The 143148-nt window shown below is 48.5% G+C and overlaps 2 protein-coding genes and 1 long non-coding RNA gene across 3 annotated transcripts; 2 read left to right on the top strand and 1 right to left on the bottom strand.

Moving 5' to 3' along the window:
- The first annotated feature begins 5974 nt into the window (after positions 1–5974).
- Positions 5975–21282, top strand: RAD51AP2 (RAD51 associated protein 2). Its single transcript, XM_074190338.1, has 3 exons — positions 5975–8273; positions 15862–15945; positions 21041–21282. The coding sequence occupies exons 1-3, from the start codon at positions 5975–5977 to the stop codon at positions 21157–21159; spliced, it is 2502 nt and encodes an 833-aa protein (XP_074046439.1). The 3' UTR covers positions 21160–21282.
- Positions 21283–67766: 46484 nt separating this feature from the next.
- VSNL1 (visinin like 1) lies at positions 67767–134952 on the top strand. The gene is made up of 4 exons (XM_074221677.1): positions 67767–67874; positions 104227–104393; positions 131971–132186; positions 133902–134952. Exons 2-4 carry the CDS (start codon positions 104232–104234, stop codon positions 134097–134099), a joined length of 576 nt encoding a protein of 191 aa, XP_074077778.1. The 5' UTR covers positions 67767–67874; positions 104227–104231; the 3' UTR covers positions 134100–134952.
- On the bottom strand, positions 117518–120813 carry LOC141493659 (uncharacterized). Its single transcript, XR_012470273.1, has 3 exons — positions 119303–120813; positions 118831–118915; positions 117518–118075 (listed from the first exon to the last, which is right to left on the bottom strand). It is a non-coding gene; the product is annotated as an uncharacterized LOC141493659 (long non-coding RNA).
- Positions 134953–143148: the final 8196 nt, after the last annotated feature.

Below are 143148 nucleotides of genomic sequence, written 5' to 3'. Positions count from 1 at the left end.
AGTGACTATGGGCATGCAACTGGGAAGTGGAAGGGTCAGAATTTGAACCAAATTTTCTTTCTCTTTTTTGTCTTTCCTTTTACTATTTTTAAAATCTTACTTAATTTTTTCCTAATTACATGCAAAAAAGAATTCCATCATTCTTCTTTTTCAAATTTTGAGCTCCAATTTTCTTCCTCCCTTTCCAGCTTCCCTCATTGAGTAGACAAGAAATTTATCATAGGTTATACATGTGTAATCATGCAAAACATATCTCCATGGAAGTCATCCTGTCAAAGAAAGCACAGACCAAAAAAAAATCCCCCCAAAATAAAGCAAATATGGAAAAAAGTATTTTTGGTCTTGGCAAGTAAGGAACAAGCTGGAACAACACCTTTTTTCATAAGTCAAACAGAATTGTCTTGGATCATTGTATTGCTGAGAATGGCTAAGTCATTTATAGGAGATTATTGTACAATATTGCTATAATGTGTACAATGTTTTCCTATGAACCAGATTTTCTAAGGAGAAAGACAGCACTCCTTCCACAACCCTAAGTTGTGAGGGAGAACTAGCTTGTCATCTTTCCTCAGGGTAGAAGATTGAAGGGTAGGAGAAAGTGAAGAGAGCACTACTACATTTGATTAAGAAATGCAGATTTGCAACTCTAATGTAAGCCTTGTCCACACTAGCAATCCAAAAATGAGCCTGGAAGGTTAAATTACAAAACTGAAGTTGAGATTAAGTATCTCTTTTCTTTTAAAACAATTTTTCTTAATGAACAACAATCGATTTTCTTTCTCTCCCCAACCATGCTATCAGGAAAAAACAAATAACCTGAGTAGCAAATATGCTTAGACAAAGAAAATAAATTTTTGCATTGGTCACGTTGAAATATATATATATATGTCTCAGTTCACCCCCTCTATCCACTGCCTCTCGATCAGGAGATAGGTAACATGTTTCATCAAAGATCCTCTGAAATCATAGTCAATTATGAATTTCTTAGGGTTCTCAAGTCTGTCGAATATATTTGATATTATAGCATAAAATTTTTTTCTCCTGATTCTGCTCACTTCACTTTGAATCAGTTCATGCAAATCTTCCCAGGCTTCTCTAAAATTGTCCCTTTCATCACTTATTATAGCACCATAGTATTCTATTATATCAATATACTGTAACTTTTTCTTTGCTTTAAAAAAAATTGTTTTAATTGGCAAGATTTGCCATCTAACTCTCCTCCATCTGCCACTTGAGAACAAAAGAAAAACAAAAGTCATTACAAATCTATATAGTCAGACAAAACAAATTTCCACATTGGCTGTGTCCCTATACATATATATTATATATATATAATATATATATATATATATATATATATGTACACATCCGTCTATCTATGTATGTACTTTATTTTGCATTCCAAGTCCAACTCTTTATCAGGAGGTGGATGGCAAGTTTCACCATCAATTTTCTGGAATCCTGGCTGATGTTTACATGGATAAGTATTCAGTACAAGGCAACTAGATAACTCGGAGGGTAAGAGTTCAGACCCTGAAGTCTGCATTCAAATGCAACCTCTGACAGTTACTAGTGGTTTGACTTTGGACAAGTCTCTTACCCCTGATTGATTGCCCCACATCTAGGGCCATCTCCATTCATCCTGATTCATATCTAGTCACCAGACCCAGATGACTCTGGAGAAGAAAGTAAGGCTGGTGACATGGTCTTCTTCAAGAACAGTGGACAAATATCATTCATCACAATATTATACCATCACATTTATGTACCTTAGTTTATCTAGCTCATCCATTCTCCAGTTCCTGCATACCCTCAGATTCCCGATCTTTACTACTCCCCAAAGTTTATTTTGCTTGCACTTAATGCCTTCTGTAATCCAGGCTCCTTTTAATCACCCCCTCCTTCCCCTCTTTCCCCACTTGTTCCTCTCCCCATTCTCTGTTGAGTGAAACATATTCTGTATCTAACTCTTTGTATGTGTGTTCTCCCTTCTTTTGATCAGTTCAGCTAAGAATGAGGTTAAAATGCCAGCAGCTTCCCTTATCCCCTTCTCGTTTGGATTTTCTCCTTATTCACCCTGATCATGTTAGACAGTTTTCTACTAGCCTTCCTTTCTTTTTCAGCCTCCCCTGATCGCCCCTGCTCACTCCCATTCCTTTTCTCCTCTCTTTTCCTTTTTTTAAAAGCTCCCCAAGACATAACAATGAAGGACTTGCTGCAGTAGACTCCCCCCATGACCCTGATGACGGCAGCATTCATCTCACCATGTAGTTCAAGCTTATTTAACTTTTTATGCTTCTCTTTACTCCTCGAGTTTCTCAACTTCAAAGTTTCTCGGAAGCTCTAGTCTTTTTAACAGGAATGCTTGGAAGTCCTTTATTTCATTAAACTTTAACATTTATAATCATTATCCTAATCCTCGTATTCCAAGCTCTCTGCTCCTTTACAGTGAGGGCAGATAAACTGTATACGATCCTTACTGTATCTCCTTAGTATTTGGCATTTTTTTCTTTCATCTGGCTAAGTATTTGAAGGGAGACCCTGTTCTGCTGCTGGGGTCTAAGTCAGCTTCTACTGGCTTCTGAACTTTTTGCTTTTCCAATCATAGCCCAGGCCTCTCTACCCTGAAATGCCAGGAATGCCAGGAATGCCTCCCCCAAGGGCAAATTCCCTTCTCACTCCATCTTGTATCTATGACCAGGACCTGGGTGGTGGGTAACAAGGCTGCCAATGTGCACCTGTTTGATCAGAATGCTGCAGTATGTGTCTGCTGGTACCTCATCTCAGGACGGGACCTCCTTTTGCTCTGCTTTACAGACTCTCTGGGGGTACTGGAGTGCTCTTGGCATGACCTTGGCCAGAAAGACTGTCTTGGCTTTTAATCTGAGTTGGACTAGACAAATGACTCGGTGGGACTTTTCTGGGTTTTCCATCAGGATTCAGTTTGCTACATTTCCTGGATCTTCTTGGAGGAGTTGTAGGGGATAGTTCACTGAAATGTGTCTTGCCCCTCTGCCATCTTGGTTCCATGCCCATCTATCATCATTCATTCAGCCATACCCCTCAGTTTCCACCATGAAGAAAGTTGTTGGAAACCCACACAGACATACACACACACACACACACACACACACACATATATACACCCTTGCTTTGAAGTCTTATTCTTTGAAATACTTGAGGAATTTGGGCAGAGTTTTCTTCCTACTCTGTTCCTCTTTGTCAATAGATTCTTCCAGTTACTGTTTCTAAAGTGAGTTGGGGATTAGGCTCCATGGATTAAGAGTGACCCCTTCCTGGGCCCTGGATGGAGCGAGTTAGCTCATGAATTTTGGGAAGACACGTGTTATAAATGGCTCATAAATATAGGCCAGAGTGATTACAATGGTTTTTATTACTATATCTTCACAAAAGGACCACCTCTGTCAAGGGGAGAGGGACCTTGAGCCACAAGGAAGCTGGGACTTCCATGCAGTTTGAAAGGCTTGTTCCTCCCGCGTTGTGCCCATCATTGGTGGGGTCACAATCTAACTGCTACCATCCCCTCCATATGCTTTTCCGGCCCTGCTCATTAGACTAATGAGCAAGAACAGACCTCCTTGAGCAGGTGCAGAGGACAGCAGCACAGACCCGCAAAGTCATTTCTGTGATCGCTTTGCTTTTGTGAACTCTCCCCTTCTGGTCAGCAGGTTGGCACCTCTCAGGTCTCCATGAAGACTGGACCTCCTGGCTTTGGCAGGTGCCCCCCTCACGGGTGTCCCGGAGGCTCTGGCCAGCCCCTCTGCCCCGGGGAAAGCCAGGCTTGGTTCCTTCCTGCACTCGGATGCACAGAGTCACCAACGGCCAGGGCCGGACCAGAGTGGCCGGGCAGAGCCCCAGCGGATGCTGAAGCCCTACTTGTACCAGCTCTTGTGGCCTTGGGCGCCCTCCTCTCCGGGGCTCACCCTCCTCACGGGTAGGAGGAGGGAGGCGAGCCTGATGCCCTCCGGGCCTTCAGCCCCACATCTGGGGCCGGTGCCTCAGGACGCCGGCTGACCTGGGCTCCCCGGCCCTTGCTGGGAGGAAAGGGGTGCAGTGACTGACTCAAAGCAACTCGGGAGCTCGGGGTCCGGAGGGGGCAGGGGTCCGGAGGGGGCAGTGGTCCGGAGGGGCAGCGGTCCGGAGGGGGCAGGGGTCCCGAGGGGGCAGGGGTCCGGAGGGGGCAGGGGTCCCGAGGGGGCAGGGGTCCGGAGGGGGCAGGGGTCCCGAGGGGGCAGCGGTCCGGAGGGGCAGCGGTCCCGAGGGGCAGGGGTCCGGAGGGGGCAGGGGTCCCGAGGGGGAAGGGGTCCGGAGGGGGCAGGGGTCCCGAGGGGGCAGGGGTCCCGAGGGGCAGCGGTCCGGAGGGGCAGCGGTCCCGAGGGGCAGCGGTCCGGAGGGGGCAGGGGTCCCGAGGGGGCAGGGGTCCGGAGGGGGCAGGGGTCCGGAGGGGCAGCGGTCCGGAGGGGGCAGGGGTCCCGAGGGTCAGGGGTCCGGAGGGGGCAGGGGTCCCGAGGGGGCAGCATCCGGAGGGGGCAGGGTTCCGGAGGGGGCAGGGGTCCAGAGGGGCAGCGGTCCCGAGAGGGCAGGGTCCGGAGGGGCAGGGGTCCCGAGGGGCAGGGGTCCGGAGGGGCAGGGGTCCCGAGGGGCAGCGGTCCCGAGGGGCAGCGGTCCGGAGGGGCAGGGGTCCGGAGGGGGCAGTGGTCCGGAGGGGCAGCGGTCCGGAGGGGGCAGGGGTCCGGAGGGGGCAGGGGTCCGGAGGGGACAGTGGTCCCGAGGGGCAGGGGTCCCGAGGGGGCAGCGGTCCCGAGGGGGCAGGGGTCCGGAGGGGGCCGCGGTCCCGAGGGGGCAGGGGTCCGGAGGGGGCCGCGGTCCCGAGGGGCAGGGGTCCCGAGGGGCAGCGGTCCGGAGGGGCAGCCGTCCGGAGGGGACAGTGGTCCCGAGGGGCAGCGGGCAGGGGTCCCGAGGGGGCAGGAGTCCGGAGGGGGCAGGGGTCCCGAGGGGGCAGGAGTCCGGAGGGGGCAGGGGTCCCAGGGGTCCCGAGGGGGCAGCATCCGGAGGGGGCAGGGGTCCGGAGGGGCAGGGGTCCCGAGGGGCAGCGGTCCCGAGGGGTCCCGAGGGGGCAGCGGTCCCGAGGGGGCAGCGGTCCGGAGGGGGCAGGGGTCCCGAGGGGCAGCGGTCCCGAGGGGCAGCGGTCCGGAGGGGGCAGGGGTCCCGAGGGGCAGGGGTCCGGAGGGGGCAGGGGTGCGGAGGGGGCAGTGGTCCAGAGGGGCAGCGGTCCGGAGGGGGCAGGGGTCCCGAGGGGGCAGGAGTCCGGAGGGGGCAGGGGTCCCGAGGGGGCAGCATCCGGAGGGGGCAGGGGTCCGGAGGGGCAGGGGTCCGGAGGGGCAGGGGTCCCGAGGGGCAGCGGTCCCGAGGGGGCAGCGGTCCCGAGGGGGCAGCGGTCCGGAGGGGGCAGGGGTCCCGAGGGGCAGCGGTCCCGAGGGGGCAGGGGTCCCGAGGGGCAGCGGTCCCGAGGGGCAGCTGGCTCCCGGCTGGGCGCGGCCGGCCCGGGCCCCCCCACAGCCGCGTGCCTCGGTTTCCCCCCGTGAGGATGTTGGGGGGCCAGGCGGGGTCCGGACTCCAGAGCCTCCCGCAGCAGCTGTGGTTGCCGCCGCCCCTCCCCCGCCCGAGGGGTGAGGTGTGAAGAGGGGGCGGGGCGGCTGGGGCCGAGGGGGCGGGGCCGAGTCGCGTCCTGCTTCCTGGTTGGAGGGGCCGCGTGGGGGCTCGGGGGGAGTGGGCGGGGCCGAGACCATGCGCCGGCCCGGGCCCCAGGCCCCAGCGCACTGCGCAGGCGCGGAGGCGAGGGGGCGGGGCCGAGGCGGCCAGGCACGCGCCTGCGCTCTCCCCGCCTCCCGTTCCCGCCCTCCTGCGAGCCTCGCGCCTGGCGCCCAGGAGCACGTGACGGCCGCTGCAGGGCATGGAGGGCGCGGCCGGGGGCCCCTCCGGGCCGCCGCGGGCCAAGCGCCCCCGGCTCGGGGGGGACACCCCCTGCGGGCCCGGGGCCGGGGCTCCTGAGCGGGGGCCCAAGCGTCGGCGCCCCCGCCGCCGGGCCCCGCCGCCCGTGCTCGGCCCCCCGCTGTCCGGGCTGCCGGCCCCGAGGCAGGTGTCGGGGTGCGGGGCGGGGCGGGGCGCCCGGGGCCCCGCCCCCAAGGCGCCCCGCGGGGCTCCGGCCGGGGGCCCCGAGGCCTTGCCGGGGCCGCGCCCCCCGGGCCGCCGCGTCGGAGCGGCCGGCGCCCTGCACCCGGGGCCTTCGGGGCGGCGCCTCCCCCGGGGCCCGCAGCCGGGCGTCTGCGCCCCGGCCCTGGCCGGGGAGGGGGCGAGGCCGGCGGGGCCCCGCGCGCCCCCGGGGCTCCGGGGAGCCGGGCGGGCCTTGGCACTGCCCCCGGCCCGGCCCGGGCAGCGCGCTCTGGGGGCAGCCCCGGCCTGGGCGCGCGGCGCCGGCCCCCGCCTCCCCCCCGGCCCGGCGGCGCGGGGAGGGGCAGCACCGGGCCCCGGGCACCTTGCCTTTTTCTGCTATGCGGGTGAAACCCCACCGTGGGACTTGGGAAACCCAAGAGTGGCCGGCTCCGAGTTTCGGAAGGACGGGCGTGGACGCCTGGCCGTGGTCCCCACGGAAGCAGGCCGGGACGCGGCCCGGGAAAGGAACTTTCTGCTCCTAACAGTGCAAGCTTCCAGTTCTGATGAACGCCGCGAAGTCCAGGCCTGCGGGCGTTACAAAGGAAGTCTCTATGTGTCTGCAGTCCCAGGCGCTTGTCACCTCATCACCGCCCAGGACAGACCGGCGGCCTTCAAAGAATACCACAGTTCCTCCCGTGACATCCCTAAAGACACACTTTTTTGTGTTTTTGATGGATATGCAAAAGTTCTTCTCCTGAGTAATTTCGGTGATGTGGGCAGAATCTCTTTATTCGAAAGAGATTGCAAAAGTGATGGAAAAACCATCAGGTATGTTCCTCAGCTTACACAAGGTCACCAAAACAATACAACGGAACATCTCCACCGAACAAATACTGATTCACAAGACACATTACTTGAAAAGAAACAAAGGTTTCATAGCAGGAGCTTTGATTCCAAATTGAATTGTTTCTTGGATATGGAGCAGCAGGTGAAATTGGGAAACCACGATGCTATTGACATTCGGTCAAATACCATTAATAAAACTCAGCAAGAATGTGTTGGGAATTTCCTAAGCGGAGGGGAAGAAAAAATCCAAGACTTGATTTGGAATGAGGAAAAATGTCCAATAGAAAATTTAACTGGAATACATAGTTATCAAAGTTCTAATGAGAGACAGACAGAGAAAGAAATGGAATGTAGCCCCATGACCACAAATACCATGGTTTGCATTTTAACATCAACCCTATTAATGAAAGGGAAACCAAATTTTAAAAATGCTAGCGAGATCAATCAAATCCATGGTAATCAAAACGGCACGACTGATAGAAATGAGCACCAGCCTTTTTTTCAAGAAAATGCTTTAGCAAATTCAAAACTTTTTCATTCAAACAATGAATCCACAGAATTTGTTAACCAAAAATTTAAAACTGATTTGGCCACAAGAGATATTGAGTGTTCTCCAGATTTATCAACCGAGTGTTTATTGACAGAAACTAAGAAAACAAGTGATTTTGAAATGAAGGATAAATTTGATATTGTGCTAAAAGAACTTTGCATGTTTCACGAAATTGAGAAGGAAGAAGACACTCTAGCAAATTCAAGACTTTTTCATTCAAAGAATGAATTCACAGAACTTGACCATAATTTAAAAACTGATTTGTCTGCAAGAAATAAGTATTCTCCAGACATAACAGCTGAGTGTTTATCAACAGAAACTAAGACAGTGAGTGATTTTGAAATGAAAAGTGAATTTGATATTGTCCTGAGAGAACTTTGCCTGTTTCATGAAATTGGTAAAGAAGAAGAAATGTCATACATTGGGGAAACAAGAAATAATAAAGAGAAAAGTGACTTTGGCAAAGATAATTCTGTGAAGGAGCTACACCAGAAGATAAAAGAAGACTTGACAGTTGACTCGGAAAAAATAAGTGCACCTTCCTTACCCTGTGACATAATCACACGTGTGACTATACCAAAGAGAGACCAGAGTTCATTTAAGTGGAAAAAAATACATACAGACCAAGAAAAGGAAGTACCTCGTGGATATTGTTCTTCAACCTCATTCGATGATGAATTACTCCATTCACCTTCTGGAAAAGGTAAGAAAATAGACCAGTTTAATTTTTCTTTTTCATGGTTGGTGTTGTTCAGTTATTTCAGTTTTGCCTATCTCTTTGTGACCCCAATTTGGGATTTTCTTGGATAAGATACTAGAATGATTGGTCATTTCCTTCTCCAGCTGATTTTACAGATGAGGACACTGAGCCAAACAGGGTTTATTGACTTAGCCAGGGTCACAAAGTTGGTAAGTGTCTGAGGCCGGATTTGAACTCAGGAAGATGAATCCTCCTGCCCCTAGGCCTGACACTTTATTCCTTTGTAAGCTAGATGTATAAACATCGAAAGAATGAATGAATATACATCTAGAGTATAAGAGGACTATGGTGGAAAATTCATACAAAATCCTGAGGCTTGAAAGACATTAGAGGGGGTGGCTAGGTGGCGTAGTGGATAAAGCACCGGCCTTGGAGTCAGGAGTACCTGGGTTCAAATCCACCCTCAGACACTTAATAATTACCTAGCTGTGTGGCCTTGGGCAAACCACTTAACCCCATCTGCCTTGCAAAAACCTAAAAAAAAAAAAAAATTGAAATGATGTTGATAATAGCTTGTTGCTAAACATGAGACCACTAAATGTTACAATGGAAAAAGGACTTGGCCTGTGGTCAGAAGATCCAGGTTCAAATTCAGCCTCAATTATTTACTGGCATTCTGACCTGGGCAGATCACTTAACTCTGATTTGCTTCAGTTCTTCAGTGGTAAAGTGAGCACACACTGGACAACAAAAGTGCAAATCATTCTAGTATCTTTGCCAAGAAAACTCCATGGAAAAGTCCATGAAAGCATGAAGGGTTGGACATGACTGTGCCTGACACAGTGTTAATATCTAAATATTTCTCATTAGATTCTCACAACCATACTGGGAAGTAGGTACCATTCTTATCCCCATTTTATAATTGAGGCAGACAGAGGTGGTTGACTTGCCCAGAGTCGCACAACCAGTAGGTGTCTGGAACTAGAATTCAGGTCTTTCTGACTTGCACGTTGTGTTCCTAATGTCACCAGTGATCTCAAAACCATCCAGTCTGCTATGATTTCACAGGTGAAGAGTCAGGTCTAAATGAGAGGAACGGACTTATTCCAGGTCACACTAATATGAGGCACTAAAGGCTATAGGCCCTCCTCCCCCATATACTTGTCTTCTGCTTCTTGTCCCATACTCTGCCAATAAGGAAAAAACTCTAGAGGTTTAGAGGGAGGATTGGAAGAGACTTAGCATGCAGGTCATCCAGTCCCACCTACTCATTGTACAGATAAGATAACTGAGACCTGCACCAGAAAAATGTCTTACCCATTAGATCTGTTCCAGAGTAGAATGGGCTGCTTAGAGGTGAGGGGTGCCGAGTTTTAACACCCCCTTGACACAGAGGTCATGAGATCAGTTTCTTTGGTTTATGGGTTAGATTAGAGACTCTAGAAGTTCTTTCTAACTCTCAATTCTAAAATTACTCAAAACTCACATAGAATTAGAATAATGATTATAATGATGGTAGTGTTAGCATTTATATCAAGCCTTCAGGTCTACAAAATGCTTTCTGTGTATTTTCTCTTTTGATCCTCCCAACAGCTCTGTGATGTGACTTTTGGTCTCAGCCTATGCTGAAAGAGTAAGTGATTTGCCAGGCAAATGTCAGAAATGGTCCTGACTCAGAGGTTGACCCTTATCTCGAACTCTTATTTTCCTGTGCCAGGTTGCCACTTATGTGATATACAGGCCCTCTGAATCCCATAACCATTTACAGTAACATTGCCATTAGGCAATCATAGGAACTTTTTTCCAGAATATTCTTCCTTATCATCCTTCCCTTTAGACTTCCTGTTCTCCTTCAATGTTCAACTCCTGACTCGTTGTCATCTTTATGGTTAACAGTCTCTACTTCTAGAATGATCCTGTTTGCATTTATAACTGCATTCATTCCCTTTCCTCACTCTACAGGATTGGATAGAGATTATTTTCCTTCCTTCCTTTCTTAAAATGTCTCCTTTACCTACATTTCTACATATATTCCTCTCTCCTCCTGTTGCTTGGGAACCATTTTTCACAAAGAAAAAATGAGAAGTAGGAGTCAAGTCTGCCAATGCCTTAGTCTATTCTGATAGTATTTGTAATCTCTATACCTGTAATGTTCCCCTTAGCAAAGAAGGAGGAGATCCATTATCTCTTCTCTTCTCTAAGGCTTCCTCATTAGAATCACACAATTTACATACACTACAATTTGGAGGAGATTGTTTCTGTTGAATTTATGATCATGTAGATTTTTTTCTGATTCTACTGCTTCACCTTATATCTGTTCATATTCCTTTCTTTACTTTTTTGCATCTTAAAATATCTTTCATTTCGTATCATGCAATATTATTCCATTACATCCTTGTGCTGCATTTCATTTAGTTATTTGATGGCCATTGACTTTGTCCCCAAGTCTTTGCGACTATGAAAAGTACTGACATAAAATATCTTGGTATATGTGAATTCCTTCTTTCTGTCTCTTAACTCCCAGGGACAAATGGCAAGGATTGTTTATCATCTTGTCTTTGCAGCACCAGATCTTGCATAATGCCTTACTTGTAAGTGCCTAATAAAAGTTTATTAAATTGCATTGAATTTTGACAGTCCATATGTGATATTTTTTTAATCAGTCATTAGACTCAGAGTCATCCTTGATTACTTCAACTTAATTACTTCAACACTGGCATTTACCCACTTGACATTTATTGTCAATTCTTCTTTTTTACCAGAACTTATTCAGCTTTTCTGGGTCATGGACCATTTTGGTAGTCAGGCTGGTGAAGCCTATAGACCCTTTTGCAGAATCATGTTTTTAATCACACAAAGTAAGATACATATGATTATAGAGCAATTGAATTGTTTTTGAAATATAATTATCTACTACTTACCTATATATCTATCTACCTACCTGTCTTTCTGTCTGCCCACCCACCTACCATCCATCCATCTTTCCATCATCCATCCATCCATCCATCCATCATCTGTCTATCTATCCATCTATCTATCTTCCTACTTATCAGGTGTGTAGAGCTCAGATTAAGAAATTACCTGCTATACATCTCTCAGATTTATTCCCTTCTCACTCTTTCCTCTCCTCCAATTCTCATTTAATTACCCAGACTATTATAACAGTCAACTTCAGTGTCTGGTCTTCTTCAAAAATCATCTTTTTTGTAATGTGTCCATCACAATGATTCCAGACGTGGGTGTCTCTAGAAGGGCCTGTGATGGGCATTAGCATTGTTCCACACTTCAGAGAAACCAGGGTTACCCTCTTAGAAACATTTATGATAACAGATGAAGCTTTATAAAGTCCCTGATGTAGGGATCGTTCATTGATCCTATCAATATGGATCAGTAGTTGCTCTGTACTTTATAATCTTAGAGAACCTCTTAGGGAGGCAGGGCATTGAGAAAGGTGAAGAACCTGTCCAGGGCTCCACAACTAGAACGTGGGGAGGAGGACAGATTTAAAGTAAGTCTCCCTGAGACTGGCTCTCTGGCCACTTGTTTTTTCCTACCCTCTTTTCCATAATTCTTCTGAACATCATCAGTGTCATAACCCTAAACATTTATTTGGTGCTTTAAAGTTTGCAGAGCATTTTGTGTACATTATCTCATTAAGGAACTTCTCCTTGCTACCTTTTCTGGTTTTTCCTCCCACTGCTTCCTCACATTAATCATATTTCAGCCTCACTGGACTTTGTGCTGTTCTCTGATCAGGGATTAACTGGTAGGAAATGTCTGCTGAACCTGAATAAACAGCATTATTCCAGACCTCTCTGGGATGGGTCTCCCTGTGGTTGCATTCCAGAGCAGCATCCCTGCCTAAGAATACCATACCAAATGGGATGGTAAGAAACACACCCTTCACTTGTTGTTTTACTAGCTTCTGCAAGAGGGTGAGGGCACAGTGATGTCCACAGCAAGGAGGAGACTTGTGGACCCCTGGCCCCTTCAGTGAGGGAACCTGCACACACTGAGTCCCACGTGGCTCTCTCTCCTACTGCATAGACTAGACTTTGTTGTACCTACACATTGCATGTAGATTTTATCAATTTTAGCTGGAGTAGCCTGAACTGGTCCTGCTTAAATGTGATGGCAGATAGCAGCCTCATAGAAGAGAGATTGTTCTCCTGGCTCCTTTGGTTTGTTGGTCCCAGATGTTCCATCCCTGTAGGGAGCTTAACTCCTTCCCTGCTAGCCCACACCATGAGAACTGCCTTGCATCCTTCCCATGTCCTTACCTAAGATGAGGGAGGGATGTAAAACTGAGGGTACCGTGCACAGGTCTCTTGTACTCTCTGGGTCTCCTTCTCTCTCTCTAAAATGAGTATTTTGACCAAATGATTCTAGACCAAACCCCATAATCCTAAAATAAATGGAATTAAATTCAACAAAAAAATTATTAAAGCTTAACTCTGCACACTGTGCTTTGTTAGCTATTGCAACCAATCTAGTCATGGGCAGCTTAATCAATGAATTGTCCAATTCTCCAAATGGTTATAATTATTAACATATTTCAATGTTCTGATAAAATTGCAAGTGTTATTGTTCATATAGCCAACATTTATTAATATACCTACTCTATCACAGGCATTGTGCTAAGTGCTTGGGATACATAGAAAAAGCAGAACAGTCCCTACCCTCGAGGAGCTTATGTTCCATTTGGGGAAAACAACATATATCAGATAAACAAATATAAAAATAAATGCCAATTAAATTTTGTGGAGAGGGAGCTCAAGACAGGCCCTGTGTAGGAGGTGGCCCTTGAGGAAAGCTAAGGATTCCGGCAGTGGAGGGAAGTGGGAAGCAAAGGGATGGAGGGGAGTGATGGAATCTTGGATGTGATGGACAACACAAAGCTCAGTTGACTGCAATGCAGAATATGAGCAGAGCAATGTGCTGTATAGTCTGCTGTAATCAGTGTGAAGGACTTTAAATGACAAACAGGAGTTTGTATTTGAACCTGGAGGCAAGAGGAAGCCACAGGAACTTCCTCACCTCAAGCTGGGGTGTAAGACTGGGGTTTTAGGAAAATCACTTTGGCAGTTGTGTGAAAGTAGAGGTGTAAAGAGAAGTAGAGAAGGCAATTAGGATGTGATAGCAGGAGCCCAAGCAAAAGGTAATAGGTGTCTGTGGTGGTTCTAGTTCAGAGAAGGGAAGAGATGTGAGATATGAAATGAGAACTAGCAAGACTTAGGAGTTGGTTGGATATAATAGGTGAAGGAGATGATGGAATCTAAATGATTCTGAGTTGTGAGCCTGTGTGCATTGGACAGGGGTTGACAGCAATGGTGAAGTTAGGGAGATGGAAGGATTATAGGGAAGATTAATGAAGTCTCTTTTAGACTAAAGAAGTTTGAAATGCCTGTGTGATATTGAGTTGGAAATATTCATTAAGTGGTGATGTATATTCCAATGTGAAAGGAAATGAAAAAAATGTGCAAAATCTGTAATAAAATAGAAAAATAACTTGAGAACAGTTAAAATATCAGCTAGGCGCATCTCCTTTCCTCTCCCTGTCATGATCAAAGATATTACTTTTGTACAAAGATCTTCACAGTAAAAAAAAAAAAGCCAACATCTCACAAATTTAGGCCTGTAACTTTTCTCAAATGTCTTCAGTAATCCCATTGATTCCCTGAGATGTCCTCTAAATTCTTTTCCTAATCCAAATATTTGGGTTAATATTTTCACTTAGCAATTTTGACATTTTTCACTTTTTTTAAGATCCTATTAATTAGCATTTATATTGCTTTAAAGTTTGCAAAATGCTCTACAAATACCAATTCATTTCATCCTCACAGCAACCCTATGAGATAGATGCAGATGAGGAAACTGAGGCAGACCCAGGTTAAATGATTTGTCTAGGGTCATTCATCTTTATTAAGTGTCTGAAACTAGATCTGAACTTGTCTTCTTGACTTCAAGACTATGCTACCTCTCTGCCTCATTGATTCTTCTATCTCTTTTGCTTTCAATTTTGTGTATAAATATTTTAAAAATTGATTTTAGGTCTAGTAAAGTTCTCTAAAATCTCATCTCCATTGTCTCAGTGGTACCTTCAAAACCCATGTACCTATCCATTGAATGATGGTCTTCTTATGATATTGTATGATCTTCATTTGATACCCATGTTTCCTTTTGGTTGAAGACTATAACCTTCCCGAGGGCAGGGACAAAACTGTTTTTCATCTCTGAAGTTCTAGGGCTTGGCACATTAATAAATTCCCCCTAGCTTTAATATTCCTTCTGTTAAGGGCTTGCCATTTGAAATTAGTTTTTAAATATCCATATTCCAAAATTATCATTTTGAAAATGTTAAACTATTTTTGCTCTGATTAGTTTGATGTGTACCTGCATAGAGAATATCTATAATAAATTGAAATATTATTGAGATGAACAGCTAACTATGAGGGGAAAAAGTTTCCTATTTCTAATAAATGGAAGCTCTTTTGAAACCATGAAAGGCTCCCAATTTTCTAATATTAATTTTCTTATTCAGACCTTGGCATGGTTCTAGGCTCATATCAAGTTTGTATTGAGTGTTGACTATCTGATTGATGAAAAGAGGCAGAAACTGGAGACGTTAGCACATTGGGGTTCTCACAGAAACCCAAGGAGCCTTTCTTGAACACCTACTGTGTCCAGGCCCTGTGCTGGGAGCTGGGGATGGTGATGACTTCTCTGGTAATTGAATTACTCATGAGAAATGGATTTCTCCTTCATTTTTCACTTACAGAAATTTTCCAGGAAGCCTATTACAGGGGTAAAACAGACCTTTCTTAGCATGTGGGAGTAGGAATGGTCACAGTTGAACTGAGCAGGCAGTGTACAGATGTCCCTAGCTCCTGCAGAGGGATAGGGCAGGCATATTTCTCTGGGGGATGCCCTCTTATGACTTTTTGTAATTGCATCATCACTGTTCTTAGCCTCTTTAGGCCTTTTTCTTGTTAAATAAAATGAACTTCAAACAAATACAGTCTCTTTTGAAAGACCAGGAATTCTTCTAGGTTATTAAATGTATTAGTAGATATTTGGTATCTCTAATTACATATTTTGCATTAAAGGCATGAACAAAGTTTATGTAAAAGGGAGATGCTATGAGAAAATACATTCACTTTTGGCTTTGAAAAAAAATGACCTAAACTATATTTTCCATGATTACCTTTGTATTAGTAGAAAGCAAAAATCACTAGATCCTAAAATTAGTTTTAAAAAATGACAAGCTGGGGTGGCTAGGTGGTGCAGTGGATAGAGCATCAGCCCTGGAGTCAGGAGGACCTGAGTTCAAATCCAGCCTCAGACAATTAATAATTGCCTAGCTGTGTGACCTTGGGCAAGTCACTTAACCCAACTGCCTTGCCAAAAAAAACAAAAAAAAATATGACAAGCTAACTGATTTCTAAAGCAACTTGGGGACACACTTGCCTTGACTTGTATATACCAAGAGCCAAATCATGGAAGATTTTTTTTATAAACTCACTGGCCCCTATTATCATTCAAGCATATATTAAAATAAACACTTGACTATATTTTTTGTCTTTATTTGCAGATTTTGAAAAAGCTCTGTCTCAGAATCCTGCTTTATTCTCTGATGCACTTATGGAAGGAAGAATTCCCAGTTTATTGAAAGCAGGTAAGATGACCTCATTTTCCAGGACACTTTTATTATGGTTATTGAAATATTTTATTTTTTAAACAAAATATGGATTTTTGCTTAAAATTATAAAAAAGGAACATGAAGTTCCAGCACATTTGATAACTTTTATAAGTTCCTTAACTGGAATTCATATGTGTTTAAAATGATCAAAAACTTGAAATGACATTTAGAATCTCATTTGAAAAATACACTGGAGATGTTATTCTCAGTGCAAAAGTATATTCCAATATTGAGGCTGATTTATTTCTCCAATTCTCTGGTAGAATAGCTCTTACATGGAAGAACATTTCTAATGTGCACATAAATAACTCTCCACAAAAGGTTGGGCCCAGGAAATTATTTTAAAATTGGAAGTTTAAAATGGAATTTTTTTGGATTGAATTTTCAGTGGAATGATTCATTCCAATCCCAATTAGGTATATTACCAAAGAACTTTGTAAACTGAATTTCTGATTGTTATTCATGTAGTAATTTCATTTTATATAATTCAGGTTTACATTTGAACTTAGTATTACTCCAGTCATCGATTTTGCTGTTTATTGACTATGTGACCTTGAGCAAGTCACCCACACTTGCTATAGGATGGAGTTATACCCTTGTAATTCATGATCCTCTCATAATATGATTTATTACCATAGCAGTTGATCCTTTTTTATTTACAATACACAAAGGAGGAAATATTACTCAAAATGAAACTCCCTTAAGGAAAACAAGAAGTTAAGTCAATATTAGTAGCACCTCTAATATTGTTCAGCTCTGTCGGACTCAGGCAAAATTGTAGAGTTGTCCTTGTCCTTGCTGTACCTCCCTAACACCTGTCCCTAGCACCCTGCTGGGTCCCCTTGCCCAACTCCTCATGGGGACCCAGGCAGTTGAACATTTGTCTGTCTTAAATCTCCTTAACTAGGACCACAAAGTCATCTTCCAAACCAATAGATCCTAAGAATTGAAGGCTAGAGGACACTTCCATACCTCTCCCTCCCCTTGTATAACTCAGGAACTTTCTACAGATGATGTTCCTTCTTTTGTGATTTAATTCTAACAAGGAGCATTTCATGTCAATTTAGAGGGGAGATGTGGCTCATGGGAGACTGGTAGGAAAGAATTTGAGGACAGCTGAGACCTTTCCAGGTCTGCAGTGAGTCATTCATTGGACTTTGAATTTGCCCAGTTCCACAAGCCTGGCCATCTTCTCAGTCCCATCCAGTTGTATTTGCTCTTGTCCATTATCTACAGCCTTGACTTTTTATCTAGTCATGTGTTTGTGCCATCCAATAACTGCCCACATACTGGGTCAGTTTATTACCCTCTTTAAGAAATCATACTTTATATAGTATGTTTTAACCTATGTTTTATTGTGAGTTCAAAGGGAGACTTTTACCTTGCAGTTCATCTCTGCTTCTTCCCTCTTCTCTCTCAGGTGCCTTCTTCACACCTGTCTCATGTGAAGATGTGAGTTTACTCTTGACTAAGACCAATTCCTTTGCCTGCATGAGAGATTCTATTCCATTCTGACTCCCTCAATAGAATGTCATCCCCACTCTGTCACCCAAAAGTCCTTCCTTCCTGCATTCAAAAGGGTCCGTGTCTCCCTAAAAAAAACCCTCACTTGAATCTTCCATCCTTGCTGTCATCTTATAACACTTCTGCTCTTTGGGGCTAAACTTGAAAAGCCTGTCTACAATTGATGTCTGTTTCTTTCCTCTCATACTCCTTTGGCTTTCTGCCTCATCACTCCCCTAAAATTGCTCTCTCCAAAAGTATTGGTAAAATTTTAGCTGATAAATCCAATGGCCTTTTCTCAATTTTTATTCTCTTTGATATCTCTACCACTTTGGGCTCTCTCCTCTTTGATTCTCTCACTTCTCTAGGTTTTTTGGGACTCAATCTTCTGGTTCTCCTCCAACCTCTCTGGCTGCTCCTTCTCTTTCTCCCTTGCTGGATCCTCATCCAGGTCATATCCTCTTCAAGACTCTGTCCTAGCCCCTCTTTCCTCCCTCTATGCTATTTTACCTGGTGATCTTCTCATTTCCCAAGGATTGAATTACCATTTCTATGCTGACAATTCACAAATTAACCTATTCTACCCCAACCATTCCAACCTCATATCTCTTAAACTGTTCAGCTAGCTTGTTACTTTTTTATTAATTTGGGGAGCTAGTGATTTTTCTTAACTACTCCAATAATGCAAACATAATCATGGAAAATATTTCTATCATTATTTTTTTCAAGGCCAAAACTATATTTTCCCATACTAGCTCCCTTTTTGCACAAATCTTGACTATGTCATTGATGCAAAATATATAATTAGAGATGCAAAATACCTTCCAGCCAGATTAATGACCTAGAAAATTCCTGATCCCTCAAAAGACACTGTGTTTGCTCAGAGTTCATTTTATTCAACAACAAAAAGATCTAAAGAGATTCAGAACAGCAGTGATGCAATTAGAAAAAGTCGTAAGGGTCCATCAACCAGTGAAATATGCCTCCCCTCTGCAGGAGCTGTGTACATCTGTACATCATCTGTTAAGTTTATGCTAAGAAAGACCTGTTTAACCTGAAGGAAGAAAGTATCCTCTATAATAGGTTTCCTGGAAAATTTTTGCAAATGAAAAATGAAGGAGAAAACCCCACTTAGCATCTGTAATTAAACTGACAGAGGAAGTTTGGTATGTCCAAAACAGAACTCATGAGCTTTCTGTCTTTAGCCTCCCCACCTCCTACCTCCTCCTAGTCCTCCAGGCTCACAATTTATGCCTCACTATCTCTTAACCCCTCATATCCAGGCTGTTACCAAGACCTGTGAATTTTGCCCCCTTCTTTCTTCTGCCACTGCCCTCACCCTGGTGCAGACCCTTAGTGCCTCAGGCCTGGGCTATTGTAGTAGCTGTTGCTTCCAGACTCTTCCCATTTCAGTCCATCTTCCATTTAGTCTAAAGCCTAAAACACAGGTCTGACCATGTCACCCCCACTCAAAAAGTTCCAGTGACTCCCTAGTACCTCCAGGATCAAATACCAAGTGTGGTTTGACATTCAAAGGCCTTTCAAGGCCTGGCACCTCTTTCATTTTCCAGTCTTCTCCCTCTACAACACAAATTCTAACATCCAGTGACATTGGCTTGCTGGATTCTCTACAAAGAAGACATTCCATCTCTTGGCTGTGGACATTTTCTCTGTCTCCCATGTCTGGAATGGTCTCCCTCATCTCCAATTACTGACTTCCCTATCTTTAAGTCCCAAATAACATTTCCTGTTTTATAGGAAGCCATTTCCAATTCATCTTATTATAGTACCTTTCCTCTGTAAATGCACACACATACACACATACACATACATATACCCCTACAGAGATCTTGGAGCCCCAGATCACTGACTCTCTTTGATTGGCCAACACTGGATCTCAGCCTAAGTCCACTTGACCATTGTTTGGACTCTGGTTCAGCATGAATTCAAACTGCAATTGTTTCTACTTTGGCCAGAAATGCTGAGGGTCTTCCCCTCCCAGATTATACATGCATACCATTAGATAAATAGCGGGAGAGAGAGAGAGAGAGAGAGAGAGAGAGAGAGAGAGATGATTTGTTGAGGTAGGGAAAGACTGTTTCTTTTCTTTTCCATCCTACTTAATCAAGGAGATATTCGGATGGTCTTAACCTCTCCCCAAAAAACAATTTTTTTCTCTTCTTTTTTGGAAGTGGTTATTCTTGGCCTTTTTGCCACATCTCTCTCTTACCGGACCTTAATGACCGTATGGGCACTGCCTCAGTTAAATTGTGACCAGGAAAGACCTAACTTTAAAAAGTCAAGGTCTCCCAGGATATTCAGGACTATCTCCAGTCATCCTGATTCATATTTGTCCACTGGATCTAGATGGCTCAGAAGGAAAAAAAGTAAGACTGGGGACTTAGCACAGCCACCCCCCCCCACCAGGGTCTTCTTCAAGAATGAAGAACAAACAGCAACAAATAGCATTTATCCAGTCTATGTATGTGTATGTGTGTGTTCTGAATGTGTGCATTGTGTTTATGTATTTATGTATATGTTTCTATGGATGCTTTGCCTTTGTCTCCCTCGTTAGGTCTTTGAGGTCAGGCACTGTCCTTTGCCTCCTTTGGTTTCCCTAGCACTTTGCCAAGGCCTGGCATATAGTCGGAACTTCTTAAATATTAGTGTACTGATTGATCTGTGTCTCCCTTTTGACCTTCTCTACACTTTCTTAATGGAATGTTTACAACTTAGAAGAGCCACCCAAATATAACCTGAGTAGGACAGAGTAGAGGGGAATCATTCAAACCGACAAATATTTATTAAACACCTGAATTATATGGAGCAGTATGCTACAGCCTGGGGATGCCAAGACAAAATGAAATGGTCCCTCATAGTACAACATGGGTGAAGTTAACAGAAGAGTAAAGATGTGACACCTTGAGGATAAAGGAGGGAACTCCAAACTTCTCAGACTTCCCACTATCAGCACCCTTAGTATTTGCCTTTCTTTGTATTCTTCATGCTTGTCACCCCGTCTGATGCAAAGTGAGCCCTTAACAAGTCCCTGTTGCTTCTTTGTGTCTTATCCTATATTAGACTTTCAGTTTTGGTAGGGAAGGGAACCAGGTCCTACCTAGATGTTGTCTCCCCAGTCATCTAGGACAATGCCCTGATGGTAATTGCTTCATATATTCAAATGAATTAGTGTTTAAATATGTTCCAGCAGAAATAGGTTAGGTGTTCACTCAAAGTTTTCCATATGATTCCTTCATTCTGCTCTGGAGGATAGGTGAATGTAGTCATCTGTTTAAACATTTTATGAACATCTGGGTCTCCCATCAAACTCTTTTGTCTTTGTTGGAATAAATCTAGTGTATGGTGAAATAGTAACTCTAGTGAGAAGAATGCCTCTGAGATACCAGAAAAGAAATTAATTTGGACTGCGGTCATCTATGGTGTCTACAAGGAGCATACGTCAAAAATTACTAATTCAAATAGTAAAAAGTACCTTTCTTTAATATAGAATCTCGTGATAGTTTCAATAATTAATTTCTTCTTTGGCTTTTTTCTCATATAATTTTAGGTAACTGTTTGTCCCATGGAATTGTAAGAGTCTATCCTCTCAAGACATGCTGTGGTCCAATCAGGATTGGATTGTCAAGAAAGGCAAAGCCCAAACAGCTTCATCCCTACCTGAAATGAGTGTGTCTCAAGATCAGAAAAAACATCACAGTGCTGTACCACAGAAGGATTAGAAATGTTTAAAATATTTATTCCATTTTTATATGTAACATAATTTTTAGTTTTAGAGGTTTTGCTATATATTTCAAGTTGTAAAGTATTTTATTAAGATTAATCTTATCTCTAGATTTCAAATTTTATAGTTCTACTTGGACTTTTTTTTAATAAGAATAGAACCATTAAATATTTTTCTTACTGCTACTGAAAATGTTTGCTTAGCATTTTTTCCTTCATGATCATCCACTTGACTATAGATAAGTAATTTAAAAACATTATTGGAATAAGGCCCTTGTTGCTCCTCAAATTCTAAAGAAGAACAATAACCCTTTATAGCCTTCTCATGGCATTATTACATTCTAGTTTGTATCCATTTGATGTCCATGCTCTCCTCTACTAGACTGTAAGCTTTATGAGGATGGCAGTTATTCTCCTTTGAATCTACCATGCCTCCTAGAGAGGGAACTAGGTGACACAATGGGTAGAGTGATGGATCTGGAATCAGGAAGACTTAGGTTCAAATAGGAGGTTAAACATCTGTGAGTTAGAAGAGACCAAAGTCTCTGAATCCCCATTGTGAGTAACTCAAAAGGGGAATGCAGAGATACTGCAGGGGTGCAAGTCCTCTGAGGTGCATTGCCCACATTCAAGGATGACTTGCAAGCTCAAAGTGAAGTGAAGAAATTATGTGATTGGGAAAAATCATGTGACACCAGGATCACACAGACAGCAAACTCAGGAAAGCCCCAAACCCAGCTGTTCCATTGGCAGCCAAACTATGTTCAAAGGAGAGGAGCAAAAGCATGCTCTACAAAGAGGATTCAGAGGAAGGTAAAGATGAGAAATTCCCAGGATGAGCAGGAAACTGGCTTGCAATCTGCATCCCTGGAAGGAGTGTCCCCTTGAGTGAGACTATAAATCTTTTGTTTCCACAAGGTAAAGCACAAGATACAATTGAGGCCAAAGTCATGAACCTGTTCACAGAGGATTGTGGATTTTGATCCGGCTATTAGTTCAGGTGGAGTAACGGAAACCCTCAGAAGTTAAGTGACTTACTTAAGGTCACACTTACAATCAATGGTACTTACAAGAAAATAGCATCTGCTCTCTGTCCTCCAGTTGGACAGACCTTAACTGTAATTTTAACTATCTCTACTCATTCTGTGCATACTTGACATTGGTTGCAGAGAGGTACATTCTAACTCCCCTGCCTGAGAAAGTCCCTAAAAGCCTACATTCTTCCCCAAGATTCCTTCATAATAGCTGAGATGGTCCCTTCATATTGGGCAGGAAATGGTGACCAAGGGCTGTGAATAGCAAGGGTAAATGAAATGAGATGGAGGGAGTGTCAGAGACAGGAGTCATTGATTTGAGGCCCAGGAATAGGTGAGTTATTTATGGAGCAGATGGGGCTCCTCAGTCCCTCAGTAAGGAAGAGTCTGTCTCCCTCTTGGGCTCTAAACACATTTATAAGTTAAGGGAATAAAAAGGGGGTTCATCAGGGTCCCACAGGCATGCAGAAAAGCACTCTGATTACCTTAGGGGATGTTTAAGAAAGAGACACAGAGAGAGAGAGACAGACAGACAGACAGAGAGACAGAGACAGACAGAGAGAGAGAGAGAGACAGAGAGACAGAGAGACAGAGAGACAGAGAGACAGAGAGACAGAGACAGAGACAGAGACAGAGAGACAGAGAGAGAAACAGAGAGAGAACAGACTGTACTGAATACAGAAAAAGGGAGGAGGGGCTGGAGCCAGTGGTGAAACAGCCACAGCTGCCATTTACATATGACATTTCTTAAAGGCCCCAGGTTTAGGCTGAGGAGACATCCCAGAGCTAAGTATAGTCTCCCTGAAGGCTCTGAGCTGTTACTAATTGGGTAATAAGTCAGTCATCAGCAGAGGGGGAATAAGGACTCAAGCCTCTTGATGTCCATTTTGGGGAAAATAGGTTGGAAAGATTTCTCTATGTCATCTAAGACATACTGTATTCAGAGATCATCATCAGCCAATACATACTTAAGAATTTGATGGCAATTCCAAGCATTTCGCCTGGAACCCACATGGCAAACACCTGAAGATGGGGGGATGGGTGGACACAGAGAGGCTGAGCCCTACCCGTGGACAGCAAAATCAATGAACCCATTGAAGACTGGGTTTGTACTGGACTTGGAATTGCATCAGCAGAGGAAATCCTCACAAAGAAATTCAGTCTGCCTAAGCATATCTGCCCTTGGAGCAAATAATTAATAATAATAATAATAAAACAGTGAACATTTATATAGAGCTTACTGTGTGAGAGGCTACGTGATTTACAATTATTATCTCAATTTTTCCTCACAAAAACCCATGGAGATAATTGCTATTGTTATCCCCATTTTAGAGATGAGGAAACTGAGGCAAACAACAGTGAAATAACTTACTCAGGGTCACCTAGAAAGTAATCATCTGAAGCCAGATATGAACTTAGGTCTTCCTGACTCCAGACTTGGCCTTCTATCCCCTGCAGCACCACCTAGTTGACTATGGGGTTGGCCCAGGGTCACACAGCTGGGAGGTTTTGTAGCCAGAACTTGAAGCCAGATGTTCTTAGCCCCTAAGACATCTGGCTGTTCGATGACTCTACTGAGTTGCCTTTCTTTGGAGAATATCTTCTACTAAGACTAGAAAACATAGAGAGAGCACTGGATCTTCTCAGCAAGAAGATGAGAGTTCAAATCCTAACAAAGTAGCTGTTTGACTTCTATCTCCATCAGTTTCCTCATCTGCAAAATGAACTAATAAGAACACCTATCTTATAGATTTATTGGAAGAATGAAATTAATATATATATATAATTTACTTTGTAAACAAAGTTCTGAGTAAATATTAGCTATTTTAGATTTATATTATTAATCATAATCTTCAAATCTCTTTTACCTCCTACCTTAACTATCATCTGATTTATTATTCACTTCCTATGGACCCTGTCCTTTGATAGGCACCTGGGTCAATTCACTTAGTCTTCATGAGCCTCTATGATCTCACCTGTCACCTCTCTCCCAGTTTAGATAGATAGATAGATAGATAGGTAGATAGATAGATAGATAGATGATAGATTATATCTATCTATATATCAATGATCCTACTATTTTAATACAAGCATAAGACACCTGGTTACAGAAGGTGACACCTGGTTACAGGTGAAAACATTCTCCTTTCTTACTTTTATTGACTTCCAGTTTCCTTTTCTTCCCCTTCTTGCTCCTGGAGCTGCCCTTTGGGGTCAAATTGAATGACTCTGGTAGAGAAATCCTTCAGCTACCTGAAGATATCTCTCCTGACCCCCTCGCATCTTCTCCAAGTCAAACATACCCATTTCTTTCAATGGAACCTCAGATGATGGACTCCAGGCCCTTTCCCATCCTTATTGTCCTGCTCTAGACACTCTTCACCTCATCAATGTCCTTCGCCTAGGACATCCAGAAGTGAATAGAGAGCTCCAAAAGGAGTTTGATGAAGGCAAGCACAAGGGGAATTTTACCTCCCTCCAGCAGGAGGCTCTTCATTTGGCCCAAAATTAGTTTTTTGACTAATACTCATTGAACTGACAGTCCACCAAAACCCTCAGCTTTTTTTCAGAACAACAGCTGTTTCATGGTGTGTCTTCTATCTTCTTATGATGCTGATTTTTTTTGGACCTGCACATTAGATCTTTATCCCGAGTGAATTTCATCTTATTCCATTCCCTCCAATGTTCTAATCTCTCCAGATCTTGTTGGACCCCAACTCTATCATCCCCTGTCTTAGCTCTCCCTGACAGCTCTGCATTTTCTCATATTCTGATGTGAATACCAGCTATCTCTTTATCCAGGGCATTCCTAAAATTATTAAACACCACGGACCTAACACAGATCTCTGAGATGCTTTCTAGGAGACCTCCAGCCATGTTGACATCGAACTATGAACAACTCCTCCGAGTCTGGGCACCCACCCAATTCTGAATTCATCTAATTGTATTAGTGGTTACTCTTCATACCTCATCTTCTCCATGAGATCAAGATACTTTATCCAAAGACTTATTTAAATCTAGATAACCTTTGGCCTCAGGATTTTCATCATCTTGTCAAAAAGGATGCCACTTTGTTATGACCTACTCTTGGTGAAGTTAAGCTGGGTCTTGATGGCATTGCTGCCCTTTCTAGAGGTTCCATTTAATGAGCCTCTCTAAAAGTTTTCCAGGAGCAAAGTCCAGCTTCTGGTCTATAGTTTGCAGTCTCTATTCTCTTCTCTTTTTGTGAAAATCAGAAAATGCTCTTCTCCAATCTGTGGCACCTTTCTCTTTTCCATTATCACTGAAAACTAATGCTCTAGTCACCTCATCCAAGGTGTGTCCAAGGATGTGGCTCCTCCGAGTCCTCTTGGGCTAACCTCAACAAATTTCTCCAAGGGCTCTCTTAATATTTCCTTACTTTCTTGGCTGTCAATTCCCTGTTAGTCATTTTTGTTCTGTACTTTACAGTGAAAAAAAATGATTCTCCTTGGCAAAAAAACCATAAAACAAACTCAGAATTGAGTGGCTCTGCCTTCTCTCCCTTGTCATTTATCATGGTCTAGTCCATTTCAAAGAATAAACAATGCTGTAAGTGTCCTAGGCTTCCCTCACTTTGGCATTCCTGATGCTACTTAGCAGGATCACCTTACCCTATTATATTCATCCTATTATCTGACTTGGCTTTCATCTTCTGAATATTTCTTTTCAAAATCAAAGTTGGTTGATGGGTTGCCTCTGTGCTCACATCTGTCTCTTCTGACAAATGTCATTTTTTTTCTCTTCATTGAAATCATTTTCCTTCAGGATTTCAAAGTCTTATTCCTGAGCACTGCTGGGATAATTTCTCCTCTAGCACATTAGTCTAAGGAATTCTTCTGGCTCTGAAATTTTCTTTCTCAAAGTCTAGAGTGAAGGTCAGATTGTGCCAGGGTTTGTTTCCTTCCCTATCATAAATTCATGGGAGAAGTGACCCCTTTCCCCCAGGGAACCCAGAAACCAATCACCAGAGACCCACTCTGTTAGAGACGCTCAACTGAATTCAGAAAAGAACTCTCCCTTGTTTATCTCTCCACTTTGGGAAGTATCAAATGATTACCACAGCAAGTCAAGAAGTTTTTAACTGCTCTACTTTTGGGAGGGAGGAAGAGGACAGAGAGAAGGAGAAGAGAGAAAGTAGGGGGGAAGAGACAAATAGACATACAGAGAGAAAGACAGAGAGAGATACCTAGATAATTGATGTCCCCAGCACCACCATATTGTGCCTCAGAGCCAGCTTGTTTCCCAGGCTCCTTTTCTATTTCTTCTTCCTGTCTAGATGGCTGAAGCCTACTCAATCAATCAAAAACCATTTATAAGACTCTTACTATGTCCCAGATACTGTGCTAACCCCTAAGGATATAAAGAAAGGCAAAAACATGATCCCTGCCCCAGAAGTTAGAGGGGGAGATATCATGTGCATGACTAGATGCTTACAAGTATAAGGCTTCCTCTGCAAAGGGATGAGTGGACCAGACCTCCACAGACATCTTGCTCATCTGAATCTCCATGCAAGGAAATATTGCATGGTTTGGGAATGGTAACAAGATTTTAAAAGAACCCTTGAAAAGAGAAGACAAATACTTAGAATGGGTGAGCAGAATCCCTATCATGTCTGGTGGCAGCAGCTTTGAAGTGGATGGAACAGCTAAATGCATGCTGTTTTAGGGTTTTAGGGGGGTTTTTTTGGCAAGGCAATGAGGTGAAGTGGTTGCCCAAGACCACAGAACTAGACATTATTAAGTGTCTGAGGCCGGATTTGAACTCAGGTCCTCCTGACTCCAGGGTCGGTGCTCTATCCACTGCCCCACCTAGCTGCCCTGCATGCTGTTTTGTGACATCAATTTCCCCTCCTCAGATTAAGAAAGAGGAAAAGGCCAAATGAGCAAGCAGGGAAGTCTAAGATTGCTATCATGGGACTGCCTGGTGGGTCATTGCACAACTCCAGATACAAAGAGGGGTGTTGCCAATCTGAGAGTGTTGACTCATCCTGCTAATAGCAATCTTTGGCTTCATCTTCTCTCTTTTACTTCTCTGGATTGTTGACCCAACCACGTGCTTCCTTGTCTGCTCTGAAAGTGCCCTCTTCTCAGCCTATTATTAGTGAGTCTGGCTCTGAATGGGAGGCTTGTAATCATAAGCTGGTCTTTATTTCCTAATGATGCTCCCAAGGGTATATTTCATACAAGCCCGGCCCTTTCATTTCCTTCTGCCCCAGCAGAGGAAGAGGCTGACTGTGTTTTCCTTCATCACTCAAGTCTGGCTCACTAAGAGCAGTTGGGTCTCGGGGCCAAACGTGGACAACTTGCGTTGCTCCAAGTACATCTGGAAGAGAGAAGGAGGCTTTACCAGCTACGGATAGAACCAGAAAAGAGTTTTTGTGGAAAACAGTATTTGAGCTGAGAGATGAAGGAAGCCAGAGACTGAGAGGAAAGAGGTCATTCCAGGGATGGGGGCCAAGCTGCTCAGAGACACGGCAATGGGAAGCAGAGTATCATGTGTGAGGACTGAGGGGTGTCAAGAAGAATAAACTGGTATCATCCTGGAAAGGAAGGAAAGATTGGGTTGGATCCAACACATTAGAGAAGCACCTGGAAAAGCAAATGCCAAGGGCTAGTGTTCAGTGCTAGGCAGAGGAACTGGAGACACTCAGATTATGAAAGCATTTTAGACTCAGATCAACGGAGTTGGCCTCTAAAACTGATAGCGTGGCTTGAGGATTTAGCAGGATCCAGGAATGTGAGCGGCTTTATCATTTGGATGTGGGCATCATGTGAGTTCTTTTTACTATTTACTATCCATCCCCACTTCCTATTGCCGTGTCTCTGAGCAGCTTGGCCCCCATCCCTGGAATGACCTCTTTCCTCTCAGTCTCTGGCTTCCTTCATCTCTCAGCTCAAATACTGTTTTCCACAAAAACTCTTTTCTGGTTCTATCCGTAGCTGGTAAAGCCTCCTTCTGTCTTCCAGATGTACTTGGAGCAACGCAAGCTGTCCACGTTTGGCCCCGAGACCCAGCTGCTCTTAGTGAGCCAGACTTGAGTGATAGAGAAAAACACAAAGTCAGCCTCTTCCTCTGCCGGGGCAGAAGGAAATAGTAATAGTAACAGTAACATACTATTTACTATTATTACCATGAATTCAGTTTGTTTGGGTTTTTTTTCAGCATAGAATCTTATTAAAGAAATAGGCTTCTGTGACATGAAGGGATTTCTGGGTATTAATTGATTCCATCTTATATTTTTCTTTGAATAAGGATTCCTTTTCAAGCTAGCTATTCTTCAAATTCATTTACCCTCTACTCTTGAATCCCTATTTACCCCACTTACCCACATTCTTCTTCTCCTTAAAAGTATTCCCATATATAATGACCCCCTTTCAGGAGTAGATGCATAAGAGGGGAAACTGAGACTAGAAGAGCAGAGGTCTTTGGGTCCATCCCTAGAATCAGTACTTCCTCTGATCGTGACATGATTTTGTAAAACAATTTCCCTAACTTTCCTATAGATCATTCATCTAACTTTTGCATTTGTAGTCTATCAGCTACTTTATTGGCATTTATTAAGTTATAAGTTAAACACAGTGAACTTTAGTAGTTCTCCTGAATGTAATGTTCTACATGTCCTCTGCCGCCATCATCATCCTTAGGTAAGCATTAGCCTTACAAAATAAATGCACCTTGGGTCTGAATTTGGAAAGATAGAAGAGTTTAATTTTTTTTATTTCTCTCACTTAGGGACACCAATGTAAAGAGAACTTTTTTCTGGGAATCACAACTACATTTCTGTTCATTTCTTTTCTAATCTGTTCATTCACAACTATTTATGATGTATCTGGTATATTTATGGCACCCAGAACCGTACACTAGCTTATCTCTAAGTAATGTAAGACCCGTGTGATGTGGCTAGGCATGGATCCTCACAGTCTCTTGCATGCAATATTTCTACCCACTGTCTCTCTGGAGTGACTTGTTCACCCACTAAAATCCCCAAGGCAAGAAAATGAGGCCAGAAAAAATAACAAGGCACCCCAAAGGAAGATGGGAAGGTGCAAATCCCCCCTCCTGCCCAGACCACCAGGACCTCTTCCAGCTCATCCTTCATGATCAGAATGGGAGGGAAGAAATCATTGTGAAGAATTCCTAACCACCTTGATCACCAACTGCCACCCACAAACAGATGAGCAAAGGGGACCTAGAGTGAAAGCATCCTCCAGAACACCAGTTCTGCTTTAGTCACCCATTTGCAGCCATTATCCATTCATTCATATTGATAGATCTGAGTTTCCATAGAGACCACCACCAGCTGTCTAAAACCCAAAGTCCCTCAGGGTTGCAGAGGTAACTGTTGTGTAACAGGAAATTATACTCCCCCCACCAATCTGTTATTCCTGAACCCACACTGGTCTTTTTCCCATTTATCAATCACACTGATGCCACCATTAACTTTTTAAACAGAAGACATTTTACTAATGATAGACAAAAAGCACCCCTAGTCACCAGAACATTGCAGTTATTTCATAACAAATACTGATATAGGGCTTTAAGATTTGCAGAGCATCCTTCAGATGCTATTTCATTTGATTTTCATAACTCCCCTGGATGCTGAGGGCCAAAGTCAAACCGATGGCCACCTTTGGAGGTTTCTTTCAGGAATAAACATAATATCACCATTCATGCCTATGTCTGGGTCATACTCTTCCACACCTATACATACACACACATATGTATTCCATGCATATAATATCTGTAGGAGAAGTGAGCACATGCTTATAGAAACACATGAGAGAGACAATGAGTGAGAACAACTCCTGTGTTCAGGTCTAGACTAAACCTTAATGATCCCTTCCCTGTCAGACACGTGAAGTTACTCCTCTACCAACTGCAGCCTCATTCCCCCGTGTCACTGTCCAGGCAGATCCTTCCTCCTGCTCTTGCACTGATAGAACAGTAACTAGCTCTTCTAATTCAGTCATCCTTAAGACATTCTTTTCCACTGGGGGGGGGGATAAGGAATTCTCTTGAAATGGGAAGCTGAAAAGCTCTTTGGATCGATTTTCTGAGCAATGAAAACAGACTCAGTCAGCTCCTTGGTCATCATCTACGCTGTCTGAGAAGCTTTTTTTTTAGTTTTTGTAAGACCATGGAGTTAAGTGACTTGCCCAAGGCCACACAGTTAGGGAATTATTAAGTGTCTGAGGTCGAATTTGAACTCAAGTGCTCCTGACTCCAGGGCTGGTGCTCTATCCACTGTGCCACCTACCCGCCCCTGAGAAGCTTTTGCTAATAGCAGTCATTGTAAAAATCCTCAGACTGGCTTACCCCAGACAATACAAAGAGTCAATTCTTTATTCAACAGCATGTTGGTGTTACACAATCAGCTTCTAAAATGAATGCAGTGAGCAGTAGAGGCATCTGAGTAATCTTGAGACATTCTGTCCATCTCAAATTACAGGTGATGCTAAAGGACAATAAATCAGAATTGAGTCAACTCGCCATGAACTTTACTCCAGTCAGCCCACCTGTGGACAATTGGTTGTAGTTTTTCTGTCCTTTCATGCTAGGGTCTTGTCATACAATTCTATTTGCATTCCTCACTATTCTACTGCTCCTAGTAATGCATAAATTAGAATTTCCTTGAAGAGGAGAGGGCAGTTATTGGGGTGGAGGAGGACAATAAGCCAGAGCAGTGGGGACCTCCCACTCTGGACCTGGATCACTCAGAGCATGAAGGAGCCTCTGACCCAAAGGTGACTCTAGCTTTGGCCTTATTTTGTAGAGATATGGGACTTTTTCACATGGACAACAGTGAAACGTGAAGTGTTTTTCAGTGAAAGAATGACAAAAATGAAACCATTTTGAGGGACTGGACTAATGAATTGAGGCTTAGAGAGTTGGAGCTAGGGAAATGAATTGAGGCTTTTGAAGCTATGAGTAGGAGATGTATTCTTTTTTTAATTTTTGCAGTGGGGTTAAGTGACTTGCCCAAGGTCATCCAGCTGGGTAATTATTGAGTGTCTGAAAGCAGATTTGACCTCAGGTCCTCCTATCTCCAGGGCAGGTTTGCCTGGTTTCCCCAAAGTTCATTTTCACAGGAGATGTATTCTTCCAAGAAACAATAGAAGGAAAGAATTACAAAAGATAAGATAGATAACCTGATTAAATGAAATTGAAAAGCTCTATGCAAACAAGATGAGGGCACCCCACTTTGGTCCCTGCGATAGATGGTTCCACCATCCAGAGGCTTATCTACTTCTGTCAAACTTGGCCCTCTGGAAATCCATCTCTTCCTTCACTTTGGAGGAAGGGGCGGATGGGAGAGCCTGAGAGAGGATTCAAGCTGCTCTTGGCTTCTCTGATTTCCACAGAAATCTCACAGTTGATAAAGGTTTGACTCATAAGGTCAAACAAAACTGACCCCAGAGTCCCTGGCCTGGGAACACTAGGATGAGAGTTGGGAGGTGGAGGAGTATTCCACAAATTCATCAGAAGTATAGGTTGGATTATTCTATTACACTTCAGGAGGGGTGCAGAGAGATGGCTCTGTGTTATACTCAGCTTGAACAATTCCCTTAGAGAAGGCTGCATCAGCCAACTAACCTAAGGTGCCAGGTCACCCTGACAGAATTTCACCAGTGCTCTTTGCCCTGGCCTTCTCAGAACCTCTCCTAGATGGTTCTTCTCTTCAAGGGGCACAGCCTTAGCATGGACTCCAATTCATCCTGGGTGGAGACGGCTTGAAACAGCTCACATAGAGAATAGACAGTGACCTCCCCCTCTTGCTAAGCAGGAGAAGCACATCTGGGGACTACAGGGGAGCAGATAAGCAGGTTCGGTTGTGAAGAAAGGAGAAAATCCCTGCTTAGAAGAGGACATTTTGGACCAGGGCTTCTCCCTACCTATTTTTTTTAGGTTTTTTTTTGCAAGGCAAATGGGGTTAAGTGGCTTGCCCAAGGCCACACAGCTAGGTAATTATTAAGTGTCTGAGGGTGGATTTGAACCCAGGTACTCCTGACTCCAAGGCCAGTGCTTTATCCACTATGCCACCTAGCCGCCCCCTCCCTACCTATTAAGATTCACTTCAGCCTACTCCGAGAAGCCAAACTGAGACTTTGGTGACTGCTGAGGGCCAAAGTCAAACCGATGGCCACCTTTGGATAACTTCTGCTCATGGGAGCTGCTGAACACCTGCTGAACAAACCATATGGGTCAGGCCTAGCTCACCTTCAAGCTCCATTTTCTCAGTGTGGTGCTCCGAGGTAGAATATATGCTGGTGAATCTAGGCAGGAAGGTGCCACCCAAGAGCCATCTTTTGATGAATATGACATAAAATCTCCATTTCTCTTGTGGGAGGCCACAGTAATGGAGGGGAAATGACTACACAGGAAGCCTGGGCCTGGATCTGTGTACTACAGCAGGTGCAAATTTATTCCAACTTTCAGGAAAAAAAAATGTGGAGCAGTAGTTAAGGGGGTGGGGGTGAAGGAGGGAGGAGAGAGAGAGAAAGAGAGAGATTGAGAGAGAGAGAGAGAGAGAGAGAGAGAGAGAGAGAGAGAGAGAGAGAGGCAACTAGTGGTACAGTGGATAGAGCACCTGAGCCAGGAAGATTCATCTCACTGAGTTTAAATCTGGCCTCAGATACTTTCTAGCTATGCGACCTTGGGCAAGTCACTTGTTTACCTGTTCATCTCAGTTTCTACATTTGTAAAACAAACCACAGAAGTAAGTGGCAAACCATTCAAATAATTCTACCAAGAAAACTCCAAATGGGGTCATGAAGAGTTGGGCTTCTCTGAAAATGACTGGACAACAAAAATATGTGTTTATGTAGACACAAATGTGTAGATATATATAATCTTATATGTATACATAATTTATATGTCTATATTATATAATTTTACCTCCCATCCCATTAGAATGTGTTTTAGGACAAGGACCATTTCCCCCTCTTTTCCCTCTCAGCACTTAACCTCATCCACAGCTGGCCTTTTCAAATGTTTATTGATTCAATCTCTCTCCTAGAGTCTAGCTACTGCACCACATTGTCGGCACTCATTATCCCATTGGCCTTTGAAAAGAAAGCTAAAAACTGCAGCTATCAATTTTATTTTTTTTTTTTTGCTAAATACTTGTTTTTTTAGAATATAGGGAAAAACCCAAGAAATTCCAGGATTTCTTCTCCCATTTGTCTCTTTCTGTTTCCACTAGAGTACCTGTACTACAAGATGGGCAGAACCTTCCTTTCCCACTGGCCCTGCTATCAGCTGATGTGTATGTGTGTTCACAGGGCAGGGGGAGTAGCCTCCTGATCCTCAGCAAAGAGGAGATGAAGCTGCCTTCCTTATCTCTTTCAGCCAGAGCCATTGGCTCAGTTTCAAGAAAGAAAAAAGGAAAGCAATTTTAGTCCTCTGAGCCTTAAGACCCTGACCAGAAGTTCAATCTAACTGGTGGCCTAAAACAGAGAGGTTCCTGTCTAGAGGTGCCCAATCTGGACAACTTGGCTTGGCTCTCAGAATTTTGATGGGCTCATTATTTGGCCGTGTATTAATTCACTGGAAACATAAAGAGATTATGGGTGCTGGCTCATCTGAGCTGCCAGCCTCTTCCTCCAATCCCTCCCAGAGACCCCTCACATTTCCATTTAGGTGGGGCTGACTCAAAAGCTTATAAGGTACGCTACTGAGGAGTCTGTGAAAGAGGTCATTTGAGGTTGGGCACCCCTCTTTTCACTGGAATTCATATAGGCACCCAGGTACTAACTTACCTCCCCAGTCCTCAAATAACCAAGCAGCTTTGAACTGATGCTGAACAGAATGCAAGCTCCATGGGTGGCTCCACTCTTGGTTCTGTATACTGCGTACCTAGCCCAGCACCTCTGATAGAACAAGAGTTTAACAATTGCTTATTGGCTGATCTAGCCTTGTTAGATATCATATCCAAAAGCATTTACCCTGTGTCAGACACTATATGAAGTACTGGGAATAGAAGAAAAGTCAAGAAATTCTGCCCCTGTTGGGGGCAGGATATAGATATCCCCATTTTATAGGGGAGAAATCTAACACTTGAAGAGATTGTTTGCCCAGGCATGGGTGTCAAGATCTGAACCCAGGTCTTCCTGATTCCAAACCCAGCACTCTACCTCCTCTGCCTTGCTTTCTTTCTCTAAGATAAAGGGCTGGGACCTTTCCTGATCTCCAGGGTCTACTCACTTTGGATCTCTGCTCACTTGGATTTCCTTTCCCTTTCTTCATGTCCATCGTCCCTCATCTTCAGCTTCTGTCAAAGCTAAGCTCCTCCCCAGTCCCCACTTCAGCTTAACACTTCATCCATGACATATTCTTCTCTGCCAAGCCTGGAGGCTTCCTATTTCTTTCATTTCTGGATCCCCTATGAGATATAGCACAGTGTTGGGCACACTATAAGCAAGTCAAAACCTTTATGTGGCGACGAGTCAAACGGGTGGGGACTCGATGGGTGCCATGGGGCAGCTGAGATGGTGAAGGGGCCATATTAGCACAAACCAGAGCATGCCTTTCTTTCCCTAACCACAGAAGGGGGTCCACTTATGAATTCATAGATCAGTTAAGCCGTGACCTATAGAACTCTTCTTCTACTACACAATTCTCTATTCAAGCCGCCAGTCAGTGGTTCCATCTGTCTCTTTCTTAGGCACCTGCTTGATTCAGGTCCCTCTCTGTTCTTCTCCATCTCCTAGAAACAAATTCTTCCTAAAGACCATCTCACTCCCCTATTCAATAAACTTCAGTGGCTCCCTAGTGCCTTTAGGATGCAATTTCAATTCCTGTTTAACTTCAATACCTAATCTCTTTCTGCCTTTCCAGACTTCTTACCCTGACAAACTCCAGTGACCCTGGCCTCTTTGCTGCTCCTCAGACAAAACTCATGCCCCCCCCCAAGGGTTTGCACTGGCTATCCCATCCCCCTAGTGCTCTGTGCCCCCTCATCAATACCTCCTGCTTCCCCAATTGTCTTTAAGGGACAGTCTTACCTCCTGCAGGAAATATTCTCCAGTCCTCCTTAATGTTGGTACCTTCCCTCTGAGACAAATTCCAATTTATCGAGCTTAAATCTGGTAGGTACATAATTATTAGACCAGTTTCCCCATTAGGATGTGGACTCATAGACTTTTTTTTGGTTTTTTGCCCTTCCTAGCACCCCCAGCATTTAGATCAGAATCTGATATGAAGTAGACCTCGAGAAATGGCAGTTGACTGACTGAGCTTTGTCCCTTTGTAAATGAGTCAAGAGTTGACATGTTCACATGGCCACCTCCCCAGCCCCATCCACACCATCTGGGTTTACCCAATACAACAGAATTTGTGAGGAGAGGCCCTAGACCCTGGAGAGCTTCTCCTGGAGAAGGAAGGCCTTAGGCTGAACTTTGAAAGAAAATAGAAATTCTAAGAGACTGAGATGAGGGGGGAATTATTTCTATCCATGGGGAACAGCCTGTCCAAAGGTACATGGCTAGAAGAGGGAGTGTTGTGTATCAGGAATAATGAAAAGGCCACAGAGCGTGTGAAGGGAAATAATGGATGAGTCAGGAAAGAGAGCTTATGGCCAAGCCATAAAGGGCTGTAAATGCCAAACAGAAGTTTCTATTGGATTCCAGAGGCAGCTGAGTCCCTGGAGCTGATTTAGTAAGGAAATGATCTTCCCTTAAGGAAAATCACTAGAATAGAGGATGGATTGGAGAAGGGAGATGAGTCAGGGAAACCAGTAAGGAGGCTTGTATAGGAGGTAATAAGTGCCTAAGGTGGGGTAATGATTATGTGAGTAGAGAGAAAGAGGTGGACATGAGTGCCCCTGGATGGAGAGAGAATCAATCAGATTTAGAAATTGATTGGGGAGAAGGGGGAAGGATGGAGAAGAGTCATCACTGACAAGAGCGGGTGAGCTGGGGATACTAAAAGGATGGTACTGCCATCAACAGAAATGAGGAAGGTTGGAAGATGGAGGGGCGTTGGTGGAAAAAAGAATGAAAGACATTACCTCACTTCCCCCTGAATGAACTGTTCACGCAGCTCCAAGAACAGCAGAATGGGAGAGCAGAAAAGGTCCTATTGGTCATATAGTCTGAGTCAAACATGAAAGAAATCCTCTTTGCTCCAGAATGAATGAAAGGAGAAGTAGACTGTTTGTGAAGACCTCCCAAGAGAAGGGGAAGGCCCAAGTTCTGGGGTGATCCTCTTTGGATAGTTCTGTCCTCTCTAGGAAGGCCCTTTAGGGCTTGAACCCAGTTCAAGTCTTCTATTCTATCCTCTCCTCTTCTTCCTGTAGCCCTGTTTCCTCCAAGAAGGCCTTGGGAATGAAAAGAAGAGAAAGCTTAGGGGGAACCCTCCAGCTTTCCCACCAAGATGAAATGTTCTGCAGTCCCTTGCTATGGCCAATACCAATATTAATGGGTTTTTAGCAAAAGCTCCACAAATCTCTCACTTCTCTAGCAAAGGCTTATCTAAGGAACCTGCTTTATCTCAAGTTCCAGAAGAGTCTTGTGAGAATGCAAGGTTATCTGGCAGGGGCTTATCTGAAAGCTCATCCAGGGTTATGGGGAAAGGTTTTCTAGTCCTGTCCCTTGGGCATAGATACGTGGATTAATTCATTTTAGCCTCTGAAATTTTGAAATATCCACTGGAGGGGTGAATGAGAGGGTGGCATGGTCCATATTGGAGGAAGCAGAACTGAGGGAGGGGATGAACCCTGCCTAATTGGGGACATGAATAAACTGGCAATAGAGGTCAGGCTGGAGCTTCTAGGCTTGTGTTAGGGGAGGATGGTGGAGAATTAAAAGACAAAAAGGCCCCAACCAGCAGCCTGAAGGCTGCTCTGGTTTCCCTACTTTGCCAATGTGCTGAGCCGAGCCTCCTGCTCCTGTGATCTTGCTAGAAATCCTATGTAACTCTTGCTCATTCTCTTCTTGGTCCCAATTTTTCTACCTTGATCTTACCTCTTCCCCAGCTACATATACCTGATCTTGGCTTCCTTTTCCCTTGGTTCTGGAGAGTCAGTCAAAGGGGAGGTATTCCCATCCTGACATTAGATCAAAGATCCTCAGAGTGTTCTGAGGGTGAATGTCCACTCTGTTCCCATTTCTTTAGTGTTTTGAAATATGATCTCATTATGGTCCCCACAATGCTCTGGGAGGAAGGTGTTGCTATTGTCCAATTTTCATAAATGGCTTTGCGGTTGTTTGTCCTTCACTCTTAAAGGGGACCATGACATCAGGGAGGTGATGCCATGACAAGCACATGAATCAAAGAGTCGTCCAAAGTTACAAGCCTCACTTTCTTCTCTGAAACTATCTGGGCCTAGTGGCCAGATATGGAATGTGAAGAATAGAGAGAGTCTTAGATGCAGAGGGAGACCTTGATCTTTTTCATCTGAGGTCTGTAACAGGTCTAGCTTTAGTGAGGTGATGCCTATCAGTAATCTAGGCTAGGTAAGAATGATTCTTTTACTAGTTCAAAAAATGATCAGTTTGGAAGAGGAAGACCTGGAGGTTTCTGGTCCAAGCAGAAACTACTACTACTACTAATTACATTCACTCTGAATCAGTCAGGAGCCAAGCAATAATTAAATGGGCCTTGACCTGGGACCTATTGTTGTCCAATCAATGAGAGTCAGATTGATTTGGATTTAAGGTATGATCCTAAAGAAAGTAATCTATCCTGTAAACCTCAAGATATCTCACCAGGTTCATCAAGCAAAATGTACATTCCCTTGAACAGACCCTATGTGGACAGAAAGAAGGGAAAGGAAAGAAGAAAGAAGGGGAAGGAAAGAAGGAAGGAAGGAAGGAAGGAAGGAAGGAAGGAAGGAAGGAAGGAAGGAAGGAAGGAAGGAAGGAAGGAAGGAAGGGAGGGAGGGAGGGAGGGAGGGAGGGAGGGAGGGAAGGAGGAAGGAAGGAAGGAAGGAAGGAAGGAAGGAAGGATGGAAGGAAGGAAGGAAGGAAGGAAGGAAGGAAGGAAGGAAGGAAGGAAGGGAGGAAGGAAAGAAGGGAGGAAAAGTAATAGGGGAAACTGACTTGTAGAAATGAAGTGACTTGCCAGAATCACACAACTAGAAATTCCTGAAGCAGAACTCAAACTCCAATGTCTCTGAGTCCTGTCCAACACTCTGCCTTGCTTCCTATATTCTCTCCTTATCTCTACCCTTAGACATCCTCCAGACTCCTTTAAAAGCTTTAAAATACAGTTTAGGTGCTTGTTCCTCCATAACATCTTCCTTCATCTCCTCTCCCTAGGTGATAATGTTTTCCCTCCTCCTTGAGACTACTTTTGTTTATATTAGGTGTGTTTTGCATTTACTTGTCTGTATACTTGGGACATGGAAAGGACTAAATGAATGCTGTTTGAATGCATGTTGAGCTCCCTAATGATATCACGTAGTGCCATGACCTTTTCCCAAACAGTTCATCATCAGGTAGGTGCAGTAGGGTGGTCAGACTTGACATATAGCTCTTCATTGATTGATCCAAAGTTTGAATATCTCAGGATTTTTCATATTTCATGACCCCCAGACATGTAACATCTTGGAAGATTATTAGAATTCAGAAAATGAGTATTTTGATTCCCAAAGAAGCCTGAGATTCTTAAAAGTAAGTTCCCAATATAATCTAATCTGTCCTCCTCCTCCTCAACAGTATGTTCGACTCACCATCTATCATCAGTGTATTAGAACCAAAGTTCAGGGTCACAAGACCATGAGGTCTTGAGCTGGGAATGACTCTGGATCCTGTCCATCCTCCTCCATGATATCCCCCTAGATACTCCAATCATTAATTCTTCCTCTCTTCTCAAGATTTCTTAGAGCTTTGTCTAATCTGTCCTTAACTACAAAATCTGTTACTCTCTCCCATGTAGTAAAATATTTATCTATCTGTGTCCACATTGCATCCTTCAGATAATCATAAAATCTAAGCCTGGGAAGAGGTAAATTTGTTTTGTTGGTATCTTGGTCTCCCTACTGCCCACCATGGCACCATGTAAACAAATGCTTAATAAACATTTCTCAGATTGCAATCTACCAAGGATGAACTGAAACCAAGGGAGGTCCAGTGATTTGACCAAGATCACAGAGATAGTAAATAACAGAACCAGGATATAAAACCAGGTTGAAGTCCTCCAATGCCCCTGTTACCTACCTTGAAGCAGGAATGGCCTCTATCAAAGCCTGGGGAATATTTCACGGGAACCTTACTTGCTCTTCATTACAGAACAAGCCTGTCTTCTCTGGTGTGAACCCAAGTCTTGCTACCTGAAAGACCAACTCTTTCTCCATTCTTCTCTGCTGCCTCTCTAGGGTCTTTTCCCCACCAAAATGTTTCTAATACTAAATGACATTGATCACATCCCTATAATTTCTCTTTTTCAGGAAAAATGATCAATCAAGAAACATTTATTATGCCCAGAGCACTCTGACAACATTGGTTCTTTAAACAGAATTTGAATGGCAGGATCAATTGTGGTCCCACTTTTGGCTCTCATTTATCCAATGTCCTCCCTGCAATGTGGTGTTCAGAATACGCAAAGATGTATGTGACAAGGGTAGAGCAACAATACCATTTTAATCATTTTAATAATAATGTAAATATTAATAATATGCATTTAATAATCCTATCAGAGTAAAACAAATAGCATATCTCATAATTCCCTAAACACAGCTTAATTACATTTTTTTCAAACTTACTCTAACTCAAATAGTCTATGAATTTTAGGGAGTTATACTTGAATTGTAATCTAATCTAAAGCAGTTCAAAAGACAGATTTGGCCTGAGACATGTTGCTAGCTCACTCAAGAATTAAAATGTCCTGGAGGCTATGGGCTAGACTCCGAAAAGGGCTGTTAATACTTCACTGAAAAGAAGAGGCCATTTAGCAAGTAAAATTCAACAGAGAAGAAGCATGGGACAGCACAACTTGTTTTTGTTTCTTCTTTGTTCTTAAAGAAGACTAAGACATCAGGAGGTGATGCCATGACAAGCATAAGTTCCCAGCCTCATTTTCTCCTCCAGTGTCATCTGGATACAGTGGCCAGATAGGAATCAGGACGACTGGAGATGGCCCTGGTTGTGAGGCAGTCAGGGTTAAGGGACTTGCCCAGGTTCACACAGCCAGTAAGAGTCAAGTACTGAAGCAAGATTTGAATTCAGTTCCTCCAGATTCCACAGCTCCTTTAGCAACTGCTTAGAGGATCAACAAATGTCAATAGCAGCTCATCAAGAAATAGCATAGGGTGGTGCAGCTGAACAGTTGATGGTATCAGGACCTCTGTGAGCAAGCAGCCAGGGCTAGCTTTGGGCCCAGAGAGAGGAGTCTCAGCCCACACACACACCTAGCAGCATTCTTGGTCTGAGTTTCTTCTATTCCCTAGGTGAGTCTTTCCAAAAGGCATTGATTTTCCCAATCAGATTTCTTCTCCTAGCAGTGGTATTGGAGTCTGGGAGAGACATTCTCTATAATCTATGTGTGTTGTTAAATGTGTATGTTGTTTATGAAAATGGACTTTATTTAGTTCTTTTACTATTCTATTTAGTTGAACATTTTGAATTAAAGTGTCCTCTACTGATAACATACAGCTATGAAGAGGCTGATCCACTTAACACTTAATTGGCTCCTGTTTTCTATGGAGAATGGTTTGTGATTAAAATATAGTAATGACAGGTTCCTGGCCAAGGATGAAACACGCCCATTAAGGGATGGTAAAAAAATGTATTGGGATGGAAATTTGCATATCAAATCCCAATGACTTTAAACTGAAAAGGAAGGAGAGAGGGAAATTAGCAATACATACCTGCCAGATAAGAAGTCACAATGCAGTTAGAATCAATATAGAAACACTTCTATATTCATAGTACACAGAATCTAAGAAAGGACCTAGCAATAGAATTCATAGCTTTTGTTGCCTAAGAAACACACAGTGTAAACTACAAGCAAAATAAAGTCAAAATTCTGCTTTTCAGGTCTTAGAATTGAGATTAGCTAGATGGTCCTTTGTTGGGGATGCTGGAGAGGACACCATGTTCAGACTGAATTAGACTCAATGAATCTTGAGATGTCTTCTAATGCTAATACTTGGAAATTCTCTCATTCTATCAGATCCTCCAAAATTGAAGAGATTTTCTGTGCAGACCTGTCAATAAACTGTGAGTCAGGACTAAAGATCAGCCTCAGAGAAGCTCATCAATAGTTTGATTCCAGGGCCATCAATTTTGTAGCCATAGCCATCTACCCAGGTAAAGAATTGAAGCTGAAAATAAGAATAAAATTCGATTTCAAATCACCACTCATATTTTAGGTTCTGATTATTTGCCAGTCATTGTGCTAAGTGCTAAGGATACAGAGGAAAGGTGTGTGTGTGTGTGTGTGTGTGTGTGTAAAGGGGTCTTTATCTTTATTATGTGTGTATAGCAGCTTTATTATGTGGATACTAAATTTACTGACAGAGGCAGGAAAAAGAGCCATTTGTATGAGAAACCCAGAAAAACAGCTTAAGGAGAAATACAGCTATTTCTGAGTGTTTGACAGAAAAACATTTCCTCCAATAAAAGTGCTTGAGGAGAGAGAAAAATGAGTGAGGACCCACAAACATTTAATTTATATATGGCAGTTTTTAGAACTTTGAAAATTTCATCTGAAAAACTCTGTATCAAAGAATGATGGCACAATATTATAATGACTATCTGTAAAAACCTATCTTACAAAAAATGTGAATTTAGGTTCCTCAGTCTATGATAAAGGTGGGTCACTACATACAAGGAAGCTCTATTTTGAGATATGGAAAGGCAAGAATTAGAAGATAAATACTGGTGTGGGAAGGTGGATAAAGAAGATAGAAAATGAAGGAACTGAAAAGTACAACTGAGAGTTTCTGAGAGAGAATAATAACGGCAACTGATGTGGAGGGTTGATCTGATTGGAGGATATTTTGGATGCTGAGAGCTGACTGGAAAAGGCAAACACCTTTATTATTTGAAGAGTTGACTGGGAAAAGATTACCTCAAACTTTATTATCATCTACAGTTTGAAAAAAGAAAGCTCCAAAGAGACCAAGAAAGCTACATTGCCCTTTATAGCAATCCATGACTCAAGAAGAGGAAAACCCTCAAAGCCCATGGAGATGACCTGAATAACTCTGCAGATCCTAGGCTTAAGGGGACTGTTTTTCATTGAAAGAATGTCACATTACCTCAACACTCAGTCAAGAAAGCAGGCAAAAGAAGCTCTGCAAATCCTAGGCTTAAGGTTTATGCTGCTAAAAATAATGTAACACTATTTAAACAACTTGAGAGTAGCAGTTGCTTTTTCCAGCAAGAGGAGGGAGAGGTCCAGGAAAAAAAATGGTACAAGGACAAAAATACCTGCATTCAATAGTTGTTATCCCAAGCACATGAGTTTTCCTACACCTGTGTCTCACTGCCAGTTTCTGTGAGAGGATGCCCCTCTTCTCCAATGGATGCTGTGTACATTGGTAGGAGAGCACAACATATATTTATAGGCTATTATGTTATGATAATTATCACTTTGTCTTAGTAAATATTTCATGTTTAAGAGTTGTTTTGTTTAAGTGAGAAGCTTTACTGGAGAGACTCAGGAGTTTCCATTGTCATAAATGTATAGATTTTGATCCCCATCGTCATTACCCCTAAGACCTTGAGTTATAGACGTGTTCCTGCAAAACCATGCCAAAGTAAACTCAAGTTGGGTGTGAGCCAGAATGGGAAGAGAGTTGGGGGGAAGGGATCAGTTCCATGCCTGCCTGTACGACTTCTGAACATATATGTATGTGCATATCATTTTTATCAGTTTATGTCATTAGTTTATCTGTTATTATTATAATTGGTTTATTATTGTTACTATTAGCTTATTAGTTGGTATTAGTTATTAGTTTCTTGTTGTTCAGTTATGTCTACTTCTTTATGACCCCATTGGGGGTTTTCTTGGCAAAGATACTGGAATGGTTCACCATTTCCTTTTCCATTTCATTTTATAGATGAGAAAACTGACTCAAACAGGATTAAATAACCTGCAGAGGGTTATTTAACCCAGTTCTGAAGTATCTGAGACTAGAAAGATGAGTCTTCCATACTCCAGACCCAACACTCCATCCACTATACCAACTAGCTATTCAATATTCTTATATAACATCTAATCGATGGCCAACACACTTGGGTTCTCCATAGAACCAGACACAACTACCACCAATGTGCATGCCTTCATCCTCTCTTGCTATAAAACCCAATATAGGTCTCTGTGTTTGTTTTATTCATTCAGAAATCCCTGGATTTATTCACATTGAAATATAGTGATAAGTCTAGCCTGGAAAATCCTTAAAACAAAATGGGGTTCCTCTCAGCTGAAGCACTAAAACTATCAATAATCTAATGTTAAATTAACTAAAGTATACATTCTCTCCAACGGGATTGATTTTAAATAAACTTTAAAAAAATAGATTCACAAATTTAATTCATTTTTTCACTTAGAAGAAACTGGATTCACATCATCTCGGAGACAAGTTAGCACTATTTCGAAATTTACAGTCCAAAATAAAGATTTAGGGTTCCAAAATAAATGAATGGAATTTACTTTCTCAAATTCCAAAACCTTTTCTTGCCTTCTAGATGCATAAGCATTAGAGATGACCTTGGGCCATCTGCTTTTGTACCTAGGTAGGGAAATTTTTAAAACTGTTGCAGAAAGTTATCTATTTGTTGAGAAGATTCAGTCATGTCTAATTCTTCATGACCCCATTTGGGGTTTTCTTGGCAAAGGTATCAGAATGATTTGCCATTTTCTTCTCCAACCCAGTTTACAGATGAGGAAACTGAGGCAAGCAGGGTCAAGTGACATGCCCAGAGTCATATAGCTAATAGTGTCTGAGACCATATTTGAACTAAGGAAGATGATTCATCCAGATTTCAGACCTAGTTGCCATGAGACTTCCTCTTTGAACATTCAATGTCTACTTGTCGTCTATTTGTAATGCCTCATGTCACCTCGTCATAGAAACAAGTCATAGCTTCTCTTGGGAATCATTCCAGTGACTCAGTACTAGGAAATTCTGTCCATCAGAGAACCATAAATCCTTTAAGCTACAATGAACCAACTCCCTGGCCATTAGTGAACTCTCTTCTACCATCCTGCCAACAAGTCACCCTTACTGCACTTCAGGATTATAAACCATATTATAGACCGAGCAAGGCACAGGATTGGGAGTGGAGGATCTAGCTTCTCCAGAGACCCTCACCACTGCTCTAGTCTCCACTTGCCCCTGACTTTCTGTTCCTGAAGCATATGCCTAAAAAAATCAACATTTGAGGGAGAAAAGCCTTTGCAAGTACAGCTGCCAAGAACTAGAATGAACAACTATAACTCTTCCTGAAGGTGAAATGAAAGAATTCTGTCTTTAACATTTAGTGCCAGTGAGAAATAGAACAAATCATCTGACTCAGTTTCTTTGGCTGCACATGAAGGGGTTAGAAGTCAGTTAATAAACATTTAATAACTGTCTACCCTGTACTAAAAGCTGAAGATACAAATACAGAAGGGGGGGGGGGGGGAGAGAGAGAGACAGACAGACAGACAGACAGACAGACAAACAGACAGTCCCTGCCCTCTACATGTATGGAATCTAATAAAAAATGACAACACACAAAAGAAGACTGCAGGGAGAGGGGGAGGGAAAGGGAAGGTAACCCAGTTCAAACCAGATTGTTGTTCTTTATCATTTATGTCTGACTCTTTGTGACCCCTTTGGGGGCTTTCTTGCCAAAGATACTGAAATTGTTTGCCATTTCCTTCTCCAATTCATCTGACAATTGAGGAAACTGAAGTAGAGAGGATTAAGTGACTTGCCCAGGGTCACACAGCTAATAAGTATCTGAATCCAGATTTGAACTCAAATCCTCTTAACTTCAGGTCTGGCAGTATATTCACTGTCCACCTACCTGCCCAAAAGCTGGGGGAGTTAAATGAGTGCAGCCAAGTTGGAAACAATAAGCTAGAGGGCATGGAAAAGTGGGTGGAACTCTCCCCATTGCCCTCCAGTCAGAGGAGTCCTAGGGGCAGCAAGAGACTGATTATGTGATCTTTCAAGTTAATAAGGTCCCTGGAGAAATGAGGTAGAAGAATGAGATGACCAACCACACAGCACTCTTCCAGCTCTACAGTCAATATAGTCCTTGTATCTTCTTTATCCTATGATCCTGCTTGTCTTGCATTGCCAGTTATTCTGATTCCTTTCTGGACACTGGACTCAGATGGCTGTTAGAGGAGAAAGTGAGGCTGGTAGCTTAGCCCAGGCCCCCTCACTCAAGTCTAATTCATGTTCCTGTCATGGCATCAGCTCCCTGATGTCATGGTCTTCTTTGAAAATGAAGGACAAACATCATCATCATCATCATCATAGCCTATGATCCTAGGCAAGATAATAAACATTTATTAATCATCTATGGGATTTTATCAATTATATCTCTGCCAGGTATTGCTTTAAGTGTTATGGTTGTGAAAAAAAGTCAAAAATAAATAAATGGAAAAAAGCACCTACTCTCCAAGAGCTCATTGTCAGATAACAAGACACCAACAATTCTATGCCCCAAAAATACGCATGGTGGTTAAACTGGAGATGACCTTCAAAGGTTTTCCACATGATCAAGAAGACTGAGGCTTGAGAGAGCCAGGGAAGCCTGGAGACAGAAATGAGAAAGGAGAGATATTCTTGCCTGGGAAACAATCATTGAAAATGACCAGTCAGGAGAAGGGCACATTCCAAGAGATCCTGGAGGTCAGTGGCATGGCTGCAGAGAATATGGAAGGAAGGATGATGTAAAGACACTGGACAGTAGGAGACCAGACCATGAAAGCCAAACAGAGCATGTTATATAGTTGATCACGGAGGAGTCACTGGCATTTATTAAGTAGAAGGGATAAAATGGTTAGGCTTGTGTTGTAAGATTGAGAATGAACTGGAATGGGGAGAGGCTACTACAGTCTCTTGCAACTGTCCATATGTGAGATGATGAGACTTGGAAAGGGCAAAGTTAAAAAATACTATGACACTAGAATCTAAAGTCCTTGGCAAGCAGATTAACATGGGGTGGGATGAGACATGAAGAACACCATAAAGGACACCTAGGAAGGGGATAGCCTAATTGGATGTTAGAAAGAGGAGCAGGTTTGTGGAGAAAGAGAATGTTCTGTTTTAGAACTTTAGAGTTTAAGATGTGGACAAGATGGTAAACTCAAAAGGCTCAATGAGCAAATCAGGAGGGAGGTTTGGGTCAGTTAAATAGATCCAAAATTCTTTGGCCTAAAGATGATCATTGAATCTCTTGGAGCTGATGGGATCCCTAAGTAAAGTAAGCTAGAGAGAGAAAAGAAGAGGATTTCCATCAACGCTGGGGGATTGAGAAGTTAGGATTGTTTTCATCTCCTTTTCAAAAAGCAGCAGCAATTTAGCCAAAGGCAAATCTAACTTCTCCATGCTGGTTCTCGCTAATTTAGGCATCTTTTATCTTCTAGTCCTACCTTACTGGTGTATCCAAGATTCAGAAAACTTCTGAGCTAGGTCATCTGGCAAACCCCAAACTAAAGAAGATACTCCTTGACCCCCATCCCTAACAAGTGGGCTTCATTCAACCTCTACCTAAAGGTCTCCAGGGAGTAGGAACCCACCTCCTCCTGCAAGGGCCCCTTCCTTTATAGGACAGTTCTGAGGCTGAGCTCCTTTTCCTGAAATCAGTCTGAAATCTATCTTTATAACTTCTCTCCTTAACCCAGAGATGCTGTGTCCCCAACACACACACACACACACACACACACACACACACACACACACACACACACACACAAACACACACTTCTCTTCCCTGGATCAAACACATCGGTTCCTCCACCTCAAGGCCATCACTGTCTTGGTTTTCCTCCTCTGCTCCAACTTATCAACAACCTACTTAAACTAGAGGACAACAGCTAAACACAAGACTCCAGGTGAAAAGTGGTGGACCAGGGTGGAGGACAGAAATGCATTTTGGATATTCTATAGTTGTTTTAAACATCATTTCTCTTTTTAAATTCTTCCTGATAGGTTTGATTGGTGCTATGCAGAAATTCTGATTATTTGTATGAATTTAGTTTGTATCCAATAACCCCTTTGCTGCATTTTTCCTTTTATTTAATTGTTCTCATTTGATTAGTTGTTTTTAATGTGTAAAAATTGGTCTCCTGCTGTATTGGGGTCCAGTGCCAAGCTGAGGAAATCTATTTCCTCATTGCCATGCTGCTTGATATAAACTTGGAAACCCAAAGCCTTGTTTCTTCAGTCATTTTCATCTTTCACCCACCACACAAGCACATGATGACGTTTTCTTGGCCAGGACCCCTCATGAGGACCATCTCTCAGAGCATGACAGATTTGCAATCTGCGTCAGTTGGGGGAGGATCAATGAAGTCACAGATCTTTTGAAGTAGTGAGCCACAAATCCTATTTTCAAGATTCCTGTCTCAAAAATACTGAGTCATTTCCATAGCCTAAAATCCAATTACATTGCCAGGTATGACTTCTGAAGTGAAGCTATTAAAAGAAGGCACATTCCACAGTGCAGTTTGATTCAGATGGAAGCATCAAATTGATAAGCTCATTCTTTTAGTTTATTAACTCATGTCACAGTCACAGAAACTCTTCCCCAAAATCAATGATTCATGGAATTCAGTTAAACAAAATTAAAGAGTCATTTATAAAACCCTACTATGTCCTAGGGTCTATGCTAGATGAATCGGCAACCAAATCCTGGTGATGGGGATGATGGTGTTGTCCTTCATTCTTGAAGAAGATCATGACATCAGGGAGGTGATGCCATGACAAGCACCTGAATTGGATTGGAGTGAGGAGGTGCTATGCTAAGTTATCAGTCTCCCTTTCTCCTCCAGAGCCATCTGGGTCCAGTAGCCAAATATGGATCAGAACAACTGGAGATGGCCCTGAATGAGAGGCAATTAGGGTGAAGAGACTTGCCCAAGGTCACACTGCTAGTAAGTGTCTGAGTCTGGATTCAAACTGTCATCCTCTTGCCTCCAAGGCCAGGGCTCTATCCATTGCACCACTTAGCTGCCCAATTGGCAACTCAAGTGGCAACCATGATAAGTCTGATTAGATTGCAATGTATCATTTCCACCCAATTCAACCACTATTCATCATCATTTCAGAACTTAAAATAGAAACATAGATCATCCTCTCACACTCATAGTAACTTATAGAAAGACTTCTATAAAATTATTTTTCCATAACATAGTATAATTTTTAAAAAGATAATGTTTATGAAACTGTAGATCTATTGTATAGAATTTGCCATTCCTTTTAAAATATAAAAAAAATTATCATGCAAATTTCATTTTTTTCCCTTTTGTCTTCCCTCTCCCCCATTATTGGATACTAATAGGTAATGTATATAAAATTATTCCATACATCTCTTTATCAGTTCCTTCACTGGATGCAGATAGTATCTTTCTTAATGTATCTTCTATAGTTAATTTGGGTATTTATTATAATCAAAATGACTGATCTGCTCAAAGTTTCTCTTAAAACAATGTTGTTGCTATTGTATACAATGTACTCTTGGTTCTGATCATTTAGCTCTTCATTATTCCATGTTTTTCCACATTTTTCTAAGATCACTGAATTCACCATTTCTTATAGTACAATAGTATTTTATCAAAAGTATATCCCACACCTAGTTCAGTCATTTCCCAATTATGGGTATCCCAGCAAGTTTCAGTCCTTTGTCACTACAAAGAGAGCTACCATAAACATCTTAGACCATATATACAATCTTTTCCTTTTTCCCTAAGCATCTTTGTTAATAGACTAAGTAGTGGGACAGTTTGTAATCACTCATTGTGTTAGCATGAAGAAAGAGAAAATTGAAGAAAGGGTTAAGATGTTGGGGAGCTGAATTCAGATTTTGAAACTCTTGCCAGACTGGATCAGGGGGCCTTTGGGAAGCAAAATGAAATGAGTATTTTTGGTGACTTTATTGTCTTTGACCTTTCTATACTATGTAATCCTGAAGACCATCAACTACCCCTTCCTCCTTAGAACTCTTTCACCTCTTGGCTTCCATTCACCTTCTTTTTGGACTCCTCATACTTCACTGATCAGTTCTCTGGCTCCTTCCATGACCCCTTTCTGTTCTTCTCTTTCCCAAATCTAAGCATTCATTAAGATTCATCATCTAACACTGAAGACTAATCACTACTTCTTCCTCTTTATTGAGGGCAGAACCATTTGCCAATTGAGAAATGATCAAAGCACATTTATAGCTATTTCTGAAAAGAAGAACTCCAAGACTATCAATAACTTTATAAAATATTCTAAATCATTAATAATTAAATATAAATTAAAACCATTCACACCCATCAGATTGACAAAGTTGAAAAAAAAAAGGAAAATGAAAAATGTTGGCATAACTATTGGGACATTGACTCACTACTGGTAGAACTCTGAACTAACTTGACCATTTTAGGAAACAATTTGGAACCCAGCCCCAAAAGTGACTAATTGAGTGACCCGAACTATATCTATTCTCTAAAGGGAACAAAAAAGTGAATGTGGATTTTATATGTATATATTTAGAAAAAGTCTTCTTGGAGTGGCAAAGACCTGGAAATAGAGAGAGAGGCTCATCAAGTAGAGAATGGGCAAACAAATTATAGGATGTGGATGAAATAAAATGCTACGGTAAAATAAGAAATGAAAATTATTTCAGAGAAACATGAGAAGACTTATTTGAACTGAGGCAGAGTGAAGTGAGCAGAACTAGAACAATGTATATATTAACAAAGGTATCATAAAGAAATATGACTTTATGAAGGTTAAGAAATCTGAGAGAGGCAATGATCAGCTATGATCCCAGTGGATAATCTCAGAGTGATGAAGAAAGTTGTTCACATTCTGAGAAAGAGGTATCGAACTATTGGAGAGAAAGAAACACATATGAGAACTGGTTTGGATTGAGTACATTTATTTGATACAGATGTTGTGTTTGTATATTCATTTATTTTTCGAGGGGAGTTGTAGTCAGGAAGGGAGAAAATAGATGTTTGATTATTGGAAAAAATAAATTTTGAAAAGAGAGGGAGGGGATGGCTAGGTGGCACAGTGGACAGAGCACTGGCCCTGGAGGCAGGAGTACCTGAGTTCAAATCCAGCCTCAGACACTTAATAATTACCTAGCTGTGTGGCCTTGGGCAAACCACTTAATCCTATTGCCTTGCAAAAATTTAAAAAAAGAGAGAGGGAGACCATTGCTTATTAGCAGGAACAGACAAGGTGAAAAGGTACCTTTCTCCTCTCTACCCAATTCCCATTTTTGCTATGAGGGAAAAAAATGTATTTATCATCATCCCACAAAGGTAGAGAAATTGGAGCCACAGCAGGATAGCTCATTGAAAGTGAGGGCTGTCTGCTGAACTTTCACACTACTACTACTACTACTTCTAGACTGACTTCCATACTTCACTTATATATAATCACCTTTGACATGAAACTGCATGCCAATGCGCTACTGGCAGTATTTTTATACCAGATGCCTTCCCCTAGATTTACCAGGTAGATATGTCATCTTACTTTGGGCAAAGGCAGTTACAATAGAATGTATGTCAGTATACCTATTCTTATATTGTTTTGTATGCATTTTTATGTGAAAAAGGGAGATGTCATGGTGCATAGAAAGTCAGACATAGAGCCAGGAAATCCTGGGTTCAAGTCATTTTATCACTAACTGCCTCAGTTTCCTCATCTGTAAAATGAAGATAATAAGGGCACCTGCCTCCCAAGGTTGATATATAAAATAGTTTATGTAAAGCCTTTTGCAAAACTTAAGATACTCTAGTGTCATCCTAGATAGAACACAGAAATGTTGACTTTGAGGGGTCGACCTTCCTTCCAGATCACCCACCAGAATAGAAAGAGCCACAAGGGCTTGGGCCTGGCTCTGACCACCAGAAATTCCAAGGCAGGGAAGCCTTGCAATATCCTTCCCTTGTTAAGACTAAGCAAATCTTTGGTTAACTCATAGGCATATAGAGAAAGAGAGAGAGAGAGATGGAGATGGAGATGGAGATGATGGAGATGGAGATGGAGATGGAGATGGAGATGGAGATGGAGATGGAGATGGAGATGGAGATGGAGATGGAGATGGAGATGGAGATGGAGATGGAGATGGAGATGGAGATGGAGATGGAGATGGAGATGGATATAGATATATATATAGATATAGACATAGACAGATGATAGGTAAAGATATATATAGATATAGATATAGATATAGATATAGATATAGATATAGATATAGATATAGATATAGATGGAGATGGAGATGGAGATGTAGGTATTGGCATAGATTAGATATAGATGCAGATACAGATATATAATCGATATCGATATCAATATAAGTATAGATAAAGAAATAGATATAGGTATAGATACAGAGACAGAGACAGAGACAGAGATAGAGATAGAGATAGAGACAGAGATAGAGATAGAGATATAAACATGTGGTTTCCAATAGAACATAAGCTCTAGGATGGTAGGAATGGTGAGGATTCAACCTCTTTCTCTCCTTAGCCCTTAACACAGTGCCTAGCACCTAGTGGATATTTAGAAAGAGCTAACTCATTGGTTAATTGAGTTTGCTGATTACTCCCCAGAGAACTAGCTATAGAATATAAGCTTGGAAGCATCTCTTGTGATGTCTCTGGCTCCCTGATCCATCTCTAGAGGGAGCCCCACTCAGGAGGGCCCAGCAGGCTCATCAAGCTTGGTTGGGGGACTAAGCTAGCAGCAACTGTTCCCCTGCAGTGGAGATACCACAGGCAAACAGAAGACCCCTCAAGAAGAGAGCAAATCACTGGTCTTTTTATTTTATACAGAAAACAAAAGTCCTTGCTTCAGGAAGCTTATATTCTAATGGATTAGACAACAAGGACATATAACTAAGACAAGCCCCTGCCCTCCTGGCGCTTACTCTTCACCACAGGGTGAAGAAACAGAGACTATAGTGATGGAAACCATTGATCGAAAGAGGAACAAAGGCCTATGGGAGCAGAAATATGTTCATCAACAGAGGATCAGGGAAGCCTTCATAGAAGAGGCAACATGTAAACTGGGAAGAGATTCACTAGACAAAGAGAAAAAGGAAGAGGTAGTTACAGGAGAGGAAGGTTCTGCCCCTTTCCTCTGTAGACATTTTATATACTAAATGGGTCAGAAAAAGGAAAATTTTATGTGAAACAGAAGATCAGTTTGAGTTCTGAGGACTGGAGAAAAAATACAGCCTTTTCAGACAAAAAAGTCTGAGAAGATGTGAGTGAAAGCTGCGCTGAGGCAAACTCTGATTGAAGTCAGACATGGCCACAAGGCACCCTTTCCTAGGAGTTAATTGCAATAAGATGATTTTTTTGGACTTTGAAGTTGATTGCTGAGGAACTTGGAATCAAAGAATTAATAGTGACTATGGGAAAATGCTATCTTCACTCCTGGTGCATTTTTGACAGAAAGGCATACTGGGGGTTTGGACCTGTCAGAGGTGGGTCACTACACATAAAAGACCTTGATCAGAGAAGTTGGACGGGAAGGCAAAGTCTGAAGCCAGCCCCAATGCAACTTGAGCTATTTTCCCTTAAAAGATAATAAGACCAAGCTCAGCAAATGATTGACACAGAAATGTTGACTTTGAGGGGTCAACCTTCCTTCCAGATCACCCACCAGAATAGGAAGAGACACAAGGACTTGGGCCTGGCTCTGACCACCAGCAATTCCAAGGCAGAGAAGCCTTGCAATATCCTTCCCCTGTTAAGACTAAGCAAGTCTTTGGTTGACTCATAGGCATCTATAAACTTAAACTGACTTAAGTCAGGACCAACTCAGGTCAGAAGATACAAAAAGAAGCCCGTGGAGAGAAGCTGATCCCAGAATCTAAGAAACTTGGAGAAAAGAAGCTGAGAGAAGGTGGTAGAAGCCTTCTAAACCTTTCAGCACCAAAGAAAGGCTCATTTGCAGTGGTAGGATTTATTATTGTTATTGATGTTGCTGATATGCACATGGAGCTGAGAAAATAACAAGAGTTGAGCTCAACTAATATTACGCTGGCTAGAGACAGAGGGGGTTCTGCAATCAATGCAGAGAACTGATCTGATCGGAGAAATTCTTAGATGTTCAGAGCTGATTGGGAAAACCAGTCTCAAATGTGGTTTGCATTAGTTTCTTCATTTGTAAAATGAGATAAAAAAGGAGATGACAAACCAATCTAGTATCCTTGCCAAGAAAACCCCAAACTGGGCTCAGAAAGAGTCAAACAGGGCTGAAAAACAACTGAACAGCAACAATATGCAGTGTGAAGAGTGGGATGGAGAAAAAGATATCTTGCTCTCCAGCACCATCTATAGCTTGAGAAAAAAGCAAAACATTGCTCCATGGGTTCAGAGGGGAGAACTTTTCAATACCTGAAAAACAAGACAAAAAAAGCTTTGCAGATCCCAGGAGGATTAAAGGAGATTACTTTTCCCTGAAAGATTATCTCATTGCCTCAGTGCCTCATTCAGAAAACAGACCTGGGAAACTCTGAAGACCCTAAGCTTAAGGCTGATGTTAACTAATAGAGTTAAATATTTTTCATTGGCCCACAGATGAAAAAGTATTTTGTTCAATACAAAAATAGATAAACTCAGGAGAGGAGCAAGTGACATGGGTAACAGATTGCTTACTAAAATGATGAAGATGACTATGCTACTGGTGTCCAGGTTCAGAGTTGTGATGATTCCTACTCATGTAAACTCATTGCTAGGTTTTGATAAGTATATGGCTCCTCCACTGCAAAGACACAAAAACTGTGACCTCGTGGATGAGTTATCTGTATGTTTTGATTCTTGTTTTGGTTCTTCTTTATTTTTGTAAGCAAATGTCTCATTTTTAATAGGTAATGAAATTGGGATAGCTGAAGATAAAGCAGGAACCCAGAGTCATGAGTTCAAATCTAGTCCCACTTACTAGTCATGTGATCCTGGACAAGTCACTTAAACCTGATTATTTACAAAAGGGAAAAAAAAGGCTAATGTTCTCTATCTATTTAAACAACCATTTATAGCAGCTCTTTTTGTAGTGGCAAAGAAATGGAAATTAATGAGGATTTATCTATTAATTGTGGAATGGCTAAACAAGTTAATATATATATATACATATATGTATATACATATATATATATATATATATATTTGTGATAGAATACTATTGAGCCATGAGAAAGAATGACCAGAAGGAATTCAGAAAAGCCTGGAAAGACTTACATATAATGATTCAGATGAAGTGAGCAGACCAGGAAAGTACTGTATGACTTACCTCTTCTCAGCAATTTAATGAATCAAGAAAATTCCAAAGGATTCATGATGAAAAATGCTCTCTACCTGGAGAGAAAGAACTGAGTGAGTCTGAGTACAGATCAAAGCATAATATTTTTCATTTTTTAATGGGAGCCTGTCTTTTCTTTCACAACATGACTAATATGGACATTTTTGCATGATTGTACTTGTATGATCTGTTGCTTAGCATTGCTTACCAATTGCTTACCATCTTAGGAAGAATGAAGGGAAGAGAGGGAGAGAATTTGGAACTCAAAATTTTTTAAATGAATGTTAAAATTGTTTTCAGGGCAGCTAGGTGGTGCCATGAATAGAGTACCAGCTCTGGAGTCAGGAGGATCTGAGTTCAAATCCAGCCTCAGACATTTAATAATTACTTAGCAGTGTGATCTTGGACAAGTCACATCACCCCATTGCCCTTCATAAATCATATATACATATATATATATATATATATATCCATTATATGTGTGTGTATCGATTTGTTCAGTCATACACTTTAGAAAGATCAGTTTGACAACTATATGGAATGGACATTAAAAGAGAGAAAGTCCAGTCAGAGAAATTATTTAGTCAATCAATCCAGGTTGTTGTTCATCCTTCATTCTGGAGAGGGCCAATGACATCACAGGGCAAGCTGCCCGTGAATTGGGTTGAAGTGAGACAGCGTTGCACAAAGTCATCAGACTCATTCTCTCTTTCAGAATCATCCAAGTCCAGGGGCAGGACAAAAGTCAAGATGACTGGTGATGGCCCAGGATGCATTGGATAACCTTGGTGTCTGACCAGCCTTCCAACTCATTTGCCTACATGGCTACTGGAACAAATTATTCCCATCTACCAATTCTATAGGTTTGTGGTAAATGTCCCCCTAATTCACTGATGGGTTTGCATCCCCTCAGTTACCCTCTGCCAAAATGTTTTTTCCTGGGTCTAGCTGCTGCACCTGTTCCAGTTTCTTGAAGTCGTAGGTGGGAGTTGGATGAGCAGTGGCCACCCAAGGTGGATGAGCAACCCTGGAAAGGACTCAAGAAGCCCTCACACTGGGGGTGCTAGTCCTCTCAGAGCACCCCATACAGTCAGTCAGTCAGTCAATAAACATTCATTAAGTACTGGGCCTAGGATCTTTGCTAAATGCCTGAGAATCAAATGCAAATAAAGACAGAGGTAGTCCCTGACATCAAGGAGTTTCCAGTCTAATGGGAAGCTGAAAAGGGATAGGGGAAGAAAGTGCCTAGTGTGGGGGCCTGGTGGAGAGTTCCAAAGAAGACAAAAGCAGTGTGGTTGGGGGAAAGTGGGGAGAACAACTGTGTTGAACCCTCACTTTAAATGAAGACCCTCAAGACCCTGGACCTACCCTTAGAGGGTTCAATCAGAGAGGCTGAGGTGGCCTCTTGCAGGATGATGAAATTTCTCAAGAATGAGTTTCCTCATGGAAATGGAAAGCATGGTAGAGGGAAAGGTGCAGAGAAATCCCAAAGCATGGGAGGTGATGCAAAATGGTGAGGGTTTTTGGAACAGGAGTTTACAAGGGCATGAATTAGCAGTGGCTATGAGACTGGAGAGAAGGGGGTGTATGAGAGGATGTTGGGGAGATAGAACAAGACTTCACATTATGTGGATAATGAGAGGAAGGAAAAAACTCAAGGCTAACCCCAAGACCATAAACCTGGGGGTCTGGAAGAATGTTGATGCATTCACCAGAAACAGATTTTGGTGGGGGGGGGGGGATTCAGGCAGGATAGACTGCAGATAGAAGGGGGAGAAGGAGAAATCAGAGCAGAGGCCAGAACAGGATTCCTATAGAATATACAAAAGATAAGGGGTTAGCAGTAGCTTAGGCAGGCTTATTCTCACAAACTCCCAGCTCTCACAGGAACCTAGGGAAGGTGTCTGGGAAACCCTGGCCCATGGTGCATTCCCTCTCTCCTTCCCCCTCTCTGCCTCCTCCTCCCTCTGCATTTGTTCTCTGCTGCAGGCCACCTGTGCAGCCAATTCTATCCCAGCACTGCAGATGTGGGCTCCACAAAGCTCCCTCTGCCACTGAGGGGAAGACCATCACATGTTCCCTCCCTGATGGGAAGCTGGCCAAAGCCCTCCAGCCTGTGCTCAGACAACAGAGAAATACTGTTAACCTCCCAAAATGGCTCAGCCAGTCAATGCAGAGACAGACAACAAGGCCAACAGATCAGAGACAGACAGACAGACTTCAGGACCAACAGCACAGTGGAGAGACACACAGACAGACAGACCAACAGCTCAGCCCAGAGACAGAAAGGATAAATACAAGAGTAGTCAAGAGTAGAAAGACTTTAGAGATAGATCCTTGTATCCTAAGGCTTTGAGATGGAACTTTTGAGTCATTCTAGTCTAAGCCCCTCCTTTCACAGAAAAGGAAACTGAGATCTGTTCAGATCAAATGATGCACTCCCCCCTCCCAAGTCACACAGATATTTGATAGTATCTAGCGTCTTAATCTTCAGAAAAGAGACTGGGAGTTAACCTGATTGCCCTGATCAGTGGGAGGCTCTATCCCTCCTTGAGCTCTCCAGGCTCTGAAGCCAGAGAGAGACCCTGGAGGCCTGGAAACCTTGAAGGCAGCCAGAATGGAAAAACTCCTCTACCTCCCAGATCTGCAGGGAACACTGGCTGTTGAATCACCACTTTTTAGCCAATGGACAAATTGGCATTTGCAAGCTCCTTAATTGCCTTTGTCCTCCAAGAGAACATGGTTTACAAGCACATTAGACTGTGATTCCTTGGGGTCAGGGCCTGGTTTGTGCCTTCATGTATTCCCAGAGCTCAGCACAGGGCCTGGCACAATGGTAGGTGCTCAATCACTCCCTGTTGACCACTTATCCTTCTGATGCATTCCAGTGGCTGAGCCAAAGGATGGACTAATCTGTCTGTCATAGGGATTCAACCCTAGGAACCGTACCCTGGGACCAGGGGCCACATCCAGGCATGGTGTGATCAGTGTGGAAGGAATTGGAATGCTTTGGAATGAATCAGCAGCTAGGTGGCACCATAGTAGATAGAGCACCAGCCTCAGCAGAAGGACCTGAATTCAAATCTGATCTCAGATTCTTCCTGGCTGCGCGACCCTGAACAAATCACTTCACCCTATCTTCAGTTTCCTCATCTGTCAAATGTGCTGGAGAGGAATGGCAAAGCACTCCAGCCAAGAAAACTTCAAATGGCATCACCAAGAGTCAGACACATCTGAAACAATTCAACATCAGCCATCCCTTGGTCCCCATGAAGACAGCCAGTGGAGCTGGAGGATCTCAGCAGAGGATTGGCTACTGGACCAGGAAGGGGATCCCACTTAATTCATTCCCCCTGCTCTCAACTGCTTTCCTCAGGAACATATGATGTGGAACTCTCTCTGGGACTTCCTGGGTGCGAGGGAGGCCCTCCTTTCCACACCCCTCACCCCCTTGCAGGTGTTCATATGGGAGCTATGCTACATCCCAGCCAAAGCACAGCCAATATGAAAAGCCCAGCTACCTCTTTAGCTGCATGTTCCTTTTCCTGAACATTAAGGACCATATAGCTGTGCTAAGATGGCCAGGCCAGTCTGAGAGGCAGCCTCCTGTTTGAGGTCCTAACAGGAGGGGGGGAGGTGTTCCCTGGAGCTACAGAGGTGATTCTTGGAGAAGATATCAGGCTGATCCCTATCAGGATCCCAATCTACAAATACTCCAAAGAAGCCCTTCTTTCTAATGCAGGCCATCATATATGTCCTGGACACCCCACCCTCACCTTCCAGAGTTAGGCTTCTAAGCCTAAGGATTCTCCACAATTGTGTTTTTTAAATACAGATCCTGGAACCCAGAGGTCTGACGTCAGGAAACCCTGAGTTCAAATCTGCATTCCTTCCCTGTTAAAATACAAGAAACATTTTTGGATTCATCTTCATTCCAACGGCTTTCCTCTGTGATAATGTTCTGTTTATCCCAGTTTGTACACAGCTGGTTTCATATTGTCTCCTCCATTAGACTGGAAAATCCTTGAGGGCAAGGACTGTCTTATTTTCTTTACATGAACAGAAACCTGCACATCGTTGCTGTTGTTTGTCCTTCTTTCTCAAAGAAGACCATGACTTGTCCTCAACTGGAGAACCTTCCATAGCTCCCTTTTGCCCCCAGGATAACATACATGTTTCTTTCATCATTCAAAACAAAAAAACACACCCCACCCCAATCCCAATAACTTTACAATGTGTCTCTAGCACACTTTTCCCAGACTATCCCACACTTTCTTATCTCACAACACATTCTTCTGCAGCCAAATTGGCCTAGCCACTATTGTCTGTACCCAGCATTCTAGCTCTCTCTTCCACGACTTGGTCCAACCTCAAGCTTAGTGTTGCTTCAATCCAGTCTGGTAGTAATTAGTCCTTCCCCTCTTCTGTTAGTTTTCATTTTTTTCATCTGTATCTGGGTGGTTTCTCTGGAGCAGAAGGTAAGGTCCTTGAGAACAGGATCTGCTGGGATACAGCAGATCCTTAATAATGCTTCCTGAATAGCCTCAACTTGGCCTTCCTGGCTCCTAAACCAAGCAGCACCTAGTCACACTTCATATAGGTAGTTAATAAAAACTTATTAACTGACTAGCTGAAATCTAGCCTCAGACACTGAATAGCTAGGTGACCTTGCAAAGTTACAAGCTCTCTGCCTCAGTTTGTTCATCTGTGAAATGGGAGTGATTTAATAGTACCTACCACCCACAGCTTTTTTTTAAAACAAGCATTTATTAAATTTCAGAAGCTCTATCAACATAATCTCAATTAATTTAACCACAAGCCTGCAAAATAGGTAGTCATTATTCCTGTTTTATAGTTGAGAATACTAAGGCACATAGAAAGGAAGTGACACGGCCGGAGTCACAAAGCTAGCAAACGTCTGAAGCCAAGTTTTAACTTCGCTTTTTCTGAACCCAGGCCCAGTGCTCTATCCACTGCTCCACCAGATACCTCCTTTGGTTGTGAGGGAAAATGAGATATTTATATGGCATTTATCAAGCCTTAAAGCACTCTATAAGGAACAGCTGGGTGGTGCTGTACAAATTAGATCTTACCAGCTGTGTGGTCCTGGGCAAGTCCCTTAACCCTAGTTACCTCTCCAAAAAAAAAAAACACTCCATAAATGTTAAGATTGCTAAGAAAACTGATCATGTTGAAATATTATCAAAAAATTTTTAAAAAGCAAGTTTCTAGACCTCAGGTTAACAAGGCAGGACCAGATGAAGATTTGATGATTTTCTCCCCATTTTCAGGACGCTCTCTTGCTTCTGGCCAGCTGGGAGACACAGTGGGCATTCGGGGAGCGTCTGGCCTGGAGCTGACCGCCTCCTCTATTCAGGGTGGCAGGTTGCGCCATCCGCACCATTTGTCCCACAAGCGCTTTGGCCCTCACAGCCCTTGTCTCACACTAGCGCCTGGCTTGGGAGTCACTGATGATATAATGTAGTAACAATGTAGCCACTGGTACAGAGGTAGAGTTCTACAATGTAGCAACAGCAACAAATCCCATGAGCCTCCACTGTCACTAGGATGTCAACAAACCCTGGAGCCTGAGGCCTCCATTCACAGCCTCAGGATGGGGTTCAAGGTCTCTCAAGAAATAGTTTCAGGGGTGCAGTAGATAGAGCACTGGCCCTGGAGTCAGGAGTCCCTGAGTTCAAATACGACCTCAGACACTTAAAAATGACCCAGCTGTGTGACCTTGGGCAAGCCACTTAACCCCAATTTGCTTTGCAAAAAATCTAAAAAAAAAAAATAGCTTCAGGATGTTTCCTTCACTGCCTATCTTCTCCACAGGATCAAAGTTGAATTCAGCTCTCTCAAAATGTCTCTTCTCCAATTGGAGAGTTCAAGCAGTCTCTCAGAAAAGGAGTCCTCTTAGTCCTTTCCCTCAGCACCCCATTCAGATGCTCATAGCCAGGGTAGGTCACCCTTTCCAGACTATAAACTGCTTCTCCATAAGATTCCATTCTATCTTAAAGGTATAGGTAAGCCCATCCATAGTCTCTGAGGGAAGGGATGTGGAAACAAGATTATATGAGGAAAAACTTCCTAACCATTGAAGCTATCCATAAGAAGAATGGACAGAAGTAGGAAATAATGGGGTCCTTCTCCCAAGGGTGCTTCAAGCAATGGCTGAATAACCATTTTTCAGGCATATTAGAAATAATATTCTTATTGAAATATGCATCAGGAAAAATAGAAACAACAATCAACATCACTGTTCACATTTTCCAGCAATTTAAGATTTATGAAGCATTTAACACATAATCCATCAGAGCCTAAAGACAAAAAAAAAAGTCCTGCACTTAGAGAGATTCCATTCTATCAGAAAAAATAAACAATGCACCTATTTATTATTTCATTTGATCTTCACAACCAAACAATGGGAAGGGTAAAGTTGTTTCTATTACTATTCCCCTTTTTTTTGATAAACTGAGGACAAGAGAAATTAAATGACTGACCAAAAGCCATACCAGCTAGTCAGTGTCAGAGACAGGACCCCAGATCTTGGCTCTCTGCCCTGTAATATTCAAGGAGCTTCTCAGTGCTGATTATCCAAGCACCCTACAAGAGGCTTGTCTGAGGGCATTTGAAATCCTTTCCCCAACTTCTGTAAAGTCCTCAGAATTGAGGAGTTTCCGGTCCAAACTTGTTAACACCCCCCCCCATCACAAGCAGAGGAGAGCCAGCTAGCAGAGTTAATCATGCTAAACCCAGTGCCCTGGGACCCCCACAGTTCTTTACAGTCTCAGGTAAGCACCATTTGCTTGGGTTTTCTACTCTAGGAGGGTACCAGAGTTTACATGAATTAGAGGAGATACAACTGACACGTCTTTCTGGGAGCAAAAGAATAGATGAAATCTGGGGTTTTAAAGTGTTTTGCACATAATAGGCTCTTAGATAAATGTTTATGTTTATTCTCTTCCCCTAACTGAAAACAAAGAAATGATCCCCAAATCATGTGGATTAGGTTTTGGAATGACTGTTCTCAAGAAGCAGCTAATTGAGCCAATTTCTGCTTTCACTGCTTTAGGCCTCCATTTCCCTTTTTTGTTGCTTTAGGCAGCGTCTAAGATCCCATTCTGCCTTAATATTCTGAGCAGGTGCCTGAATCTAATGGTCACACTCCAGGCCCAAGGAGTTTCTAAAGTCTGTCACTCAGTTCCCCATTGGGAATCTTAGAAGAGCATGAACCACTTGTCCATGACTAATGAGTACCGTTTGGAAAGACTGAACCCATATGAGGGACCGTAGGTTTCCCAAAACATTTTCCTGCCTACTTCAATCATAGTCACAAGATTTGGACCTGGTCCATCTGTGGAGACCATCTAGTCTGACCCCTTGGAGTATGAAGAAGGAAATGAAATGGAGGACGGCCCCAGAGAGGTGAAGTCACTTGTCCCAGGACAAACTACCTGGAAGTGGTAGATGGGGGATTTCAATGCAAGACATCTGGTCTGTCCACTGTACCCTAGGGCCTCCTCTACCTCAACTATGCCTATTAGGAGCCAAGAAGGCCAAATTGAGGTTATTCAGAAAGCATTATTAAGGATCTACTGTAACCCAGAAAATCCTGTTCCCAAGGACCTTACCTTCTGCTCCAGAACAACACAGATTCAGATGAGAAAATAAAACAACACAGATACAGATGAGGAAATGAAAACTAACAGAAGAGAGGAAGGACTAATTACTGAAGGGAGTGGGGCTAATGATTGGGGCAGGGGCAAGTAACAATTACTTGGGGGGGGGGGTCCTGGAAGGATTTAGGAACCTGGAGGGAAGCTAGAGGTTCTAAGAGGCAGAAGTGGGGTAGGGATTGGACTACAGGCATGGGAGACATTCTGGATCTGTATATGGCAGGAGTTAAGATCCTATCCTACTGGGGCAAGGCTGGTTTTTCATAAAAGGCATTGAAACTACCCTTGAGACCTAATTGGACCAAATTGTAGAAGAAAGAGCTAGAATGTTGATTATAGGTAATAATGGATAGGTCAATTTGGTTACAGAATAATGTGTTGTGAGGTAGGGAAGTATGGGACAGTCTGGGAAAGGTGTGCTAGAGACATATTGTAAAGATATTGGGATGGGGGGTGCTTTTTGGTTTTTTTTTGAAGGACGAAAGAAATGTGGCAAAAGGGAGCTAGGGAAGGTTCTCCAGCTGGGGAGGAATATGATTAAAAAAAACCCTTGCTTTAGGAATGTTCACTCGGAAATCACGTGATAGACCCCAGAAGAGAAAGACAAGAAGCAAGGAGAAAAATTGGAGGGGAAGAGGGAGGGAGTGACTGTAGGTAAGAGATAATAAGGACCTGAATTTGGGAGATGACTGAGGGAGAGAAGAGGATGGATGTAAGCGCTGTTGTAGAGGCAGAAATGATAAGCTGTGAAAACTGATTGGAAACAGGGATAAGGACAGAGCCCAGAACAAAGCTGATGTTCTGAACTTGGGGGGATGTGATGCCCTCAGCTGAAATAAGCATACTCAAAGGGGGGGGCAAGGAGACTGTAACTCAAAGAATGATGGTAAATGAGTCCTTCCCTTTATCCACCTGGCATGGCTCTTACTGGATCCCAGTAGCAGAAGAAGAATGTTCCTCCAATCTTACATTGCCATAGAGTCCTTTGGACAGTGCCTTTGCTTACTGGCATCAGCCCAATAAGATCCCCTCTTGGACCATGAACTCCTCTAAGGGTTGGCATCCTTAGGGTTCACTGGCACAGCTCTGCATAGTACTTTTGATGTTGAATAAATGGCATCCATTTATAGCTGCCCTTTAGGATAATTGGGCACTGTTCTCCTGCTGCTCTGCCAAAACAACGAATTCCCCTCCCCTCGTGTCCCCCCATCTAAAGTACTCCTTTGTCATAATAGCAGGACTTTATAGAGGAAAGATTATTGAATTTGGAATCCCAAGACCTGGCTTGGAAGCCCAAGACTAGCATTTACCACCTGAATGATCTTAGCCTAGTCATTTCCCTTCCTCTGAGCTATAGGATGAGGAGATTGGAGGAGATGACCTCCAATCCAGGCCCCCAGTCCTCTATTATCATGTATGTTCCTGCTTAAGCTGACATAATGCCTTCAGGGGATTGGTTTGAGTATGGATTACAGAAGATTCTGACCAGAAGTCCATGTCTCTAAAGGACAGGGTTTTCAGTCCATCTGTTATGAGATAAATTGAACCAGGGCCTCCACCCCAGAACAGCTCCCAGCTTTTCCCCTAGTCACCAATGATATTTGGATGCCTTTATTATCTGCCTACCTAGAAAAAGAAGTCCGTGACTGGAGGTCTCTGAGCAAAAATTTCCTGGTACCTTGGCAGGAATGCTGCTGCTAAGGTCTGAGGTTTGTTCCAGCCCTAAGGGGCAGCTAGGTGGTACTAGAGTCAGAAAGACTCATCTTCTTGAGTTCAAAGCTGGTTTCAGATATTTAATAGCTGTGTGACCCTGGGCAAGTCACTTCACCCTGTTTACCCCAGTTTCTCCATCTGTAAAATGGACTGGAGAAGAAAATGGCAAATCTGCTTCGGTATCTCTCTCAAAAAACCCCAATGGGATCATGAAGAATTAAAGATGATTGAACAACAACCACCACCAACTGTGAGACTCTGGGAGAAATGACCCTCTATCATGCTCAAATTCAGAGAGTATCTCATTTGAGAATAAACCTGTAGGGGTGGCTAGGTGGTACAGTGGATAGAGCATCGGCCTTGGAGTCAGGAGGACCTGAGTTCAAATTCGACCTCAGACACTTCATAATGACCTAGCTGTGTGGCCTTGGGCAAGCCACTTAACCCCATTGCCTTGCAAAAAAAAAAAAAAAGAATAAACCTGTATCCCTGAAAGATCCCTACCCATCCCCCACACCCCTCCCACCAGAACTCCCTTTGCTTTGGGAGGATGGATTCCCAAGTGCCCTGGACCACGCATCCTATTGCTTAGGAAATTAAAAACAAATCATCGGGGCAGCTAGGTGGTGCAGTGGATAAAGCACTGGCCCTGGAGTCGAGTACCTGGGTTCAAATCTGGTGTCAGACACTTAATAATTCCCTAGCTGTGTGGCCTTGGGCAAGCCACTTAACCCCATTTGCCTTGCAAAAAAAAACTTAAAAAAAAACAAAAACAAATCATCTTATTGCTTTTCAGTATAATTTAGGTATCATTTTTTTAAAATAAAAAGCTGCAGTAAAACTATTTTAACAGCTCAAACCTTCTTCTCCCTAGGATGTTTCCCATCTCAAAGCTTACCTACTCCCAAGTCTCCCTTTGCCAGGGGTAATATCCCACTTGGGCACCTCCCCTAGCTTTGCCCACTTTCCCCAACAGGATCCTTCAGCCATCCTCATATTCTTTGAGGCACTGGGGTATCCGTAGTCAACAGAGTCCCAACCAGCATAGGAGAAATGAAAGGAAGGGAAGGAGAAAGAGCATCCCCACATTCCCTGAAGAGAGAGGGCTGACTCTTCAAAAAGCAGGAATATCACGTCCACCCTTCTCTCCAGGGGCAGTCCTGGCAGGAGGAAGGACACTGTCCTTTCCTGTTCCCTGAAACCACCAGGTAAATTCTCCCCCCTTTCCACTTCTCCAATCAAAGAAAGCCCCATGGGGTTACTGCCCAATTTCTCAATGCCATGGGCAGATCGAGACCCTGAGGCAATCTCGAGGTTCTAAGTGTAAAACCTTGAGGACTTGAGAATTCTAATATTGCTCATGAGCTCCCATCAATGGACTCGCCACTGAATAATCAATCAGTGAACCAGTTTTCATTTGCCGGTGGAAGTGTGTTCAAGAAGGCCTAGCACATCTGGGGGTCCTTTTCAGCTCCTCCCCCTTTGGGGTCCAACTGCCGCCCAACTCTCACCGGTGCTTCCAAGAAGGGATAGCATGGGCAGCAGCTACAGCGAGGTACAAACCATCTTGGCAGTCAGGTTGAACTGGGTTCAGGGTCACTGGTGACCCTCAATCTGATGAGTTGGGGAATGTTTCCCCCAAGCATGTGAGGACTCCCCTCAGTGGAATGGGCAGATGAGAACACTTCATTCCCAGGGCTCAGAAAAGTGAAATGACTTGCCCAGGGTGTCCTATAGGTGGCAGAGATGAGACTTAAATCCAAGATTTTACCATCTCCAGGTCCCCTACCCTTCTCTGACATCACGGAGCAGCCAGTCTAGGCGTGTCCTAGCCCTGTCCTTGGTTAGCAGTTGGGCATAACCAGGGATTGGAGATCTCTGAAAGTGTAGCTGTCAACCTATCGGCCATCCTCATCCCCGTCACATCAGCAACCCACCACCACCATCACCATCCCACAAACCACATCACCATCCCATGGACCACCATCATCCCACAGACCACATCACCATCCCACGGACCACCATCACCATCCCACGGATCACATCACCATCCCACGGACCACATCACCATCCCACGGACCACATCACCATCACGCGGACCACATCACCACCACACGGACCACCATCACCACCACACGGACCACATCACCATCCCACGGACCACATCACCATCACACCGACCACCATCACCATCCCACAGACCACCATCACCATCCCACGGATCACATCACCACCACACGGACCACCATCACCACCACACAGACCACATCACCATCCCACGGACCACCATCACCATCCCACGGACCACCATCACCATCCCACGGACCACATCACCATCCCACGGACCATATCACCACCACACGGACCACCATCACCATCACACCGACCACCATCACCATCCCACGGACCACATCACCATCCCACGGACCATATCACCATCACACCGACCACCATGACCATCCCACGGACCACCATCACCATCCCACGGACCACATCACCATCCCACGGACCACCATCACCATCACACCGACCACCATGACCATCCCACGGACCACATCACCATCCCACAGACCACATCACCATCCCACGGACCACCATCACCATCCCACGGACCACATCACCACCACACGGACCACCATCACCATCACACCGACCACCATCACCATCCCACGGACCACATCACCATCCCACGGACCACATCACCATCACACCGACCACCATGACCATCCCACGGACCACATCACCATCCCACGGACCACATCACCATCCCACAGACCACCATCACCATCCCATGGAGCACCATCACCGCCGGCCTCCTCACCGGCACCATCCTCCCGGTCACAGGGCCTCGGCGGTGGTTTCCCTCACAGTCTGGGGAGCCGGGTGGTCCCCTGGAGAAGAGCCTGGTTCCGGACCTGGATTCGAGCGCCGCGTCGGGCTCCGCCTGGCTGGGCCTGGCCGGCCTTCTGCCAAGGGAGCAGTGGACCAGGCGGCCCTGCGGCCCCCGGGCGCTCAGGCACTTGGTGCGCGGCCCGGTAGGAAGGCGGGGGCCCCGGGTCTGCGCTTGAGACGCCTCCTGGGGGGCTGACTCCAGGGGAGAGGGGGCGGGGGTCCCCACTTCCAGGACTCCAGGGCCCTGCCCCGGGGGCAGGCCGCCCTCCTAGCCTGGGCCCCAGCGCCCCGCCGTGGGTGACTGGGCCCGGAGGCCTCGGCCCCAGACGCGGCTCGGCTGCGGGGCGGCGGCCGCGGGCTTCGAACCCGGGCTCGGCAGCGGGGCGGGCCGGGCGCCGGCGCGGCAGCGACCCCTGGCGGCCCGGCCGGGCGGGCGTCGGCGCGCGCTGCGCCGGCCGGCGGGCGGGGCCGGTCACGAGCCGCCCGGGCCCCCGGCTCGGCGTGCGCAGGTGCGCGGGGCCGCAGAGGGGGCGGGGCCGCGTGGGGGCGGGGCCGGGGCGGGGCCGGGGCGGGGCGGACGTCGCGCCTGCGCCCCGCGCCCAGCCCCGCCGCTCAGTGGCCGCCGGGAGCCGAGGCGCCGCAGAGCCGCGAGCGCCAGCGGAGCCGGAGCCCAGCGGGAGCGCGGCGGCGGGCGCGCGGGCGCGGGCACGAGCGCGGCGGCCGGAGGCGCGCGCCAGCGGCTGCTGCAGACCAGGCGGCCGAGCCCGGGACGGACGGAGCGGCGGCGGGGCCGGCGTGAGGACAGAGCGGCGGCCGGAGCCCCGAGCCCGGAGCGGAGCCGGAGCCCCCCTCGGACCTCGGACGCGGACCTGCGGCCGCCGCGGGGGCGCTGCGTGGCCACTGCGGCCGGTGAGTGCGCCCCCCGCTGCAGCCCCCTCCCCATCCCCCCTCTCCTCTTCTTTCCCCCCTCCTCCCCTCTTTTCTCTTCCTCCTCCTCCTCCTCTTCCTCCTCCTCCTCTTCTTTCCCTCCTCCTCATCTCCTCCTCTTCCTCCTCTTTTTCCTCTTCTCCCTCTTCTTTTCCCCTTCTCTTCCTCCTTTCCTCCTCTCCCCTCTTCCTCTCCCATCTTTCTCTTCCCCTTCTCTTCCTCCTCTTTTTCCTCCTCCTCCTCCTCCTCCTCTTCCTCCTCCTCTCCCCTCTCCCCCCCGCCCAGGCTGCGCAGCCGGGCCAGCCGGGCCAGGGGCTGGGGGCCCCGAGACAGTCGGGGGGGGGGGCTGCGTCGGAGCCGGTCCATAGCCCCCTCCTCCCGCACTCTCGGGGCGCCTCGAGGGGACGCACGGCTCGGCGGGCTCTCGGCCCCGGGGTCCGCCGGCCGGACCCAGCCCCGCCCCCCCCGCCCCCAGGATGCCCGCTCTGGGGGGCGCCCCGGGGCTCCCTTGGCCTCCCTTGGCCGCCCGCTGGGCAGGGGGATGGGCTGCGCCGCCCAGGAGCCAAGGTCACCGGGGCTTCGGGGCTGGGGCGCTCCTCGGTCGGGCGCCCCGAGACGGCGGCCCCCCACGCGAGATGCTGGGTGGCCGGGGAGGGGGTCTGGGGGCGGGCTGCGACTGAGCATGGGCAGGGGGTCCCGCAGCTGCTGGAGGGCCGGCCTGGAGCCTGGCACCCAGGGCGCTGGGGAGAAAGCACAGGCTTGGGGCGGGGGAGGAGGGGAGGAAGGGGGGGTTGCTTAACGGAGACGACCCTGCCAAGTTGAGACACCCCCCCACAGGGAAGGCGGCAGAGGGGGCAGCCTTCTGCTGGCACTTTGCCCTTAGCCCTCTACCCGGCCGGCTACTCGTCTATCGGGGTGCCCCCTGGCCAGCTCCCTGGCCAGCCTTGCGCCCTCCGGCCCCGATGCTCCGGGAATAAGAGAAGGACCCGGGGAGCTTTAGGGGGAAGGTCCTAGGGCAGGAAAAGCTGGTGCCCCGAAGCCGCTGGGGGGTATGAGTGTGAGGAGTGTGCGCCCCGAGAGTGAGTGTGCGAGTGTGGGAGACGGTGTGTGCGTGCGCGGGAGGGTGCAGGGAGGGTGGGATGGGTGTCTGGTCCGTGGTGGTGAACTGAGAACCACCGCCTGTGCCAGCCTCAGAAGCCCCAACTCTTTCCTCCCCCTCCCCACTTTGCCCTGGAGAAAGACTGGGGTGGGGGGAGAGAACTTGTCCAAATTGGGGGGGGGGGTTATATAACAATTACTCAGGCTTGCGGAGCCCTTTCGGATTTCCACAAACCTTTGGGGCTGCCAGCCGACATGCCAGGGGAGCAGCATGCTCTTCTCCGATCTCTTAGCCAGGGCTCTGGGGTCTCAGTTCCATCCTGGGGATGGGGGGGACAGCTCCGGGGCCTGGCCCCTCCTCTTGTGTCTCCCTCCGCGGTCCTCTGGGCATGTGCCCCAGAATGCATTTCAGGGGATCCCCCCAACTCCAGACCCCATGCCTGAAAACAAGGCTTAATTCGAAGAGATTCGCAGCCAGCAGGGGGACAGGGCAGCCTGGGGGGCTGGGGGGTGGCAGGGTGGAGGAGGACTGTGCCAGGGCATCAGAGTTAGGAAGGCTTTTGGTGTTAGGGGTGGGGAGGAGCTCTGTGGACCGCAGTGTCTTCTTCTCTTCGGGAGGAGCGCCAAGTGGATCACACATTCCTAATCTGGGGTCTAGGAACCTCTCCTTCGGCCGAGCTGCTTTCCTTTGTGACTGGTCGGTGTTGGATGCGGTTAAACCCTGAGCGTTCCCACGTGCCAGGGAGGTCCTGGGAGGGCTGAGAAGCCCTTGGCCTCCAGGGTTAGGCACTCAGGACTTCCATACTGAAGGATCTCTTAGTGCTGTCAAGACACTGAGGGAGATGGCTCTCCTTTCTGTGGCTCTCATGTCCCCGGCCTCCAGACTGCTTTTCTATCAGTCTCCAAAAGAGCTGGGGGGGGGGGGAAGGCAAGGGGAAAAGGTGCAAAACCAACCAATGTGGCATCAGAGGGGCTGAGTTCAAATCCAGCCTCTGCTGTTTCTCTAAACAGCAAGGGGGACAGTCCCTGCAGAAGGTGCAGGGGGAGGAGAACCAGCTCCCCAGAGGCAGGATTGGAGTCAGGCACTTCACATCTTCCTCATTTATGGGGGGGGGGGCTGGGGAAATGGGCTTGGAGATCCCTAGAATTGTGTGATCTTGAACCCTTGCTGGATCCCTTTTTTCTGCATAGCACCATCTCCCTACCCTCGCCCAGCCCAGCCCACTGGCACCTGCGAGTCCCCAACTTCTCCCAGCCTGTTTACTGGGAATTTTTTGAGAGAAAAACAATCTGCAGAACAGAACCACCAATCCCTTTCTCTATTCCTCCTTGCTCCCTAATAAGGGGAGATGGGGTGGCCTGCCCCCAGCTTGGGGAGTCACGTAGATTCAGGGATGCAGGAGAGATACAGCGGCACCAGCACCCTGCCAAGGGCAGCCTCAGAGAGCTAGCTACCAGGCTGCCCCCTCCCTAAAGGTGGCCTAAGGGGGGCTGGATAGGAAGAGGACGACAGAGAGAGGGAAGGGATGGGGAGGAGAGAGGCAAAGACACAGCCACTTGCTTTGGGATGAAGAAGGTCTTAGTGCTGAGCCTTTCCTTACAATACAACTTCCTAGAGATAGGAGCATTGCGAGCATGGAGGGGGGCCATCGCCTCTCCCCCATCATTTTACCAAGGGGAAAAGTTAAATACTTGGCCCAGACAACAGAGCCAGGATTCAAACACAAGTCCTTCAAAACCAGTTCTCTCTCTCTCTCTCTCTCTCTCTCTCTCTCTCTCTCTCTCTCAAAAAGGGAATATTTGTAAAGAGTTTTTTAAAGGCTTAGCTATTGTTATCATCTCTGTCTTCCCCGTCCCCTCCTTGCATTCCCTTTCTTCTCTTCTTAATTCTTCCCTCTGCTCTCTCTCCTCCCTTGCTTCTCTCCCCTCCTCTTTCCCCCTTTCTCTACCTCATGAACCTTCTCCTGTCCCTCCCCATCCCTCTGCTTCTTACCTTCCCCCCTCCCTGCATCCCATTAAGAAAATGCTAGTAATCCCAAGAGGCTGGGGCTGGAGCGGGGGGAGAGGGATGTTGGTCTCCTTCCAGTCTGTGTGTGCAGAAGCTACAGTCCCTGGGCTTTGATGAAGCCGGGGAGATGCTAACAGTCAAGTTTCCCAACTCAACACGGGCAGCAATTTGTAAACAGATGCCCCCCTCCCTCCCCCACTGCCATATTAGGACTTGGAGGAATTCTGATGATTCCACATCTTTTCTCCTGGAATCCTTTTGCCTCCCTGCTCTTCTGGTCTTACCTAGAGGCTCTAGAGTCAGTGAGCCTGTGCAGGGGAGGCTGCTCGGGGAAGGAAGAGACCCCCGGGGCCCCCGGAAAGAAAGTCAGGGACCTGAGGCCGCACTGCCAGGCTGCGTGCTTTCCTCCCTCTGATTTCGGTTTTTGAACTAGGTTTCACACTGGTTATACACAATCTGACCTCCTCTGTTTGGGGAAAAGGACTGGGAGGTTTTGTCTTGGGGAGCCACTTTGGGAGGAGCCGAGGATAGGGGGGTGGCTGGCATTTCAGTTCCAGTCCCCCCCCCAGCAGGGGATCCTGGTGCCCCCCCAGCCTCCATGCCCTCCTGCAGTGATTGGCTAGGAGGAGATGCTCTTTTCCTAAGGCCTTCCCTGTTTCCTCCCCCATCCTGGAAGGAGACTAATCTGTAACATTACAGAAGGGATGAAATCTCTTCACCCAAGATTGGAATAGACTTGTAGTGTGGGGCTGCTGTTTGTTCCCGGCTAGCAGGGTGACCTTGGCTAAGTCATCTCCCCTCCTTGGACCAATTTTCTTACCAGTAAAATTGAGGGGGGGGGGACAGGAATAGACTGGATGATCTCTGAAGGTCTTTCTTTGATCCCTCCTTCTAGCAGAGGAACTAGTCAGTGCCAAGCTGCCTGATAGTGATGAGTGGGAGCTTCCTTTGGCAGAGCTGCTCAAGGGTTAAGGCTGGCTGCATATAAATAGTAAGTCATTGATCTTCCCGGCGCTCCAGCAGTTAACTGGCAGGAGATCATTAGTAAAATAATACAGTTTCCGAAGGAAAATGCCTTTCCTTAATCCTCTCTAATAAGAACCTGCCGGCCCTGTGGGCAGAGGCCATCCTTCTTGCTCACTCCTCTTTATGCCTCCAACCCTCTCCCTCCCCTCCTCCATGACCCAGGACTAGCCCAAGACCCAGCACCTAGTAGGGACTCCCTCAAATATTCATGGGGTCTCCTAAAGACCACAGGGGACTGTCCTGAGGGACGTGCTTTGTATCGTCAACCAACCATGCATTTATTAGGCACCTACTATGTAAGGGACTAGATGTGGTAAACTGAGACCAAAAAGACCCTCCTTCCCTTGTGGAACTGCCTTTCTACAGAAGGGAAGGAACAGTATGAAAACAGATACCTGAGGAGGGTTGAGGGAGTGGTGACGCTGGAAGAGTCAGAAGAGGCTTTTACCAGAGGTCAGTCAAGCCATTGAGCCAAATCCAGAAGGAAGCAATGATCTAAAAAGGCCTGAATGCCAGGACCCCGATTCCCAGGCTTAGGAAGAACTCCCATTCTGGGGCTCGAAGGTCTACAAAGTGCCTTCCTCCTAGTAACCACTATCCCTATTCTGCCCATTAGAGGAAGTTAAGGAACTATCCAAGGTTATGGAGCTAGTCTCAGATCACCAAATACGCTGATTGATTCTCAGAATGTTTTTGTATCTGGACCACACTTACTCCCTCCCCTAGGGGAGAGAGAGAGCCAGAATCAGAGACAGATGGGGAGACAGCCAGGGACAGTAACTTCTGTCCCTGGGTCCTCTGAGATCTTCCTTCTGTGGTGTATCTGAGCTCTTTGATTAGAGATGGGGGGAAGTTCTTTGGGGGATTACATTGTATTAAAGTGCAGTTTCTATTATCTGCATAGAGATAGTCATTTGAATTCAGTATTTAAAACATCTTCCCCCTTCTTAGCAAATAAAATAAATGTCATTTATGTTTTTATAAACAATGCTGTTAATAAGTTGGTCATAAGATAACACTAGCTTCTGTTTCCATTTGGAATGGTAGATTGAGAACAGAAAGAGACCTTAGAAACTATCCAGCCCGATCTCATTTTACTGAGACCCAAAGAATTTGATGACATACCCAAGGTCTTGCAGATGAGAAGTATTGGAGGCATGATTTAAGCCCAGTTCTCTGACCTCAGAGGTTCTACACCAACCCGAAGAAACATTCTAGGTGACCTAACCTAGACTCAACATTTTACAGATGAGAAAACTTGAAATGAAGGGGACTTGCCCACAAGCACCTGCAGAAATTAGCAGAGCTGGAACCACCACCACCACCCCCCGCCCATGGCCATGACTCTTCTTTGGCACCAATGGTCCTATAGTCTCCTCCCCTTAGGAGATTGTGTCCAGAACATAGGTAGAGATTGAAAAGCACTCACATTGTGACAACTGCATGGTCGTCCTCCATGCTTCACAGTTTGTCTCTACAGAGAACAACCATTCCCTCACATGAATCAGAATAGAAAAGTCTCCTTGCCCTGGGCCTGCTCAGCTCTCATTGAGAATTATATAAATGGAAAGATCCCGTGGATGCTGCAGAAACTCTCGTAATGAATGAACCAGGAAAGCAGTAGCAAATTCCCAAAGACAAGACAGTTTGGCACTAATAACCAGGTGTCTGCAAGATATATTCAAGAGCCGTTCTAGGCTCTTCAACAATCATGTACTACCCCAGAGTGGAGTCCTTGATTGAGAGCCCAAAGCCTTCTAGGTACTATCCAGGTCTCACCCAGGAGCCCCCATGATCTGACCCAAACCAAGGCCTTCCAGTATGATGACCATCACTTGGCTGGTGAAGAAAGGGCAGAGACTGAAGGCAGACTTTTCCCATAGCTTAAAGCTAGGAGTTGTCCTGCTCTGATGTGAGTAAGTCAGATGTTCTGAGGAGGGGGAGGAGAGGAAGAAGAGGAAGAAGAGGAAGAAGAAGGAGAAGAGGAGGAGGAGGAGGATGAAGAGGAAGAAGAGAAGTAGGTGATGATGATGGTGGTAATAAAGATGAGGAAGAGGGTGGTGATGATGCTGGTGTTGATAACAATAAAAACTTCCATTTCTCTAGTGCTTTAGCATTTTACTACATACTCTTCATATAATGATGCCAGGACAGGGAGCACAAGAATTATCATATTTTCTCATGTATAAGATGCACCCTTTTCCAAAAATTTGGGATCTAAAAACTGGGAGCATCTTCTATAGTAGTTGTAGATTTTTTTACTTGCATTTCACATTTTTTGCTCCCTTGTCTTTGTGTTTGTTGTTTCACATTTGTTATTGGTATATTAGGTGATGTTTTGCCATGTTCTGCCCAGAAATAATTCAGAAAAGTTTGAATTCAAGTTCAAAGTGACCAGTTTGCAAAAGTGAATGGAAATCCTGCTGCTGAACGTCAGTCTGGTCCTCCCCCTGAGAAAACAATCTGAGACTGGCTCCAGGAAGAAGAAACTCTGGAAAAACACTCCAGCAGAAGGAGACCATAAGAGGCAAGGCATTCAAATGACCTGAGTTCAAGAAGGAATTGAAGAGATGGATGGAAGAGCAAAGGGTCATTGAAATTCCTATGTCCACAGAGATGATTCAGCAGGAGGCCAGAAGAATTGCCGATAAAAAATTTCCTGATTTCCAAGGAGGATACAATGGATGCTTCAGGTTCATAAACAGAATGGACTAAGCATGCATCCACACCCCAGACTTACCCAGGGAGTGCATGTGGTCAACCAGAGACCAGAGCACAGGCAGGAGAGCAGGCAGAGCCTCTCCTAAGACAGTGAAGCATCATCCAACACAGATGAGGACGAGCACATGGATGGGAGTTTTGACAGTGATGAGGAATTGTAGGAATTTGATGATGAATAAAACTTGAGTTCAATAACTTTATGTAATCCGTTATTTTTTCAACTTTCAGGTCCCCAAATTAAGTTGCATCTTATACATGGGACTGTTATATGTAGGGAAAGATGATATTCCCATTTTGCAGCAAAGGGAAGTGATACTCAGCAGAGAAGGGACTGCCCATGGTCACATGATAAATCTATGTCAGAGTTGACCTTTGAGCCAGACAGCTCCAGTGCCCTTTGGAGTGCTTGACCTTATTTTCTTCTGCTCACTCCCAAGCTGGCTTTCCAATACAACCACAGAATAGAGCCCTGCCCATCCTTTAGAATCCCCAGCTCCCTTTGACTTAGCTTCGTTGCCTCCTCCTTCTCCATCTAACCTTCATTGATTCCTTCCCTGATTCCCTTGTGTTCACTGTGTATGTTGCATTTATTCCGAACCCTGCACATGTTGTTACTCTCATTAGAATGGAAGCTCCTTGCTTCCCCTGTTGTCTGTATACCGGAGCCCAGAAGAGGAGCATAATAAATGGTTGTGAAGGGATCGCTCAGGCCAAGCTTTGTCCAGATGCCTTCATTTGAGACTGTTCTTTCAGCTACTTCAGTCATCATACGTCCTTAGCCTCAATTTTCCCATTTCTAAGATAGAAAAAAGATTAGTTCTTCCCGGGCAGGGTTGTCATTGTGAAGAGCAAGTGAGATAATAATAGTAAGAGAGGATTCTGTAAACCTTGAAGTACATTATAAACATCAGTTATTATTTTAAATGTATGAGGGACACTGTAAATGTGTTACTGGGAACCTTGGAGACCTTCCTGTCCACAGGGCTGGATCAGGGGAGGTTTGGGGATGGGGATGTAAGGTGGTTGGACTAGTTGACTTCAAGTCACCTGACCTCTCCAGGCCTCAGTTTCCTCATTAGTTAAATGAGGGGATTGACCTGGATGGCCTCTGTTGCATCTTCCAGTTCTATCTGGTGATCCCATAATGTAAATGTCTTTTGAAGGTGAAGCTGGCACTTCTAACATCCACTTCTATTTTCTGTCCACTCTCAAGTCTCTCTGGCTTTCCCTCTGTCAATAGGTGCATTCCAGAAAGTTCTTTGCAAATGGAATTTTGACTCTTCAACCCATACCCTTGTATCTGTGTAAAAGTTCCTTGGGAATCCTTTTGGAATGCAAATTCCCCCTGCCTCCATCTCTCCCCTTGTTCACACCTATCCTGGAGTACCTGCAGCAGTTAAACTCTCTTTTATCTTTCTGACTCAAGGGGAGGGCTTCCTTATAGCTAGTGTTGACATCTGATGGGAAATCCATGAGTGAAGGCTGCCTCCTGAGGGAAATGGTAGTAACTTCTTCCATCCCAATTGGTCAGTCTGCCCTTATGGGTCAGAGCCTGTCCTAGGTACTGAGGGGATAGGTCTCTCTTCTGTTTCAAGATAAGTGTAGACTGTAGTAGTCGGGGAATGGTGAGAACCAATGGAGACATCAAAACTTCATCTTCTAGGTGACTGTTTCAACTGGACAGGGGCACAGTGAGGGCAAGCATATGACCCTAAGCTGTGTCAAGGGTCCAAATTCCTGTGGGGGAATCCCAGAATCTCAGAGTTGGAAGGGAAGAACATCCCTGACCAGATATCTAGTCTAGAATCCCCTATATCAGACCCAAGAAGGGACCTTGAAGCTCTCCCCTGAAGAAGCTAGCCCTGCACTGGAGGAGGTTTTCCTGACAGTGAATCTAAAATGACCTTTGTAAATTATCCCCAGTTCTATTTGTTCTATTTCCCCTGTGGGGCCAAAAAGAGCAAGGCTGACCCCTCCTCCACAGCTCAAGCAAATACTTGAGCAGAGTTCTTTTCCTCCTTCCTGAATACCCTCAATATGCACATGAACTGGGGCCTGTCACCATCCTCTCGTCTTCCTTATGTGGACATTCTCCAGCTTATCACTCACTGACCTTCTTATAAGACAGTGGTCAATACACACATCCCATGTGTGGTCCAACCAAGACCAAGTGTCCAGGGACTGTTGACTCAGATTGAATGAGCAGTGAGTGGTCTACTTAACCCTACCCCTCCCCAGCTTTTTCTTAGAACTGTTACCTACCACCATCTCTCTTCCCCATATATAGATATAGATGATATAGATATAGATACATACAGACACACACAAAGTTGAGTTTTTAAAACTCAAATTTAGAACATTTTTCACTTATCCTTGTGGAATTTCAGCCCATCAGATTCAGCCTCATGTTCTGGCTTGTCAAGTCCTTTTGGATCCTAGCTCTTCCATTCAGTGCATTAGCTCTCCTTCCTAGCTTGGCATCATCTGTAGATTTGGTAGAGACGGTGTCTGTGACATTGCCCCAGCATGGAACTCTGGGCTCTTGGCTGTCAACTAGCTCCAAGTTGAGACTGAACCACTATTAAATGCTCTTTGAGTAGGGCTCCAACTCCGTCACTTTCTATTCTCTTCTAGCCTGGGTCTCTACAGCTTTTCCAAGAACAATAAGGAGAAAGGCCCTAGCAAGTCCTTTGCTAAATAAAATCTAGACAAACTGGATCGGCAGAATTCCCCTGGTCTACCCAGTTCAGTAATCCTGTCCAAAATGGCAACTGTGGTTAGATTGGATGAAGACATATGAGCTCTTTGTGACCATCAGTTCATTTTCTAGGTTAAAACTTCCAGGGATAGGAAGCCCACTACCTTCCAAGGCAGCTTAATCCCATCTTTTTATGTTCTGTGATGAGCTCGCTACTATATTTTGCATTTCTATTTAAAGTTTTGAGATCCAAAATCTATCCCTCCATCCTTCCCTTCCCTCCCTGAGATGGTAAATATATAGATTATAGAAAACATTTCCATATTAGTCATTTTGTACAAGAAGATTTGAATAAAAAAAAAATGAAAGAAATCAATATCAGTTCTTTCTGTCTTGGATCCTTGTTTGGTTGAGAATAGCTAAATTAGTCACACTTCTTTCTCAAGCTGTAGTTACTGTGTACCACATTCTCTGGTTTTGGTCACTTCACTATGCATCAATTCATGGCATTTTTTCCAGATTTTTCTGAAATCGTCCTGCTTGTCATTTCTTACAACCCGATAATATTCTTGTTTAGCCATTCCTCAGTTAATGGACATACCTTTGATTTCCAATCCTTAACCACCACAAAAAGAGCTGCTATAAATAGTTTTTGTACAAATAGATCCTCTCCCCTTTTTTGGATGTCTAACATCACTTTTAACTGCTCAAGGTTTGGGGAAACTTTTCCTTCTTTTTTCCCAAGTCAGAGTCTTCCTCCTGACATCCCCACCCCAGAGGAAAACCAGCAGAATCCTTCTTCCACCCAACAGTCCTCCAGAGACACAGAATGTCGAAACTTCAAAGAGCCTCCCTTTAAATTTACATTTGCTCCTCTGGAAATCAGAGATTGGACTTGGCGGTGCCCTCTGACTCTGCCATTTTGATTTTGCATGCCTCTCTCCCCCCCACTTCCCAGAACACTAGGACACAACCCTGGTGGTGTCCAGTACACCTTGTGAATGGAAGGACTGAGACTTGATCCCAGATCTGCTGGCTTCAAAGCCTACAAAATGATCACTACACCACTTCCTCTCTGAAGACTGCTAGCCAGGACCAGTAGTGACTCGGGAGTCAGAAGGCATGGGCTCAAGTGCTGCCTCAGTCCTTCACTTGCTATGTAATCTTGAACTCACTTCAGCTTCCCACTCCTTATCTGTAAAATGTAGGTAGATAGGAGCCCTGGGTCTGAAATCAGGAAATCATACCCAGCCTCACATCCCTACTAAATGTGCGATACTGGACAAGTCATGTAACCCCTGTCTGCCTCAGTTTCTTCATCTGTAAAATAATAGCTCCATCCCTCAGGAGTGATGTGAAGTTCACATGAAATAATGTTCTTTTATGGATCTTTAAATTCTTTACAAATGCTAGCCATAAACAGCCGTTATTATCTATAAAAGGGGAAGCTGACCCAGAAGGCCTTAAGGTGCTTCTTGGCTCTGATTTTCTATGCTCTCGTCGCACCTTTGGCTGACACGGCTTTTCAGGTCATGTCTGTCCAGGGGTAACTTCCCAGGTTTAAGAGTGTCGTTTGGGGGACCAGGCTCCTCAAACCAGAGCTCTCTGGATTACTTCCAGTAAACACATTTAGCTCAAAACAATAATATTGGCTATGAGAACATGGGGAGCCTTGGAGTCATAAAACCTTCCCTCCATAAACCCAGGCCTACAAACCATGAATAGCCCCAGTGTCTGAAGGGAGAGCTTATATAAACTCAGAATACACACCCAAGGAGGCAAGCAGGTGGGGACTATGTATACTTCAGGAGACTCCTGCTTCCATTGCTCCTGAGCCTCAATGACCTGTGGTCTCCTTGTGGTCCTCATGCTACTCCCTGTCTGGCTCAATGTCTTTGCTAAGGGGGTCTGCCCCTCTGGACTGCTGGAGCAATTTCCTCCTGAAACCCACCCTCACCTCTCTTCTCTGCTACCAAGACTTCCCTTTCCTAGAGCCGGCTGCCTAAATCTATCAGTGTCTGCCTGGAGAGCACCTGTCCCTGTCCTCCTTCCCTGGGGGATCTCTAGACTGGAGCAGAGATTGTGCTGGATGCTGACATAAAGAAATAAAAATGAAACTGTTCCTTCCTTCAAGGATTTTCCATCTCTTGGAAGAGCAGCATATAATTAAATGCAAAATAATTTCTAGAGGCACCAGCAACGAAGGACGTCAAGAAAGGTCTGGTGGAGGAGATGCCCTCCTATTGGAGCTGGGGATGTTGAGGTGTGGAGGTGAAGGGGAAAGGCATTCCAGTGATGGAGGAGATGAGGAATAAACATGGACCAGTGTGGTTTGGAGGAGAGGTGTCCAATGGGAGAGTGAGGGGTCAAAAGCCTGGAGAGGTGATTGGAGCCAGGCTTCTTGGAAAGGACTCTTGGTATCTAACAGAGGAGCTTGCTGATCTTGGGGCAGTAGGAAGCCACTGGAGGCCCTTGAGCTAGAGAGTGACAGATGAGCCTCGAGCTCTAGGAATAATGATGTGTGGACTCTAAGCCTGGAGAGGCAGGGAGGCCGTGTGGGAGCCTGCAGTGATAGCCCTGGGAAGATGGCATGGGAGGCCAGGTTCAGATCTACTCCATCTGACCCCAAACACTTCTGCTCTTAGTATTTTATCTGGGGCTTTCAAGTTTACAAAACTCTTTACAGAGATTAACTCACCTAGTCCTCACAACCACCCAGTGAGGGAGGTAGGACTATCTTAGTTCCCATTTTACAGATGTGGAAATTGAGGCTGGGCAGCCACATAGCTTCTCAGTGTCTGAGGCAGAGAGAAGAGCTCAGGTGTTCCTTTGCCTATGCCCATTGCCCTAGGAGGAGGCATTTGTGATTTGGAGGGAGTCCAGACAAGGCTGTACTTAAAATCCTTCTGTATCATATCCTTTCATCATTCCAGAATAGGAATCCCAGGGAGCCTACACCCCCTTCCTTTGAGGCAGGCAGCCTGGGTGAGGCTAAGCCCAGGGCCCCCTTCTTTGTGGGAAAGCCCAAAGGGTCAGGGAGGCCTCCTTACTCAGCAAATGAACGGTGAGGTCACTTTCCTATGGCAGTTCATAAAGCTTTGAACAACAGGTTGGAGTGGATGGGCCTGGAAGGCTTCTCAGACTCAGGGGTGAAAGGGCCCTTCAGGGTCATGGAATCCAACATCCCTATTTTCTGGAGGAGGAAACTGAGTGGGGAAGTGAAGTGACTTCTTGGAAGTTACCCAAGTACTAAGCACCACTCTCTCCATTTCTGAGATACTGGGATTAGAAGTGGGGTCCCCTCCCCTTTCCTGCCCCAGCCTGTGCAGGGTGGGGTCTGTGAATCTGGCCTCCAGCCCTACCTCTTGGGCTTCTGCTTCTTCTCCCCCTCCCTACACACACACCCTATTCCCTTATTCACATTTCTGTAGTGAGAGGTCACTCAAGATAGTTTCATCTGAGTTTCTGAACAGCTCTCTGTGATGGGGGCAGGAAAAGCAGGCCCATTTGTAAGGATGAGGAAGCCCAGGCCCAAGAGGTGTCACTAGTATCTCCAGGACATCAAGCCCAAGCATCTGGAACAGGGGGATTCTGGGGTGAGAGGGGGTCCCAGGACCAGCTGCATCACCCTGGTCTCATTTCTTCACCCTTGGAATGAGGAGCCTGGACTGAGTGACACCTGAGAGCCTCTTGCTTGGGGCTCTAATGTTCCCTATGTGATCCTGAAGGGGTGCCATTTTACAGATGAGGAAGACTGAGGCTCTCAGGAGGCACTTAATGAGCTTTTAGGAAGCTCCTCCTAAGGGCCAGCATTAAAAATAACTGTCCCTGCATTCAAGGGATTCACCACTTCTAATTCTCTCGGGTTCTTCCTCCTGCCCACTTGGCTCGGCTCCCCTCCTCCCCTCTCAGTTCCCCTCCTCCCCTCTCCTCCCATACTCTCAATTAGTCATGGGTTGTGACTGGTTTTCATTCTGCAGGTTAGCATTCCTTATTTGATGTTTCCTTGTTTCCATCGGAAAACCAAGGCCTTGAGAAATTGGATGTTTCTGGAACAGAGAAGCTCCTCATCTTCTGTGCTTGCCTCCAGCGGTCCTTGGATGACATTGCCCTCCCTTGGGGGTGATGGCACAGGTGAAACCCCAGGTTTCTCCTTCCTGCCCTCGGGCTGAGCTGAGAAAGTGAGACTTCTCTCCTGAGCAAGCCAAGGATTGCCCTCCACCTCTGCCTTGCCAGCTCCTCTCCTGGGCCCAGCCCTTAGATGACTAATCCGCCCGTAGGAGGGAGGGGGAAGGGAGGGAGGGTCATCCATTCCCCCTCTCCAGGGTTTTCAGACTCATCCAAAGCCTTCCCTTCGGGCCTGAGAGATCCCACGCCCTCCTTTTGCAAAAGGAGGAAACTGAGGCCCTGAGAAGGGGAGAGAGAAAGACTCAGGACCTAAGGACAAGTGCCTTCCCTTTGTTGTTGTTCAAACCCCACGGCTGGAGCTATTTTAAGATTCTCTCATTAGTTGGCTATCTGCATGTGTGAGGGAGAAGGGGCGGCCTCTGGAGGGAGTGAACTGCCTGTGAATGGAGATGTGCAAGCTGGGCTGGAGGAGGTTGTGGAGAAGATTTAGGGAGATGATCTCTGAATTGACTTACGTTAGGGTCTCTGGATGGATGGATGCAGACATAGTGGGCATCCGCGACCTTATTGGGAAACAAATGACATCTTTATTTTTACTAACTTCTATGGAAATTTAGTATTTCCCTTTCTGTTATGAATTTTTAAACATTTATTCTTTAATGCAGGAGTCTGGGGTCTTCACTAGACTCTCGGGCTCCATAACCTCTTAGCAACTTAGCTGCTGGGTGACCCCAGACAGCTGAATGTCGGAGCCATCAAGGGAAAGGGACGCTTTCCATTAACTACTGTCAAGGTTGTGAGAAAGACTGTCCTCTAACAACAAACCGTCCAGAGCATAGAAGTAGGAGGCGTGATGATGATTCTCTAGCATTCCTCTGTGAGACAAGGGTTTTGGATTCAGAAACCTAGAACCCAAGACTTGGCTTGGACATTTATCTAGCAGTGTGGCTTTGGGCCTCAATTTCCTTGTCTTTGAAATGGGTTTGTACTTTGGGAAAGTACTGCTGGGGTTCTTGGTGATGGTAACAAAAATTAAGGATTAGCCTTAGAACAGTATCTTTGACCTTCCGGATTGGAGTTAGGTTGTTGTTCAGTGGTTCCATTCACGTCTGACTTTCCTGGCAAAGATACTGGAGCAACCTGCCATTTCCTTCTCCATGTCATTTTACAGATGAGGAAACTGAGGCAAACAGCAAAGTGACTCCCCCAAGGTCACACAGCTAGTCAGTGTCTGAGGCCAGATTTGAACTCAGGAAGATGAGTTTTCCTGACTCCAGGCCCAGGAATCCATCCACCGAATCAGCTAGCTATCCTTAATCCCTGAGAAGTCTGGATCCTTGTGCAGGTCTTGGCAAGAAGAGTATGTCCACTCTTGTTCTCTTTAAGTAAAAAGAAATCTCAAAATTGTCACTGAAAAGTGTACCCTCTTGTCCTTTTATTGCTGTCAAATCTCCTCCTCTTTTGTTTCACGCTTCCTATAAATGTGAGTTGGAGATTTCTTCAGTGAGAGGGAATTTTCTGATCTCAGCAGCGGCTGCCAGCCAGAACCTTTCTCTCCAGGCCAATTGCTCACAAAGGTACCTCTGATAAGACTTGAGCTGAGGGTGGAGTGAGAACAGTTTTTCTTACATGTTTTCCACTCCAGGGGTTGAGAAGAACAGCCTAGCACACAGAACATTTTATCTGGAGTCAAGGAGGCTAGACTCAGACCTCAAGCCCTTACTAGTTCTATGTCTCTGGGCAAATGGCTGCAACCTCTCTGTCTCAGTTTTCATTTCTGTAATTTGGGGAGAATGATAATATTACCTACCTCATAGAATTGTTGGGGGAATCTTCCTAAATTCTGGGTGTCAAATGTTTCAGCAACCCGAGGGAGCTGTGACCTTTATTGTTGTTGTGGTTACTGTTATTCATCAGATTTCCTCCTTTGGATGAATTGCAGCTAGAAATGATTCTGAGACATCTCCTTTCTGGTCTTTTATAGCTGCTGTTGTGTTGAATCAAATGAATGGGAATTATCTATAAGGTAGATGGATATCCATAGATGAAGAAAATAACCCCTTTTATCCTTGAATGACACCATTGGGATCTCAGGTTGAGCCTCCCCATCTGCAGGATGACCCTGGTGATTGCTAGGACTCTGGGGGAATGAGATGTCCCCCTCATCCCCTGCCTTCTCCCATCCCTCTCTATATTTGGAAAGGTCTCCACTCTATGTAGGTCAGAGACTGGTAGGTCGTTGGTTGGTGTCCTTCCTACTCAAAGAGGAACAAAATGACATCATTGTGTCAGGGTCAAGGTACAGGCCGGCCAGCCGGCTGTGGATGAGCAGATCAATAGGAGGCTCCAAAGGAGGTTGGGCTCCAAGAGCTCTTATTACTTTATTGATGTCAATTTTCTTACAATTTCACCAAGTTGTTGCTGTCGCTGATATTCCATGGTAAGTCATTGTAGCATGATTGAACAATAGCCCCTTCATTCTATGTTCGGTCCTACTCAGTGGAGGGGTCCGAGCATGGCTGTTGTGGACCCCAGAATTTGGGGGGTAAATGGCCTGACTTCGAGGCTTGCACGCTGGGTAGTCCCAGGCAAGACAATGTGTCTAAGCCTTTCTATCCTGTTAAAAGGGATATTGTTTTATGGAAGGCACTTTGTTGGACTCAGAGCTCAACAGAAAGGGAGCTTTTATTCATTGGGACTGGATCTGTGGTTTCACAGATCCCTAGAGACAATGTCCAGGTAAGAAAAGTCCCTCTGCTGACCAAGTTGGCATCCTTTCCCTCAGGCATTGAGGATCTGACAGCTTCAGGGATTTGCCAGGTGCTAGCCTTTCTAGCTTCCAGGCCACTCTGCCATGTTTTTGTCAAAAGGATTATTTCTGGCCTCCATCTCTTTGGAACCATGTGGATCTGATCACACAGGTGCCAGAGCAGTGAGGGACGTGGTCACTCAAGGATTCTCAAAAGTGAATTTTGCTTTTCTATATTCATCAGGAGAGTGAGTGGAGGGATGAGCCAAGTTGCTCCAGGAAGCTTTGGCTCAGGGGCCCAGGAAATCCTTCCCAGACTGCTTTAAAGGCTATTTGCCCAGGAATCACACTGGGAGAACCTCAAGGATGCTAGTGTTTATGCCTCTTGGTGGCTTCCCCACAGATGACACCCATAGGTAGAGAGACAGACAGACAGGAAGACAGACACAGAAAGAGACAGAGAGACAGAGTACCCTAGACCTAGGTTTTAATCTGCTACTTAGGTTCCTGACTCTGCCTCAGTTTCCTGCTTTACAAAATAAACGAGTTGAACCAGGTGACCACTGAGCTCCTTCTACCTCTAAATCTCTGCCATTTGTAGCATTGGAGAGTCCATTGTCTCCATTTCTGCTCACCAAACAATTATTAAAATTGCCCTATGCAGAGCCCTGGGCCCAGCACTGGGGGAGAGACCAAGTCGGTGGATCTGGGCATTTGTGGAGTTGTCCTTGAGCACAGCCTAGAGTAAGAATGATGGAGCCTCCAGGGAGGATGATAGAGTTGGGGGAGGGAAGGGAATGGAGCCTCCAGGGAGGATGATAAAGATGGGAGGGGTGAGGGAACAGAGCCTCCAGGGAGGATGATGGAGCTCAAAGTATGTGATGGATGAGATAAGATGCATCATCTTCCTAGTGGGGAAGCCTCCAGCAAACACCCAGATACCAAGGCTCCCCAACAAACACTCCTCTCATCATGGCAGTTCCTTACAGATTTGATAACTGCAGAATCACCTGCTATGAGGTTCATTATTATTATCAAGGGGTTTTAATGCCAGATGAATGGGGAGCCCTTGAAGCTTCTTGTGCAGAGAGGCATGGGTGTGGAGGCTATTTAGAGGCTATTCCAGTGATCCAGGAGAAAAGGAAGAGATGGGGAGATTGTGAATGGAGAATAGCTGTGTGTATGTGTGTTGTGTGTATGTGTGTGTTAGTGTGTGTTGTGTGTGTGAGTGTATGTGTGCATGAGTGTGTGTGTGTGTGTGTGTGTGTGTGTGTGTGTGTGTGTGAGGAAGGGTTCGTGGGAGAGTTTCTGGGGAAGTTGAATCCCCCAGGCTCAACATGGAGGTGAGGGAAAGAGGAAGATGATGAGAAGGCAAAGACTGAGGTAGATCTTGGCAGATATGGGCAAGACTGAGCAGAATCAGTTCATGATCATGGACTGTCAGAGCTTAGAGGCAGACCATCTCATCCACCTCTCTCATTGATGAGGTAGAAACTGAGACACAGAGAGAGCCATCACACGCAGCTGATAATTGGAGGAGCCACATCTGAGTCCAGGTTCAGGGGTATTTCCCTTGCCTGATGCCTCAGGATTAGGGGAGGCCCCATCTGGCCAAGCCCCACGGGACTGTGCTAAGGCGGCATGGTGAAGGCCATCACAGGCCGATCGACCCTTGTCCCCTGGGGAATGTTCCACCAATCGGGCCTATCTTGTTATATTAGGAAAGCATCACCCTTGGGAGCATCCAGTGTTGAGGAGTAGACTTCATTTCACCCAGAGTTTTCAAATTCGGTTTTGTGGGATTTCAAATCTATCCAAAACCCAGGAGGTGATTTTGAACATTTTTGAGGCTCACCCGAGAGAAACTGGCTGGGCGCTTAGGCAGAGTCCCCTGAGAATGCCATCCTGTGCAGCCAAGGCAGAGGAGAGGCCCGGGCACTCGCCCCCGCCTCCCCCACGCCCTGCTGAGTCAGTGGTCTGTCCCTGCTTGCTCTCAAGAAAGAGGGGCTGGCCTTGGCAGGAATCCATGGGAATCCTGTTCTCCAGGTCAAACTCTGCTTCCACTTGATGCAATAAAAGTGGGAGGCCCAGAGCTGAGATTCGGGGTGTCATCTGGTCCAAGTCTGGGCCTGAGGCCAGAGATTTGCCCAGGTGGCTGAGCTCAGGGTGTTTAACTTCAAGGCCTATGCTCTGCCCTCTCATTCTTGCCCTGGCCTCACTGGCCTGGGGACCACCTGCTCACCATCTCCGTCTCTTGTCTTGGCACTGGCTGTTCTCCCAGTCTCGTACTTGCTCTGAAATAATGGGGTAGAATGGATAAAACAAGGGGTCTGATCTTCATGAGTCCAGATTCAAATTCAGATACTTCTAGCTGTGTGACCCTGGACAAGACATTTAACCCCTGCCTCAGTTTCCTCATCTGTAAAATGAACTGGAGAAAGAAATGGTGAACCATTCCAATATCTTTGCCAAGAAAACCCCAAATGGTCTTGGAGGGTTGGGCATGACTGAACAACAAAGTCTGTGGGATGGCTTAGAAGATAGGGACTATTTTTGTACTTGTATCAACAGACCCTGGTTCAGTGCTGCTGATAGTGGGTGCTAGCCAATCAATAGATGCATTGATTTGATATCATCTCCTTCCTCCAACCCCTCTCCAAATGATCCCTGCCTTTTTTTTTTGGCAAGGCAATGGGGGTTAAGTGACTTGCCCAAGGCCACAAAGCTAGGTAATTATTAAATGTCTGAGGTCAGATTTGAACTCAGGTCTTCCTGACTCCAGGGCCGGTGCTTTATTTACTGCACCACTTACCTGCCCCTGAGCCCTGTCTTCTAACAAGAAAAAATAAGGAAACAAAGCCAGTGGATAAAATTCCCTGAGATGGCATCTTAGCCCTAGGCAGGGATCTTAGAACATAGCACATGGTAGGTTAGAGCAGGGAGGAGACTTAAAACAAAGAAGCGGGAATGTCAGAGCTTAGAGAATTCTTGAGCAGAGAACAGAGAAGTTCCTATCTGGAAGGAACTTAGCACATAGAACAGAATGTCCGAGATGGGAGGGACTGTGGAAAGGATTTAGTCCACTTTCTCCTGTGTTTAGAGGAGGGAACTAAAACCACGGCAAGTCGGTTGACTTTCCCAAAGCCACAGAGTGGCAGAAGCCAGACCGGAACCCAGACATCCAGCCTGGTGGCTCTTCTTCCTTCCCACTGTTAGACCCTTTGTGGCCTTTAATTGGTCCCCTCCACAGCTCTTGAGATCCTGCCAGATGCCGGCTGCCCCGATTCTGCCCCCTGGCTTGAGGTTTGCCTGCAGGATACTTCATTAGCACTTTGGAGGAGGCATGATTAGGTCATCAAGATTTTTCAAAGTGAAATTAAACCTATTACATTTGATGGAGATAAAACTGAAGAGGGAAAGGGAAACGGAGAGAACTTGAGCAGGTGCTACACATTAGTCCAGCTAACATGCCGCTCAGCCATGGTCATGATAAGATGGTTCTGCTGGGGACCCACTGGGGTCCTTGTTCTAAGGGACCTTCCAGCTCTGCCATCCTCTGTGCTAAGGGTTCTTCCACCTCTGCCATCTCCTGTTCCAAGGGTCCTCTCACCTCTGCCATTCTCTGTCCTAAGTGTCCTCCTAGCTACGTGACACAAGACCACAGGGGTCATCTGCACTCTTCCTTCCTGGCCAGTGTGCTTTAGAGCCTACTTAGGATTGAGGTGTTTCATTTCTGAGTCTCTGGAGACCATGAGCTCGTCTGTTCCCTGGGCTTGATGTCCTCAAATGAAACAGGAGAATGTAGTCGTCAGCAAGCCTTGACCTTGATCTTTGCATGAGTCCAGGAACTCTCCCTTGAGGATGCTCCCAGCTCTCATCTGCGCACTTCATCCAAGTCTTCCTCAAGATCCATCCCACTGGCCTTCTCTCCAAGTTCCTGAGTTGCAAGGGGATTCAGAGACCTCCAGGGCAGAGGACACTAATAGGCCCTCAGCTCTGGTGGTTCATCATTAGACACATTTTCCTTACCCAGATCCTTTTCTGATTTCTAAGGCAGCTGGTGGCACAGTGGATAGAACTCTGGGCCTGGAATCAGGAAGACCTAAGTTCAAATCCAGTCTTGGACACTTACTAGCCCAATTACCCTGGGCAGGTCTGCCTCAGTCTTTCAGTTGGAGGATTTTTTAGAACAAAGAAGTGAGAATGTCAGAGCTTGGAGAGCTCTTGAACAGAGAACAGAGAAGTTCCAATCTAGAAGGGAGCTTAAAGGCACACAGAACAGGGTTGTCGGGTTGCTGTGAGAGTGGAACGGGATAATATTCATAATAGTCTTGGCACCATCTAAGCACTGACTGAGCAGCTCTTCCTCCCTTCCCTCCTGATTCTACCTTCCTTTGAGGATGTCATTTGCCCAATGCTCTTCTGCCAGGCTTGGTCACTATGTGCTTCCTAGGCTCTCCCATGGCTTTTCCCCATCACTTGCCATCTTGACTCTTGTTTGTTCCTGGAGCATCTGGATACTGTGGGGAGGGAGCCAGGAAAGCAGGGCCTGGTGGTCTTTTCCAGTTGGCCCTTAGGCCCAACTCACTGCCCATCTGCATTTCCACACAAGATGGATACACTGAGGGGACAACCCATTGGACTGCCCCCACCGCTGTCTCTTTTCTTGTATAGATTTGTTCAATTTTAGTCTCTGGATTTGGACCTGGCTTTGTGGAGACCCTGAAGTCCACTGCTCCCTGGAGAACATGTCATCCTGCTCCTCCCAGATCAGAAAGAGGCTGAGGGATATTAAACATCTCACCCAAGCAAGGGTAACAGCAACCAAGCTTTGACCCCCCCCCTTTTTCCAGCTCCAAATCCCATGTTCTTTCCTCCAAACCACGCTCTTGCAAGGTCAGAATCATCTGAGTGATCAGATTTGTCCCACCAACATTTCCTCTGCTTTGATTTGTGGATGCCTCCTTGACCCTTCTCAGAATAATTGTGGAGAAAATACATGTCTATCTTGATCTGTGGCAGGCTGGGCTTGTGACCCAGAGAGCTGGACGAGATGGGCTCAGTGGTTGCTTCCAGGACCGAGGTTCTAGAATGAGGCAGGAAGCATAGCTTTAACAGGTTGGAATCCCAGCTCCCAGGCCTAGAGATTGTTCAGAACCTTCAGTGCAGCTAGAACCTGCAGGGTACTGATGAATTAAGTGTGATCTCTGCTGTGTGAGGCACCCCGCTCCAGGGAGCAGATCCCAGCCCACCCTCCCAGGGAGCAGATCCCAGCCCACCCTCCCAGGGAGCAGATCCCAGCCCACCCTCCCAGGGAGCTGATCCCAGCCCACCCTCCCAGGGAGCAGATCCCAGCCCACCCTCCCAGGGAGCTGATCCCAGCCCACCCTCCCAGGGAGCAGATCCCAGCCCACCCTCCCAGGGAGCAGATCCCAGCCCACCCTCCCAGGGAGCAGATCCCAGCCCACCCTCCCAGGGAGCAGATCCCAGCCCACCCTCCCAGGGAGCAGATCCCAGCCCACCCTCCCAGGGAGCAGATCCCAGCCCACCCTCCCAGGGAGCTGATCCCAGCCCACCCTCCCAGGGAGCAGATCCCAGCCCACCCTCCCAGGGAGCTGATCCCAGCCCACCCTCCCAGGGAGCAGATCCCAGCCCACCTTCCCAGGGAGCAGATCCCAGCCCACCCTCCCAGGGAGCAGATCCCAGCCCACCCTCCCAGGGAGCAGATCCCAGCCCACCCTCCCAGGGAGCAGATCCCAGCCCACCCTCCCAGGGAGCAGATCCCAGCCCACCCCAACTTCTCCCGCTGTGCTGCTCTCATCCAGGGCATCCCCAAACCTCCAAGGCCCACCCAGGGCTCCGAGGGGCTACATTCCTCCAGGGCCGATGCTCGTGCCCGGGCCACACCTCTCCTGAATGACACGTCGCTTGTGTTTGTTGTTGCTGGTCGTCCGCCTCAGCCTACGCCTGCCCCCCAACCCCGCTGCTCTCTGAGTGGGCAACGAGTTGGAGGTGTCCAGGGTCCTGACGAGAGCCCTGCTGGCCGATGTCTGTGACCACTAACTTGCCCCTGTCTGACAGACACTGGGGGGCGGGGGCTCGGGGAGCTGGTGCAGATGCCCTCACTCACCACAGGAGCTGCCCCCATCTGGAATGGGGCAGCCTGGAGCCGGGGCAGGGGATTCCCTTCATTGGCTGCTGATCCCTTGTCAGGGATCTTAAAGTGGGGGATCCTTTCTTGTGTACTTGGACTAGATTGTCATTGAGAAGCCATCAGAGGGGGCAGCTGGGTGAAGCAGTAGATGGAGTGCTGGTCCTGGATTCAGGAAGAACTGAGTTCAAATCCAGCCCCAGATAGTTGATATTTCCTAACTGTGTGGCACAGATTACTAAGGGAGGGAGGGAAGGAGAGAGAGAGAGAGAGAGAGAGAGAGAGAGAGAGAGAGAGAGATTGATTCATGATTTTGTGAAGTCAATTCCCCTCTCTGAAACTCAGTTTCTCCAGCTGTAAAATAGCATTGAATGTTCTCATAGGAAAATCCTTTGTGTCACATCAAAGAAATGTGAGTTGTTATACAGGTGAGAGATTCGTTTCTGGGAGGAAGATGTTGCAGGAATCTGCCTGCAAAGGGAAGTGGATGGCAGGAGGCCAGATCTTCCAGGAAACTTCCCTACCTCTGCCTGACCTCCTCCTGCCTCTCGCAGGGTCTCAGAAGACCCCAGAGATGGCAGCTTTCTCCCTTCTGGGTTTCACCCATCCCTCAGCCTTAGTTATGTTTGAGGATTGTGTTTGCTTGTGATTTGGGGTTTTCATCAGACACATTGTTTCAAGAGGATTCCCCAACTTCCAAGTGCATGGATGAATCAGATGTTCCCATAAAACATCAGGGAGTCACTTATTCTCTCTCTTTTCCCCAGAATTTCCCCAGTATCAATGACAGCTAAAATGATTTTGACTCTTAGGGGCTGTAAAAAATAAGCAGGAAGAATAACTATAAAGGCAATGCCACAGTACGCAGAAGGGGAGCTGGGCTTGGAGTCCAGAAACCCTGAGTTCAAATCATAACCTCAAACATTTACTAGACGTGTGACCCTGGGTAAGTCACTTCACTTCCAGCCTGCCTCAGTTTCCTCATCTGTGCAGTATGGAGGTTCAACTCATTAGTCTCTTGAGTCTCTAGGGTTGGTCTGAAGTCTCCTCCAGCTGCCTCATTTCAACATCAGAGAAAACACTGGTTTTTAAGTCCAGTCAGACTTTTCCATCGGAGGCTGTTTGTTCTTACCGAATTTGACAAATCATGATTCCTTAATTAACAGCATTCTAGTAACTGGGACTGTAGTGGGGAGGATGCTGAAATTGGAGTCAGCTGACCTGGGGATGGACCCTGCTCTAAGGCCACCTTGCTTCCATGGGCCTCAATGTTCTCAGCTCCAAAATGCGAATAATGAGTCTTGCTCTCCCATGCACCCTTTCTCTGTTGTGAGGCTCCTCAGAGGACAAGAATAAGAGAATGTGCTTTGTAAATTTTGTAAAGGGCTTGTAAATGTGGGCTCTGGCTCTCTCTCTGTCCCTCCCTCCCTCCTTCCTTCTTCTCTGTCTCTGTCTGTCTCTTTCTCTCTGCCCCCCCTGCCTCTCTCTGTCCTCCCTCTGCCTCTCTGTCTCTGTCTGTCAGTCTCTGTCTGTCCGTCTCTCTCTCTCTGTCTCTGTCTCTGTCTCTGTCTCTGTCTCTCTGTCTCTCCACAAACACTTGCTGGGTGTGATTGACCTTCGTGGCTCTCCTTGGTCTGAAGAAGTGTCTATAAAATGAGCTTGGTGCGATGAAGCCCTGGCTCAGAGGTCCCCTGTTCATCTCTGGGTTGGCTCCCTTGCCCTCCCACTGTTGGGCTGGAGTGAGGGGCAGCTGGGGTCCAAGAGCCCTTTGAACTGCCCCTGCTTCAGAAGAAAAGCAGAGATGATGGTGTCATGCCTGATGCTGCCAACCTCTGCCACTAATACCCGCTGACATGGGGCGGGGGGTGTTGGGAGGTCTGCAGAAGACCTGAGATCTACCCCCTTATTTGTCTCTCCCCTCAGACAGTAGAGAACATTCACCCAAAAGAACTCTCAAATTCTCAGCCAATTTGCAGATGGAACCCTAGACCCCAAGACGTTAACTGATTCCTCCAGTCACATGGCATAAAAGGGGCAGATGTGGGTAGAGGTGAGGCTGGTTTATGTCCAGTAATTATTTCCCTCACAAGCCTTGGGTCATGCCAGCTCCTAAAGGGAATGAAAACTAGGAACAGAACTGAGGCAGGTAGGATTGAGGGCAGGAAAGGCCCCTTCGAGTCAGCATTTTATGGATAAGAAATCTGAGGCCCAAACTAAAAAAGAGACTTGCCCAAGGTCACTTAGTAAGGTAAAGGCAGGGATGAAGGTCAAAAATTCGCAGGGACCTTTCTTTTTTTAAAAAAATTTTGCAAGGCAATAGGGTTAAGTGACTTGCGTAAAGTCACACAGCTAGTAAATATCTGTGTCCAAGTCTGGATTTGAACTCAGGTCCTCTCTCCACTGTGCCCCACCTAAGGGACCTTTCCTTTCTTTATTTTATTTTGGGGGTTTCTTTTTTTGCAAGGCAATAGGATTAAGCAATTTACCCAAGGTCACGCAGCTAGTAAGTATCTGTGTCTGAGGGCAGATTTGAACTCAGGGCCGGTGCCCTACTCACTGTGACCCCAGCTGCCCCCAAGGGCAAGGTCCTAGACTGGACCTCTGTCCCCAAGGGGCTTCCACTGTGATGTGACTGTGTCACCTCCGGGCAGAAGGGACTGGCTGTAGGGGAGCAGGAAGGGTCTCCTGCAGGGGAGAACTGAACTGAGTTGGAAGGATGTCAGAAGAGAGCGTCCCAGGCCTGGGGATGAGGCTGGGGGTGGAGAAGCGGGGTGTCCTGGGAGAGGCTGGTGGAGCCAGATGGGAAGGGAGAAGGGGGAGGAAAGGGGGGAAGGGCCAGGCTGGGGGTGTGCAGGGGGCTGTGAAAGGGGCCAGAGGATGACTGCGGTCCATCTGGCCCTGCCCAGCTTCCTGGCTGGGCCACCCGCCTCCCTGCACCTCTGTTCAGGGTGGGGTCGGGGGGCCCAGGCGGCCTCATCCCGGGGAGTGGCCCCTAGAACCAGTGGACTGCTTCAGGAATAGGTTTGCCAAAGCCGCCCAGATCTGAGGCGGCCAGTCCACTCGGCTCAGCCGCTAATTAATTGGCCGGCTTTCCTCAGTTAATTAAACAGGATGCAGGCAAACCACAGAAAATGCTCACCACCAGTTAGGAAGGGAGACTGGGTCACCCAGTCAGGGGGTGCTGAGAATAGATGCCTAACCCCTCTGCTAGATGGGTGAGGGGGTCCCCCCAAGACCACCCTCTGGAGGTCACAGTGGGGGGGTCTGGGGGTATAGCTGACGCCTCCCCCGGACACACAGTCCCCTCTCTCCAAATAACCTTCCTCCCCCTCCTCTACAGCCCAGCTGAGACACCAGCCTCTCTCAGGAACTCTCGACCCCTTGAGCCATCTCCCTTGTCCTCCCCCCGTCCCCCAGGATTTCACCTAGCACCCCGAGCTCTCTGAGGTGGCTCTGGGTCATATGGGGGCCTGTGATTTATTCCCTTTCTTGCCAGGAGGAGCTCTAGGCCACAGCTGGGATGGCCATACATGCTGCGGGGGGAGGGGGAACAGGGAGGTGATGTAGTCACTTCAGCGCTGCCTGCCTCAGTTTCCCCAGCTGTAAAGTGGAGATCACAGCAGCGCTTCTTCCCAGGGTACCTGGCCCTCCTTCACCAGGGGCTCCCCGTGACAGGGCTAGTCCCCATCATTCTCTAGTAGAGTGGAAGCTTCTTGAGGGCAGGGTCCCTGGCTTTTTGCTGTGAGGAAGGGACCCAAGGCAGAACCTTGTGACCATCAAGTGAAAGGTCTTGGGAGGTTTAGCCTTGAGAAGGGGCAGAGGGGAGCTGGGGGAAGGGGGTTCTTATGGGAGAGGCGCAATGGGGGGAATGAGGTTGATTAGAGGTCAGGAAAGCCCTCCCCTCCTTGAGAGCCCTCCCAGTAAGGAGTGGGCAGCCTGCCGAGGGGGGCTTAGGGCCGGGTCTCATGGAGCATCCAAGCAGAGCTGCCAAAGGGATCCCTGGGGGAGTCTGTCCTGGGGGGGTCTGTGTGGAGTTGAGTGGACCCCTGAGAAAATGATCTGGGGTTCTGGGTTCCCATCGGGCACAGCTGAGCTTCTCTTCCTCCTCTGCCGTGAGGCCTTGGGGCAAAAACCCTTCCACCCTGCCTCTTCAAGAACCCTGCCAGGGGGTTCCCGGGGCCAGGGGAGAGGCAATCACCAGGGGCAAGCGATGACACCCGGAAACTCCTACTCCCTCCCCACTAGGGTCCTGTGTGCCCCAGGGGCTCCTCTCCACCCCGACTCTCCCCGGAGCAAGAACAAGGGTGCTCCTCGGTGTCTACTCTTTGTGAGAGATCCACCCCATTTTAGAGGCTCGGATGGGACTGAGGAAAGGCCCTTCCCTGGGAGGCCAGAGGCCTGTGTTCTAATGCTGGGCCAGTTGCTGGCTGGCTGTCCCACCTCTGGCAGCCTCTCCTTCCTTCGAGCCAGTTTTCCTGCTTGGTAAATGGAGGTGGCCAAGAGATCTTTGAGCTTTAAGTCTCGTGACATGGGGAGCCAAAGTTAGAGCCCCCTCTTCTGGCTCCCAAGGCCACTCTTTCTCAATACCTCTTGAGAGCTATTTTTTTTAGATCATTGTATCTTTGGTTTTTATATCACTTTTATCTCCCAATCATTCCACCCAGGATGTGCTAGTAAAATTTAACAACCAGCTTTGGGGGGGAGGCATCCAGTAAATTTAAATTTAACTTGCCTTATTAATTTCTCCATCATTTTCTTAAATGAAGACCTTCATCAAGCTCAAATCTGTAATGTTTGCTGATTTCTGAGGTGTGATTGGTCACCTTGGACATTTAACAATCAGATCTCCTAATGTGGGAGCAGGCTATTATACTCTACCACCGCCCTTAGAACCAGGGTTCTTAACCTGCAGGTATGTCAGGAACCCTTGGAGTCTGGGGAAACTCCTTCTCAGAATAACATTTTAAATGCCTAATATAAAATGCATACGATTGCCAAGTAAACTGATTTTATATTGAATTATAGGGATCAAAATGGTTTTTTGCTTTGTTTTGGAAGCAATTGTGGTTAAGTGACTTGCCTAGGGTCACACAGATAAGTGGCTGAGACAAGATTTGAACCCAGATTCTCTCACTTCAAAACCAGGGACAGTCCAGGTTCAGAGGATGGCCAGAACATCCATGAGGCTGGCCTGGGTGAGCGGGAGAGCAGGGAGAAGCCGGGAAAGGGGGTGGGAGCCTCAAAACTAGGGGAAGTCAACAGGAGTGCATGCAGGTATTGGAGAAGGGGATGGTGTGACGAGACCTGGACCTTGGGAAGATGCTCTGCATAAAGGAGAGCCTGGAGTGGAGAGAGATGAATGAGGAGGTAACAAAGATGAGGTTCAGGAGGGGCTATGGGCGTGGAGAGAAGAGAGGGATGGACAGAAGGACAGAAGGATGTGAGGGATAGAGAGATGGAAGGACAAGGGGCAGGAGATGGCACAGTAGAGAGAGAGCCAAGCCTGGAGTCAGGAAGATTCATCTTGTTAGGTGGGTGACCCTGGGTAAGTCACTTCATTCCATTTACCTTATCTGTAAAGTGAGCTGGAGAAGGAAATGGCCACCTTATCTCTGCCAAGAAAGCCCCCATGGGGTCACAAAAAGTTGCACATGACTGGGTAACAACAACGAATTAGAAAGGTGAGGGATGGAAGGATGGATACGAAGGATGGACGTGATGGATGGATAGCTAGATGGATGGAAGGAAGGAGGTGAGGGATGATGGGGAATGGATATGAGGGATGGAAGGGATGGATGGATGGATGGATAGCTAAATGGATGGAAGGAAGGAGGTGAGGTATGTGAAGGATGGAAGGATGGAAGGTGAGGGATGATGGGGACGGATGTGAGGGATGGAAGTGATGGATGGAAGGATGTCACGGATGGATGGATGGATAGATGTGAAGGATGGAAGGATAGCTAGGTGGGAGGAAGGAAGGACGTGGGGATGGCATTCTGCCACATGAGGCTTTTTACTCGTTTGCTCATATTGGCATAGATCTTAGACTATGGGTCGTCAACACTTGCTGGTCCCTCCAAGATAGGCTTGGTGGATCCCTCATCCAGTGGGTGAACTGGAGGGTCAGAGGAGAAGGAGGGCTCATGCTGGGGTGCCTCAGGGCTGGAGGTTCTTATGGATGACTTGAGGGGCCGGGAGCTTTTGGTGTCGGGCCTCAGAAAAACAAGGAACTGCTCTCCCTTACTCTCTGATGGAGGTGTTGGGACTGGAGGAGGGTGGGCAGCATCCTCTAGCAACTGGACCCGGAAAGCCAGACTGGGCCGAGCCTCCTTGGGCTCCCTGCCAGGGCAGCGGTGCCCGCTCCCCCTGATGCAGTCCTCGCAGGCCAAGGATGCAGAGCTCCCCACTCTTGATGCCAATGCCAGCCGAGCCGGAAGGGCTAATTTTAGCCCCTGTCTCCTTGGCATTGTCCCTCTCCGCTCCGAGATGGTGCAGGAGATACAATCAAGTGCTTTGTTCCCCTGGGCCCGGATGCTTTGACAAAGGGATGGCAAGGACAGCGGGGGACATGACTCAGGGCAGGCTGCCCATCTGAGGCAGAGACTGACATTCCTGGAAGAGCCGCTCAAGGCCGGGACACTGTAAACAGCCCCGGCCAGGGAGCTGTCCTTCAGATAGAGAGCTCCGCAGCAGGCCCCTGCCCCCCACCCTTCACAGGGAGCCAAGTGATCTTGGGGAAGGAGGAGTTATTTTTATCAAGGGGTCTTAGAGAAAGGCATTGATGACCCTCTTGCTTTGCAGAGATGGCCTGGCCCCTGGGCCCTGGGCCTCCCCATACCTCAGTCTGCCTTCCCTCCCACTCCCACAGAGAAGCCACTGTAGGAAATCTGTCCCCCAACTTGACCCCAGCCCATTCCTTCCACCACCAGCCCCCATCTTGAGGGGTTTCTGTTCATTGCCCCCAGAAGGCTTTGTCACCTCTATTTTACACAAGGAAACTGAGACTTAGAGAGGGGTGGCCCCCAGTTTGGAGGATCAGAGCTAAGTGTCACCAGTACAAGAATTCCCTTGAACCAGCAGGTCAGCTCCTCCCAGGGATGCCAGAGAGGCCAGCACCACTGAAAGGGTCACACGGCTGGAGGAGCCGGAGGTCAGAGTGGAACCCAGGATTGTTATCCCCATTTTACGGAATGGTAAACTGAGGTCAGAGACACACAGCCAGAATGTCAGAGGAAGGTCTGTGGACGACACTCCAGATGCCCCACCTCTAGCCCTGCATCTTTAGGATTCACTTTGTCCTGTCCCATCATTTTACCAAAGAAGAGTCAGAGACCAGGCAGGGCCAGACTGAGCCAAAGTCACCCAGCCAGGTCCAGCGTGTGTCGCCAAGCCTTGCCACCGCTCCGTCAGCCAGGCTGATTTGTTCTCGTCTACCTACCATGTATTGAACAGAAAGTGATGTATTGGGGTTCAGTGGAACCTTCACCCAAATTAGGGGAGACAACCCTGACTCTAGCCATCATTATGTCACTACTTGGAAGTGCCGGTGGTGTTCCCACAGCCAAAGAGGAGCAAGTCAGGAGATCTGCCTAGGTCCGTGACCCCATAGGATCCCCCCTTTCAGATGAGGAAACTGAGGCACAGGGGAGCAGTCACAAGCGGGGTCAGAATCAGAATCCAGGTCTCCCGACTCCACACCCCGACTGTCTTTCTGCAGGCCTCGGTTTCCCCATCTTTAACACATGGGGTGCTGTGGGGCAGATGGGGCCCAAGGCTCCTTCCGTTTCTGATGATGTTGGGGCAGAGAGAGCCAGGGTGCCGCGGCCACCATGCATCAGCCTCAACTAGGCAAGAGGGATGGCTTGTTTGTAATTATTGATGAGAGCTTTTCCTCCGGGTCCCTTCCAGAAGACTTGGTGTTCGATGCTCCCAGCTGACAGCCTGCTTCCTTTCATAGAAAACTCCTGGACATAAATAGGCTGGTTGGAAACAGGATACATGGGGAGAGAGATAAAAATAAACTGCAGGGGAGAAGGCAGGGGGGCGGGGGGCCCGGGGCCCCCTCCCCCTTCTGGGTGGTGGGCGCGTCCTGGACCCTGAGGATGCTTTCAACTCTGGCCTCAGGCCCTTAGCTGTGTGACCCTGGCCGGGTCACTTCTCTGCTTGCCTCAGTTTCCTCAGCTGTAAAATGGGGAGAGTAAAGATTCTAAAGATTCTCCAGGCTCTAATGAGATGAAATGTGGACAGTGATTCTTGTCCCAGGGATTGTGAGTGATCTGCCCACCGGCTACGGGCTGGTTCACTGATCAGGATTCGAACTCGGGGTCCCTGGAGGCCACAGGCCTCCCTGCCTTTCCCTGCCCTCTGCATTCCCTCCCACCATTCCAGGCTGTTGGTCAACACCCACCACCACCTAGAACCCCCCCGGGCTCCTCAGGCTTAGTTCAAGGGCCCCTTCCTTGGGAGGCTCCTTCCAGCCGCTGGGGCCTTCTCACCTGTACAGGTGCTCCTCTCCTCTCCCAGGAGAATGCCCGCCCTCAGGAGTGACAGCGGGAGCTCCCTGGGGGCGGATGGAGGGCCCCAACACATGGGAGCCCGGAGCCCTTGCTCCGGCCGACTCGGACAGACGGGCCCTGGCCGGAGCTCCTTAGAAGGTGGAGCTGAGACAGAGATGATGACCAGGAGCGTTGGGGGTCCCAGAGGACCCTTGGAGTTCCCAAGCCAGCGGCCTTTCCTCCACCCTCCCCATGATCCTCGACCTCTCTGCGGCCTGGGACACTGGGACTCTCCTCCGTCCTCTTCCCTCCGTGTTTTAGGACGTTCTCTCTCTGGTCCTCCTCCTCAGTCCCTGTTGCTGGGTCCTCATCAGGGTCACCCTGGTACTTCTCTTCTCCCTCTAGACTCCTTCGCTCGGGGATCTCTCAGCTCCCCCGGATTCAATCTCCATCCGTCCTAAGCCTTCCCCCCTTTTCCAGGCTGGCTGGCTCAGTGGCGGAGCCTCTGGGACAAAGGAATGGGGATCTCCTCCTGCCACCCAGTCACACCCAGAAAGGACACCCAGAAAGATGACCCTCCCCCCCCAGCCCCACCCCCTTCACACCCTGTTCTTAGGCAGGTGGGACAGGTGGGGACTTGCCCAGGAGGCTCCCGCCCAGCTGGAGGGAGGGAAGGAAGGGTCTGGCCAGCCTCCTGAGTTGGACCCCCCAAAGAACCAGAACTGACTCCAGGGGGTCTCCCAGGCATACCTAGGGATCTCCAGCCCCAGGGGCTGAGGAACAAGCTCTCCTAGAAGACACTCCCTCCCCCATACTTTCTCCTACTGTCACCCTGGGTGGGTGTCTGGCCGGCTCCGTCATTGCCTCTCTCTGTCTGTCTCTCACATAGACACACACACACACACACACACACACACAGACATCCACACAGGCACACACATACACAGACACACATATACACGCATATACAGACACACACACACGGACACAGATACACACACAGACACAGACACACACAGACACATATAGACACAGACACACTCACTCGCTCACTCACTCACACATTCTGAGGAATCTTAAGACCCGGGCAGGCTAGTTTCTCTGCTTTAGCCGGGGGCCACAGCTTTAGTGCCGATCCAAGTTTCCGCTGCCTCCCTTCTTGGGAAATCAGGTTCAAGTCCCAACAGCTGTCCCTTGATAAGGAATTCATGACTGTCTTGGGCGGGCTCTCCTGGGAGAGCACGGAGTGGCAGAACATCTGCAGGGGGCTCCAAGTGGGGGAGTGGGGAACATTTTATATATACAATATATACTTTGATCATTCTATTTCAATATAATTTATAATTCTTTGTATTTTATCTTTATTTAAGAATATGGTTCTGAGGAGGGTGCCACAGGCTTCTGCAGTCTGTGGGTCCAGTGACCTCAGCTGATTTGAGTAAACTGAGATCTGAAGATCTATTGGAAAAAGCACTGCCCTGGGAGGCAGGAGATGGGCTTCCCAGGCTGGTTTTATCCCTGGCTCACCTGTGACTGTGGACAAGAGAGTTCCTCTCTAGACCCCAGTATCTCCATCTATGAGTCAGGACAGCTGGTCGAGAAGAGAGACAAATAGACACACACACACACAAACATACAAACACACACAAACACAGAGACAGAGACAGAGACAGGCAGAGAGACAGAGACAGAGAGAGAGTATAGATAGAGGGATGAAAAAGGAGAGATGATAGAGATAGGTAAGTGGATAGACAGACGGATGGATGGGTAGATAGAGACAGATCAATTAGATAGGTGAGAGATGATGGATAGAGAGGTAGATAGATGATAGATGATGGATGGATGAACAATAGATAATTGATGATGGATGATGGATGGATGGGTGAACAGACAGACGGGTGGATGGAGAGAGATGATAGAAATGAGAGCTAATAGATAAAGGACGTAGAATGCTTGAGGTCTCATTGAGCACTGGGCTGTGGACAAGCCCGCTCACCTCCCTCTGCCCTCAGAGAGCTTACACTCTAATGGAGGTGGACAACACCAAAGGGGAAGGGGCAAGGGCACAAGATCAACTGACCCATCAAAGTCTGGGGAGGCTCTGGGGCAGGGGCAGGATCTGCACTTGCACTTGCTCTGGGGAGGTGGCGGCTCTGCTGCCGAACATAACAGTAGAGATTACCTGTGAGACAGGTAATACGAGGACCATGTGGGATGGGAAGCTGGAGGTGATGCCTGGCCCCCGCAGAGCCCCCCATTTTACTGCTGAGCTCCTTGGAGCCCAGGGAGAGATGGAACCAACCTGGGGGCCCCAGAGGAGCCTTGAACCCAGGTCCTGTGCTTTTTCCATTACTCTGCCTTCTGTCTTGTTTCCTATGATTTCCTCAAGAGTTGGTTGGACGAGGTTCAGAGAGCTGCAGTGATTCACCCAGGGCCACACAGCCTCTCAGTCCTCGGTGGTGTGAGGATTCGCCCCCAAGCCTCCCCGTCTCCCTCCTGTAGCCCCTCTTCTCTGGGCATGGAAGGTCTCCCCAGAGACTCCTGTCGCTGGCACAACCCCAGATCTGCCCCGGTTCCTCAGAGCTGACTTTTCCAAACGTTCCTCCTTCCCAGGATCACCCAGGCGCTCCTGTTTGCACGGGGGCAGGTACAGGTACAGGTGGCACTGTTCCCTGTCTGTGAGAGAGCCGGCCTGGATTGTGCCCACACCAGGTGGGAGGTCCCCTGCCCCGGAGTGGGAGGCTCTCTGGGAAGAAGTCCTCCGGGGGGAGAGGCCCAGGTGCCCCTTGGCCTCTGCCACTTCGGCCAGGACCCTTGGGTTTCCTCCCCTGCAAAGGGCGCCCGGGTGAGGTCTATTCCCTGCCTGTGCTGACATTTCTCTGTTCCCTCCCTCCTGTGCCTTCAGGCCAAAGCAGGGACCCCCTCCCCCTCTTCCCCCCCAATCCTCCATCTCCCTAATTTCCAACCAAGGCACCATTGACAAAGCCATCTATCAGTGACTGGAAGGGGATCTGGGGTCCTCCCCCCCTGAGGCCAGGCCAAGCCCCCCATTTTACAGAGGGGGAAACTGATCCCCAAAGAGGGGGGAACTTCTCTTACTGCAGCCATATGGGTTGGGCCTCCCTTCTTGGGAAATCAGGTTCAAGTCCCAACAGCTGTCCCTTGATGAGGACTCCATGACTCTTGGGTGGGCTGTGCTGGGGGGCCTGGGGAGAGCAGAGCGGCAGAGTCAAGGATGGAACTCACATCTCTGCTCCCAGCTGCCCCCACCGGCCAGTTCTCTAGATACACTTTTTTATTACCCTTTGCTGCACATTTTCTCATGCGCTCTGGGCACAGCTGCACATGCTCCCTTCGCCTCTGCCTTTGCCCGGCAGTGAAGACTGGCTCCTGTCTGTGTGTGCTACTGAAATGAGAGGGCCTGGCAGGCCTGGCCAAGCACATGCATGTGTGCCCATTCACATACATGTGCTCGCATGTGGGGGGAGCCGTCGGCCCCGTCATGGACAATCTATGTGAACTGAAACCCCTCTGAAGGGAAGCCTGGTGCTGTCCCCAGGGGGCTGGGCAGGTTTTCAGTGAGCTCCTTTGATTGGGAAAACAGAACATGATTTCGATAATAATAAGTAATAATAATAACCATGGATAACAGCTCATGGAGAAATCAAGTTGGGTTTTAATAACACAAGGGAGCAGATCAGGCCCCCCCTAGTCTGGCCCTGAACCCCCCAAGGCTTCCGTAATACATTGTGATGAGCAGATTTCATCCACGAATTAGCATTTTCTTCCCCTAATTCAGGAGTTCTGTGGCAGCAGGCCCCTGGATGTCCACCTGGCCTCCACCATGGGCTGGGGGGGGGGTCCCTGCAGAGAGATTTAGGATTAAGAAGCATTTGTGAATAATGGGTGGGAAGTGGGAAGCCAAGGTTGGGGGCAGGGAGAGACAGGGGGGTGGGGAGAGAATGGGTGGGGGAAACCCTAATCACCGATGCCCCCGTGGCTCTGCTTCATACTGGGGGGGGGGGTGGGCTGGGACTTGGCTGAGGGAGACAGCAGCCAAGGAAAAGCCAGGGGGCAGGCAGCCTTCTGAGGCTGGCCTTGCGCACCCTGGAGAGGATGACTCTGGGGCCAGGATGGGTGGCTCCCAGGAACCTGAGACTGGTCCAGTGGGAGGGGGCTTTGCCTTGTTCTGCTCGGCCCAAGGACGTCCTGATCCCAGTGGTGGAGAAGCTGGCCCAGGAAGTGGTGGCCCTGGGCCTGGCTCAGGGGCCCATGAGATGCTGGCCTTGGTGGGAAGACTGGACATGGTAGGGAGGACTGCAGTGGGGAGGACCTGGGAAGCTCAGCCTGGCAATGGGGCCTCCAGACTGGAATTGGGAAGACAGGGCCTCAAATCGCAGCGTGACCTTAGTCAAGTCATTTAGCCTTCATCCGCCTCACTTTGCTCATCTGGTAAAATGGGAGTCGACAGACTCCTGTGAGGGTTTTGTGAGGATGAGTGAGGTTTGTCAGGTGCTTTCTGAATCTGGGGTGCCATCACCTCTCCAGCTGCTGCTTCATCTGGGAGCGAGGGGGGAGGTCAGACTGGCTGCTCCATCATTCAGAGTCCTTCACGAGTGGCCACTTGGCCTCACTTATCCTGGGGGGGGGGGACGAAGTTTATCTAGAGACAAGGAGGCCAAGGCTGCCTCAAAGTCCTGGGGGCAATGCCAGGGTCTCTGATGCCAGGCGCCCTAGACCGCAGGGTGGTCCATCTCTTTATGGGTGGACATGCGGTGGGGCCATGAGTGGGAGGGCAGTTCCCTGCCTCGGCTGGCCAGGGAGGTGTGCCCAGGGTCCTCATATGCCCAAAGGGTCCTAAGGGATCTGGCCCGACCCCCACACAGCCCTCCTTTGGAGCACCAAGGGCCCAAGGAGGAGTGGAGGGTGAGAGTTGCCGTCTGTGCATGAGTCTGGGGGAAGGTGGAGTGTGTGCGTCATTCAGACCCCCTGGCCCCTCACCCACACCCAAAGGAGGGAAGAGTGTTTGATCGTTGTTCACCCTGTTCCTCACAGGGGCTTCTCTTTTAGTCCCATCCTTTTATTTTCTAGAGAAGGAAACTGAGGCTGGGAGAGGCATTGTGTCATGGAAGGAACCCCAGCCTGGCTGGGGGAGCGCCCCTCCCTCTGGGCTCAGTGTCCTCTTCCTTCACCTGGGAGGGTCTCCAGGGTCCGTCCTGCCCCCCAGGCTGCTCACGGGGCCCCCCTTCCCTCCCCGCAGGCACCATGGGGAAGCAGAACAGTAAGCTGGCCCCGGAGGTGATGGAGGACCTGGTCAAGAGCACCGAGTTCAACGAGCACGAGCTCAAGCAGTGGTACAAGGGCTTCCTCAAGGACTGCCCCAGCGGCCGCCTCAACCTGGAGGAGTTCCAGCAGCTCTACGTCAAGGTCAGTGCCTGCCGGACATGGGAAGGGGCGCCGGGAGGGGCAGGTGGGGGGCAAGGGAAGGGGGCTCCGCCTGGATGCGCTCCAGCAGCTATTTGTGCGGCGTGTGCCTGGTTAGGACGGGCCAGCTTCGGGGGGGGGGGTTAGAGAGGGAGTGGAGAGAGGGCCACTCGCTGCGGATCCGCAAGCCATTCAGTTTTAAAAGAAAAACCCAGCCCACGGTTGTCAGGGGTCCCCCAAAGGTTGAGCAGCCTGACTGCGGCTCCCGGCTCCGGGATGTCCGTAGGAAGCACCGAGCGATTCACCGTGCTGGGGGCTCCCGGGAGCCTAGGCTCGGGGAGCTCCTCCGGGTCCGTCCGGGTCCCACACTCAGAACCGCCCTCAGCAGCAGGGCTCAGCCCCCCTTTTACGGCAGAGGAGCCCGAGGCTGAGCTGAGGGGCTCGGCCAGTGTCCCCCAGCGAGTCAGCGCCTGAACCGTTACTCTCCCCCTCCCCATTTCTGCCTGCCACAAGCCGGCTCCCACTCACCTGTCCATGAAAAAAAATTGGACCTTGGACCAAAATTGGACCAAGCAATTGGCCTCCGTCCCCATGGCCCAGTGGATTTGGTTCCCCTCAGATGGGTCCATTTCAGAGTAGACCCCGTCGGGGTGCCCCCTCTACTTGCCTCCCCGCAGGATCCCGCTCGTTCCCTTCTTGGGGCACGGCTGTGGTGCGTGCTCCCTTCTCGTGTCGGGAGGCTGGGCAGACGGCCTCTGTCACCCTTAGGAAGCCCCTGCGCCCCTCCACCGTGTGCCACCGGTCCGGATTCTGAGCAGCTCCCAGGTCTCCCTCACCTATCCCATCCTAGCGTCTTTGCTTCCAGGCCCCCCATGAAGCCCTCTCCGACGCCCCCAGCTGCCACAGCTCTCTCCTCACCCTTGGCTCTAGCACCCATCTCTGGGCCCTGCCCTCATTGCCTTCTCTCCCTTCACCTTAGTAGACAAGAAACTCTCTGAAGACAGACCCCAAACTGGTTTCAGGAGCAATGGGGGGGGGGTTCAAAGAGGCAGTCCAGGCTGACTGTGGGAAAGGGTTCCCCGTATGGAAGGGGGGCCTCAGGAGCTGGCGGCCTCCCTTCCTCAGTGAGCCCCAGGCTGAGGCTGGATGAACTCTTGTTGGGATGTCTTCGTGGAGACTCCGCTGGGGTGTGGCTTGGTCACTCTCAGACGGTGGGGTTCATCTTTGGCTCCCAGGTGCCTCTCTCAGAAAGGTGAGGTGATTGGTCCGAGGTCATAATACTGGTTGGGCCCGAGCCAGGACCTCAGTTCTGAACCCCTTCTTCTAGGACCACCTCAGGAGCCCGGGGGTCCTTGTTCAGCCACTCACCCCTGTGGCCTTGCACACTGGCCTCCTCTCAGCGGGCCTCAGTTTCCTCCTCTGTACAAGGAGGGTTGGATCTGAAGGCTTCTGAGGTTTCCTCCAGCTCATCCTTTCTCTCATCCAAAGGAAAGGAAAGTGGCCAAACCAGTTCTGAAATAGGGCACATCGTCTCTGCGTGCTTTGTCCATCAGATGTCTCTGCCCGGGGGGGCAGAGGAATGTGTCCCTACCGGAGGAAGAGCTGTTTGTTTAACTAAGTGGGAAGGTTGTGTCCAGAAAATGACCTCCCAGCTGAGCGGAGAGCCTCCAGAATGTCTCTGGGGGAATGGCCAGGTTTGCTCATGACCCACTCAGCCCCCACTGACCCAGCAGGCTTGGCCCAAGAGTGGGGAGACCTGGTCAGGACCACTGGGGGAAGAGAGTAGATCTGGGGGCCCCCACTGCCCATCACCAATCCCACTGCGCTTCCTCCCCTGTAAGTCAGAAGGCCTGTCCGCCCACTCCCCAGGAGGCAGGCGGGGATGGTCAAATTCCAGCCTCGGTCCAGGGGGCTCCTCTGCCCCAGGCCCCAGGCCCCAGGCCCAGTCATGTCTGAGGTGGCCTGGTCCATCTCTTTCCAGGGCTCCCGGAAAGTCCCGGCTCCTGAGTTCTATTTTGTCTCTCCCCAGAGAGCTGAGCACCTGGGAGGATAAGCCTTGGCAAAGAAAGCCCCTGGCAGAGGGGCTCCAGGTTGGCTGGCCATTCGCCCCCCTCCCACCAACCTCCAACTGACCCATTCAGATCTTGTCCCCTTGTGCATCCAAGGCTGCGGCGTTCCTCTGAAGAGCCCCCACCAGGGGTCGGGTTAGACCCCCCCCAGAAATAGTGAGGAGGGGTCAAGGGGGGCAGTGGCCATCATGGAAGAGGGAAGGAAGGGTAGGCAGAAAGGACATTCAATGTGAGCAGAGGACAGGGAGGGATTGTGGAACAGGACCCAAGAGGAGACGGAACTGAGCAAGAGAGGAGGAATGGAATGTTTACACAAACTTCCATTAGCATGTTGGGCGAAGGCCCAGATGTCCACCCGCCGCGGCCCCTGCCCAGGTTCCCCCAGTAGCTCCCTGGGGGCCTTGGGGAGGAGCTGAGTGCCATGGCCTGGCCTGGCTGTGGCCCTGACCGGGGCTATAGCTGTGGCCTAGCCATGGTCATAACCGTGACTGTGCCCGCGCCTGTGGCTGTAGCCGTGGCCAAGTCAGGAATCCCTCTGGCTGTCTGACCCTGCGGCTCCTGGGGTCGATCACTCGGGTTCTGGGGGACACCCATATAAGGTGCCCCCGCCATGAGGAAAGCTTTGTTCCATGCTCAACCTGTTCCCTACACTAGATGGAGATGCCCTTCAAATGCCATAATGGTAGGTATTTAATGATTGCTTCTACCCTTGCCCCCTCCTCCTAGAGAATTAGATCCCCCTGGGAGGAAGCCCAGGTACCAAGGAAATAAAACCCAAATACAAGTTAATTCACAGAGACTTCTGACAGGCCTCTCCTCTAGGGGGGATCCTGGGGCCAAGTCTGGAAGGGAGCAAGGGGTTTCAAGAAGTAGAGGTGAGAAGACCAAAGCATTCCAGGGCTTGAGACTGGCAAAGGCCTGGAGGTCGGAGATACACAGGGACCAGTGACTAGGCCAGGTGACCTAGAGAAAATGGGGAAGAATGGTGCGTAACAAACCTGAAAAGATCAGTCCACGTTTCTGAGTCTCCGCTGTGAGCCAGACTGTGTGTCAAGCACTGGACTAGGAGATGAGGCAAAATGAGTCCCTGCCTTCAAGGAACTTATAGTCTGGGGGGGGGGGGGGGGTTGCAAGGCAATGAGGATAAGTGTCTGAGGCTGGATTTGAACTCAGGCTCCTGATTCAGGCCTAGCTGTCCTGAGCTTATAGTCTGATGGGGGAGACGGCATGCTCATAGATCAATCCAAGTTACAGGCAAGAAAAAGAGAAATAATAGAGAGAAGCCAGAACCAATGGGGACAGACTGAAGGGACAAACCATGGAGACCAGAGAAGGAGCCATCGAGAGGTTTTGAGTGAGGAGGCTCACGTGTTCAGAGCTGTCGAGCCAGGCCTGAGAGTCTGGCCTTCTGTCCTGGCACTACCCCATGTTGTCCTCCCAGAAAGTGACAGTTCAAGCTTGGCACCCAGGTCAGGGTGGGACCTTCCTGCCTCAGTTTCCTTCGCTGTAAAATGAGAAGATTGGGCTCCGTGTCTGCTGCTGGCTCTAACCCTATTATCTAGAAGCTTCTCTCAGTCTTTTTCACTTTCTTTCCTGCCCCCACAATAGCATAATCAAATCTCTTGCAAATTGTTTTCTCCAATCCTATTGATTGCTAGGCTGAGGTAAATGAATCTGGAAAGTTCCCTCGGATTGCCAATTCAGAGGGGACAAAACCAGAAATGAGCCGATGCTTCCTCTGAGAGGGTCCAACTACAGGAGGATAATTGAATAAGAGAGGATCCCCAGGCCTTCCCCAGCCCCCCCAGAGCTTAGCTGGGAAGCTGTTGGCCAACACTGAGGCCTGTCCAATGATGGAAAACATGAAGCAAGGAGCAGAGGGCCCTCCCTCCCCAGGGCTCCGGCAGATGGGGCCCTGCTTGACCAGGACAGGGGCCTGTGACCTAGGCCTCGGAGGACAGCCAGCAAAGGGTCGTTATGCCCATTTTCCAGATCAGTCAGCCAGTATTGACTGACCCTAGAAGACTTCAAGAATGAAACTGGGCGTGGGGGGATGCAAAGCCCCGGAGACACACTACAGAGGAACAGATCGGAGCTCCTAGAGCCTCGGAGAGTCCCCAATATCCTCCGCCAGGAAATGCGCCACCTGAAGAGAACAGCCAGGCCCAGCATGCTTGTCCACTCTAGCTGTGGGATGTTGGCCAAGCCCCTTTCCCTTCTGGGCCTCTGCTCCCTCCTGAGTTCACTTCTGTCTGAGAAGAGGTGACCTCATCTTCAGAAATCAGGGTATCAAAAACCGAAAATCCACATGTGGATTCTCCCACTGAGGCAGTATTAAATAAATGATGAGGGGATGGAATCGAGTCAGAAACTCAACCAGGGAATGGCTGTGCATCCTCAGGCAGGCCCGTGACCCTCTCTAGGTTTGAGCTTCCCATTCTGTAAAATGGGATAATAAACCCTACCCTGTCTCCTTGGCGGAGCCATTTGGTGATAAATAAGGCAATTGCTTTGTAAACCGCTACGTTCTATAAACTACAAATGACTGTGGAAGTTTCTTGAGCCCTGCGGGAAAGCCTGGGCTGAGACAGGGATGGATGAGGCTGCGTGGGAGTCCCATCCGTCAGTCATCCCGGGGCCCCTGCCGAAACTTGGAAGCTAAGGAGGCCATCCCTGGCCCCGTAGGCAGCATCCCTGCCAGCAAAGGAGGAGGTGCAGATGCAGCACTTCTTATCTTGAAAAGCTCTGATGCCATTTGGCCTAGGGACAAAAAGTAATCAACCCAAGGCCATAGCGGGCCCAAAGGCCAGACCTGCAGCACATGGCCCCAGTCCTGGCTGGGCTCTCCCCGCTGGAGGTGGTGGTGGTGTTCTTTTTTCAGCTGTCAGCAAGGGAGGAAAATGTCAGGTTGGACCTTCTGAAAGGTCTGACCCATGTCTGAAAATAGCCAAGGGATGGCTGGGGACAAAGGTGTATGAAGATGGTGATTAATAGGGAGAAATGGAACGCCTGGACTTGGGGTAGAGCAGTCGGCCATGTGAGGACAAGACGGAGGAGACCAGGCTGCTGGAAAGACGGCGTGGGAACGTGATGAAGGGTTCCGGGGGATCCGCAAGCACAGGCCAGAGCGGTAGGAGAATCATAGGAACCAGGGACACTGGAAGAGAAGGGGAGGAAGGGCATTCCAGGCACGGGGCACTGCACACTCAAGAGCATGGAGGGGGGAGATTCTGAGTCACGAGAATGCAAAGGGCAGGAAGAGGAAAGGAAATCTGGAGACAGATCGTAATGGACTTTAAAGGCCAAATGTTTGTTTTGTTTTAGAAGCCACAGAGGGCCCACGGAGAGTCTTGAGTTGGCACAAAGCCAGCTGTGCAGACTGTGGGTTAGCCTGGAAGCAGAGAGGTGAGGAGGGCCCAGACTGGGGTGCTGGTCGACTACCTGGAAGCCAAAGGACAAAGGAGGGCAGGGGCAGAGCCAGAACTTCGGGGGATGTCATCTGCTTGGCTCTGGGGGATTCTTAGGGTTCAGAGGCAGAGCTGAAAAAGAGCTGGGTGTCCTAGTGGTCGCCAAGCTCCATGAGTCAGCTTTGGAAGATGTGGCTGCCAAGAAAGTTGGTGCTGTGGCGGGCTGTTGATGTTTGTCCTTCGTTCTCAAAGAAGACCCTGACATCAGGGAGGTGATGCCATGACAAGCGCATGAATGGGACAGGCGTGGGGGAGGGGCTATGCTAAGTCAGCCGTCAGAGGCCAGATTTGAACTCGGGAAGATGAGTCTTCTTGACCCTACACTATGTCACCCCTAGCTGCCTGTAGCATCTCTCTCCCTCTCTGTACCTATTGGATAGGAGCCAACAAAAGGTTTCTTTCAGCAGCCTGGTGTGGTCAGGAGGGGGGGTGCTCCCTGAGAAGGGGGGCTGCTGCCCCCTCCCACCTCTGACAGGGACATGGGAGGCCCCACTGGGGAGCTTAAAGCCAGGGACAGATTGGGGGCGGGCTGTGCATGGATGGGGACAAAAATCCATTTTTATTCCAAGAGGGCGGTTTCTTATTTGATTTTATGCATTTGGAAACAAGATCATGAGCAGGGTCCTGAGGTTCGCCAGCCCACCCAGGGGTCCAGGATATCAGAAAGGGTCCGAGGCTCTGGATGGGGATCTGCCGGCTGGAGCTTGGCTTCCAGGATCTTTCTGGGAGCCCCTCTCTGAGGCCCCTTCCAGCTCCAGACACCCCTCCTGCGGCCTGGGGTCATCAGGCCACTCTCAGACCCTGATCCCTCTGACTCAGAGAACTTCCCTTCCAGGCCAGGAAAGACTTGTTTACAGCACAGATCCCTGGCTAGGTACAGGAAAATGTAGGGGAAATGCTTCCCATCTTCACTTCAAGAGCCGGCACTGTCTTAGAGGGTTATAACTCTAGAACCTTCTAATCCATCCTTCAGATTTTACAGAAAAGGAAACTGAGGCCAAGAATTGATAAGTGACTTTTCCAAGATCATGATGTAATAAGCAGGGGCGGCTAGGTGGCACAGTGGATAGATCACCGGACCTGGATTCAGGAGGACCTGAGTTCAAATCCGTCCTCCGACACTTAATAATTACCTAGCTGTGTGACCCTGAGCAAGTCACAAAAAAGCAAAAAAAAAAAAACCCCACTGTAATAATAAATAAAAAACAATGTAAGGTAGGGATAACTGAATTATTCAACACACAGACTTGAGAGAGCCCAGGATATGTTTGGGGGGCACCGAGGTGTGTGGTGTATGTCGTGTGTGTGTGTGTGTGTGTGTGTGTGTGTGTGTGTGTGTGTGTGTGTTGAGGGAGGGGGCTATATTGGACTGTAGGGGGGCTTTGAACATGAGGTAGAGAAAAGGACAGTTTATTTGCCATAAATAGGGTTAGGGTTAGAGTTAGTGACATGACTAGATCCAAGCTTTAGATAAAACTTCTAGAAGTATCTGAAGGATAAATTGAAAGGAGCAGATGAGGGAGTGGAGGACCAGGTAGAGGTTGTTGCAATGGCAGAATCAGATGTCCTTGTTGGTCTGACCTGGGGGCAGTCCTGGGACAGATAGAGTGGGCTCCAGGCTAGGGAGTGACTGCATCCAGAGGGGAGAGACAGGGGAGAGGCTCAGGATGTGGGAGCCCCATGCCACACCTGGAAAGAGGGAGGTCAGGATGAGCTTGTGGATCAAGGAAGAGAGTAGCCAACTCTGGGCCCACCCAAGGGCTGGCTTAGGAAAAGCCTGGTCCTGGGCTCCCAGTCTGGTGGAACTGGTTTCCATTCCCACTCAGACATTTCCTAGGTGTGTGTCCCAGGGTCACCCCCACTGTGTGTAAGGGGCTGGGAATCCAAGGACAGAGGCTGAGACCACCCCTGCTCTCTAGGAGCTTCCACTTTGGGGATGTTGGCTGGTGGTGGGTCAGAGGTACTGCTATTTTGTTATCCAAGGACATTGGCCATGGGGGAACATGCAGAGAGGTGCGTGAGGCCCTCTGGCAAAAGCTCCTTCTCAACGGCTCTCCACCAGTGGGATGACCACTTCGGGGAGTGGGGGCTCCCCTCCCTGGAAGTCTCAAGTGCCAGTTGGGCTAGACTAGGGATTCCTGTCCCCAATGACTGGAATAGAGGCAGCAATTCCTCCAATTGTTTGGAAACCTCACTTCCCCTGGGACATGCCCTTTGCTTTTCCAAACCTCAGTTTCCTCCTCTGTAAAATGAGGGGGTTTGATAAGGTGACATCCGAGCTCCATTCTGGTTCCAGATCTGTGACTCCGTGATAGCTCAGGGCCACCCCAGTGAGCTTCCTCCCTGATTCTCTCTGAACCTCGGTGTCTTCCTCTGGAAACTGGATGTTGGACCAGGTCCAAGGGGGAGTCAGGAAAGGACTCCTAGCAGGGCTTTGAGACTTGACCAAGGCAGCCCCTCTCCATGCATGGTCATTCCATTCCATCCTGTCTTCTCTGACCCGTGAGATTGCCTCAGTCTTCCCCTGCTGCCTGCCCACACGGCCAGGTATCCTTCCATCGGCCCAGATGTCATCCCACATCTCTCCTCCCTTTTGTCTAGGCAGAGCTCCTGGGGAAGAATCTGAGCCTAGGACTCAGCTCTCTTTGTCCAGTCCCAAGCTCTCTCCCAACCTCCAGACTTTCATCTCTAGCTGCTCATTGGCTCCCTCCAGTGGCTGCCCAATAGACTTTGAAACAGCCCCCCATCTTTGCCCCACAACGGTCTGGTTGAGGACTCCCCATCTTTCTAGTCATTGGTCCCTTGGCTTGCATCAAGATGGCAGCCTGTACTCCTTCCTCTCCCTCATCTCTATCCAATCAGGAGTCAGTTCCTATCCCTTCTCCCTCTGGTGACGTCTCTCCCACCCAGCCCTTCTCTTCTCTGACACGGCTGCCTCCACCTCCCTGATGCCATCATTGTAAAGTGCTCAGCTCTGGTCCATAAGGACTGTCCAAATGTTGGCCGTCTCTACACTCCCCCAGCTTAGAGCCTGCATGGCCCTGTGTGGCCTCTGAGTCACTGGGCCCTTCCCCGGGGCTCCCCCAGCTGCATCACTCCCACTCTCCCCTTTTACCCATTTGGATGAACTAGGCTAAAGTCTCCCAGCAACCCTCCCGAAGGCCCACCCCTCAGGTTTCCAGGACCATGGAGGCCAAACCACTTCTGTGGCCACTCAGTCATTGCCATGGGGCTCTGGCTTCTGCCCTTCAAGTGAATCACCAGGGTGCCAGGAGTGACTTACTGGGAATTCCTGGAAAGCCCTGGGGCTGCCTGCCTTCTCTCCCAGCCCCCTCCCAGTGCAGTCAGCCTTTCCAGAGTCTTCCACCTCTGACATCCTCTGATCCCTGTTCTGAGACAGAGGCCATTTTTAAAAGAATATAGCGAGTCCTGCCTGTTCTACTGCATAGGGGTCCTTCCTTCCACTTCTCCTGTGCATTTGATTCACATACTTTTATGTTCTTCCCTCTTTCCCCCAATGAATAATTCTTTTTTCTCATTCCTATTTCCTCCAGTGATTAATTTCTCAAAAAAAAAAAAATGAACCAGGGCATCTAGGTGGCACAGTGGACAGAGCACCGGCCCTGGAGTCAGGAGGACCTGAGTTCAAATCCGACCTCAGACACTTAATAATTACCTAGCTGTGTGACCCTGGGCAAGTCACTTAACTCCATTGCCTTACCAAAAAGTAAAGTGAAGCATATAAGAATGTGCACAACCAAAGAAAAGAGGTTCCCAGGTTGTACGTCTCCTCCTGCATGGCCGGAGGGGGCAGGAGCATCCTTCATCCGGGTCCTCGTGGCTGATCATGGCCGTGATTGGAATTCTAAAGCCTTTTAAGGCTGGTTTTCTTGATGGTTTTGTCTCATGGAGGGGATGGTGGTCCTGGTTTTCCTCACTGGGCTTCAGTTCCTCAAGGTCTGTATCTGCCCAACGGCTTCCATTTTAGGTGGCTCAGAAGAAATCTGGGCCCCTCCTCGGCCTCAGCCAGGCTGGACCTCTGGTTGGGCCCTGGTCTTTCCATCACAAAGCCAGGAGGGGGGCGTGCATTCTTCTAGGCCTAAATGGGGAGGGGTGCATCCTGACCCAAATTGGAGGAGGTCGGCTTGGCCATCTGCTGGCTCTGGGGCCTGGTGCTAGAGTCAAGCCTCCCATAAGTCTCACCCCCCTCGGGTACCCTGCCTTCTGTTGGCCTCAGTCCCTCCTAGAGATAGATTTCTGCCTCTTTGCTTGGACCCAGCCTGCCACACCCCCCCCACCCCGGCTGCATCTGCAAGGTTGGTCTTCACAACCACCTGAGAGGGAAATAGTATTTTTATCCCCATTGTGTAGATGAGAGAACAGAGGCAGAGAGAGGAGTGACTTGCCTAGGATCACACAGCTGATAAATACCTGAGTCCAAATTTGAAGTCAGGGTCACCTAGCTGTTAGGTTGGAAAGAGAGGTGGGATTTGAACACAGGTCTCCCCTACTCCCCATTCCCCTGCCTCTATCATAGACCAGAAGATCCTGAGCTGGGAGGGGTTTAAAAAACCATTGACTGCTCAGCTTCTGGGAGCCTCAGCTTCCTCCTGTAAAAAATGGAGATGATGCTATTGCCCTCCCCAATCCCTCTGGTTTTTCTGGAGGACTTAGTGGGCTCACTAACATGGGAAGACCTTGAGGTGTTCTCAGAACTCTGTGGCAGTCCTAAGGTAGGGTCATCTTTATGGAGGATGAGGTCCATTTCTTCATCTTTAAAATAAGAAAGTTGAACCTTCTGATCCCTAAAACCCTACCTTGAGTGTGTGCTACCTGGGTGACCTAAGTGAGTCACAACTCCTAAGCCTCAGTGTCCTTACATTAAAAGGAGGCGATTGGTCCATCCTGACTTGGAATCAGGGATCCTGTGGAAGGTTCCCTAGATCCTCTCCCCAGAGGATGGGCTTTCCCTTTATTGGACAAGAATTATGGAGCTGGAAGCCCAACGGACTAAATTGAGGATCACAGTCATAGTGGGGAAGGTGGACCCCTGGAGCAGCAGACCCCACCGAGGGAGATGCCCCAATAGCACCTGACCCTGAGGCCAGGTTACAATGGTGGCAGTGTGGGTCACCTGCCCCACCAGCCCAGACCCCTTCCTATCCACAGAACCGCCCAGGGGGCCAAGCTAGGAGGAGAGTGGGAACCTTGGCTTCACTTTTGGGGAGAAATGTGTCCAGTCCATTCTCCAGATGCTCAGGTCCAAATTCAGGCCATGGGGTCCTTTCTGATCCTGATAGTCTTCAATTCTATCATCATGACTCAGTCTCCGAGGCTCCCAAAATAACATTTTATTTGATTTATTCAACTAAAATGTGAAATGTATAAAGCCTTGAGCATAATGGATGGAGAGAGCACCACTCAAAGTCAAGGAGCCAGCAGGCCCCTCACCCCCCCACACACACTTGCTTTGACCTTGGCCAAGCTGCCCTTTCTCTCTTAGTTTCCTCTCTTCCCCAGTTTGGCCCTACCAGCTCTGATGTTCCAAAAGTCCTTCTCTTGAGAGCACCATCATGCTAAGGAGATGGCACCCTAGGTTCAGGTTCCACTTTGCCCATTTCCTAGCCTTGGATTCCTGGGCAAGTCATTCCATGCCTCTCAGCCTCAGTTTCTCTATGTGTAAAAATAGAATATTCCTATCTGGCCACTAGACCCAGATGGCTCTGGAGGAGAAAGTGAGGCTGGTGACTTAGCCCACCCCCTTCACTCAAATCCAGTTCCCATGCTTGTCATGGCATCCCCTCCCTGACATTGTGGTCTTCTTTGAGAAAGGACAAATCCAAAAGTAGCCTAACTCTGTCTTACCTCAGAGCCTTTTTGTGAGAACCCAACAAGGTGGGGGTCTTGCTTTTGTCTTCTATCTCAGAGCCACCATTTCACTGTCATGGAGGCAAGAGCCATACCCCTTGTCACCCGGATGCCTCTTCCCAGGAGCAATGGGACCACTCCCCAAATCACTACCCTCACTCCTAGAGAGAATGCGTCGTCCCTTATTTGCCCAGTGGCTCATCTCTGTCATCCAGATGGAATTTTCTGCCCCAGAGGGTGTGAGACACGGCTGTAAAGCCATTCCCCCAAAATCAGCACGCACTTTTCCAAGTCTGCTTGTGAAATACTTATACTTTTTCTTTTGGGAAGGCCCCCGTGTGTCCCCTGGCTTCTACCCTCCTTCCCAGAGGCAAGTCCTGTTTTCCTATTTAACACAAAATGTGAGCTTGAGAAATGCGGTTTGTGATGAGGGTTTGGGGTGCCAGGCTTGCCCCAGGAGGCTTTTCTGGGGGAGTCAAAGAGAAGAATGGGTGTATTCTCTCAGATCCAAGAGGCTCGGTGAGGCGTCTGTGGGGAGACAGGAGAAGGTCAGGGAAGAGTCCTTCCTTGGCAGAAGTGATTTCCCTGTTCTGTTAATAAGAAAGTCTTAGAGTGTCCCTGGGGAGGCTGTGGGAGCTGGGCAGTTCAGTGGATTCGGAAGTTTCCTGTCATGACTAATAAGAGGGGAAAGAAAGGGGTCCAGCCGAGCACGTTGTCTGAATTTAACTCTTCTTGTGGGAAACAATATTCTGATGCTTCAAAATCAGAGGCTAGAGTGGGGGGGTAGTGAAATTGTGTTTCTGGAAGCAGAGACAGATGGCTGGAGCGACTGGCTAATATGCTGTTTTCTGGATAATTTATAGCATCTGGAATGCTGTAAAAAACGATTCTATTGATTTCACCTGATAATACATTGGAATGACTATTGGGAAGGAAGAGTCCTCCAGGGCCAGAGAGAAATACTATTAGAGCAAGGGCTTGTGGCCTTCAGCCCTCTGGAGGGGAGGGGACTTACCCAAGGTCAGGGAGGACACAGTCTGGCTTCTCTGACTTCAAATCCAGTGCACTGCCCTCTGGCAAAACCACCTTTTCTTTGGAGGCAGCTATTGGTTCAGTGGACAGAGCACTAAGTTCAAATCCTGCCTTGTCTCTTACTGGCTGTGTGACCCCTTGTCTACCTCAGTTTCCTCATCTATAAAATGGGCATCTTCATAGTCCCTGCCTCCCAGGTTGGTCAAGTGCTTCCCCAGGCTCACAATAGGCACCTAATAGAGGTGGTTTCCTTTCTTCCTTCTTCCCCAAGGACAATTTAGAATGGCCTTCTCCATCTGATGTCTTTTATTAAGCACAATGGCATCTTCCCCTGCTTGGTACTTCTCCAAGGATGGATGGTTGAGTCTTGGGCATCCCAAGATGAAAAGGGGTGTAATGTTTGCCAAGAGCCATGGAGGAGAATGCACAGAGATCCCAGAGGAAGTTGGGGGACTGGGCACCTCCTCATCGACATTCTTAATGAGGTGGGGGGAAGAAAAATGGAAAGTATAATTTAAAAATTGGTAAATACATTTTATATAACTATATAGATCCATCAATCCATCTATCTCTCTATCCTTCCATCCATCCATTTATCTATCTATTCATCCACCCACCCATCCAGCCATCCTTGCATCCCTCCATATCTATATATGCATTTCTAGATACAGATACACATATATAGATATAGGTATATGCAATTCTGGGAAATAGAACAGAGAACCAGACAGGCCAGGGAATGCTTTTGAAAGTAGCCAAGGCCGCCTTCAAAGCCATCTCACCAGACACTCAAAGGAAGTTTATTTTTATCCCTGTTCTTCCCAGATCCATGGGGCAATGACCAGTGAGTCCAATGATGTCAGCTCTGGGGCTGGATAGGGCCACACCCGAGGTCCATGGACCCAGAGAGGACAAATTCACGGCTTGCTATGGCGGGCGTGTTGACATTGGCCAACCTTGGCAGACATCCATCCCTTCGTGTCTGAACCTCTCATCTTTGGGAGTTGTTGGGGCCCCATCATCAAGTCCTGGTGGCCTCCCCTTGGGGAGGCTCCAGCGCCTCCCAAGGACAGGATGGCTTTTCCAGATTCTTCCAGATGTGGGGCTCCCCTCCCCCAGTCCTTTACACTTGTTTCACATGGAATTTTGTAGGATAGGTGTAGACTGAGTTCCCTGTGGCCAAGGACAGGTTTATATTTGTCTTTCGTCTTTTATATTTGTCTGTAATTGCTGTGCTTAACTCAGTTGCCTTTGAAAAGAAATGAATTGTTTGAAATTAATTGAAGAAATGGGAAAAAAGGGGGAGAACTCTTAGTAGTTGAGAATAAACATGATGGATGGGAAATGTCTTAATCTGAAGAGAAAGCAAAGGAATCTAAGGCCATTCTGTATCCCCTGAGTCTGGGCCCCTCACCCTTAGCCGGGACCCTCCCGAGAGGCCTCTGTGGTCACAGCCTGCTCCAGGGATGCCAGCTTTTTTTTTTCTTCCAAATTCATTCTGTTTTAGGGATTTGACCCCATTTTGGAGGTGACCTCTGCTGGGGCCACCTTGATGAGCTGTGACTCACCAGCCCAGTACCCTGAAAAATCAGACCTAGATCCCAGGCAGTTTCTGAGGTGCCAGAGTCATGTTGCCAGGGCAACTCTCCAGGGCAGAGTGCCAGCCACCAGAAGGGGAGGTTACATATGAGATGTTCAGGGGCAGTTTGTGTGTGTGAGCTGGTGAGGGGTGCCCTGGAAAAGGAGTCACAGCCGGGGCTGGTCTTTGGGGCCACCCCCCTGCAAAGCTGCCTGGCTCCTCAGGATGGGGCCAGGGAAGAACCCGGTGTTCTCATTAGCTGAGAAGTGAACCCTGCCGGGCAGGGGCTGCCACTGCCCATGGAGGAGGCACATGATTCAGAGCCCTCTTGCCAGGTGAGCTTGGGCCAGGTCCATCCCCTTGTGACTCAGCCAGGCTGGCTCTCCCACTCCCATCACCAGGGCCCTGTGTTGGCTGGAACCCACCTTTACCTCGGCTCCCAAGCTATGGTTTCCTTCAAAGCAGGGTTCATCCAAGAGCATTTATTAAGTGCTTACTGTATAACAGGTCCTGGAATACAAGGAATGACAAAGATGGGGCTTTTCCTGATCTCCCTTGTTGCTGGTACCCCCCCAAATGCCTCTGAATTTAGGGCTAGACCAGGGCTGGGGCCTGGAAGGACTTGGCATGGGGAACCCTGGGGGTGCCAAGGCAGGCTGGCCCCTTCTCTGACCCTGGCGGGCTTGGCTGCCCGGAGCATGGAGAGGTTGGGTCACTTGGCCAGGATTCCCTCCCGCATCTTCCCAGCCCAGAGGCTGCTCTCAGGTGGTGGCTCTCTTGTCGCCCATTGAAGGGAACTCTTGAGGGCAGAGGGGGTTTCCTGCCCTGTCTGAAGCAGAAGCTTCAGCACGACTGGTTGATAGAAAGCCGTGCGCTCAGGCTCCCTTCAGAACACACCCCAAACAGGAGTTGGTAAGTGAGTCCTCATCGAGTGCTTCGGGATCCCTCTGAGATGGGGAGAAGCAGAGGGTGAGCCGGGCACCAGAGGGTGGAGCCAATCCTCGGGTGACAGAGGCCTCGCTCACCCTACGATGAGTGAACGGGTCACAGGAAACCCCCATTAAGACCCCCTCCACAGACCTTAGGCAGTTCTGGGCAGGCCTGCTCCTCGACTCCCCTCACGGACGGACCCTGCCTTTCCCCAGCTCACCCCCGACTGCATGGGTCCACACACCCAGTGGCCAATGCAAACAGATTACAGGGGAGGGTGGGCCAGGCCCTGGGGGTCGGAAGTGGGCCCACTCCAGGGGGTGGCATCCAGATGGAGCTTGTTCTGCTCTGGCACCAGGAGACCACTCTCCCAAGTAGATTTACTCGGGGACCCTGAAGAGGTGCTCATTGGGTCTCAGGAGCCAAGGGTTGGGCTTATTGGGCAGCATCGTTGTCCTTCCTGAATTATTAAAGCTGAGGTTTAAGATGGGTGAGAGAGAATGCCTTAACGACTCTCTGCAGGGTAGGTCCTGGGTTCAAATCCAGACAGATCTGTCCGCTTTCTCATCTGTAAAGTGGGGATAAATAGCACTAACTTCCTGAGGGTGTTGTGGAAGTCAAAGGCAAGTCGAATAAACAACCGGTGACCAATAGGTGGCCCCCGTCCTCTGCCTGAAGACTCCCAATGCGGACGACTCACCAGGCAGACCACAAGCATTTATTCAGCACCAGCTATTTACCTAGACTGAGGCCAGACCCTCCTCTGGGGGGCTCCCCCTCTGCTCCCCTGAGGCCGTCCCCCCAGAGGCCCCCAGCGCCTGCCTGCTCTGGCTCCTGGCTCCAGGCTCTGCTCCCTCCTGGACATCCTCTCTCCCCCCACACTGCACTTCACTGCTCCCTGCTGCCCCAGAAGGACACACGCGTGCAGCAGATGCCAGTCTGGCTTGGGAAGCTTCCCTTCCACCTTACCCTCCGACACCTGCTCCTCCAGCCGGACCTCAGGCACATGCCGACTCAGGCCTTTGCAGGGGCCGTGCCCAGGCCCAGAGCACCCCCCTCCTGGTCTTTCCTGGCCCCTTGGACCCTGGCCTCTCACCCCACCTCCCGCCGGTGATGGCCCTTAACCTCAGGCCTTCCCTCTGGGATCCTCTCCAAGCCTCGGGCTCCAACTTTACAAATGATTCTTTCCACCTTGTCACTCCAGAAGCCTGGGAGGGACTGTCCTTTGCCTTTCCTTGTCTCCAGTATACAGTAGTTACTCAATATTGGCACCGGTCTGCAAGCTTTGCCGGTCTTGCCCCTTTCCTCGGCCCCTCTCCGCAGCCCGCCTGGTCTTCCCAGGGGCCTTCTTGTCGGTGTTCTCCACTCAGTCCTCCGTGGAGCCACCATCTCGTCCTCCTAGAACCGGGCTCTGACCAGAGCCATTTCAGCCCATCGGCCAGGGCTCGGGCCTTGGGTTTGGATGCTGCTTCGGACATTTTCTGTGTAACCAGGACAAGCCCTTGCCTTCCCTGTACCTCAGTCTCCTCATTGTAAAATGATAGACTCACTGGGGTCCAACCCCCCTCAGCTCTCCATCTCTGATCTCATGACCAAGTCCCTCCCCTGCCCACACCCAGGACCTCCCCCCTTGCCCCTTGGCTGCCCCCCTCTGGGGACACTGAAAGCTCCAGACCACGGGCTCCGGCCCACCCAACCCGGCTGCTTCCACATCTCCATCCCCCCCGGTCCACCTTCCGTTTCCAGCCTCAGACTCCCCTTGGTCCAGTCAAACGTCAAGCCACCGTCCAAGCCCCGGCCACTGCCCCTTCTGCCCTGGATGGTCTCCTCGCCTTGGGCTTTGGGGTTTGCCCACCCCCCAGATGCCTGTCCATTTACTCCGGATCTGGGTGCATGCAAGGAGACATGTATGTGCCCACAGTGAGGATGCAGTGTGTGTCTGTGTCTTCATCTCTATATCTCGATAGATACACACAGGGACAGAAGACAGAGTCAGAGACAGAGACAGAGGGGGGCAGCACCTCCCCTAGAGCCAACCAGAGAGGGAAGGCTTCTTACCCAAGGTCACACAGTCAGTGACTCTCCTGACACCCCCCCCCCATCTGGGGTGGGATGGGGGATCTAAAGCAAAGGCCGACCTGGCCTCGGGGGCCCCAGCTCCTCCTCTGCCCCATCTGATAGCAAGGCTGCTGGTGAAGACTGGGACGGCCACACAGATGCAGGCCGTTTCCATGGCAACGGCCTAGGCTGGCTCACCGACTGGCTGCTTGGCAGTGCTGGGGGCTGGCGAGGAGGCTGCGGGTGTTTCTGGGTTGGTGGATGCTCGGGGTGGGTGGGGATATGCTGCCTGGGGGGCTTGGGGAGATAGTGGAAGAGAGCCCCTGGGGGGGGGGGCTCCAGGCCTCTGGCCCAGCCAAGGGCAGCTTGCCCACCCATTAACTGTCCAGTAATAACAGTAACCTCCAACCCCCCTGGGGGAAGGGGGGAAGAGGGGAGGGGGAGACAGGACCCTCTGGGCTTCACTCAGAACCAAAACCAGCCCATGGCGGCAGAGGCCAAGCCCCTGGTTTTACAGATGTGGGAAACTGAGGCCCAGAGGGAGGCTCGTCCAGAATGCCTGCGGGATGAGGGGCAGTGCCATATGTATCAATAGCCAGCATGTACCGGCTCACCAAGGTGCAGAAGTCCTTCAGTTCTCACCCACCTGGAGGACGAAGCGAAAGCAGTGACTTGCCCAGGGCCACCCGGCTAATAAGTGTCTGAGGCTAGATTGGAACCCAGATCCCCTGACTCCAATTCCAGGACTGTATGCTGAGCAGTTGCCCTGCCTCTCGTGATCCACTTCTCTGCCAGGCCCTGTGTGGGCTACAGCTTAGAAACACGTCTGGGGGAGGGGGAGGGAGGGCCCGAGTCATTGGACCGGGAGTTGGAAGGACCCGTCCAAGGTCTCCCAGCTGGTTCCCTGGTGGCAAAGTTGGGTTCGAGCCATCTCATGGGACATTGTGATCAGAGCTGAAGCCCCCATCCCCCTCTTGCTGTGGCCGGTAACCAGGACCCCGGGCCCAGGCCTCAGGTCCTACTGGTGGGTCTTTGGTGGCAAAGTGGGGAGAGGTCCTGGAGTCCAGATCCAGAAGGCCAGGGGGCCCCAACGTGTCAGCCCCAGCAGTCCTGGCAGGTCCCGGGGCTCAGGAGCCAGAGGCACCTGCTGCTCTGGGGCTCCTACCTGCCCAGGGGAAGCAGCTCCCTGCCCTTTGCCATCATCTAGGGAGCGGGCATGGGCTATGGCCAGGATGCCAGGCAGCTCCTGGAGGTGGCAAGGCGGGAGTGGAGATGGGCAGCGGAGGCCTGCCTCCTTGGGTGAGCCCCAGGCGGGGCCCCACTGAGCCCAGGGAGCAGGAGTAGCCCCCGTCTCGGGAGTGCCAAGCCCGGTTCCCAATGACTGAGTCAGAAAGAGGACGGGGGTTTCCACCCCTTTTTACAGATGAGAAAACTGAGGGGTCCAGGGGAGGGGCTAACGGGGCTGATGGCCGGGCCAGGGGGCCAGACTTGAGCCGGCAGCCCCTTCCAGGCCTTTCCCTTGCTTCCGCCACACCCCCGACTGCCATGGTCCAGGGCACCTCCCTCTGCCCAGTGGCCTGGGGGCGCCCAACGGGCCATCGCCCCCTCCTCCGCGGCTGCCCCCGGGGACTCCCACGCGCCCCCTTCCCTCCACTGCAGCAGCCCAGGGGCAGTGGTCACCTCTGCCCTGCCGGACAGCAGCCGCCCTCCCCGAGCTGCCAAAGCCGCCCCCCCCCCACGGGCCCGACGGGGTCAGCCCCTTGCTCTGTGGTCTGGGGGCTCCCTGTCCCCTCCGGGGGGCCGCGGCCTCCGTTCTGCCTTGAGCCCCTTCCTCCCTTTCCACTTCTCTTCCGGCCTCTCTTCAGGCCCCCTCCCAGGAGGGACCCCCGGGCCGAGCTGCCCGGTGACAGGATTTGTTCCATGGAAAGATCCGCGTCTGGCTGCCAGCGCCCCGAGGCCCTGGGTCGGGCTCCCCGTGGGGACGCGGCCTTAATCAGAAAGCTGCTGGCAGCTCGGCTCGCTGGTCCCCTCCCTTAGCCCCAGTGGGCCTGGAGGGCTCAGGAAAGCCACCTCCGGTCAGGCCAGGGCCCAGGAGGAAGCAGGAGCCTGGGGCCTCTAGTCCTCAGGGGGCCGGGCCGGGGTCTCTGCCGGAGGCGGCCCAGGACCGGCCCGTCCTCTGGGCTCAGTTTCCTCATCCACGGAATGGGAGGCTTGGAGGAGAGGCCATCGAGGCTCCTGCCGGCCGTCGGCCGTGGCCGGTGAGCCTGAGCCAGACTCAGGGCTCAAGGGGGTTCTGGGGCCGGCGCTTCCCCCCCTCCCACCTCCTTAACAAACTGTCATCTGGCCTCCACTGGCCCTTCAAAGAGCCGCCTTCCCCACAGGGGCAGCCAGGAATTCGGGCCAGCTGACCCCCCTGATGGCTGTAGGGCACTCTACCCCACAGGCGCCTCTCCCTCGGCCCTCGGATGGCCCACGCGGCACATCAGGGAAGGGCCTGGTCTCCAGTGGCCAACCAGCCCGCCCTGCTGTACGGCTCTGGGCCCAGCCCGCTGTCCACCTGCGGCCTCCGCCCCAGAGCGGATACAGGTGGAGCAGCATTAGTGCGCCTGTTTGCTCACCGGTCAGATGCCTGAAGTCTCCCTTTGGCTTCTGGGACCGGGACCAGGGAGGCCTGGAAGGCAAGGGGCCGCGTGCCGCTCTGCCCCCCTCCCTGGGGCTAGCCTCTCCGTGCCTCGGTTTCCTCATCAGTAAATGAGGATGAAAATGGCATCTATGTGCCAGCGTGGTGAGCGCCCTGGAGCTCGTAAAGCGCTTCTTGGCCACAAGCCTGGGCTCGGCGTTGACTGTAATCAGCATTTGCGTTATTGCTCTCATTGCCATTACCGTGACCCTTTCTCCCGGCCCTCCCCTCCCAGAAGGCCCAGACTGGCAGGTGCTTTCCTAAGGCCCCCCACCCCAGGCCACCATTGCCCTCCAGTCCCGCTTTTCCTTTTGGCCCGGGGCCCACGACCCCGCCTTGGGCTCCCACTGTGCCCGTCTAGAGACTCGCTGGAAGGCGGGGGCCTCCTTGGGGACCCCCGGCCGGCGGGCCTGGAACAGGGCTGAGGGACGGAAGGCCCCGGAGGCGCAGCCGGTTTCCATAGCAGACGGACCGGGCTGGGGGTTGCTGGGCGACCTCCCGAGGCTCCCTAATTGGCCCTTCGGGGAGGAGCTCACTGCTGGCGATGGGGAAAGCGCCCCGGTAAACGGGCGCCTCCGCGGCCCGCGCCGCAGGCATGTTCCGGGCTGCCAGGGCCCGGCAGCTGCCAGCTCCGGCCCATCACCCAGGAATGGCAGGGAGGAGGGTCCAGCCCCTCCTTTTTACGGCTGAGGAAACTGAGGCCGGGGAGGGGAAGCACGGTGCTCCTCCAAGTCTGGTTCTCTGACGGGAGAAGCCTGGGGAGAGACCAGTCGCCTCAGGGGGTCCTGCCAGCTCCGACCCCTCCCCAGAATCCTTTAGGTTTCCCGGCCGGGTAAAAGGCAGGGTGTGCACAGTGTGGGGCTCCGGAAAGAGCTGACTGCATCCTGGGGGGCCTGGGGGGCTCTTGGGCAGCTTCCCTGCTCCTCTCCACTGTAGAAGGGCCTGGTCTGGGAGGGAGAGGAAGGGGCCAGAGCGTCCAGTCCAGCACGCTCTGTTCCTGCCTCTGCGTCTGTGGCCCCGGGAGCCCCCATCCCAAGGTCACAGCAGGAGCCCCCTCCCTCCTGGCTGGTCTTTCTTGCCCCCCCCCGGGCTCCCCCCCCATGTGGGAGGCCTTTGATGGGGGCCCTGGGGCTGCCTGGAGGGAAGGATCTCTGCTCCTCTGCCAGCCCCTCCCCCTTCCCTAAAGACTAAAGATAGAGATGCAAATGAGAGCTTTCCCCTGCCAGGAGGTGCTGGCGATGCCCTGAGGCCCTGGCCCCGGGGGCAAACCTGGCTAAAAATACAAAGGAGGAACCTCAGCCCCACCCCCTAGGGCTAGCTCAGGACCCCCCCCACTAGCTCAGGACCCCCCCCACTAGCTCAGGACCACCCCCCCCCGGACTAGCTCAGGACCCTCCCCCACTAGCTCAGGACCCTTCCCCCCGGCACTAGCTCAGCCCCCCCTGGACTAGCTCAGGACCCCCCCCCCCGGGACTAGCTCAGGACCCACCCCCCCACTAGCTCAGGACCCCCCCCACTAGCTCAGGACCCTCCCCCCCCCGCACTAGCTCAGCCCCCCCTGGACTAGCTCAGGACCCCCCCAGGACTAGCTCAGGACCCACCCCCCCACTAGCTCAGGACCCCCACTAGCTCAGGACCACCACCACCCCCCCGGGACTAGCTCAGCCCCACCACCTGGCTCTCTCCTGTTAGCAGAGGTCAACTCCACTCCCTACCTGACCCAAGGACTCAAAGGCTCAGCCTAGGCTCATCTGCTCTGAGTCTCGCCGATGAAGGGAGGGAAGTTATCATTAGGTCCATTTTACAGATAAGGAAATTGAGGCACAGAGAGGTTAAAATTGCTTGGTGGTCATGCAGGTAGGAAGGTTAAGAGGGGGAAGGTCTGAACTCAGACCATGCCACCCCAAGTCCAGCATGCTTTGCACTGCTCAGAATTCCAGGTTGGGAAGGAACTTTGAAGACATCTAAATCACAGCCAATTGAGGCTCCCTCCCTCCCAGACCTGGGGGACTCCCTCATCTTTCCTGAGTTCCCCTTACCTCATGCACAATATGCCTGGGTCGGACCAGAGGGCCTCCAAAATTCTTCAGCACGCCTGGCCAGGAAGCAGCCATCACCCTTGAAGACCTCCACTGACGGAGAGCTCACCACCCCAAAAGAGAACAACCCATTTTTAGGGAGATGTCAATACTGGGGCTTGTTTCCTTCTATTCAGCCCAAGTCCCCCCACTTCTCCTTGTTCTGGCCTCTTGGGTGCTTGATCCCCTTTTTATGAATATCTCTAAAGCTCAAAGACATCCATCATGATCCCCATCCTCAGTGGCCCCGACCAAAGGACCCAGTCTGCATACCCTTCCCCATCCTGGTGACCCTTTTTGGGACATTCCAGATGGCTCTGGAGGAGAAAGTGAGGCTGGGGACTTAGCACAGCCCCCCCACTCCAATCCAATTCGGAGGCTCGTCATGGCATCACCTCCCTGATGTCGGGGCCTTCTTCAAGACTGAAGGACACACATCAGCAAGCTTAGGATGCTCTGCTAGAGATTCCCTCCTTTTCTTTGGGGAAATTCTGCCTCCTCCTTCCTTGGGGCAACTGCCCCTGAAAGTCCCTGGGCCTGGGCAAGCATCACTGACCTGCTGTCTGGGCCTCCCAGTGGTACCTGGGAAGCCACAAGATGTACAGGGGGACCTAATGGAGAGGGCGGCCTCTCAGTAGGGGCTGGAGAAGGGGACCAGGAAACCACCCCTCTGAGCCTCAGTTTCCTTATCTGTAAAGGGGCGAACAAGAGCCCTTACTTAACAAGGTAATGGGGGTGGGGGCTGGATACACTTGTTCAACTGAGTCGTCATAATGGAGGATTTTTAAGGAGCAGCCTCTCTTCCCTTCTCTGGGCCAGGACGCTACCTGAACCTCAGCCTCCTCCATCTGATGGACCCCTGGAGAGAAATAGGAGGCAATTTCTCAGGAGAGCTTTTCCACCAGCTTCTGAGCTCTGCCAGTGGGTGACTGGGTGGGATCCAAAGAGCCTTGGAAGCTAATGGTCGAGGCAGGGAAGGTGATGGGCCTCCCAAGACCAGGCCATTGGGTGGCCGCCCTCTAGCCAAGGGAGCCCAGAAGAGGCCGAGCAGGGAGGGGCCTTTTAGCTTCAGAGGCTGGTCCTTCTGGCCCCCACCTATTCAAATGTCTTTGTATCCATGTTCAACCCCTGAGGCCGGACGGTGGGCATTGCCCAGAGATGCCCTGCCCACTTGGCCATAGAGCCTCGGGGTCCACCTGTCCAAGCTGCGAGGGAAGTTGAAGCCCCAACAGCCCCTTGTTGGCACTGCCAAGCGGAAGGGGCTTCAACCACCCCCAGGCCTCGGGGAAGATGGAGCAGAGCATCGCTCAACTCCGCCACGGTGTCTGCTGCCACCAAGAGGTGATTTGGCCAATTACCGGAGAGTCTCAGCTTGGAAGAGCTTTGAGCCACCAGTGCCAGATGGGGAAGGAAGGAACCTGAGGAGCCACCTAGTCTACCTCCCTCCCCTCCGTGTTCCAGATGAGGAAACTGAGGCACGGGTGGTACCACAGTGGATGGAAGACTAGACATGGAGTCAGGAAGGCCTGAGTATGAATCCTGCCTTTGACTCTTAGCTATGTGATCCCTGTATGCCTCAGTTTCCCCACTTACTGGTTTCATATTAGCACTGGCATGCCCCTTGTTATGAGGATCTAATGAAATAACCTGTGTAAAATACAATTGGATTTTGGCTTAAGGTTACCTGGGTAATAAGCTGCAGAAATGGGATTCAGACCCAGGCCCCTTCCTTCCCCTTTTCTAGGATTGGTCTGTCTTCACTAGGACTATCACTCGTCAGTCAGTGACCACAGGTTAGCAGCCTCTGTGGCCGTGATGTTCAACCCTTCCATTTTACAGAGGGGAAACTGAGGCAGGTCCTATCACACTATCCAGACGGAGAGCTCCTTAAAACACCTCCCTAGAGACACAAGGGACTTCTTGGCCCGTCTAGTCAATTCCCTGCCCCAGGGAAAGGAGACCAGGAAGCGAAGTCTGGGTTCAAGGGCTGGAACAGGAACCCAGGGCCTTCTTTCAGGATGGGGCTGGAGCCGTCTAAGCAACGTTCCCCACTCATGTGAATAGCTTTGTATTCGTGTCATTCAGCAGATCCAGAACATACATTTAGTCTTAGAAGGGGCCTTATTTTCTCTTCCTTTTTCAGATGAGGAAACTGAGGCCCCTGGGGGCAAGGGCTTTACTTGAGGCCCCAGCCTCGAGTCTGACCAGAGCTGAGTTTTCCCCTTCTCTCAGTCCAGAACTCTCTCTCATTACTCTGGAATGGCCAGGGGGGACCGGGCGGTGACATGGCAAAATTCCTTCAGCATCCTTTGGTAGTTCCATCCTCAAGGGAACTGAACCCATTACCCAAACTACTGTTTTCCAGACAGGGGCTGACATTAGCTTCTGGTCTTTATTATTTTTTTTGGAGTTTAACCACAATTTGGTGAACTGGCTCTCTCTTCCAGCTTGGGCTCACCTATAAGGCTGTGCTTTTATCCATGGGCCAAGTCTAGATCCCTGTGGCACTGGAGACTTCTTGCCTTACTGACATTCAACCTCGACAGTCACCTCTTTGAAGCTGGTCACCCAATGACACTATCCCCATCTGGCTTACATGATAGACGATATCAAACACTGCATCTAAAGCACTCCTCTCATTTACCAATTTTATAAGCCTATTCAAAAGGAAATGACATTAAGTCATGTATGATGTGCTCTTAGTGAAGACATTGCAACTTCACTGTCCCTTCCAATCCACAGAGAGAGGGGGCCAGGGGAGCCCCTGGATGTCATATGGGCAGCTTCACTTTAAGGCTATGTGGATTCCCAACTTGTATTGTCCCCTGAGGACAGAGACAGTGACTCTGTGTGACCCACAGCTCAGATCGAGGTGGAGGAGGTGATCTTGTACTCAGAGTAACATCAAAAGCATCAGCCAAAGGCAGAACCAGAAATCAGACTAGTGAGAGACTGACTATGTGATGCCTACCCCGGGGCACACAACTCTCCGCTCCCTGAACCTACCTCTGGGCCACAAGCAGGACTCTAGAAGAGAGCGACAGGATCTGCACACAGTAGGCTCTTTACAAATGCTTCCAGGCCCATCCCCAAGCAGCTCCTGGTGGGCACCTGGGAATAAGCCCAGTCTGCCATCTGGCTGGGAATCCATTTTCTTCCAAATCTAATTAAGACCTGCTTGGATTGCAAAATCAATTCATTTCCTGTCCATTAATGCCAAATTCCCCAAGAGACCAAGGCAGACTCAACCTGCCCATGTCACCTGTTATGGACTGCTCAGTCTCCAGGTGAGACCCACTGGTCCTAGGGTCTGGCTACCGCAGGCAGGGGATCTTCCTGACACTCCCATTGCTCATTCACAAGGCTCTGGCCCTCTAGGTTTGCCAGCTTAGAGTTGGGAGTGAGAGAGACCTTCTGGGCTGGTCTCACCTAACAAAGGAGAAAACTGAGTCCCAGACCAGGTGAAGCTCCTCTACCCAGCTCCTACAGATCAGACCTTGGTCCTCTGCTCCCCCCAGGGCTTTTGGCATCTGCAATGTTCGGCCCCTACCCTTGCTACAAGCCTGGCCATGTCATCAAGGAGGGATTCCTACCTAGTGAATTGGAGGACTCAGCAACTTGGAAAGGTCAACTATAGTCCTTTGTGAAGAGCATGAAATGTTCACTGGAACAGCAGCTCTTACAATCTAGAGATCCTCGGGAACCAGCCAGCTCCTTGAGCAGAAGGACCCCAAAGGATTTGTGCGTTAAGAAGGTCATCTTGGTGGCTGGGTGGAGGGCAGGCACCAACCCAAAGTTAGCAACTAAAGTGCTGGGGAGAGGGAAGGTATACCTGACCATGGTGACAGCTGCGTGAGGGGAGAAAGGGAAGAATGAGAAAGAGGCTGAGGAGGAAGAGGCAGCAAGGCTTGGCGACTGAGAGAGAGGGAAGAGCACAATTTCTCCTCTTGCTTCACTAGGAGGATGGCAGTGCCCTCCAAAGAAGGAAGGGTGACCCAGGGGAGAAAGGTAAAGAGTTTGCTTGGGGCTAGATGAATTAGAGCTGCCTATGGGACATCCAGCTTGAAAGGTCCCACTGGTAGTGATAAATGTGATAAATGGGAGATAAATGATCATGTGCTTAGAGATGAGAAATGATCCCTGGAAGCTGATGAGATGGTGAGGGAAAAGAAGGGGAGTGGATTATGAGAAGAGGGACCCGGGAAGTAGGGCATTGCTACAAGGACCTGGGTCTTGACATGGGTGACCACTGATTGGGGATTAGAAACTTAGCACTCTGCTCCTAGTTCTGGGTTCCAATTTCAATGACCAATAGATGTGTTACAGCCTTGGAGCTCCTGATCAAGGATGCTTGGGATCTAGACACGTGCTGAGTGTAAATCCTGTACCTGGCTCATCTTTGTCATTCCTTTAAAAGCTGTGTGTGTGTGTGTGTGTGTGTGTGTGTGTGTGTGTGTGTGTGTGTGTGTGTGAAGAATCCCTTTTTGGGGAAAAGGAAGCCCAAGATTTAGTCCCTTACACGAAAAAAAAGTTTGACAGTGGAGCCTGTGTAGTGAATGAGAGTGAATGTCCTCTGGTTTGAGAAGGCAGGAAATAAGGTTCCAGGATCCCTTGAGATCCTAGGATAGACAGATAGAAAGGAAAAGAGAGAAATGGTAGAGAGATAGGATAGAGAAAGATGAGGGAGATAAGAGACAGGTAGGTAGATGGAGCAAGTGTTAGTAAGCAATTATTCTGCCAGGCACTGTCCTTGGCGCTGGGTGACAGTCATAAGAAACAAAATTGTACCTATGCTCAAGGAGTTGCCTTTCTTTTTTTGCTTCTTGATTTTGTTTTTCAAATTAATGCAAAGGTAGTTTACAACATTCATCCATTTATAAGTTTATGAGTTCTGCATCTTTCTATCACCCTTCCTTCCCTCCCCCCTCCCTATGGTGGGGAACGCTCTGGTAAAAGCTGTACGTGTAAATTGTGTTTACTTATTTCCAATTTAACCAGTTCGAAAAAGGAATTAGAATTAAAGGAGGAAAATATGAGAAAGAAAAAACATAAGTTTTAAAACTGAGCACAGTCTGCATTCAGACTCCTTTTCTCTAGATGTGGATGGCATTGCCCATAGCAGGTCTCTCAGGAGTGTCCTTGGTCTCTGAGCTGCTGAGAGGAGCTGTGTCCATCATGGTTGATCATCTCCCAATGTTACTGTTACTGTTGGTTCTGCTCCCTTCATGCAGCATCAGTGCATGGAGGTTTTCCTGAAGCCTGCCCCCTTATGATTTTTTACAGAACGAGAATAGTCCAAAATATTCGGGTACTGTAAGTTGTTCAGCCAGTCCCCAACTGATGGGCACCCCCTCCCTGACTCCAATTCTTTGCCACTACAAAAGGAGCTGCTGTCAAAATTTATACATGGGGATTTTTCCTGTTTTCTGTGATTTCTATGGGATATAGACCTAGTAGTGGTACTGCACAGTTTTATGGATCTCTCCAGAATGGCTGGATCAGATGACAACTTCACCAACAGAGCATTAGTGAAGAAGTTACGGTTCTAGTAGGGGAACACAACCTATGAAGGAAAACTGGAAAGAGAGGAGGGGAAGGTGAGTGGCAGAAGAGAAGACCAGGGACAGAGTCCAGGCCACCACATGGGGTGGACGCTCCCCTCACTCTCAGCAATCACTGGCTACCTCTCTGCACAGACCAAGGGCACTGAGTGACATGGGGTAGCATCTGCTCTGACATTTGCCTCGAACTACCTCCAGCCCCTTTCCTCCTTCCTCCCTTGTCTTTTTTCCTGACTATTGTTCTGTCATCCCCTATAGTTCTTCCCCTACGGAGATGCTTCCAAATTTGCTCAGCATGCCTTCCGAACCTTCGACAAGAACGGCGATGGCACCATCGACTTCCGAGAGTTCATCTGCGCCCTCTCCATCACCTCCAGGGGCAGCTTTGAGCAGAAGCTGAACTGGGCTTTCAACATGTATGACCTGGATGGTGATGGCAAGATCACCAGGGTAGAGATGCTGGAGATTATCGAGGTGAGACTCTTCTTCTGCTCCCCAGATCATCAGTCATAGTTCAGGCTAGAGCCATGCAGAAACGGAGGCAGACTGAGGTGGAGTGACTTGACCAAGGTCACAGTGCTGACAAGTGTCTGAGACATGACTTGAACACAGGGCTGTTTGCCTCTGAGTTCCCCACTCAAGGGGGGTAATATTTGTACTCCCAGTTCCCAGAGTGGAGTTGAAGCTCAGCAGTTCTGAGCTATAGTGGGTGATGCCTATCAAGTCCCCGAACTAAGTTTAGCATGAAGAGGGTGGGTTAGGCTGCCTAGGAAGGTGGGGACCAGCTCGAGGCAGAGACAGAGAGGGTCAGAGCCCCCAGGCCTCCTGCACTTCCAGGCTGGGCAAGATGGGCATCCTGGGCTCACAAGAAAAAATATTTAATCTTAAGAAATCATATAGAAAATGTAGAGATTGGACTCAATGGCCCTATAAACTCCTCTGATCCTGTGACAACAGAGATGTTCCCTTCTCTCAGTTCATTTTTAACCCCCATACATTTCTTAGGGATAATGGCACCTGTCAGATGGAGTGGTCTCGGAGGCAGAAGACCTGGTTTCGAATCCTACCTCAGACATTTGCTAGTAATATGACCTGAACCAAGTTCCTTAAGTTTGTGACTTCTCTTAGTTAATCATCTTTAAACTCCTGATATCTCAGAGATTCTGGGACAGAACTTGAAAGTCTCTGGACTTGGGAATTACTGCTACTGCTGTCTGCCAGGCTCAGTGCAGGGGGCTGGAGGAGAAGCCCAAAGACTAAATAATAAGCTAGGCCAAGACACTTGCCCTCAGGGAGCTACTGATCTCGAGAAGCTGCCCCTGTACCAGGGAACTGGACAAGGAGACAAAGACTGGAGTTCAAGCACTGGCAGTGTGGCCCTGGGCAAGTCTGCCCAGGCTTCCTCAACTGTGAAACAAGGGCACGACTAGTGGCCACTTTCTTGGGGGGTTGGAAGGATCAAGTGAGCAACACAGTGCTTAGGAAACAGGGTTCTCTAAAGATTCACCAGCACCATTGCCACCACGGTTACTACTGATCCCTGGGAGAGACTCACCTGTCCATGAAGAAGGGCGAGCCAAGGGGGCAGCCAAGGGATCTGGGAAGTGAGAGGAAGGAGAGATCCTAAACTGTCTGTGTGTGTGTGTGTGTGTGTGTGTGTGTGTGTGTGTGTGTGTGTGCATGTGTGTGTGTGTGTGTGTGTGTGTGTGTGACAGAGAGAGAGAGAGCTCAAGTGCACCAAGCCCAAGCTAAGCCTTGAAGGAGGAGGAGGAAAAGGGAGGGAGGATAATAAGGCTAGAACTCCCAGGAGAGAAAAGTCCTTTGCATTTTTCGTTGTTGGGTTTTTTATTTCCTAAAGGCAATGGGTTTAAGTGATTTGCCCAGTCTCACAGCTAGGTAATCATTAAGTGTGAGTTCATATTTGAACTCAGGTCCTCCTGACTCCAGGGCCAGGGCTTTATCCACTGCACCACCTCACTCCCCTTCTCATTTCATAATCTCAGATTCCTGCCTCTGAGAGCTTATGGGCCTTGGTCAGGGTCACTCAGCCAGGATGGGTCTGGCCTTCTGGGTCCTTTTGCTTTGACTCAACCATCTGGTGCCTCTGGCCAGGTTGTGCCCACCCAGGTGGAGCCCAGCTGGGTCCTGACTCCCTCCTCTCTGGCTTTCCTCCCCCCCCCCCACCACAGGCCATCTACAAGATGGTGGGCACGGTCATCATGATGAAGATGAACGAGGATGGGCTGACGCCCGAGCAGCGAGTGGACAAGATCTTCAGCAAGATGGATAAGAACAAAGACGACCAGATCACGCTGGATGAGTTCAAAGAGGCAGCCAAGAGCGACCCTTCCATCGTATTGCTGCTGCAGTGTGACATTCAGAAATGAGGCCAGGTGGACCAGGACTTGCCCATTTCAGTCTGCAGCCACACACACACACACACACACACACACACACACACACACACACACACACACACACACACACAACATGCACACACAACACGCATGCACTCACACACATACATACAACATTGCTTGGATTACCTGTATCAATGGATTTGCTTTCCGTGTTTGAAACACTTGTGTGCATGAAAATTTTATTTGCTAAAGAATTTTAAGTCTCTATGTTATAAAAAGAAAAAAAAAAAGAAGACCCAAACAGCGACCATGTGACGTGTACAATGTCATTCCACGCCCTGCCCTCTCGCCGTGGCCCAGGGTGACCCCCACCTGTTCGTGTTCCCCCGCCCCTTCTGCTCATTCCTTGGTGTCCCCTGTAATGACCCCCTGATTCTGTAGCTGTCGCCGTCCCCACTGCTGGCCAGGCCTCCCACCAGGCCCACCGGTCCCCGGCTGCCTCTGCTCTGCCACCTCCGGAGCTTGTGCTACCCGTGACTGTCCATGTGTCTCACCTGCATGCACGCCTCTTAGTCGGGTCTGCCTTCCGTTTGGTCTCCTTCGCATTTTTTCCACCTGGAAGACCTATGTACAAGGAATGCAGTGTCACATGTAACAAACCCTGTTCCAATGACCCCTTAATTAAGACATCTATCTGTCTATCTATATCTATACACAAACACACAAAAGTCTAATTATTTATTGGAAGTAAAAAAAGGTTATTGGAAGTGTATGGATTTCTGCTTGAATTTTCAGAAACTTCCAAAGAGGTTGCGATATATGTCCCAAATAAATTTATAACATTTGACTTTTCCCCTACTTCTTATTTTCGGGCCTTCCCTACTGGGCCACTGAGCATCGCCGTGCCAACTCCGGAGGATGGGGTCATCACCCTTACGTAAGCAAAGGTTTTAAGCAATTCCTCATCCCTCATCCAATACAAAGGGTGGATCCTGTGGCCAGTGAGATATCCAGATGACGGATGTGACTCAAACCTCAGAGGGATTGGAGTGGGGATGATGGGGCCACACAGACAGGTAGAAACTACATCATGCAAGGTGGCCGGAGGCGAGAAGCAGCTGGGAGGGGACAGAGGTACCGTCCCTAAGTTTTACAGGATTGTCCGGGGGAAGAGGGGTCGGCCATGTTCAATTGTCCCTGGGCTTGGGGGGGGTGGGGGTGGGAAGCACAATAGGGATCAATGAAAGGAAGTTGGAGGAGATTTTAAGTCTGATGTCAGACAAACCTTCCAAACAGTGAGAATTGCTCCAAAATGGAAGGAGAAGGGAGGATGCTGGAGGAGGAGCATCCTCAATTTAGAGATGGAAGGGAACTGGGAGGCCATTGAATCCCATATCCTTATCTGGCAGGAGAAGAAATCAAGGGAAGTTCCAGGGTCACCAAAGGAGCTAGGAACAGACCCTACTGGACCATGGGTCTGTTTTTTCATGACTATCACTATTTCTAAAATTCCAAAGGATAATGAAATGTTGGGCATAGATTCTAGGGGTAGAGTCTAGGTGACAATTCCACACTACTCTGTCCTCTTCAGAAACCATTCAATACTTCTTGCTTGGGTCCGAGGTCCATGGCATGGTAGAGGGCCAGGAGTCACTGATGTGGATCCCTGAATGACTCGGCAGGAGTTGATAATCCCCTTCCAGTGGTTGGGATCAGCCCAGTGCTGATCTCTAGGAGTCGAGTCAAGGACATGGGGAGAAGCCGACGGGCTGAGACTTGGCCTCAGGACAGCCCCAGCATGGAGTAGGCTCCTGGAGGGATTGAGCTCCCCTCATTGGAGGTCTCCATGTGGAGCTCCTTTCAGTCCTCAGATTCTGGTCTTTCCAGGTGACCCGAATAAAGGTTTGAAAGTCAATGATGCTCCTGAAGCAGACTTTGGAGGGGTCTCTCCATAGTAGCACTCATCTTTTGTTGGGGACAACCAGAAGGGATGGGGCTGCTCTAGGGGCAGAGAGTGTGACCTCACCACTTCCTTTGCCAACAGAGAGGGAGAGCCCAATTTCTGGGTCCTTTGGGAGTCATGGTGATGAAGTGATTAGTGACTCTGCCCTTGACTGGGCTGGTCCTCCAAGGTCTGGTCCAAAGTCCATGCATTGCCCTGACGAAGGTAGCACCTGCTAGGGCTGCACTCAATTGGCAGTGTTTCAAAGAGCCCAGGCCTCCTTGGGGCCACAATGAGATTTGATTTATGTAACATATATATATGTATATATGATATAAATCAAATTATATTATATATAAATTAATATTATATATATAAAATATATATGTAAAAGGTAATGAAATGCCTACTTGGTATCAAAAGAGAGGGAGTATAGCATGGCAGGTAGAGGAAGCCCAGAAGCCCCGGGATGAAGCTCTGCTGCTGGTGTATATTGGACACGCGGCTGTAGGCACCTGACTTGCCCTTTTGGTATATGAGGTCGATTGTGAAGACCATTGAGTCATCTAGAAAATGCAGACCAGCATCAGTAGAGCAACGCTCCTCCTTTGGGAGGACCAACGTCGGAGCTCTGGCCCCCAAGAGCCCAGCCCTGGGTGAAGCTCGCCCAACCAGCTCTGCCTTTGAGAAGCTTACACTCAGTAGCAGGGGGTAACATTTAGATGGAAAGGAACATGTTGACTCTAGAGAGGAAATAATGGATCATCTTGAGGGGCAGGTAGAGTGACTAAGGCTGCAGAGAAGAGGTCGAGGATGACAAGAGGGAGGAGGCACTTGGAGTGAGGTCACCGGTCACTTTGGAGAGAGCACGGTCAGTGAATGACAAGGTCAGGAGCTAGAGCCTGCAGGGTCAGGAAAGGAGCTAGAGGAAAGGGAGGAGAACCAATGGAAGATCATTTCCTCAAGAAATTTAACCACAACAGAGAAGGGCGCTCAAGAATGGCATCTCTTGGTGATGGATCAAATATAGGGTTATTGAGGATGGGGAGCAACGGGGGGGGGGGGGGACAGGAGACCGAAGTGGGGATGATGGGAGGCAATTGGCTGGAAAGGAGGGAATGGACTGGCCTGATGGAGGTGGTGTTGGATGGAAGCATGAGGGACAGAGGATGAAGAGGAAGGGGGGGCCATGGAAGGTTTGAGGAGGACCAAATAGTCCATGAGGTTTTTTTGGCAGAGATCATTTGCCATTTCCTTCTCCAGACCATTTTACAGATGAGGAAACTGAGGCAAACAGGGTGAAGTGACTTGCCCAGGGTCACACAGCTAGTGAGTGTCTTAGATGAGATTTGAACTCAGGAAGAAGCTTCCTCCTAACTCCAGACCCATGCTCTATCCACTGCAGTGTCACCTAACTGCCTCCTGGACATGGTGGGTGCTTAATAAATGTTTATTGAATTGAACTGAAATAGAAAAAGATTGCCTTGCAGGTGGGGTGATGTTACAGATTTGTAGCGGTCCCGGTCAGAACAGTTAGGGATTTTCACCACCTCTGTTCAGTAGCAAGTGTATAGGAGAGAAGGTGGCCCACGATGTTGGAGAGACCCAGCTGTAGGATAATATAGGGTAATTGGGACAGGGACTCAAGGAAAGAAGCCAGGGTAGACTGGACCTGGTTCTCCAAAGGGTCAGCGAGAGAAGAGAACCTCCAGGGGGTGGCCTGGGGGAGCGAGTGGTAGCCTCTGGGGTATGGACTTTACAGGAGGGTTACCAAGGGAAGTGGGGATAGGGAGCCCAGTAGCCCCTCTTCCCCACCTTGCCTAGTGAATTAGGGGAACAAGAAGCGGTGCAGCCAGTGTTAGAAAAGGAAGCTGGGGAAACTGGGTCACAAAGAGGGAGCCAGAAAATGGAGAGAAGACAAAGGGTTTCAAATGGAAGTGGTGTTACCCATAGCCCAAGCCAGAGGAGAGGGAGGGAGCTTTAGAGCGAGGAGTGGTGGCAGGGACAGAGGTTAGTGGTGGGGCTGGAAGTAAGGGAGCAGGTGACAACTCCAGTTCAGAACCTGGGATTGAGCTTGGCCAGGGGTTAATCATTATTGTCCATAAGGGTTCTGCCTCAAGGGGCCAGTTAAGTCAAAAAACACGCCAGACTGGAAATACAAGGGGGGGGGGCTCTCCAGAGAGCATGGGGGACTGAATCAGCATTTTTATCATTTCCTTTCTTAAATCTAACTGACACGGGCAAATGCTCACACTGACGTTGGAATCATCAGGAAAGGAGTTGGGCTAAACAAGTAAAAAGAAAAGTTTGTTCAGTCCTCAAGGAATGGGGAAAGGAGGCTTGTAATCCAATAAGAAATGAAGAGTTTAAGGGGCCAGGGCTGGGGACCCTCCTTCTGTGAGGGCCTGGGGAGGGTCCTGCCAAAGTGAGTGCCAAGGGACCTCCCAGGACTAAGGAGAAGTGGGAGAAGAGAGGCACGGGCATGGGGGCTGAAGCCGGGAATGATGGGGCTGGGCAGGCAATCTGTATGTGGGTGGGATAGAAAAGGGGGCCACAGGGTGGGAGGACACCACAGGACCCAGACGCCAACAGAAGGTGAGCTGATCCTGGTCCAGAGGGAGCCACAAGAACTTTTGGGGAAAGGGAACAGCACAGTCTGAGGGTGCTTGAGGAAATCCTCAGGGCAACTGTGGAGGATGGGCAGTGATTATAAGGGCCCAAGGAGTGGGCACAAGGGGACGCAAGCAGGGAACACGAGCGAGCAACACTGCAGAGGGGATGTGGATAAGGCAACCGACTGCTGGGCCATGCAGAGAGGGAGAGGGCAAGAGAGGCTCCAGGCTCTCAAACCCAGGACACAGGGAGGATGGCGATGCCCCAGAGCAAGGAATGTGTCGTCTTTCAGGGAGAGGCCCCAGGGGCTTCTCGTCCAAGGGGCTGCTAAGACTCCGGAGGAAGACGAGCTACACAGATACACCTGGGCATGAAGTCACCAGGAGAGGTCAGAGAGCCCAGGACAGAGACTTGGAGGGTGATGGAGCTGGGAGACAGGACTGGAGGAGGATCCCACAGAGGAGACCACCAGAGGCAGGGAAGGGAGGGGATGCAGGAGGCAAGTGAGCCGGATGCTGCAGGGTCACAGGCATCACATCTGGCGTTCCAGGTCACTGGTCACTCTGGAAGAAACGTCCTGGTGTGCCGAGGTCGGATTCACAAGAAGGGAGGAAGCAGAAGATTGTCAGTAGCTTTTTCAGTCTGGATGAGAAAGTGGGGTGATGCCTTGAGGGGACGGCAGGGCCAAATAAAGGCTGCCTTTTTTAAGGTGGGGCTACCTGCATCTATGGCTAGGCAGCTGGGAAAGAGCCAGCAGACAAGGAGAGATTGAAGATGACAGAGCAGAGAGGGTGATGGGGCTCTGCCGGAGAAAATCAGGGTGCATCCACTAATAAACAGGAGCAAAGGCATTCCCATTGCTTGTGGAGGGTGGAGAGGCCCCCTTCTTGTATCAATGAACGGTGGGCCTGAAGTGAGGTGAAAGATTATCAAAGCCACGTCCACATCCTCTGGGCTGGCCCAGAGCTCAGGGAGGCCCGGAGCCAGTGGGGACTGGACAGACTTCTCTCCCCCACTCCTTGGGAGACACAGAGGTCCCCAGAAAAGCCCCCAGAGGGTAGGGAGTAAGTCCCAGTCCCACAGGCCGAGAAGGCACCAGATCGACACATCTCCCCCACTTTGAATAGTTAAATTTATTCAAAGAAAGAATTCAGGAACCTGTTCTCCGAGCAGTTATTTTGTAGGGGATTTAAATCACATTCAAATTGAGAATTCTTGCACTTGTTAACTCAAAAGTCTAAAGGAAAACCAGGAACCCACTGGCACTCTTGTAATTTAGCCTCTTGGAATCCCAGAGGTTGAGCGCAATTCCTCATTTTACAGAAGAGGAAACTGTGGCCCACAGAGGTAATGGCATTTTGCCCAGAATCCCCCACCAGAAAGCAGAACCAGAATCCAGGTTGTTCGGACTCCAAATCCACACTCGGGGGACACCTGGATGCCTCAATGGAGTGGAGAATTGGAACAGACCATGGGTCGTTGGGGGGCAGGGACTCCTCCCTTCAGCCTTTGTAGCTTCAAGATAATCCTAGCTAGCATTTCTACAGGATCTTCTCCATTTTCAGCTGAGGCAAATTGAGGTGATGCAGCTAGTGTCAGGCTAGATTTGAACTCAGGACTGCCTCCCCCCTCTGTCTTTGGCGGCTCTGCTTTTCTCCCACACAATGTGCTCTCAGTCCTAGTCTTGCCTCATCTATCTCCAGCTCAAAGCACTGCACGCTTGTCCGTTGACTCCTGACTGACCAGAACCCCCAGGCCCTCCCCAAGCTGGCCTGTACTCTCATGGGATGGAGAGCAGATGCTGGGGGGCAGCAGACGAGACTGGCAGCTTCCTGCATCTGTGGGAGGGAGGGAGGGCTCAAGGATGACCTGAGTCCTGGGGGTCTCCTCATCTCCTACCTATCATCTCCTACGGCACAACTACTGGGGTGGAGGAGGCTGTTAGGAGAATATAGCCAAACCCATGAAGCGTCTTAACTCACTTAAACCCTCCATGAATAACGACATCAGATGGAAGTGGCCTCAGTGGTCTACTACCACAGGCCCAGGAGGGAGGAGCGGTTTGGACCTGCACTCAAACTCGGGTTGTATCACATGTATTTGCTTAGAATTGCATTGCTTCCTTTATCCACACATTTTAACAAAAACAAATTAACCTTAAAAAATCTATTTTAAAATTACATGATTCTCTATCTTTGAAATAGAACGATTTGAAATTAAATGGGGTCCGCTTGAGATGTTCTGTCTTGAACACACTGCTTTCAATGATCCCAAACTCAGTAATCTAAGAGCTCTCCTATCCTATAGGAGTAAATTGAAATACTTTTCTTTTGCTACGAAGCACAGACAACGTATTTTTAATCTTCCTCCTCAGCAGTTAGATCTGAATTTTAATTCGGTGATACCATTGTACAACAAATTAAATTGAAATCAATATGAGGGGAGGAGGTGGAGCCAAGATGGCAGAGCGACCTCTAAATAACAACTGACCAAATTCCAGAGTGATGGAACCCACAGAAAGATTAAGTGAAATAATTTTTCAGTCCAAGACAATGTGGAAGATGTTCAGGAAGGGTCTGTTACACCTGGGTTAGAAAGGGCCGCAGCGCAGACTGGGACTGGAGTTATCGGCCTTCTGCCTTCCAGGAAGTCTACATAGCATGGCAGTGGGGGCGATTTCTAGAACTCTCCACCCAGGGTTCTCGAAGGACAACTTGGAAGCTCAAGAGGAAAACTGCTGCACCAGAGCGAGGAGCCCAGGCCGGAGCAGGCCTCGGCGCAGCCCTGCCGCTGCTTCCTCAGCCCACGGAGGGTAGAGGGGTCGGGGGAGCCGGCAAAGGTCTCTTTGCTATCCCTGAGGCAGGACTCTGCTGCTTCCTCCCTGCTTAGATCCAGGTCGCAGTCTGGGACCCCATACCACCAGAGCAGAGCAGGGATCCCCCTCAGGTTCCAGGGCAGAGGGGGTGCTGGTGGTCATCCACAGACCACAGCATAACTCAGGAGAGCAGCCAGAACCTCGTAAGGTCCTGGGGGTGTCCCTGAAAACAGAAGCAAAGTCTCAGAAGCTTGGGTCAGAACATCCCCCACCCTGGAGCAGAGCCCCTCTTAACAAAGATCAAATCAAGTCATGGATGGGGAAATGAGCAAGCAAGAGAAGAAAAAGAATCTGACCCAGAAAATTACTTTGGTCCCCCAGAGGATCAAAACACACTCGGAAGAAGACAAAGTCAAAGATTCTGTAGCCAAAGTTTCCAGAAAAATAGGAATTGGTTTCAGGCTTTGAAAGAGCTCACAAAAGATTTTGAAACTCAAATAAGGGAGGAAGAGGAAAAATTGGGAAGAGAAATGAGAACGGTGCGAGAAAATCAAGAAAACCAAATCAGCTTGGTGAAGGATATACCAAAAAATACTGAAGAAAATAACATTTTATAAAGCAGTTTGGGTCAATGGAAAAAACAGTCCAAAAGGTCAATGAGAAAACTGCCCTAAAAAGTAGAATTGGCCAGATGGAAAAGGAGATTTAAAAAGTTCTATGAAGAAAACACCTCCTTCAAATGTAGAATGGAGCCAAGGGAAGCTGGTGACTTTGTGAGAAATCAAGAAACAAAAAAATGAAACTAAAAGAATGAAAAACTACAAGAAAATGTGAACTACGACCTGAAGCACAGACTCATGAGAGAGAATTTAAGAACTACTGGGCTACCTGAAAGCCATGACCAAAACAAAAATCTAGACTTCACTTTTCTTTTTTTTCTAGAAAGATTTTATTTATTTTTAGTTTTTCTCTCCCCCACCCCCCATAGAAGGTATAGAATTCATTTTTCAAGAAATTCTCCAGGAAAATTGCCCTGAGATCCTAGAAGCGGAGGGTAAAATAGAAATTGAGGGAATTCACCTACCTCCTCCCAAAAGAGATCCCCAAAGAAAAACTCCCAGGAATGTTATAGCCAAACTCCAGAACTCCCAAGTTAGAAAGATGCTGCAGGAAGTCAGAAACAAACAACTCAGCACCACAGAGCGGCCACCAGGATCACTCAAGATCTAGCAGCTTCTACATTAAAGGATTGAAAGGCCTGGAATATGAAATTCCAGGAGACAAAGGAGCTGGCAGTACAATCAAGAAGCACTCACCAAAGGGGTAGCAAGGTCGCACAGTGGATAAAGCACCGGCCCTGGAGTCAGGAGGACCTGAGTTCAAATTCAGCCTCAGACACTTAATAATGCTAGCTGTGGGGCCTTGGGCAAGCCACTTAAACCCACTGCCTTGCAAAAAAAAAAAAAAAAAAGCAGCACTCACCAAGTAAAACTGAGTATAATCCTTCAGGAGAAAATGGGGCCATTCATGAAACAGGACCTTCCAACAATCCCAACAAAGAGACCAGAGTTGAATAGAAAATTTGAATTTCAGATAACAAGACTTAAGCACAAAGAGTCCTAGGTACATAAAAGAAAAATCCTAAGGAATTCAATAAGGGTCAAGCTTTCCCAGCCTACAAGGAAAGATGATACCTGTAACTCCTG

Source organism: Macrotis lagotis, chromosome 1 (assembly GCF_037893015.1).
Source record: "Macrotis lagotis isolate mMagLag1 chromosome 1, bilby.v1.9.chrom.fasta, whole genome shotgun sequence".
NCBI lineage: Eukaryota > Metazoa > Chordata > Mammalia > Peramelemorphia > Peramelidae > Macrotis > Macrotis lagotis.
This window is presented reverse-complemented; position numbering and strand designations above follow the sequence as displayed.

Bases quoted from the DNA above. Each gene is read 5' to 3' on its own strand.
- VSNL1 (XM_074221677.1), top strand. From the start codon at position 104,232: ATGGGGAAGCAGAACAGTAAGCTGGCCCCGGAGGTGATGGAGGACCTG. The intron at 104,394-131,970 runs GTCAGTGCCTGC...CATCCCCTATAG, and splicing joins TCCAGCAGCTCTACGTCAAG to TTCTTCCCCTACGGAGATGC. The intron at 132,187-133,901 runs GTGAGACTCTTC...CCCCCACCACAG, and splicing joins AGATGCTGGAGATTATCGAG to GCCATCTACAAGATGGTGGG.
- RAD51AP2 (XM_074190338.1), top strand. From the start codon at position 5,975: ATGGAGGGCGCGGCCGGGGGCCCCTCCGGGCCGCCGCGGGCCAAGCGC. The intron at 8,274-15,861 runs GTAAGAAAATAG...CTTTATTTGCAG, and splicing joins CCATTCACCTTCTGGAAAAG to ATTTTGAAAAAGCTCTGTCT. The intron at 15,946-21,040 runs GTAAGATGACCT...ATATAATTTTAG, and splicing joins TCCCAGTTTATTGAAAGCAG to GTAACTGTTTGTCCCATGGA.